The following is a 121,751-nucleotide window of genomic DNA, read 5'->3' as shown; positions in this document are numbered from 1 at the left end:
ATATATAAAAATCACCATTGCGTACCTATTAAAATGGTCAAAATCCAGAACACTGACGACACCAAAGACTGGCGAGCCTGTGGAGCAACCTTCATACGTTGCTGGTAGGACCGCAAAATGGTTCAGCTGCTGCGCGAGTCAGTTCCACCGTTCCTTACAAAAGGAAACCTTCTTACCATAAGATCCAGCGAGCTCCTTGATTATTGACCCAAAGGAGTTGAGAACTGACGTTCACACAAAAACCTGCACACAGATATTTATAGCAGCTTTATTCATCATTGCCAAAACTCGGAAGCAACCAAGATGTCTTTCGGTAGGTGGTAAGTAGTACATCCAATGGAATATTCTTCAGTACTAAAAAGAAATGAGCTACCAAGCCACGAAAAGATGTGGAGGAACCTTAAATGCATTATCACTAAGTGAAGGAAGCCAATCTGACAGGGCTGCATACTGTAGGATTCCAACCATAGGACATTCTAGAAAAGGCAAAACTATAGAGATAGTAAAAAGCCCAGGGGCTGGGAGGAGGGAGGCAGGACAGGCCGAGCACAGAGGATTTTTAGGGCAATGAGACTACTCACTACTGTGTGATATGGAACTGTTTGTCCAAACCCACAGAATGTGCAACACCAAGAATGAACCCTAATGTCAACTATGGGCTTTGGGGGACAATGATGTGTCAGCGCAGTAGGATCACCGGCTGTCACAAAAACAGCGCTCCGCTGGGGAAGGCCACGTATGGGGGGCAGGGGGTATTATAGGAATGTTCTATAACTTCTGAATACTGCTATGAACTTAAACTTGCTCTAAAAAAGTGTATGGAAAAAAATACATAGAACTTAAAAGCAGTGGGAGCTGAAATGCACATGAGTGGAGGTTTCCTGCAGAAGCCGGAAAGCTGGAGCCAGGAGGGGAGTGTGGCGCAATGGTCATGTCAGAAGCCAGTTTGAGGAAAGACCTAGAATCATCACAAGTGCCTTGCTCAAGGATCATCAGCAAGTCAAAAGGGGACAGAAGAAGAAAAGCAAAATGACAAAGAATCATTTGCCGTCAGGAAAATATTTTCCTCAAGATACAAATTTTTCAAGTTTTGCGGTTTAGCTCCTGACACTTGAAATCTATCAAATTCATATGAACTGTGTTAATGCCAAGCCCAGACTAGACGGAAAGCCACACAGCTCAAAAAGCCGTCATTTCTATGCAGGTCCCATGGCCCGCGCAGCATGCCCACCCACGCCTCCATCCTGGTGAGCGAAATGAGAAATGGGCTGCACCGCTTGATGGAACCATTAGAACAGAATTAATCTGCCATTTCTGCAGCCCCAAATTGATGAGCACGCAGGAACTCATTTATAATTGCTTATTTCTACTTCACAACATTCCTTCCAGTATTTCTGTTCTCTAAAAAAGTCCATTAACATTGCATTATTTTTTTATAACCTTTAAAATTAATGTTGATTGGAAATATGTCCTCATACCAACTTAAGTAAATCTGACCGTCCCCACACACTGGCTGAGTTCCACCCACCAAGGAGGAGCCGCAGAGAGGAGCCCTTGGTTTTGCTTCATTCCAGGCCCTGCTGCGAGAGCCACCGGGTGGGGTGGGGGTGGGGGGACGGACGACGACACACTGGGGCTCAGCTGGACAGTCAGAGGGCGGCCTTCTCTGCAGTGCAGCAAAACCACCTTTGGGGGCTGAAATGGGAGGAGGAAGAGACGCGTTTGCTTTATATTAAACAAAAAAGGAAACAAGGTTAAAATGAAGTTTATTATTTTTTGATTTTTTTTTTTTTTGTTTTTTAAATAAAACTGTTTGTGAAACAGCTATTTTATCCCCACGGCAGAGTGACCCCTGAAAGATGCACTAACCCCTTCTTAAGGCCTTAACAAGATTTTTTTTTGTACTTTTTTCTTCTTTTTTTAAAACTCAGATATTTAAAAATTATACAATTTACAAAACAAAACAAAACAATACAACATAAAGAATCATGTAGGGTGGGGCTGCTCACCTGACAGGCCCCCTTTTCCTTTATAAAAATGAAAGCAAAAAAAAAAAAGGGTTAACTGGGTGTTCCTGGTCAGCGTAACCCACACTGATCACACTCGACACAGTCCCTCCCCCCAGTGTCAATTCCTACAGCTTAGATTTCCTGTCCTGTCCTTCCGTCCTGGGGGGGGGCAGGACTCAGCTGCCAGGAATGCGCGCCCAGAGGCGGGCCACCCCCTGACCCTGCCTGCCGTGCTCACTTAGTGGGGCACTCAAGGTTCTCACTGGCCACAGTGATCCAGGACAGAGCTGTGACCTTGGGACATCTGCCAATTTCACCCCCCAAAAAGATAAAAATTTTAAAAATAATAAATAAATAGTGTTTCTGGAGATGAAAAAAATTTATTTTTGTGTTTAAACATCATTCCCCCACTCTTGAAAACACGGACCGTCCCCACATCCCCCGCCCCGCACCCCTCCCCCGCAACTTTCCCACTTTGACAAATTAATGACAAAGGATGGTTCTGGTGTGGTTTGTCTGCTCTTTCAACCCTGGGTCTGCAGCTCTCTGAACTGGTGTGAGGCAGGCTAAAGATCAAAACCACATCCCGTCCTTTATGAGACCAGCTTGTTCAATTTCACACTTAAATTTCACTGTTATTGGAACAAATTTGGAGTTAACTAGAGAATTTTAAAATAGAATCAAAAGGGATAGCGCACCTTTCATTTAAACAAAGTCTTTCCAGACTAAAAATAGATTTATATATATATATTTTTATCCCACCCTTTTCACCCCCCCTTCCCATCATCCCACCCCTCCCCCCTCCCCCCACATTGTCACTATGGAGATTGTGTCCATGGAAACAGCCATTCCAACTTCTTGGGTCTTTCTTTCCTGTGGTGTCACGGTTTGGGTGTGATGTAAGGACTTGGGAAGGTGCTGGTGGGGCGGGCGGGGCAGGGCGGGGCCGCACAGCAGGACGGTTCCTTCCACCGCGAGTGTCCACCACCTCTCATCTCCACAGTCTCACCTGGAAGACAGAACCGACACTGGGTGCTGGGAACCTCCGCGCGGCCCAGGAGCTGACAGCCCCCGCTCCGGGGGTCCAGCAGCTGCAGACCCCCCGCAAGTGTGCTGACGTGGCGGGAGACCCCCAAGGCCAGGGGTGGAGCCACCATGTGACCCAGACCATGTGGCGCTTGGCTGGGACCACGGTGAAGGGCGGCAGCGACGTGGCCAGCTGCGCTGCGAATGGACTCTGTGCCCCTCGCGGCGCGGCGGCCTCCCCAGTGCGTGGAAGGAACGGAGACCAGGAAAGAGCTCTCCGACACCCTGGAGGGGGCGCCCCAGCTCAGGACCCCACCACCAGCGGCCTCCGGTGGAGCTGGGCACTTCGGTGGCAGGGAGCGGTGCTCACAGAGGTGGCTGAGCACGCAGACCTGCGGAAGCAGTGCTCAGGACCCCGTCACAGCGCTGGCAGGGACAGAGCGCACTCCTCACACTCAACAAAGAACGCTCTTCAGCCAGCTCTGTCGGGGAGGGCAGGGCCCCCCTCTGAGGCTCCCCAGGCGTCCCCTGCACTGGCTCCTCTTCCAGCCCGGGCTCCGGGCTCAGGGAGACGATCCTGATGAACACGTGGGGCGGTGGGCTTGTGCCACGGTCTCCTCCGAGTACTTCATGGGTCATTATGTATGCAGAGGTCTCAGAGAGAGACAGCGGTTTCTTCCAAGGATCAGTGCAGAACAATCAGAGCAGAAGCCGGGAGTGGTGGCCTCCCCCCACCTTCTTCCTGCCAGTCCGAGCGCTCCCTTCTTCCCCAGACCCCCTCTGCTGCCCTCCTCCAACAAATAACCCTCGGGAAAGCCCAGGCGGCACCATCCCTCTTCTGTTCTCATGCTACTAATAGGCAAAATCGTTCAGAAGGCTGGTCTGTGTGCAGGAGCTAAGAATCTTCTATTTAAAAGCACCCATATATATACATATATATATATTATATATATAATATATATATACCTGCCTTCACCAAAAAGAGACGTGTAACTGCTTGGCAGAAAACATGGCAGGAAGACCTTCTGCAGAGACAGCAGGACAATGTCCCCCTGCTCAGGATGTCCATGGTGACAGCGTGGCTTCCCTGTTCTGAAGGTGGCTCTGGGCCCCAGAAGTCGCCCTAGCCCTCCCGGCCCATGCTCCAGTCTGCCTCCAGCCCAGGGAGACTCGCCAGTCCCGCCCTCTGGTTTTCCTGAGGTTAAGGCCGCTTGCCAGGAGAGGGGAGAGAAGCAGCCTCCCGATACCACCCCAGGAACCAAAGGCCTTTGGTACATGTGATGACAAGGGCAGAGCTAATGTGATGCCTCAAGCAACAACCAGAGGGGCCAAGTCTGGCTGGGGATGTGGGAACGTGCGCGCAGAGGACAGATGTCCAGGCACACCTTGTAAGGCTCTGCTTGCGGAGGGAGACAGGGTAGGGTTTGCCCTCCCCAGGGCCTGGCAGTGTCGGGCCTGTACCCCTAGCCTGCTAACTGCTCAGAAGGAAAGGCCCCACCCCAGCCCCCAACCTCAGAGTGAAGCATGCTCGGCACCCCAGGCCTGCCCGGCTGGGGGCGCTCTGTGGGCTGCCAACCTGGGGCCCCGGGTGCGCCTGGTAGTCTGGGCAGCTATGGCCTTGACAGCAGCCCCCCCACTGTGGCTCTGTCTTCCAGTCTTCCTAACGGGACCTTTCCCCAGGGTCTGACCTCACACACCTTGAAGGTCAGGGGACCCGAACTTCTCAGAGTCACTTCTCAAGAACTGTTCCTTCAACAGGGAGCTTGGGCAGAAAATCCGTGTGCCAGGCGCTATGCTAGGATTTCACAGAAGCTACCGCATGATGACACCAAGGCCTGACCTCCCATCTCAAGAGAGGACAAAGCTGAAGCGGAGGGACCCAAAGCCACAGGGCTGCTGAGGGGTGGGACTGGGGCTCCCGTCCAGCAAAGCCCTCTGCCTGGGCCCCCCGGGACTCTGCCTTCGAGCCTCAGTCACAGTGTGGTCTTGTCTGCATGGGATGCTGCTGAGACGGCGTGCTCCCCAGCAGGGAGCCAGGGGCCGACGCAGGGCCAGCCGCAGCCAGTGAGAGCACAGCGAGCAGGCAGCCACTCTGTGCCGGGGGTTTTCAATACTCTCTTGGAAAGGCATCTTGATGTCCGGCTGCCGGTGAGCAGGGTTTCACCTGGGGCCACAGCCTTCCAGGACTCCCTCTACTCGTCACGCTCCCCACCTTCCTTCCCCTTCAGCGGCCCCTCCAGGGCCCGAACTAGCGGGACCTTCTCCGGCCTTCTCCCAGAGCAGCAAGAGTCCACCACCTCTGCCTGCCCTGCCCGGCCAGTTCCCACCTGTCGGTGGGGGCTGCGTGGTGGGGCCCTCATCTGTACCTATCCAGGCTCCGGCAGGGTGGTGAGCGCGTTCCTTTCTGGGGTGCATGCCCTCTATAGCAGCCTCTGCCGGCCCCGCCGTGCGCACGCTCCAGCCTAGAGCACAGCGGCCGGGGCCAGACCTGGTTCCTGTCCTCACTGAGTGCACAGTCTCGTGGAGAAGCACATAAGCAAACAAACGAATGATTCCAAATTGGCACAGGAAAGCTGCAGCGTGGGAAGGAGGCAGACAGGGACTCAGAAGGGAAGGCCTCATGAGGAAGGGACACTGAAGCCAAGACCCAGAGAGGAGAGGGAGCCTGTCACAAAAGATGGGAGGCAGAGCACCCAGGCCCAGGGAAGGGCAAGTGCCAAAGCCTACAGGGAGGAAGTCCGGCCTCTGAGGAGCTCGCCAGACACGTCCACAGGCCTTTGTGGAGGCGTGGTTAGGAGTCAGCACAGGGAGGAGGCGGGCACCCACGGGCCTGCCACCCTGCTCAGACACGGGGAGGAAGCAGCCTGCCGGATGGATGGCTGCCCAAGGACTTTTCCTCTCTGGCACTGCTGGCCTGCTGTGGGACAAGTGCAGACACCTCAGATACTGGGGGGACGCTGGGGGGATTAAATCTCCCATCTCCCAGCCCCCAGTTTTCTGCCAGACAGGGCGGTAGCAGGGTCCAGCCTTGACCCCTCCAGCTCCTGCAGTGCCCGGCGGGCCAGCAGGCCGTGAGAACCAGCGCCCCAGGACTTGCACAAGCTTCGCCCCACGCCAGGCCGCGCGGACACCTCAGAGACATCTCTTAACTGAATCCTCACAAGGTCGGCCATTGTTATTCCTCTCTTTACAGAAGAAACAGAAGCAGAAACAGTAAGTGGACTGCCCCTGGTTACACTGCACTTTTGTGTGAGAAAATGGGGCACCAAGAAGCAGGATTCATGTACTCATGCCCCCTCCCTGCCATGTCAGGATCCCCAGGGACAGTAGCTCTCTGTCCCGAGAACAGCCCCCGAGATGGAATGTTCTCCATCCCAATCACTGGGGTTTCCATACAATCTGCAGACGGCCACCGCCCTCAATGTGACAGCTGAACTGAGCAACCAGGACAAGGGTCCCGCCCTGTGGGGACAGCGTACGCAGAAAATCATTTCAGGCGGACATGGCTGGAGGCAGTATGCCCATCCCTTCCCTCTAAGAGGTGAACAGTCTGACCTCAACAGACTGGAAACCACCCTACACTGATGCGTCAGCCGCTTCCCCACTCCGCGCGCGTCTTCCGTCCACACAGACAGCACACGCCAACCGTGGCTGAGGTCGGAATGTCGCAGCTCACTGCTCCACGTGCGAGCCGAGGGCAGTCCTCCAGCAGCGCCCACGGCTGGGAGCAGTGGAAGGACATGATGAACAAGATGAAAATTCCCCAACACACGCTGGAGTTCCAGGACAAAAACAAAAGGCACCGGACAACAAATGGTTCTTTCCCTAACGGGGCCGTCCAGGACACTGCCAGGAATGTTCCTCGTGGCCCCTAGAGCGCGCGGCTCTACCCATCGGCCAGGCAGAGGAACTGCCAGGAAGAAGGCAGAGCCCAGGCACAGAACAAAGGCCAAGAGACACAGGCTGGAAAACCATCCAGACTGCGGTCTTGCACCGAGGGCTGCTCAGGGGCAAAGGAGTGCAGGAGCCGGTGGGCCCCGCTCTGTTCCAGAGATCCAGTGGCGGCTGCCGCCGCCGCCAGTTCGCTCACTTGACTCCTGTGACCGGAGCACCTGTGGCTCCACTCTGAGCCCCTCTCCCTGGAAGAGGCAGAGAGAAAAGGAAGGCACGACTGCGGAGGCCTCACTCGACAGCCCCCTCGAGAGAGCACGGCAGGCCTCTACAGCCCCAGGGCCGCACACAGCAGAGCAGAGGGGGCTTCTCTGGAATTCGGTACCAGGACCCACCTAAGAAACGCAGGACTCTCAAAGGAGGAAAACTGCCACTGTCTGAGATGAATTCTAGTTTTTCCCCAAACTACTGTTAGGTATTCCCGAGAAAGGCGGAACCTGCCGGCCGTCCCGGGGCGGGGGAACAGGCCACAGACTCTGGCGCACCTGTGTGTGGCCTTCAGGCACCCGGCATCAACACGGAAGCCCCCCATTTGAAGAGAACTAATCCCCTCATGAACATTTCTGAGACAACTGGCCCCCCTCTCCATCTTGTAGGAGCAAGTACCTCAAGTTACATTTTGGCTTTTTTTCCCCTTCTCTTTACGGTCTATTTTCCTCAGCCCTTGTGACTCCATGGAGGGGCGGCAGGGGGTGAGAAAGCGGGGAGCAGGGGAGGCCCACCGCCTCTGGGGACGTTAGTCCACTAATCCCGTTTCCACAGATGCGCGGCGCCGCCGCTGCCCTGACCACGAGCCCAGACACACAAAAGCACAACTCAATCTCTTGAGGTTTTTAAGAGTAAAATTAAATCGGATGCTAAAGTCCCTTAAATCTTTGAGGGGATTTTCCTTCCCTCTGTACTTCTGTGCAAAGGAACACTTCACAGTACTTGGGGGAAAAGATTTCAAAGAACAAAACTGGGGAATTTTTTGTTTTTCAAAGGAAACGCCACCGTAAGCTTTACAGATAGGGAGTAAGTTAAAAAGGACGGCCCCCTGGCTGCAAGCATCTCTGAGCCAGGGACGGGGTGGGCTGCTGGCCGGGTCTGTCCCGAAGCCTTCGGGAGCACCACACACAAGGCCTGCCTTCAGCTCAGTCGCCGTGAACTCCGAGAGGCCACGGGACAGTGTTAAAGCCTCCAGCACCTCTCCACGGACATTCGGGGAGCTGAACGACAGTCGGAGAAACGATTTATCCACCCGGTGTCGGCAGTCCACGCGCTTAAAGGCCAGCGGCGCAGCTGGCCTGGGGCGAGCAGGAGGGCAGAGGCCCCGACACCCACCGGGACTCTGGCAGGGGTGCCGGCCCCGACTCACCTGTGCTTGCTGTACTTTCCATTCCCACGAGCACACTGCCCCCCTCACCCCCGCTCCGACTGCTCTGTGCTGAGGCTGCCTTTCGCTGTCTTGTTCTGCAAGGGGGGGAGGGGGAATGGGAGGGGAGGCTGAGCCGGCAAAGCCAAGGAGACAAGACAGGAGGGACCGAAGAACAGTGTGGGGGTCGGGAGGGCAGAAGCGAGGAGAGGAATGGCACATGGAAAAGGAAAGAAAAAGCAGAGAGTCAGTATTGAATGACAAACAGGAGATATTCAGACAGGGCTTTCTGAGGCAAAATGTGACCATTAAAAAAGAGAAGTTTTAAAAATAAAAACACGTAAATTAACTAAAAGAGAATACTATAAGATCCTGTGGTCCATCTCTGAAAATAATTTTTAAAGAAAAGCATAAGCAAGCATCTTTCAGTAGCGTTTTGAGGGCAGACCTGTCAGGAGGACCTCTTTCGGGTTCATTTCAGCCCTAGTCGGAGACCGCGCCTGCGAGCGTCGTGACCACCAGGTGTCAGTGTGACCTCAGCCAGAGGAGCGCGCGGCCACCGCGGGAAACGCCAGGTGGCGCCCGATCGGCTGGGCGGCCCGTCCTCCCCTGGGCTTCCTTCTCCGCGCCCTCCATGCCCCCAACACACCCGCTAGCTCAGCAACAGCCCAGGCGCCCCTTATCTTCCATCCTTCCCTAAAAAGGGCCACACCAAGAGACCGCCTCTTGAATTATTCGGGAAATGAGGCGGCGGCGGCGGCGGGCCACCAACTGCACCACCAGTCGCTTCTGCCGAGGTAAAAAGACAGGAGTTTCCCCCCAAAGCCCTGGAGTCAGTTCTGATTTCTTTTAGTCTGGGAAAGTGCCTCTGCTATGTATCAAGGCCTACAACCAATCTTACCTCGCGCCACCTGGGAACTGGGGTTCCACTAAACTAAAATGGGAATCAGTAGTTTTATTAAGTTTGATCTTTGAATTTCTCTTAACGATCAAATACGTTCCGCTCCCCCCCGCCGCGTTTCTCCCAGCCTCCCACAGCACATGGGGGGGCCAGCCTGGGGCACAGGTCCCCCCCCCAGCACCGGGCCTCCCCACCCTCCCGGGGCCAGGAGCAGGTGCAGCCTCCAATGTCGGGTCTGCAGATTGGGAGGAACACCCCCTTCCCCCAGCCCCTCTGGGGGCACACGCTCTGACTCACCTTGTGCTTGGGGCACCTCACCGAGAAGTTCTCCTCATGTAGCAAACAATCTACAAGACAGAAAGGGACAGTCAGACCGAGCCAGCGGGTGGTACAGCCCAGGGTAAGTGGGGGCACACTAGCCAGGACTGACAGTGCCAGACACGGAGATAAGTGGTCCCCACACTGTGATTTCTGAAACATTAGAGACACCCCCAAATAAACTATGGGACCGCAACATGGTGGAGTATCAGCCACTTAAAATTTTAATGTTTCAAAACAGTTAATGGTACGGGGACACACTCATGACACAAAATGGCTTGAAAAACCAGGATACGTAAATATAGAGGTGCAATCCTAATTTTATCAAAATGTGTCATATGCCTTAAAAACAAGACAAAGGAAACTTACCAAAATGTAACAGTGGTTCTCTTTGGGTAGCAAGACTATAGGTGATTTTATTTTTTTAATGTATTTCCACAATTACATTATTTTCATAATCAGAAACAATCTCCAATAAACGTTATTTTTAAAATCCCTCATTCTAGGCTAAGCCCATTCCAACAGGCCCAAGCCAAACCTTCCTCGTGAAGACACCGCCAATCGGGAGGTACCCTTCTCCCCTGTCCAGAGCCCTGCTATCACCTTTGCCGCACAACCCACGGAGACACAGGAGAAGTTCCCGACACGAGCCACATAATCCACACTAAATGCTTCAGGGGAAAGTGAAATCCCACGAGGGGGTTACTAATCCTTGGAGGAAAATGATTCATTCCAACTTTTAACATGCTGACAGCATCCTCGCTGACAGCAAGGACACGCATTTGCCTCCAGGTGAGTTGAGCTCCGAGGCACAAGGGTAGTGTGTGGAGCAGGGCGAGGAAATCTAATTAATGAATTCACTCTGCACACCACAGCTCCCGGAGACCAACAGCCAGGTCACTGGTGCAAGATGCGGTGGCAGAATGTTAATAAATATTGATCACACATTCTCAGAGAGCTCCCGGGCACCGTGGCAGGAAGCAGCCATGGTACTTAGCCTTGTTAAATGTATGATTTAACTCAAGTTTAAACTGAGGTCCAGATTAGCAGCCTGTGTACCCACAGATTTCACATGAAATAATAATACGCAAGGGAACACACAAACGAAAACTTCTAAGGTCCTTTGTATCTTAAACAAACAGAAAAAGACTCTTTCATAATTGGGCTGGGCCTGTCCCATCACTGCCTCCCTCTGGAGCCCCTGAATACCCAGGAGTGGGCAGGCAGCCCCTCTGCTCCCAGAGCCAGCCTCCGGGCACAGCTCAGCAAGTCCGGCTAACCTCCGAGCCCTCCCCCTGCAAGCAAATAGCATGGCAGTAAATGAAATGTGTTAATTTAAAGCCCACAAATACATGGCGTGACCAAGGCCCCTGCTGCTCCAATCTGCCAGAGAGCTTAGGAACAGGAGGAGACAGACAACTGGGGCTCAGGGGAAGCACTTTCTCCTTACCTGGGCTTGGGCCAGAGAAACAGCATAGCCCCCGTGGGGCTCGGCCACCTTTATGCCACAGGAGTTTAGAGAAATGAGGAAGGGGGACCATATTAGCTGGAAAAGGTGCCATCAGAAAGGCAGCGGCGGCTCACTCCCCCTCCCAGCCATGGAGGAGTCACCAGCTGTGACAGACCATTAGTAAAACATGTCTGAAGTTAGGAAACATGCCCTCTAAGTTAAAAAGCAGAAAAGAAATAAGACAATGTAAGTACACACTGAAGGCAACTGGAGCTAATGTCAGGTACTTCTGGAAACGGGAGTCTCCTACACAAATCTGCCAGAGACCACGTCCACCTTTGGCAATGCCTCCCATGCAGGAAGACTGCAGACAAATGCTCTCATCTGTCCTTGTAGTGTGCACAGGCCATCAGGAACCGCAATCCACGCTCCTGGCAGGGACGAGAACCACGGCCAGAGAGCTTAGCCACCCCCAAGGGCCCAGGGAGCCTCTTCTTGGCTGCCTTGACCCAGCCCCTGCTGCGAGGAGAGCAAAGAGCCAGGTGAGAGGTTCGGTGGGGCCCCTGCTGGGGTGTCTCAACAGGCGCCCGCCCTAAATGGCCAGCCAGCCTCTCAATTTGTTTTCCTTAAGCCCCTGGCAATTTCCCACACTGGCCAGAGGGCCTGGTCAGCACTTCCACACAGTGAAGTCAAAGTAAATGGCGTGCCGGATCATCACACACGCTGGAAAAGACTCACAAGGTTGTCCAGTCAACAAGATGGCTTCCAGACACAAACACGACGCCCCAGAAGAGGATCCGCTTTCACTTCTCTCTACACTTAGTTTAAATGCAGAGTGGACTTTACTGAGCTCCTCACAACAAGCTACTTGGAGCTACCTGCACCCACGTGCGGCCACATCCACCCCGGCCGAAGACTCTAAACCTGAAGAGGGGGAAAAGGAGAGGGGAGGGCTGCTGTCATTCGGATCTGGCAGCCCCCCGACGTCATCTCCAGCTTGGCCGCAATCTCCCTCAGAGCTACAGCTGGTGCTCAGATTGGCCCAATCAGCCTGGGACTCAGGGAGCTGCCAGCCTCACCCGCCTTGCTGAGGGGCTCCTGGGCCCGAGGACGGGACTGTCGGGGCAGGGCAAGCCCTGGCACTGGTTCTGGGGTGCAGAGCAGGGTCTCTCCGGGGAAGGGCCAGACACCAGTCCTTTCATAACCACCGGGGGCCTGAGCCCACTGCGTCAAGACCAGAGTCTGCTGCAGGGCTGGCTGCAGACAGCGCGTCCCAGCTGGGCCTCCTCCTGCGGGGTAAGAGGAAAACCCCCTCCGGCCTTTATGCACAGTAGCTGCTAATGTGCTAATGCAGCTCTTTTCTCCTTTGGTCTTAGTGGTTGCAGCTCATTGCAGTGAGACATTACTTTCTTTAAACCAGTGCTCATGTTCTTGTTACTGCAGCCCCTGGAGCCTCAGCCTGCACCTGTGACCCAACAAGCAGCTCAGGACCGCTAACCATGACGTCACAGGTGCAGGACCAACAACAGGTGGGGGGAAGCTGCAGCAGCCACAGACCCTCCGCAAAAAAAGATTCTGTTTCAGTGGAGACGTCCCCAGCAATCAAAGCTCTCCCGAAGACATGAACAGCTCTGTGAGGTTTGGGTGGTTAACAGGAAAGCAAAGATGAAAGTGTTAATCTGTTCTTTACTCATGCAGAGATGAGGAACTCTCCAACTCAGGGACTCATTTATTCATTTTTTAAGGAAGTCAATCAATGAACGCCTTTCCTGGACACAAAGATCCATCACATAGAGAACGGAATTCCCGAGCAGACCCTGTGGGATAAACATAAGCATCCATCCCCACAGAGCAGTACAGGCTGCTGGGTCACTGACTCAGGTCATCAAAAGATAGACACGGTCACCTTGTGATGCTGCTTCTTTGGTCCTAGATCTCTATATGGAGCAGCAGAGCATGTGGCAGCTGGAAAAGCAAAGCCCGGGGGTCAAGGCCGCACCTGGGCCACCCCGACCCAGGCAGCCTCCCTCTCACTGGATATGTAGCCACCAACTTCTGCCGAATACATGTTACCAACTTCTCTGGGCCGGCCACACAAGACAGGCTCAAACAGACAGTGACCAAAATCATTTACTTCCTAACCCTCAGCTGGTAAAGCAACCCCAGCTTCGCCGCAGGGCAGATGACTGAGCAAGCCTCCTCTGGAGAGGAGGACGAGCCCTGTGCACTTCCCAGAGAACCCCAACCCTACCACCTGAGCTTGACCAAGGCCAGGCTAAGCCGGTGCTTTCCAGCTGCTAGCCACGCATGGACACATAAATTTAAGTTTAAATACAATGAAGTCAAATAAAAATCCAGTCCCTCGTTCCCAACTAGCCACATTTTCAGCACTCAGTGGTACATAAGGCTTGTGGCTACTGTGCTGGAGAGTGCAGATCTAGAACATTCCCATCATGTCAGAAAGTCCTCCTGAGCAGCCCTGCTTAATCCCTCAAGAAACTGCCAGGAGCCTGGTCCCTAACTTGGCTGGTGCCCCAGCATGCAGACAGGGGGTACACTCATGCCGGGGGGGGCGGGGGGCGGGGTGTGTGCATGAGATGAGGTCACCTGCCTGCTGCTCACTGGATGTTTCTAAGCAAAGGAGACCACCTCTTACCAGGCCACTGACTGGGAGAACCAAGTCTTGCAATACAGTACTCCCCGCATAAAATTATAAGTAACTGCCATAAACTTAATACTTAAACATCTTCATTTAAAAATCATGAAGCTTAAACTAGAAAAAAGAATTTAGGGGCAATATCATGAAAATGAGAAACGGCAACGGCTGGCTCTTGAGAGAGAGAGAGGACTAAGAGGCTTTACTATGGAATGTGCCAGACTACGACTCAGGGTGAATTACAGCTCAGACTCAACACAGAAACATGTAAGGGAAGAAAGAGAACGGAAAGGGACAGACTAAAACCCAAACTCCCTGAACTGACATTTCAAGGCTCTCTTCTTACTCCCTCTGGTCAAACAGTGCCCTGGCCACTGGCCACCTTTCAGCAAGTGCAAACACACATTTTTATGAGAATCTAACTGTGGCATAATAAACATTATCTTTCTGTATCTTTCTGGTTCTTCAGCTGTGCCTCCTATGGAAACTTGAGGGAGGGAAAAGAGGATAAGAAGGACCTGCAAGGTAGGGGGCATGTAGCTCAAACAACTTCCGGGGAAGGAAGGGTGGTCCAGATGAGCTTGGACTCCTCCCCACACCGGTCAGATCCCACTCTGCTTCATGTCCCTGTGCCTGCTTCCACCACCTGGTCAGCCATGCCCTCCCCTCCTCCCTCTCAAGCACGCAGAGATAACCAGCACCCTGCCACTTGCCGCACCCTCGCTGATCTTCCCATTTTTCTCCCCCTCCATCCCGAATGAAAGCCCTATGAGGGCTGGTGAGGGGAAGGTCTTAGACATATGCTCAGAAAGTAACTGGTGAAACGTCCACTGAAAGGACAAGGGTCTAGATGAAGAGAGAGGACTTTCCCAGGCTAAAGTTCAGAGTCAAAATTTAAGGCTCCTGCATCACTCACTGGATGGAACTTCATGGACTAAAGTTCCCCCTTCTTTCAACAGTTATGACACTGCAAAACACTACTCTGATCATCTCAACAGACACGGAAAAAATGGTAAAATGCAAAATCCCTTGCTGAGTGATAAAAACACTCAACAAACTAGGAATACAAGGGAACTTCCTCAGCTGCGTCAAGAACATCTATGAAAACCCTACAGCTATCATCACACTTAATGGGTCAGAAACAAGGCAAGGATGTCAGCTCTTGCCACTCTTACCCCACATTCTGCTAGAAGTTCTAGCCAGGGCAATCAGGCAAGAGAAAGAAATAAAAGGCATCTGACTGGAAAGGAAGAAGTAAAACTACCCATCTGCAGATGACATATCTTGTACATAGAAATCCATTAAAAAAAACTATTAGAGCTAATCGATGAGCTGCGCAAAGTTGCAGGATACAAGATCAATATACAAAATCAATTGTGTTTCTATATGTTCACAACAAACAATCTGAAAATTAAATTAGGAAAACAACTGCATTTACAGTCACACTAAAAATAATAAAATACTTAGGAATAAATTTAACAAACAAGTGCAAAACTTATACTCTAGGGGCGCCTGGGTGGCTCAGTTGTTAAGCGTCTGCCTTCGGCTCAGGTCATGATCTCAGGGTCGGGATCAAGCTCACCATCGGGCTCCTTGCTCTGCGGGAAGCCTGCTTCTCCCTCTCCCACTCCCCCTGCTTATGTTCCCTCTCTCTCTGCGTCTCTCTCTGTCAAGTAAACAAATAAAATCTTTAAAACAACAACAACAACAACAATAAAAACGTATACTCTGAAAACTACAGAACACCATTGATAGAAACTGAAGAATGAGACAAATGCAGAGACACTGCCTGGCCATGGGTTGGAAGACACTATTGTTAAGATGGCAAAACTCCCCAGCTGTACCTGCAGATTCAGTGCAATCATTAGAGTTTTAATGGCTGTTTTTTTTTTTTTAAATAAAAATAAACCAGCTCATCTTAAAATTCGTATCAAGTAGCCAAGGACCCAGAATAGCCAAAACATTCTTGAAAAAAGGAATAATCAGAGGACTCATACTTCCCAATTTCAGAATCTACTACAAAGTTAATCAAGACAGTGTGGGACTGGAGAAAGTCCAGAAATAAGCCCATATAGCTATGGTCAACTGGTTTTCGACAAAGGTACCAAGATCATTCACCGAGGAAATCACAGTCTTTTCTACAAATGGCGCTAAGACAACTGGAATCCACACACAAAAGAGTGAACTGGACTCCTACTTCACGTCATATATAAAAATTAACTCAAAGTGGATCAAAGACCTGTGTAAGAGCTAAATTCTTAGGAGAAAACATAGGCATAAATCTTTGTGATTCTGGATTAGGCAACAGTTTCTTAGAAGAAAAAGGAACAAGCCACAAAAAGCAAAACGAACAAAAGAAAAAATGGACAAACTGAACTTCATGAAGATGTTAGACATCATTAGCCATCAGGGAAATGCTCAAAATCACAATGAGATGCCGCTTCCTACCCACTGGGATGGCTAGAATACAACAGGCAGATAACAACAAGGGTCAGTGAGGGTATGGAGAAACTGAAGCCCTCATATAGTGCTGGAAGGGTGTAAAAGGATTTAGCCACTTTGGAGAAGTCTGACCGTCCTTCCAAAGGCTAAATGTAGAGTTACCATATAATCCAGTAATTCCACTCCTAGGTTTAAATCCAAGAGAAGTGAAAACATTAAATCTACATGAAGACTTGTGAGTGTTCACTGCAGCATTATTCATAATAATCGAAAAGTGGAAAACAATCTAAATGCGCATCAACTGATGAACGACAAAATATGGCATATCCTAAAGATATGGTTTGGCAATAAAAATGAAGTACTGATACATGCTTTAACATGGATAAACCTGAAAAACACTACGCTAAGTGACAGACGTCAGTTATAAAGAGCACATATTGTATGAGTCCACTTATATAAAATGTCCAGAATAGGCAAATCCATCAAGATAGAAAGTAGATCAGTGGTTGCCAGGGGCTAGGGTGGGTGGAGGGGAGTGACCACTAAGGGGCAGGAATTTACGAGGTGATGAAAATGTCCTAAAATTGACTGTGATGATGGTTGCACAACTCTCTGAGTATACTAAAAACCCCTGAATTGTACACTTAAATAGTGAATCATGGGTGAATTATATGAATAAAACTGTTATTATGACCCTGTTGCACTCCTTTTTATTATCCTTTCTGCATTCTTTTAGAATTTACAAACAGAACAGGGTCAGAAGAGACAAAAAGAACAACAAAGAAAGGAAAGAAGGCAGAGAATCAAAGTGTCCGTCAAAGCCTTCAGATGCTCTGGACAAGGGCTGTGGTCCCATCTTACCTGCGTCAATGGCACACGGGTAGTGATATCGGAAGGAGCAGCCTTTGTTGTAACAGCCCAAGGTGGCACCTGCCTCCTGGCAGTGGGAACATTTCTGAAAAGAAAGAAGTTGAGCATGTCAGCATCCCAGATTCACCCCGCTCATCCAGGCCTTCCCTAAGCCCCATCTGTCATACCTCAGCTCATCTCTGTGGTTACAGGTCGGTGGTGGGAGGCTGGGCCGGTCAGTTGCTAACCGCCACTCACCGACTGCACCGTGGAAAGGATCCAGCAGTGACGTGTTAGGCCAGGCCTCATAAACGTCCACAAACAGATCAAACAGAACAAGGCAGTGGGGTGGGGTGGGGCACCCAGAGTTGTCCCTGGTGCTCCTGTTGTCCACCCGCCCACACACATGCTTGCCCGTCCTTTCCTCATTCCTCCCGCATCTTAAAATGTCAACTCTTGCCTGTTTATTTCTGCTGTGGAAGCCTGGGGTAGGAAGAGAGGGTAGGATAGTAGAGTTATATATAAACCTTTTAGAATTAAAAGTGGAATTTGGTTTCTAGTTCTTGTATTTGTAAGATTTTATTTTTATTCTACTTATCCCAAATGCCCAATACAAGTATATTTCTCTTTTCAAAAAAGATGGGTTCCTGTGTGCAAATGGTATTTTTATACACAAATCCTATTTTAAATGCACTAGGAAACCTGCCACAAATTTCTGGCTAAGTGAGACATTATTCTGTAATTGAGATGCTCCTCCTTATATGGGCAGGTTTTCTTAAAGTGGGGCACATCTCTATCATCCCTGTGATCACTCAATCCTGTCGGCATATGAAATGTGACCTAGCAACAATAATCATTATTTGTAAAATTCAACCAAACTGGCCCTACTGAGGAAAGATGCTGATTCTTCTGGTGGCCAAGGCACACCCGGATGAGGCTACCTGAATGATACAGACACTTACTGGTTCCTGATTCTAGGAAAAATAACATGAAAGTGTACCCTCAGCAGTTACACTTGTGGAGAATGCCTCCCCACGTGGGACAGGGTGGCACTCTCCTGGGGACAAAGTGACTAAAGGGTGCCCTTCTCCCCCTTTTCTCCTGCAAAGGCAGACCCCAGGTGGCAGCCTCTCAGGAGTCAGTGGTTACAGATCTGCAGTCAGGAATGCCAGTGGGAGTGAAGCTCACCTGGATGGTGCCACGGAATGGAAGGACACCCCAACACACAGAGGCAGGGCGCACAGGATGACAGGGAGCTGGATCGATCCAGTTTCCCTAGTGCCGAGGCTAAAACCACACCAGTACCAGCCACAGCACTGCCTCGGGGCTTCACCGTGCAACAGGTGTCTGCCCCAGACATATGCCCACTCATTCAGTCCCGTCACCTTCCCACTCCACAGGTGAGGTGCCTCAGGCACCAGAAGGGGAAGTACTTGCTGCAGTCAGAGCTGATCTGAACTGACCACCCCTGCAGCTGCCAAAGACAATGGGGCAGGAATGGGGCTGTAAGCCAGGTCCGTGGAGAGCTCTGCCTTCCTCTCAGAAGACCAACATCCTTCTGGGTGCTGAGGCTCAGCAAACGTTTACCTTGCCAAGAAACAAAAGATTACGTGGCCTGGAGTAAACCAAGGACCGCTGGCAGCATTCTGAGGAGCCCCAGGCCGTACCTACCTTGTCACTGCAGCAGAGCCCGTTCAGAACCAAGGTCTAGATGCTAACTGGAGGGGACGCCTGTGGCTGATCTGTCAGTAGCCTACCCTCCAGTTCCTGCTGGAGGCCCTTCTTACAAAGGAGCCCGGTAGGCGCCCACAGGGCTTGTGCTGCAAGCCCTCCGCGCCCCCGGGGTGGGGGGCCTACCTATCAATGGTGGCCATTTACGAAGGGGTGTAGCAAGCATTCCCGGCAGGAAAGTCCACAGGTTAAGGAGCTTCTGGGAAAGTTTCACCCCTCTTCAAAAGGGACGAGAGGCAGGAACGGGCTTGCTCACTCAGCCGGTTGGGGTGGGATGGTGAGATCTGTTGCAATCCCCTTATCACCATGAGCTCTGAAGACAAAGCCCAAGCTGTTGAGGACAGCAGAGTGACAGGACAGAGGGAACCTGGACCCTCTGTGACACTGCTGAGGACTGTATTAACCAGGTCCTGGACCACCCCATCTCCAGACTGTTAAGCGAGAGGACACTTAAAAAAAAAAAATCACTTCTTAATTTTGTAACTCACAGTCACAACTGATATACAAAGGGACCTAATATTTGAGGCACTGCAGTATAAGGTCAAGTGTGTAGGCTCTGGAACCTAAATAACTCCCTGGTAAATGCTCCCACTGTGTCCTATATGTGTTCTTGGCCAATTCCTAACTTTTGTTTCCTTAACCTGCAAACATGAACCTAACTAACAGTACTATCTACCTCACAGAGATGTTGTGAGGGTTAAACGTGTGAATCCAGGCTTAAGACAGTGTCTGGATCAAAAGCGCTCGGTAAATGTGACACAGACCACCTATGAAAAACAACCTGCAGAGCAGGGCCTTGTCATCACCTAAGTTCACAGACAGGAAAGAGAAACAACCAAGCTCAGATCTGAACAAGGTTCATTTCCTTCCTACCTCAACACATGCCTTTGTCCCCTGCAGGGCTTCTTAATGCTCCCTGCCCTGAACCAGCCCACAGGCCAAAGGTCCCATCTTTTGCATAAAGAAAGCAAACTCACCCCTCACCAAGAAATTACATCACAATAAAATAATGCTTGCTTCTTTCAGTTAAAAAGCACAATTAATTTACTACACTGCATCCAGAGGAGAAAGACCCTGTATGGTATACTCGGGTCTTAGAGAAAGGACATTAAAGAATTCAGTTCAGTGGTTCTCACAGTGCAATCCTTGGACCAGCAACACCAGCATCACCTTGGAACTCATTAGAAATGGAAATTTTGGGATTCTGGGAAGATGGGGGAGTAGGCAGTACCAGGAATCTGTCCCCCTCCTGGACAACAACTGCATTGGCATAATCTGTCTGATACAACTATTCTGGAACTCTGGAACCTGTTGTAGGTGTGCAACTTCCAGGGGAAGACTTGGGTGGTAAACGGCAGCTAATCTGGTCAATTTCAGCTCCTAGGAGCACAGTAGCAGCTACCCATCTCCCACTCCCAGCCAAGTGCCAGCAGCTGCGCACGCGCTCCTGGAGCAGCCTGCACACGGCTTGTGGGAGCCAGGGTGGGCAAAGAGAACCCTGTCCTCCAGGTATCGGAAGGGATCTCTGCTCTGACTGCTGATTATTGCTTCTGATCACAGAGGTGCAAACCCAGTGGGCAGCCACTGTTGTTGTACCTGCCCCCACTGCTGCAAGCCCCTCCCCCTCAAGCTTTGAAATGACTTCCGGGGAATTTAAAAGGCTGGCACCCTCTCCCCATCATTTTCTGCTTTTTTCTCTTTTGAGAGCTAGACATTAAAGAGTAGGATGTTAAAAAAACAACTACGTATATGGGTACAATAAGAAAGTGACCCATGTCCCCATCGTGGGGAAAGACTCAGAAAAGACCTGAGAAGACTTCAAGTTGACACCTCAAGCTGATCCTAGGCACAGAGACAGCATACAAGAGTAAAAACAAAAACAAAAAACACAACAACACAAAACCCAACCCCCCAAAAAGCAATGCTTGGGGAAGGGGGAGAATCTAATTTTCAGAGTTATCCTATTATTCATTCATTCATTCATTCATTCATTCATTCATTCATTTACATGAGAGAGAAAGAGAGAGCACGCACGCACCAGCAGGGGGAGGGAGAGAATCTCAAACAGACTTCACACTGAGCCTGACAGAGTACTTGATCTCAGGAGCCTGAGCTCATGACCTGAGCCAAAACCAAAAGTCAGACACTTAACTGAGCCATCCAGGCGCCCCAAGAGTTATCACATTATTAAATTCAAATTTCTAGTGTTTAACAAAGACTCACAAGGCATATGCAGGGACAGGAAAGCATGGCCTATTCAAAGGAAATAAAGAAATCAGCAGAAACCTTCCCTGAAAAAGACCTAACGGCAGGTACACTAGACAAAAACTTTAAAAGAACTGTCTTAAAAATGCTCAAAGAATTAAAGAGAGATGCAGATAGTCAAGAACACAAGGTGTGAACAAATAAAAATACCATTAAAGAAAAAAGAAAACCTAAAAAGATACCAAAAGAAATTCTTAAATAACTGAAATTTAAAAATTCATTAAAGGGATTCAAAGACAGACTGGATCAAGCTGGAGAAAGAATCAATGAAGACAGGGCAATGGAAATTATTGAGTCTGAGGAATAGGGGAAGAAAAAAAAAAAGCCAAAGAAAAGTGAACAGAGCCTAAGTGAAACCATTAAGTAGACCAACATATGCACTGGGGGAGTCCCAGAAGGAGAAGAGAGACGAAGGGGCAGAGACAATTTTGGAATGGCTGAAAACTTCCTAACTTTGATGAAAGACAAGAATATAAACATCCAAGAAGCTCAATGAACTCCAAGAAAGATGAATTCAGAGATTTGCAGTGAGACACATTACACCCAAATGTTCAAAAGCCAAAGAGAGAATGTTGGGAGAAGTGAATTGTCACAAGCAGTCCTCTCTATAAGATTATTTGCAGGTTTGGGCGCCTGGGTGGCTCAGTCGGTTAAGTGTCTGCCTTCGGCTCAGCTCATGAGCCCAAGGTTCTGGGATCGAGCCCCGCATCGGGCTCCCTGCTCAGCGGGGAGCCTGCTTGTCCCTCTGTCTGCTGCTCCCCCTGCTTGTGCTCTCTCTCGCTAACAAATAAATAAAATCTTAAAAAAAAAAAAAAAAAGATTATTTGCAGGTTTCTCATCAGAAACTTTGGGGACAGCAAACAGTGGGTTGACATATTCAAAGGGCTAAAAGAAAAAACTATGAACCAAGAATCCTATACCCGACAAAGCTGTGCTTTAAGAATGAAGGAGAAATTAAGACATTGCCAAACAAACCAAAGCTGAGGGAGTTCATGACCACTAGACTTCCTCTGCAAATATGCTCAAGGGAGTCTGCAGGTGAAGCTATACAGAGAAATAAAAATCTTAATAAAGGTAAACACATGGGCAGTTAGAAAAGCAAGTGCTATTGTAGCAATGGCTCATAAATGCTTTTTTTTTTTTTTTTTTTTTTTTTGAGAGAGAGAGAATGAGAGACAGAGAGCAGGAGAGGGAAGAGGGCAGAGGGAGAAGCAGGCTCCCCGCTGAGCAGGAAGCCCGATGCGGGGCTCGATCTCAGGACCCCGGGATCATGACCTGAGCCAAAGGCAGACGTTTAACGACTGAGCCACCCAGGCGCCCTGTGGCAAACAGCTCTCCTTAATGTTCCTGTAACTGTTTCTCTGAAAGCCATTTTGTATTCAAACATCAGTTTTCCATCAGGGAGACCTAACATCCCTCCCCCGGTGGGCACCCCCACCCCAGCCCGGCCCAAATACCCCATCCATCTCCCCCTCTCCCCCGGAGCTGATGGCGTTTACAAGGGGCTGGGTAGAGATGCTGACCTAGTTGCCATTTGGGTTTTATTTTTGAATTTAATACTACTGTTTTTATTTATTTATTTTTATTTTTAAAGATTTTATTTATTTGAGAAAGAGAATGAGATAGAGCATGAGAGGGGGGAGGGTCAGAGGGAGAAGCAGACTCTCTGCTGAGCAGGGAGCCCGATGCAGGACTCTATCCCGGGACTCCAGGATCATGACCTGAGCCGAAGGCAGTTGCTTAACCAACTGAGCCACCCAGGCGCCCCCATAAATGCATTTTTTGTTTTCTACATGATTTAAGACTAATACATTAAATTAAAAAGAACAATTATTAGTGTAAAAGCTAGTATTACTATAACTTTGGTTTGTGACTACAAATCTTGTTTTCTACATAATTTAAGAGAACACTACATTTAAAACGTTATTAGCTTAGGTTTTGGGGTACACAATGTATGAAGATGTAATTTTGTGACATCAACACCTGAAAGGTTGGAGCTGCAAAGGAGCAGAGTTTTTGTATGTTACTGAAATTAAGTTGGTATACATTCAAATTAAGGTGTTATAATGTTAAGATGTTACAGCCCCATGGTGACCATAAAGAAAATCACTATTAAATATATAGAAAAAGAAATGAGAAAGGAATTTAAACTTTTCCCTATAAAAAGTTAACTGAACACAGAAAAAGACAGTAATGCAGGAAATGAGGGATAGAAAACTTTAAAAGACATCTAGAAACAAAATAGCGAAATGACAGAAGGTGCCCATTATCATAATTACTTTAAATGTAAATGGATTAAACTCTCCAATCAAAAAACGGTGACTGGCAGAATGGATACAAACTTATGATTCAGCTATATGTTATGTACAAGAGATTTACATTAAACACAAATAGACAAAGTGAAAGGACAGAAAGAGATATTCCATGCAAATAGTAACCAGAAGAGAGGAGTGGCTATCCTCATACCAGAAAAAATAGACTTTATGGATAAAAAAAAACAGAAGGAAGGAAATAGAGGATTTTATACTACAAAGCAACCCGTCTAACAGACATATACAGAACATACCACCCAACAACAGAGTACATATTCTTTCAAGTGTACATGGACATCTTCCAGGACAGACTACATGTTAGGCCACAAATTAAGTCTCAATAGATTTAAGAAGATACCATACAAAGTATCTTCTTTGACAACAATGAGATAAAGTTAGAAATGAGTAACCAAAGGAAAAGTAGAAAATTCACAAAACTGTGGAAATTAAATAACATACTTTAAAAAAAAGATTTATTTATTTGAGAGAGAGTGTGAGCGAGTGGGGGAGAGGGACAGAGGGAGAGAGAGAATCCCAAGGAGACTCCCCACCAATCGACTGAGCCACCCAGGTGCATCTAAACAACATCCTTTTTTTTTTTTTTTTTATGATTTATTTATTCATTTTAGAGAGAGAGGGCGCCTGCATATGCATGCATGTGCACGCAGGGGGAAAGGGAGACAGAGATTCAAGCAGACTCTGTGCTGAGCAGGGAGCCTGATATGGGGCTCAATCTCATGACCCTGAGATCATGACCTGAGCTGAAACCAAGAGTCTCATGCTTAACCAACTGTGCCATGTAGGCGTCCCTAAACAACATACTTTGAAACAAAAAATGGATCAAAGAAGAAATCACAAGGGAAATAAAAAATATTTAGAGATGGATGAAAAGAAAACCACAATATACCAAAACTTTTGGGATGCAATAAAAGTTGTGCTAAAGGGAAAATTTATAGCTATAAACACTTACATTAAAAATAAGAAGGATCTCAAAGCAACAACCTAACTTTACAACTTAAGGAACTACAGAAAGAAGAACAAACTAAACCCAAAGCTAGTGGAAGGAAGGAAATAAAAAGGATTCAAGTGGAGATAAGTGAAACCGAGAATAGGCAAGGAGTAGAGAAAAAAATCAGTGAACCCAAAAGTTGGTTCTTTGCAAAGTTCAACAAAATCAACAAACTTTTAAGATGGATGGAAAGAAGAAAAAAGGAAAGACAGAAGACTCAAATTACTAGAATCAGAAATGAAAATGGGGCATTACTATTGATTCTACAGAAAAGAAAGGATTAAGGGTGCCTGGGTGGCTCAGTTGGTTAAGCTTCTGCTTTTGGCTCAAGTCATGATCCTAGGGTCCTGGGATTGAGCCCTGCCTCAGGCTCCCTGCTCATGGGAGAGTCTGCTTCTCTGTCTCCCTCTGCCCCTCCCCCTGCTTGTGCACTCACTCTCTTTCTCTCTCCCTCTAAATAAATTAAAAATAATTTTTTTTTAAAGATTTTATTTATTTACTTGAGAAAGAGAGCTAGAGAGAAAGAGCATGAGCAGGGGGAGAAGCAGAGGTAGAGGGAGAAGCAGACCTTCTGCTGAGCAGGGAGCCCAATGTGGGGCTCCATTCCAGGACTCGGTGATCATGACCTGAGCCAAAGGTAGACAGCCAACCAGCTGCCTCTCAAATAAAATCTTTTTAAAAATAAAAGAAATAAAAGGGATAAGAGAGTACTATGAGCAACCATACACCAACAAGTTGGATAATCTAGGTGACATGGACCCATTGCAGAAACACAAAACCTACCAAGATTAAATCATGAAGAAATAAAATATCTGAATACACCTATAACTACTAAGGAAATTGAATCAGTAGTAAAAAATCTCCCCCCAAAAGAAAAGCCCTGGACCTGATGGCTTCACTGGTGAATTCTACCAAACATCTGAACTATTTGAACACTGACTGAACTATTTGAACTAATACCAATCCTTGTGAAACTTCCCCCCAAATTAGAGGAGGGAACATTTTCCAAAATTATTCTGAGGCCAAAATTACTTGATACCAAAGTCAGACAAAGACACTACAAGAAAAAAAAAAAAAACAAACTACCAATATTCTTTATGAATACTGATAGAAGAATCCTTAACATAAATACTAGCCAACAGAATTCAGCAGCACATTAAAAGGATTGCATGCCATGACCAAGTGGGATTTATTTCTGGAATGCAAGGACGGTTCAACACAAGAAAAATGCTCAGTGTAATACATTACCTCAACAGTATGAAGGAAATAACCGGATGGTCATCTCAATTGAGGCAGAAAAAGGATCCAACAAAATTCAACACTCTTTTTATGATAAAAACATTCAACAAACTAGGAAAAGAAAGAAGCTACTTCAACATAAGACATATATGAAAAACCCACAGGGATTATCATACCTAATGGTGAAAGATGAAAGCACTTCCTCTCCTCTAAGATGAGGAACAAGGTAAGGATGCTGGCTTTCACCACTTCTATTCAATATATTAGAGGAAGTTCTAACCAGAACAATTAGGAAAGAAAAAAGAAGTAAGTCCAAACTGAAAAGGAAGAAGTAAAATTATCTGTTTGTAGATGATACGATCTTATACGTAGAAAACCCTCAGGAGTCCACCAAAAACCTGTTAGAACTAATAAATGAATTCAGCTAAATAGCAAGATACAAAATCACTACACAAAATACCAGTTGCACTTCTATATACAAACAATAAACAATGTGAAAAGGAAATTACACAAATACTTTTGATTTTCAATAGCATCAAACAGAATAAAATATTTAGGAATTAACTAAGGAAGTGAAAGACTTGTGCAATCTTTACAACTACAAATACTACAAACTACAAAACTACAAAACACTGCTGAAAGAAATTAAAGATGACACGAATAAATGGAAACATGGAAACCCATCCCATTTTCATGGATTAGAAGACTTAATATTAAGGTACGAATACTATGCAAAGTGATGTACATATTCAATGCAGTCACTATCAAAACCCCAATAACTTTTTTTTTTTTTTTTTTTTTAACAGAAATAGAAACACCAATCCTGATATTCATTTGGAATCTTAAGGGACCACAAAGAGCCAAAATAATCTTGGAAAAGAAGAAAACTGGAAGATTCATATTTCCTGATTTCAAAACTTACTACAAACCTATAGTAATCGACAGTGTGGTCCTGGCATAAAAACAGGGATATAGACCAAGAGAATAGAACAGAGAGCCCAGAAGTAAACTCTTACATCTATAGTCAAATGATTTTTGACAAGGGTGCCAAGACTATTCTTCAGTGGAGGAAAGGACAGTCTCTTCAACAAATGGTGTCAGGAAAACTAAATATCAACATGCAAAAGAATGAAGTTGAGCCCTTCCTAACACCATTTACAAAAATTAACTTAAATGGATCAAGAACCTAAACATAAGACCAAAACAATCAAACTCTTCACTCTGGAAAACAGTATGGAGGTTCCTCAGAAAGTTGAAAATAGAGCTACCCTACAACCAGGCAATTGCACTATTGGGTATTTACCCCAAAGATACAAATGTAGTGATCCGAAGGGGCACATGCACCCCAATGTTTATAGCATTAATGTCCACAATAGCCAATACTATGGAAAGAGCCTAGATGTCCATCAACAGATGAATGGATAAAGATGTGGTTCATATACACAATGGAATATTATGCAGCCATCAAAAACCCCCCAAATCTTGACATTTGCAACGACGTGGATGGAACTAGAAGGTATTAGGCTAAGCGAAATAAGTCAATCAGAGAAAGACAATTATCATATGATCTCACTGATATGAGGAATTTGAGAAACAAGACAGAGGATCATAGGGGAAGGGAGGGAAAAATGAAACAAGATGAAACCAGAGAGGGAGACAAACCATAAGACACTCTCTTAATCTCAGGAAACAAACCGAAGGTTGCTGGAGTCGAGGGGGGTGGGAGGGATGGGGTGACTGGGTGATAGACTTTGGGGAGGGTATGTGCTATGGTGAGCACTGTGAATTGTGTTAAGACTGATGAATCACAGACCTGTACCCCTGAAACAAATAATACATTATATGTTAATTTAAAAAAGAAAGGAAGGAAGGAAGGGAGAGAGAGGAAAGAAAGAAAGAAAGAAAGAAAGAAAGAAAGAAAGAAAGGGAGGAAGGAAGGAAGAAAAAGAAGAAAGAAAGAGAAAGCAAGCAAGCAAGCAAGCAAGCAGGCTTCATGACACTGGGTTTGGCAGTGATTTTTGGGTTATGACACCCAAGGCCCACTTGAAACAAAAGAAAAAAGAGACAAACTGGACTTCATGAAAATTAAAATATTTTGTGCACCAAAAGACACCATGGACAGAGTAAAAAGGTGATTTACAGAATGGGAGAAAATATTTGCAAATCTTATACAGAATAAGTAAATAAATAAAACTCAACAACAAAACAACCTGTTTCAGGCCCTGAATAGACATTTCTCCTGAAGACATACATACAAATGGCCAATGAGCACCTGAAGGGATGCTCAACATCACTCATCACTAGGGAAATGCAATTCAAAACTACAATGAGATACCACCTCATACCCAATAGAATAGCTGCTACAAAAAAACCCCCTAAAACAACAAGTATGATAAGGATGTGGAGGAACTGGAATCCTTGGGCACCGTTGGTGTGAATGTAAAATGTATAGCCACTGAGGAAAACAGGATGGCAGTTCCTCAAAACATTATATATTCCCAGAAATGAAAGCAGGGTCTCATTTGCACACCTGTGTTTACAGCAGCATTAGTTACAAAAGCTAAAATGTGGAAGCAACTCAAGTGTACGTTGACAGATGAATAGATAAGCAAAATGTAGCACATACATACAATGGAATACCATTCAACCTTAAAAAGAAGGAAAGTCGGCCAGCGGCTACGAGAGGGGAACCCTGTGGAGGCCATTATGCTACGTGAATGAAGCCAGTCCGAAAAAGACAAATACTGATTAGTCCACTTATGTGAGGTACTTCGAACAGTTAAAACACAGAAAGCATAAGGGTAGTTGCCCTGATCTGGGGTGGAGGAGAAAGCGGGGAGTGTCTCATGGGTATATAGTTTCAGTTTTGCAAGATGAAGAGTTCTGGAGAAGGATGGTGGTTGATACTTACACAACAATGTGAATGTATCTACTATTACTGAACTTTGTACTTAAAAAAATGGTTAAGGTGGTAAATTTCATGTTAAGTGTATTTTACCACAATAAAAAAAGAAAGAAATGCAAATTCTCAAGGCCCATCTCAATCTGTGCCGTAACAAGTGTCCAGGCAATTCTGATGCATGACACAATTTGAGAACCATTGGTTCAATCTCAACTCCCCAACTTTTTAGGTGAGGAAAACAAAGACCCAGAGACACACAACAACTGGCTGAGCAAGGATTTCGGGTGTCCTGGGAGCGATTTACTGCTTTCTTCCCTATACTTCTGTCCCCAACTAACCAATGTAGATTACAGGGCATGGTAGGCAGAACTGCCCCTCAAAATGTCAAAGATGTCCAACCTCATCCCCAAGACCTGCCACCTTACATGGTAAAGGGACTCTGCAGATATGACTAAGTCAAGGACCCTAGGATGGAGAGAGTACACTGGATTATCCAGGTGGCTCCCATCCAGTCACATGGGCCCTCCCAGGGATAGTGAGAGTTGAGGGCTTTTAGGGAGATGTGGTGATGGGGGCTGGGTCAGAGAGATGCAACATTGGTTTTGAAGATGGAAGAAGGGGCCACGAGCCAAGAATGGGGACGGCCTTTAGAAGCTGGATGAGACAAGAAAACAAATTCTTCCTTGGAACCTCCAGAAAGGAACTCAGCCCTGCTGACACCTCAGCCTGAGCCTAGTGAGACCTGTGCGGACCTGAGACCGACAGAACTGTAAGGTAACAAGTTTGCGCTTTAAGCCACCCAGTTCATAGTATGTGTTACAGCAGTGATGGGAGACTAGTGGGGGGGGGGGTGGATTTCCTGTGAAAATCTCACATTTTCCTTTTACATTCTTCAATGTAACAAATTTCTCCCTCCTGGAAACACCCACAATTTTACTCACTTTATTAGGCAAGTCCTGGCATCATCAGTCACAGTGGAACTAGAAGGGACACTGGGTCTGTCATCAGTGCCCTTGTGAAAGTTCAGGAAACAGACAGAAGCAACGTGGCCTGCTGGAGAGCTCGTAACTAGAAGTACCAGCACTTCGACGCACCCCAAGCTTGACCTTTGTACCGGACCACATGGCCTGCTAGTCCCCGTCATTCACTCAACTATCCAACATTTGAAAAGTACTTCCTACATGGCAGGTGCCAAAGACAGAATATAAAAACTTCTCTCTATTCTGTTTCTATTTTCCCCTTCTAACCCCCAAATCAGTACCCAGGCTAATACCATTTCCAATTGGATTTTTGTTTACTTTTTACCTGAAGAAACTACACTATCATTCTCCTATAATGCTAATAATATAATAAAGTCACTGCACAGCTACATGTCCTTTGTTTTTGACCACACTGCTGTTAGTTGAGGTTAAGTCCACATAATACTGCTCCCCACACAAATGAGACAGAGTGGGACTTCAATCATGGCTTCTAAATCAAGGCATGTTTTTCAAACAAGCAATAGCCTGATCTTCTAAACAGTAAAATTTTCATTTATTATTGAAGGGAATATAGATTATTTTTAAGAAATCTGAGATTTGGGGGGCGCCTGGGTGGCTCAGTCGTTAAGCATCTGCCTTCGGCTCAGGTCATGGTCCCAGGGTCCTGGGATCGAGCCCCACATCGGGCTCCCTGCTCCATAGGAAGCCTGCTTCTCCCTCTCCTACTCCCCTGCTTGTGTTCCCTCTCTCACTGTGTCTCTCTCTGTCAAATAAATAAAAAAAAAAAAAGAAAAAAGAAAAAAGAAATCTGACATTTGGGACGCCTGGGTGGCTCAGTCAGTTAAGTGTCTGCCTTCGGCTCAGGTCATGATCCCAGGGTTCTGGGATCGAGTCCTGCTTCGGGCTCCTTGCTCAGCAGGGAGCCTGCTTCTCCCTCTGCTTGCCGCTCCCCATTTGTGCTTGCTCTCTGACAAATAAATAAAACCTTAAAAAAAAAAAAGAAATCTGACATTTCTGATAGTGTAATCTTGGGAAATTGATTATAAAATGTATTCTTACTTTTTAGACATGTTTAAACAACAGAAAGTGGCTGCCCACCCACCCTGATCCTTTCACCAGCCCTTGTCACTGTCCCAGAGGCAGGGCTCGCTGACTGGAGGTGGCAAATCGCGAGAGCTAAATCACCTAAGAGCAGTTTAATCCACATCTGACGGAAGCTCCGAGGGAGAATTTTGCATGCCTCTTCATTCACAGAAAGGCTCTTTCCTCTGAGATGTATCAGCGACCTGAATAATCGCTCTGTTTAAGGAGCATCTTGAAGTAGCCTCAGAGCGCCGAAGCATTTGGGTCAGAGTATTATTAGTGTTGATGATGATCAGTTCTGTTCGAGGCTTGATGATCACACGCGCTGCCTCTACTGTGTCTGAGATGGCTTTTATCTAGCACGCACACACTTCTGCTTATGCTCATGTTAGTTACTTATTCATGTTTGTCCACCTCCCCTAAACTGTGAGACTTGCTCTTGTGTCCCCAGAGCCCAGCACACCGTAGGAACTGTAAACGTGGGCTGATGGAGTGAACACAATGTCTGACAAATCAAGCGCTTGAGAAGACTAACAAGGCCACTCTTCAACAGGAATTACACGGCTGATGCTGGTAGAGCCTGGAGAATGTGGAACAAGGTATGTGCTGATTTTTGGCCACCAGCAAGAGCTTTTCTCCCCCTTTTAATTATGCCTCCTGTATCTAGGACAGAAGCCTCTGCCACCAATCTACTCTAGCTATGTGGCAGTGACATGGTTGACGTACAAAGAGCTACCCTTTAAGGCTCTCGAAGCATCTTTCTTTGATGCAACTCTGCATCCTATCAATTTTCTTTCAAGAGCACTTCAAGGTGTCGGCCAAAGCAATCCATATAAAACCCTATATGTTTTGGGTCCTTGCTTCTTCAGAGCTAGATAATCTCCTTATGTTCCCTCACGAAAGCTCGTGTGACCAGCCAGAGCATTTTGCCGCTGCTTGCCATTCTCAGATTCCAGGGATGGGCTTGGCAACAGCCTCTGGAACCCAAACCACAGCCCAGAGCACCAAGGTTTCAAAGCCAACCCTGGAGGGCCAGAAAGATGCCTAGTTCTCTGGCACTGCAGGAGGTGTAGTGAATGGGTTTGAAAGGTACATTTGTGTCCTGTAGCTTTTCTAGCAAACTCCTCAATTGCAGAAACTGAATCCATTAAATACACCTCTTAATAAATTATGATACCAGTTTAAATGCCAGTCAGTCATGTTAGCAGCACTCACTGGCTAAAGACTGTGTGTACCTGAAAACAAAGTTTCAGGTTGGAACTGGCTTTTCAGAAAAAATGTGGATGGCTTAATTTCAATATTATCCAGCTCTGGAGCAATACAAGGGCCAGTGAAAAAAGAACCTGAGGGTGTCAGCTCTTGTATAAAAGCCAAATAAGTCAGCACATCAATTTTATCATCTGTAAAATGGGGACAACAATATTTGATTGGCCTTCCTCATAAAGCTGCTGTATGCAATGTCTTAGAGTTATGTAATTATTAGGACTTATAAAAATATATAAAATGTATCTTCATCTACAACGCATCATATTTTTGGCAGTTATTGATGTCAAAATTAGACCCAACATAAACCAAGTACAGTCTATTAAATTAAGACGAACTAAGTTAAACAATTATTTTTTGAAATTGTTCCCCTTAGAATCCTGCCTGAAACAAGCAGACCCTAGGCGGGCCTGAACATCTGTCACATGGTCTCATCGCAACTTCCGAGGGTGTGTTATGTTCAGCTTTTGGCTATAAATAATGGCAATTAATATATGTTAAGAAAAAAAAGAAGAAGAAGAAGAAGTTAGCAGGAGGGGAAGAATGAAGGGGGGGAAATCGGAGGGGTAGACGAACCATGAGAGACGATGGACTCTGAAAAATAAACTGAGGGTTCTAGAGGGGAGGGGGGTGGGAGGATGGGTTAGCCTGGTGGTGGGTATTGAGGAGGGCACATTCTGCATGGAGCACTGGGTGTTATGCACAAACAGTGAATCACGGAACACTACATCTAAAACTAATGATGTAATGTATGGGGATTAAATAAGAATAAAAAAAAATTTAAAAAATGGCAATTATTTTCAGTGTTTTGTGAAGCACTTTTGCACTGGAAGGTACTAAATAAACGAGGAGGAATAAAACTACACACAATCAAGTACTAATTAAACACTTGCAGGAGCTCAAAAGCATTGAAAACTACCCCAAAAAAGGCACAACCAGGATGAGAACAAGTGCCCTGCAGGCCAGTCGGCTATGTCGGCAGCTCCTTCCCCCTGCTGCCTGTTCTGTGGACAGCAGGCTTAGGCTGCCTGCCAGTGCTCCTGGCCCCGGTTCTCCCAGCCTATCCCCACTCACTCACGTTAGAATGATCTAGAATAATTTCTGCTGCTGCTTCTGGATCCCCTGCTGCCACAAAGGGCTAAGGCCTAGCTAAGGTGATACTGACCCTCCCAACACTTAGAGCCTAAGAGCTCACCTCTGTCCCCTGGGACAATCATCTGCTTCCCACCAAAACCAGGAGAAAAAACACACATGCACAATCTTCCTTAATCTGATCACTATCTTTCAGATATAAAAAGAATCTAGAATTAAAAGTATCCATTTAGACCCCCACTTCCATCCCATAAAATCCCCAATCAAAAAGTGGTTCTGCTGCTGACCCTGAAATTATTAGTTTCTTTGGGAAAGCTTTTCAAACCACACTATAAACCTATACTAAGTGTCTCTGTGGCCGAATCAGGGTTGAGGGGTGGCTGGCCCTGGAGGTGGAGCAAAATGCAGGACAGCACAACCAAGGTCAAAGTCAACATGCAGCTGTTCTGGCAGTCTCCTGGTTACATCCCTGATCCACGAGGAGAGTCTGTTCCCTGAATACCCCTCCTACTGCCTTTGTACCTGCAGATGGATTTACAGTAACGTTATGATGCTTTGAATTAGGCCAGAGGGCTTGCGATTCAAGGACTCTTTTCTCTTCATTAACAATGTCCTTCCCTGTCTTTCTGCACTTCATCTGCCAAACAGAGGAGGCCAGGATTTAGCCACAACCTTGAGCACATGAAGAACAGATTTAGAGTACACATGCTTCTAAACAACGGATTTGTTCATTTTATCATTCAGCAAACCAATAATGTAAAATTAGGTCTCATAGGCAACTGGGCAAGGGTGTCTTTTCTCTAGAAGACACTATCATATATACTTTTTTTGTTGTTGTTCTTTGATAAATCCAGATTTTCACACGTCAGTGTGCTGGAAACAAGGTACATCTGTTTCTCTCCATCAGATGGAAAGGTAACTATGGGCCAACAGGTGAAGAGTCAGACTGGTGCTTCTTTACAGGATCACACAATGCAAGTTATTCTACTGAATATGAAGAAAGGACTTTGAATTCCTGATGAGCTGTTCTTGGGACTTTTAATTTGCCTCATTAGTATGTCCATTCTGAGTCTACAGCACAAAACCGCGAAGTCCAGAAACTGGAAACAAGGGTTGGAGGAAAATGAGTTAAGAACTGGATCTGTGGGCGCCTGGGTGGCTCAGTTGGTTAAGCGACTGCCTTCGGCTCAGGTCATGATCCTGGAGTCCCTGGATCGAGTCCCGCATCAGGCTCCCTGCTCTGCAGGGAGTCTGCTTCTCCCTCCGACCCTCCCCCCTCTCATGTGCTCTCTCTCATTCTCTCTCTCTCAAATAAATAAATAAAATCTTTAAAAAAAAAAAATTAAAAAAAAAAAAAAGGAACTGGATCTGCTTGGTCTCTATGGGCTGTTTTCTCTGCTCCTTACCTTCCCTCGAACATAACCATACTGGTTTCTCTAAAGGTTGGAAGAGACCCTGTGATCAAGGGGCCTTTGATCCTCAGGGGACTTGGCTTGGTATTTTGGTTTTCTTAAATGCTATCAACTTCAGAAATGTAAAGATCATTCTTTTTTATTGCTCATTCAACATATTTTTATTACATGCCTATGGGCAAGGCAAAGGGGCCCCAAACTGAGGATCCAAAGTCCAGGTAGTGTCTGCCCTCAGGGAACGTCCAGAACAGTCTGTGATGTGTTATGATGTAAGTAAGACTCTAGGGTTAGAGATAGTATGCCAATCTCTTTAAGGTCAGGAAGGCATTCTTGAGGGAGTACTGCTTGAGCAGTTGTGAAAGCGTAGGAGCCACTCAGGCAAAGCGGGCAGGGGAGCCTTCCACAGCAGAGGGAGCAAACCACCTTGTAAGAATGAGCGCTCAGGGTGTAGAGGGCGCATGTGGCGGAGCAGGATCCTGAAGGGGCAGGAGCAGGAAGGTGGGGACGACAACATCATTGCCGGCTTAGGGATGTCATGGATGTTTGTGTAGGAGGGTGTGGGAAATGCATACAAGAGGATGCACTTAGAGACACCTCAGACAGAGAACAGGTAGGGCGTGGTGATGAGCTACAGACACGGGGTCTGTGAGCCGTGTCTCGGCGAGGCCTGGTATGTGGTGGTGTAAGTGGTGCCTTCACTGGGTGGGCAAAGTGGAAGGGGGGCCCTTTGGGCATCAGTGCACAGCAAGATTCTGAGGAGCAGAAGACACACATAGCCCCAGCTCTAAAAGCTATTTACTCTTTAAAACGTTCCATTTACAGAATAGAATGTTTTGGACCTAGAGCAAAATCCCAACTAGAATAACCAGGAATGGGTTTAATTTCAAAAGACACTTTCTGGGGTAACTGGAGGTAAAGCTAGAAACCCTTTCTGGAACCCATTAGTCTACACTGTTCTGAATTAAACTGATTATCTCTATTGCCTCAGAGTGATGATTCCATTATTAGGAATATTCTTGGAAGCTACTAGGTAAAGACTAGGCTTTATCAAAGTGACCCCAAGATAGAACTTAAAATTTGCTTTTAAAAATAAATCTCTGTGGGACGCGTGGGTGGCTCAGTTGGTTGAGTGTCTGCTTCGGCTCAGGTCATGATCCCAGGGTCCTGGGATCGAGCCCCACATCGGGCTCCCTGCTCCTCAGGGAGCCTGCTTCTCTCTCTGCCTGCCGCTCCCCCTGCTTGTGCTCTCTCTCTCTCAAATAAATAAATCTTTAAAAAAAAATAATAAAATAAAAATAAATCTCTGCTAGCAAGCGTTCCTCCTTATCATTTTCTTATTTTAAAGTGGAGGAGAAAACAAGAACATTCCACTTAAAGACCTGTTCCAGTTAGCTGGCATCTCCTCAACTGGCCTTCCTTGTATTCAGTGGAGAATCTTGGTTCCTGCCTCAAATACTGGCAAGTCTAAAAAGAAATAAAGACGTGACATGAGAAAAATGGAGAGAAAGCCGGGGTGGAGAAAAGACCCTTGTAGTTCTTCATGTGGAGATGGAGGGGGAACTGTAGCAGGGGCTGCACAGGATGGGAGACTGACCCCTGGCCCGGCCTCTCACCAGCCAGATGAGCTCGGCCCCGATAATTCATTTAAGCCTCGATTTTCTCAACAGTAAATCGGGGATAAAACACCCCTGGGGAAAAGCGGAAGGGGGTGGAGAATCTTTTAAGAAAACGGATTGGGGTGGGGGGATTCCTAAATCAAACAAAATCCTGAATGTGTTTGATAATGAAGGAAAAGAGTATTTTTGAAATGACATGTAGGGTATTCCTAAGACACCCTGTATACAGACGGAAGGAAAAAAGTCCCAGCAGTGATCCCACATGGAGTGGATGGCCCCCTGAACAACCAGAGTCTTCTGGGCTCATGTGCACGGCCGCGGGAAGCTGGAGGTGGGCAGTAGCACAGACATCCGGGAAGGGCTGGCTTTTAAAACAATCCACCTCTAGCCATTAAACTTCAACACAGCGATGTTGCTACTTATGCACACTTGTTCTGAACATTTATCTTTTTACTGCAACATTTTCAACCGGTCAGGCACGGTACTTACCCCCTATTTATTCCCACCCTCAACTATGTGTCTTAAATATAAACACTTAACTGATGATAATGTTCTCTAAACGTGTACTAACACTAATACAGGTACTAGTGATTATTTCTGCCAGGGAGCCCACAAAGCTGAGACAGTTTATAATGATCACACATGGAATGAACCTCAACTATGGATGTGGCGGGTGCAGACACTGGCCACCTGCTGTGTGTTATAAATGTTCTGTAATTCCCTAGTTCTCCTGGGTTTACAGTCTTCAGGTTCAGCAATAATAAATACATACAGGCAAAACAAAGCAATTTCCCTAATAAAATGCAACCACTTGCAACAATTTAAGTTAAAACCAATCTCCATCCCTTCCCCTTTCTAGAATGTTAAAGTGTTATGGAAGAAGGTTTGGTTTGTTTTTCTCTTACACAAAATGTATATTAATATATATTCTTCTTAATTCCACTTAACAAAAAGTCCGCACAGGTTTTGCTAAGGATTCCTCTTTGGGCTAACCAGACCTTGGTTTCCCCCACTCTGCAATCTTATCCTACACACAGTTTCCATTTTATCTTACCTACAAGTACATATACTCCACTAAAATAATTCTAATCAGAGCGTTTCTTTTATGGCCAGAGAAGAGAGCGTGACTTTGATAAAACATTATATATTTTGTTCAGGGGAATTTTTACACAAATCTTTTGAAAAGAAATGAGATTTGTGCCCTTTAAGAAGTTAGAAAGGAGGGGCTTAGGTCCGGGAGGTTTTTTAAAGCAGTAATTAGCACCTCTGCTCTGAAGGGCAGCTGAGAACCGGAGAAAAGGCCGCACCCAGCAGGAGCAGGAACCCCAGCAGCCCAGCGAGAAGAAAGAGAATAGCCTTTTCTTGAAGTATAGAGGTAAATGCTTATGGACAGAGTTGGAAACACTGAAATTAAAGTTGCACAAGACTACGTACTAGCTTAATTTTATTTTCCCCTTGGCTCAAACATTGGATTGGATTATAAGGAGAAATGATTACCTTTTGTGTTTAGAAAGGCATCTTTTTAAAAAAAATTGCCTGCCAGGAAAGCGACTCCCCGTATAATCCTCCTCCTCTCCATGGCTCATCCCAGGAGTTGAGTTTATGCTTCCAGAAAGCCAGTTACGGGGAGCCGCTCGTTCACAAGATGCTCACACGTAACTGTTGGCGATTTCAGTGGCAGAGATGACAAATGTGCTGCCCCAACAGGCCCCCTTTAACGGGATCTCAAATCCACACAGCCTACGCCAGAACTTCCATCTCTGCAGAAGTTCCAAACTCCTGGCTCTGGAGGCCTTCTTCCCTATTCTTCCTGCCTCTCTTCCCACTTGGTTTGCTTTATCCTTTCCTGCCCGGACGGACCTCCACCTGGCCAGTCCTCACCGGCGTCTTCTCAACTGAACGACTAAGTAGTTACAAGTCACAGTCCTATGGGCAAAGCCGCCCCACTCCTGAAGTGGCAAGTTCTTCAAGGGCAGGGCCAGCCTGAAAAGGGACAGAGGAGGCACTTTTATACAGGGGCAGAGCTCCAGCAAAAAGGAACCTGAAAGAAAGAGGTGGTTTTGGCATATTTAAACTATCGTCAATGCAACTCTCCACAGGCTGCGGGTCCCCACACCCTAAACCCGGCTGCCAGATCCCAACAACCCTCTCTGGGGGCTTTATGGGGTCACTTCATATGGTGATCATGTGTGAGACACCTCACTGAACCCTCATGCCTTTCTTCCCGGAAACCTTACACTGGTAGGAAAAAGTTGGTCCAAACCTAGTGTGGAAACTGCTACCAAAATTGACTGACTAGCTCTCAACCTAGCTTTAGTGGACTAGCTAAAAACTCCGAGTTTTCGGAGTCGATTTTAGTCTGGCACCCGAAGCATGTGTTAACAATGCAGACTATAGCCACGACCCAGAAAGACTGAACGTGCAGCATCCCAGGTGTTTCGTATCCCCAAGAAAGTTTAAGAACTATTGGCTCAATCCAGCTTCATGGATATGGACATTTTCTTCTTTATTTTCGATTTTAGAAGCTTAATCCCAGAGTAGAAGATGCTCAGCAAAAAGGCTAATCTTAACTTTGAGAGAGGACGAAAATGGAAACTTGTAACTGACATGACCAAGATTAGAGATCCTGACTAAATTCAACAAGTACCTCCTCCACCTCCAATTTTTAAACGACAACTGACTGTTAAGACTGATCTCATTTTATCCCTTAAAACAACCTGATAGGGTAGTCCAGTTATTATCTCCATTTTAAGGGTTAAAAATTTAGGCCAGGAGAGGCTCAATGACTTGTCTACCATTACAATTTTCCAAATAGCCAATTCTTATGAATAATTCAAGGATAAAATGAGACCTACAAGAGTTGGTAATCATGATCCCTTTCAAAGACCTTCTGTTGGGTAAATGCAAGAGCCCCTTTTGCTCTTCTTGTGGTCCTTTTGCTCTAGGCAGCCTGGTCAGTGCACAGTGGTTATGCGATAAAAGGTGGCTCCATCACATGGGTTGTTCTCCTTCAGGAGTAAGAATACAAAGGTGACACACACAGGATGGTGTTGGCAAAATTATTTAAACTGTTTGAAAATATATGACTATGGCATTTCAGAATTCCCAAGTCAAAGAGCTAAAGGCAACAACTGGTGTTTGCTGGTGGTCTCAGAGCCTTTGAGGGCCCAAGTAGGGGTGTGTGTGTGTGTGTGTGTGTGTGTGTGTGTGATTTCCTGGGGTTCCCTAGAGTTAATCTGGAAGTTAATTCTGAATGTAGAGTCTCCTAAAACTCACCAACAAAATCTTATTGGCATATTCACTATAAATGGAACTTTTTTCCAGAGGAGGGGGTGGGATACAGCGGGTCTGGGAGAATGGAATGCCCTTGCGGAGAGAGAATACACTGGGAGTGACTCGCTTTCATGAAGAAAGGGTGTCCGCAGCACTGTAAAGCCTCGCCCTGCCGGGAGGCGAAGCAATAGCAGTTTATAAAGATACCTCCCCACAACCATATGGCTGCCTCGCACAGTGCTCTGCCACCTCTACTGTGGATGCTTAGCATACAACCCTGGCCTGACATGTCACCCCAGAGGAGACAGTCTTCTCTTGGACGGTGTCCGGCCCACGGTGAGTGTGCTAAACACTAATTACTGCCTGTGGCCACCTGTGAGGGGCAGGAGCGTGAGACGAGATGAGGGAGGAGAGCTGAGTGAAGGGGCTGCTCAGAGAAGAGAATGAAGAGTGTGTGCCTAGTGGACCGTGGGTTTCTGAGGGCATGAGGAAAGGGCCCGGGAAAGGAGGAAGGTGTGGATCTTGATTTGTGCCTACTTCTCTCCCACTCACTCTTGAAATTCCCCGAGTCACTCTGACCTACTGGCAGGTCCGGGCATACCATGAGCCTCCCTGACTCAGGTCAGGTGCAGCTTCTTGGTGCCTACACAGCCTGCAACCCTCACAGCACTTGACACGAGTGCTAATGCCAGCGAAGCTAAGAGCAGAATTCCTTAATTCTGAAATGGTCCCACTTCACTTGGATGTCTAGGCGGCGTCTCAGACTTAATGTGAACACAATACACCTGACTTCCCCCACCAAACCTGTTCCTCCTCCAGGCTTTCCAGTTTCAAGAAATGGCGCCGCATTCATCTCACTGCTCTTTTGCCACCCCGCTCCCGCAGGCCATAGGAGCTCGCTCCTGCCCACCTCCCCAACCTCATTACCCTCCCCCCGTAGCCACTCTGCTTCTTCTGTTCCTCACATCCACCAGACTTGGTTCCCCCCGCCCCCGACAGCCCCCGTACGCTCTGTCTAAAATGCCCTCTGATCTCAAAGGCTGGCTGGTCATACCACTCCCACCTCAGCCCCCAGGGAAGTTTCCCAGGATCCCCAATCTAAAGCAGCTCCCCAGGGGGCTGGGTGACTCAGCCAGTGAAGCGTCCGCCTTTTGATTTCGGCTCAGGTCATGATCTCAGGGTCGCAACACTGAGCCCCGTGTCGGGCTCCGCACCTGGTGCGGAGCCTGCTTAAGATTCTTTCTCTCCATCTCCCTCTGCGCCTCCCCCTCCACTTGCACACTCTAAAATAATAATAATGATAATAACAACAACAACGCAGCTACCCAATCACTGTCTATCACACTGTCTTATTTTAACTACGTGCATGGATTTGTTGCTGGCACCTAACAGATACCAACTAATACTGGTCGAATGGACAAGGGGAAGGTGCCGGTAACTAGGGCTGGAAGCCCACACTGGCATGGCCACACTTGGGTTTCAGAAACATCACTTCAGAGCACAGGACAGACCAAAGGGTAGCAAGACCAATCATGATGCTACTGGAGAAAAGATGATGGTCTGGACGGGGCAGGGAGGTGGTGACAATGAAGATACGAGAGAGATCTGAATGACTTAGTTAATAAAAACAACAGGATATAGGGAGTGCCTGGACGGGAGTAATAGGGGAGGGGAGGGGGGGGGAGGGGAGTCTGGTATGGCTCCAAGGTTTCTGTTTGGGGCAGAAGACAGCATGGAACCAGTGAGGGGACACTGGTGTCTGTATATTTTGGTTTAGAGTGAGGACACTGGCAGGTGGATAGACAGCTCTCAAACCTGAATTCTAAGTGCCATTAGGTGATGTTCGCATTCAGAAAGCATTCTCCCTTCTCGAAGTGGAGGCTGTCCTTTAGACGGTCGGGCTGGGCTAAGCAACACCAGTGGCAGGACCGCGAGGTGACTGCCCTCTGGAGGTCGCGTGTTTGTCTCAGGAGGCACCCACACGGAGACATATGCACGACGTCCTCTACCGAGGGCAGAGCCCGTGGCAATGGTCCCCCCAGCACACCGCACCCCATGAGGAGCTACTGGGGCAAGCAATTCAGACTGGCCATCCATCTCTCACCCATTAATGTTCTCCCAGAAACGATATAAAGTAGCGGATGGAACAAAGCCGTCACTCAGTCTCATTACCAAAGCACATTTTCACTCCTCTCTTCAATTCTTTTATGCAAAGTTAAAATTCTAACCAGTATTTTCATAACTGATTTTCACTTTTATGTTTTATTTATTTATTTAAGATTTTATTTATTTATTTGACAGAGAGAGACACAGTGAAAGAGGGAACACAAGCAGAGGGAGCGGGAGAGGGAGAAGCAGGCTTCCCGCGGAGCAGGGAGCCTGATGCGGGGCTCGATCCCAGGACCCTGGGACCATGACCTGAGCCGAAGGCAGGCGCTTAACGACTGAGCCACTCAGGCACCCCTTAATTTTATGTTTTAAAACAAGTACTTTAAGTGGTATCCAAAGGCCCAGGTCCTACCACTAAACATCTGTTGCTCATTACGTATCTCTTAAGAGAGCCTGCTGGCTACAGGTTCACCCCGCACTGCACTGAGCAGCCATGTGTCAGGCATTACGGTGGCTCAGTCAGGAATACAGTCACAATACACGGTGCTAAGTGGCACAATTGGGGTAAGGGGAGTGCTGGGGACTTGCTGTCTAGGGAACCAGGTGACAGGTGAGCTGGTTTGTTTTAAATGTGCTTTTCATGAACAACAGTTTAAAATGCCCAGGCCTGCTGGGAGGTGCAAAGTCTTGTTTTGGCAAACAAATATATCATTTTTGAGGCGCTGCCTTTTCAAAGCATTAATACATTCTGATTTCTTAAAGAAGGAACTCTACCTAGGAAACAAGCATAGAGAACCAACTGGCAACTCTCCTGCTGCTTATGTTAATGAACTATTATCCCACCAACTCAGCTTTAAGTAGTTTTTTTTTTTAAAGATTTTATTTATTGGGCGCCTGGGTGGCTCAGTTGGTTGGGCGACTGCCTTCGGCTCAGGTCATGATCCCAGAGTCCTGGCATCGAGTCCCGCATCAGGCTCCCGGCTCGGCAGGGAGCCTGCTTCTCCCTCTGACCCTATCCCCTCTCATGGTGTTTCTCTCTCTCAAATAAATAAATAAATAAAATCTTTAAAGATTTTATTTATTTATTCATAAGAGACAGAGAGCGAGAGAGGCAGAGGGAGAAGCAAGTTCCCTGCTGAGCGGGGAGCTCGATGCGGGATTCGATCCCAGGACCCTGGGATCATGACCTGAGTTGAAGGCAGATGCTTAACCATCTGAGCCACCCAGGTGTCCAGCTTTCAGTAGTTTTTGAACAACAAAAACAACTTGCAAGTGAACCAAAGCCTTATACCTGAGACCTGACACGTCTCAACCAAGATTTAAACCTCACAGACACAATTTTCAAAGTCTAGAACCAGCCAGCACCTCACGGGGGCCAGTCACAAGGAGTACGCCTGCAAGTTAAATGAACACAGACATTTTACTAGAAAGTCTTCCAGGGGCCGCTTGGTGAAAACCAGTAAGAAATGAAATGCCTCCAGAGTTGATGTCGCTGCAGCTGGGTCCCACTCCCATCTTGAAGTTTGTTCTTTCAGACGGAAACGTGTCATTGTGTTGACCTTGGTCCCATGCATCTGCTTATGTGGCAGCTCTTCAGTGCTATTCTCACAAGGCACATTCCTGGACAGCAGTCTGCTGCCAACATACTCGGATGCAAGTGTCAGCTCAGAAGCGCACACAGCCAAAATCACTCCCCTGTACCTGGCTTACCGGGACGGGGTCATCCGGGGCTTGCTTTCTTTCTCGTCAGCTTGATTTCTACCCAGTGAGCTTAATGACAGGGACGCATCTCCACTAAAACAACAAGTGAGAACACCTTCCAGGACCGACACCAGCTCACAGCACTTACGTCCTTTAAAACCACCTCAGCTCAAAAGCCTCTAGGAATCGTTTAGTGTCCACCAAGGAAGCTACCTGAGCTCCAGCAAAGTTAATTTTACCCCTAACAGTCCTCTGTCACCATCCTATTTATAGATGAGAAAACTTTATCTAAGAGCTCTCCAAATGCCTCACTTAGGTTACACTCCTGAAGAAAGGGCTTCCATACATCCACACTTTCCAGATAACTGAGTTTTCAGACTTGGGAAGTTATGCACAGAAAAATGACAAATTGAAAGGAAACATTAAAATTCCAAATTAATGATCAATGGACATTAAAATTAATAGGGAACAATTAATGATCAACGGACATTAAAATTAATAGGGAACAACAGCAATATCACTAATACAAGAAATAAAATTTAAAGGAAGAAATTAAAAATTAAAAAATATCTAATGTTGCTGAGGTTATAATGGGCTTGTATGTATCTGTGGATGATCGCAGCTCAGTATGATCCTTTTTGGTTAAACCACAAGACAATGCCTATCAAAACCCATAAAATATTCACACTTTCTGACTTAGCAGTTTAACATCTGGAGATTTTCCCCTCAACTTAAACTCCATGAATAGAAATATTTACTGCTGCATAAAAAATAGTAACCAGAAGTCTCAATGTCTAACAGTGCAGGAGTACTTGGCTAAATTACATACGTGTTAAAACAAAATACCGTAAGTTACTATGCAGGTTAAAATTACAAAATTAAGTGAAAAAAGCAATACAGCCTTGTGTCTCTAGTTAATGGCAGAGACTCTGGGTCTGGATCCTGACTCAGTTTCATCCAGGAGGAAGCCCACCTCAGAGGGCTGCTTTGAGGTTTAAATGTGAGAATTCACGCACAGTGCTTGGAAAGCACTCAATTCATGTTAGCAGTTGTTACTACACTATTACTATATCTAGTAAAACAAGTACATGGACAAAATCTAGAAAAGAGGCAAATTTATTGGGTTATCAGGATTGTGGCTTTCTTCTACCTATAGTTCTAGTAGTTTTACAGTATGAGTAACATTGTTATCATTTACTCTTATGTAAATAATACGTAATTCTCTCATAAAAGGTATTTTACCTTTTCAGGACTCAGGAGTTAAGACTGTGCCTCAGCCCACGGACGTGCCCAGCGCCCCCTCTAAACCCTGTGGCCAGCCTGTTAAGCCTGCTCTTCTGTCCTTTCCTGTTGCTTTGTGTGAGTGGAACTGTCTCAGACCCTCCAAAAATAAGTATCCGTGCATAGTGACAATCTGAACCTCAGAACCCATCTGACCTCAAAGTAAAGTGCATGCACTTTGTGTAGTCTCAGTTCAACACAGAGAGGCCTGAAGCTACATCCTGGAACTCCGAGAAAATGGGGTGCTACCATGCACAAGAGAGCTTTTTCCAGGCCCCAGAAAGTAAATGTTTCATATCAGCTCTCTCACCATAATTAAATGCAATTTCGTATTCCACTGTGTTGTCAATAATGTCAATGTCTTGAAAAATTATTAGAAAGCCAAAAGTAGCAAATGACCTCTTCTGTACCCCCTCCCGTTCCCAACCATATTACAGGCAATAATTATAATGGTAGCTTGACGTCTCTGATAGCTTTTCAGAGTTCTCTATGTGGGACTAAAAAAAAAAAAAAGATCTCATGATTTCCTATTTCCTCCTACTTTCTTACAACCCGGATTAAGTTTCCTGGTTTTACATTTATGCAAAAAGCTAAATGAAAACCAGTCAGTCCTTATGAAAAGTACTGTACTAGAGACCCAGAGTGCCGACGACCTGAACGTGCAGATTTGGTTGGACTGCTTTCACACCTAGTAGTTTCTTCTGCCTGCTCCACATTAGCTACAAAATAAAGGTCTCCCTTCCCTTGACCTCAATCCCCTCTTTGCGGTTACTGGTGTCTTACCCAGCCCACCCCATCGGCCAACCTGCCTGCTGAATGGGAAACCTCAGCTTTATCCCTCACTTCCCTTTACCTGCCACACCTAATCGGTTTCTGGATTCTATCCACTTTAAATTCCAAAACGATCCTAGTATGTGTCCACTCCTTCCGGTTCCCTTCTCTGCCCCTTCTTCAGCCCTTAGCATCTCTAGAGAGATCAATGCCACAGCCTCTCAACCAGTGGACCTGCTTCTTCCCTCCGACGCATTTCTCCCGAGTTGCCTTTATAAGCCACAAACGTGATCCTGTGATCACCAGCACTGCTGGTGGCTTCCCACTGCCCATAAATTAAAGGCTCAACCCTTAGGCTACAACACAGCCCTCTGCAGTCCTCATATACGTATTAGCTATTTAGGGGGGTGAGGGGGGAGGTGGAGTGTGCTTGCTCTGAATCATTCTATGAATTCTTAATTATTTTGGACCTCCCTTACAGCGCTGACCCATCAGAAATGTTTATTTAAAAAAATAACTTTATTACTGGGTAGACTTTTTACTTTGGCCTTAGGTAATCACTATCAAAAAATGACCAACTCCCAAGAACACTAATGCTTTTACTTAACGTGCAAGGCAGATTTTACTCCCTTCCTTCTGCCTCCTCTCCTTTGAACGATCTAACTCCCGAGAACGTCTGTGTGGGTTGCTGCTAGATCATAAGATACTAATTAACACTGCACCCTAAATACCACACACCCTGCTCCCCACAAACCCGAGTTCCCACAAGAGTAAAAATGCAAAGAAAATGGCCGTTTCCTATGCAGGGCAACTTCCCTTCCCTGGAAGAAGCGCTAGTTATGCTGGCCTGGAATGCTACCTGAACTACAGCTAAGTGGGCGAACAGGAACACATCTTCACTAGAACACATAAGGACACCACCCTAGGACAGATGCTGGCCCACAGCACTGGCCCAACATTTCTCTATGTACCTTCCAAAGAGTCACTCATGTTCCTGACAACCTTCTTTACAACAGGCACTATCAGTTTCCATATTTTATAGATCAAGAAAGTGAAGCACAGAGGCTAAGCACCGTGAGCAAGTGACCAGCTAGGAAATGCCAAGTGCTGGAATTCACATGAAGCAATGTGACTCCAGGACTCTCACCTAACCCCCACCTCCCCAGCTGCTGAGCAGAATGGCCAAGGCAGAAAGGTGAGGAGGATCTCTGAGGGCACGATTAAGCTGAATGGATTTCCCCTTATCGGACTTCTTTTCAATAAATGGGAAGATGGGGAAAAAATGGGCCTGCAGTTGGTGGCCTTCAGGGTCCTACAAAATTGGCCTTGGACTGGGGTAAGAGGTTAGGCCAGGGGGCGGGGGGAAGCTCAACTTTTCTTAACAGTATGGAATAAAGGAAGCTGTATGTCCTGGAAAATTCAAGCTCTCATGCGGGAACTGTGTGGCAAGGCATCACTTTCTGTGTGAATCGCATAAACCTTCCTGACAAGGTCCTGGAGCCTTGCTGCCAAGTGCTGTTCCTCACACGCCAACAACCGTGGGACTTGGGGCCAAGGCTCCCCGACCTGTGAAGGGAGCTAAGGGCCCTTACAGCATTCTAACTTCAGATTTGTAGTGGTTTTCTAGCAAGGACTCAGACAGCTGTTGAATTGAAATGAATACCTACTTTTGCATGCAATTTGATCACGTGAGCTCTTTTAACACATTATCAGTAACTAGTGTAACATCTCAGGGATGAATTATTTGGCCTGGTATATATAGTAACCTGTCAACGTTCTTGTTTATGGTCCTTTCCCTTTAGCATTTTCAAATAATCTATCCTTTATACATTTTATTTATTTATTTATTTTGAGAGCATGGGGAAAGAGGGAGGTAGAGGTGCAGAAGGAGATGGAGAGAGAGAATCCTAAGCAGGCTCCATTCCCAGCCCAGCATGAGATCATGAGACCTCAGACCCTGAGATCATGACCTGAGCCGAAATCGAGTCAGACGCTTAACCGACTGTACTACCCATGCATTCCTATAAGTTTTATTTTTAAATCAGGTATAAAGCTTCTCTCATCATCCTTCCATCCCTAAAAGAAATAAAGAAATAGACTGTAGGAAAACTCTTTCAATTTGTCACAATTTATTCTGTAACATTATATAAGCAATAAAATTCCAAAACTGCAAATTTCATGATATTCTTTAGACTTAGAAAAACCAAATCCTGAGACAAAATGACCCTTTTCATGTTTAGTCTCAAGGTCATCACTATGTGATATAAAAGAGAGAGCACACAGGTAGTACAAAGAAAAACAGGTAATAAGATAATCATACAACTTTGAAAGAGGAACAGAGGGATGAATGAACCCTGGTGCCTGAATGTGTTAATACAGTCAGGCTGGGAAAGCAGTGTGAGCTGCGGCAACAAAGATCAAGTGACAGCTTCCAGAGGGGACAGGAGAGGAAAGGAAAGAGCATAAGGAAGCCAGGGGAGGGGGAAGGGGAGGGAGGATGAGGAGAGGGTACAGGGGAGGGTCGGTCTCTGCTTTTGAGAGGGTACAGGGGAGGGTCAGTCACTGTGGGGCATCTGTCTGGAGAGTCAAAAGCAGAGACCAGGAGTTTCCGTGGGAAGGCTTCAGCAGGACCTCGGTGGGTGGCAGCATCCTTGGGTGGGTGGCAGCCCACTACTAACTTAGGGAGCACAGATGGAAATTCAGGGAGCATATAGGATAACGCCTTTATTTCACACATAACCAGAGAGGCTAACTGATCTGTTTTTGATGTTTTAACATGCAGTTACATTTTTATAATGTCATAGATATATTAATACTTTTACACTTGCCAAGTCAGGTTTTTTGTCACAGTCTAAAGTAAATTAGAGATGGAAGACGGATCTACTTAAACTTGTGTTAAAAATAAACTTCAGGGGGGCGCCTGGGGGCTTAGTCGTTAAGCGTCTGCCTTCGGCTCAGGTCATGGTCCCAAGGGTCCTGGGATCAAGCCCCGTATCAGGCTCCCTGCTCAGCGGGAAGCCTGCTTCTCCCTCTCCCATTCCCCCTGCTTGTGTTCACTCTCTCGCTGTGTCTCTCCCTGTCAAATAAATAAAGAAAATCTTTATTAAACAAACAAACAAACAAACTTCAGGGGCACCTGGCTGGCTCAGTCAGAAGAGCATGTGGCTCTTGATCTCAGGGGTCGTGAGTTCGAGCCCCACGTTGGGTGCAGAGATTACATAAATAAAACTTGAAAAAAAAAAAAAACCCTTTATATATAATCCTTAATATACTGATCAAAAGAAAATTAACCCAAATCCAGTTAACATACACAAATTCCCACAGAGGCTGTTAAGAATCTGTTTGGAAGGGGCGCCTGGGTGGCTCAGCTGGTTAAGCGACTGCCTTCGGCTCAGGTCATGATCCTGGAGTCCCGGGATCGAGTCCCGCATCGGGCTCCCTGCTCCGCGGGGAGCCTGCTTCTCCCTCTGACCCTCCCCCCTCTCATGTGCTCTCTGTTTCTCTCATTCTCTCTGTCTCAGATAAATAAATAAAATCTTTAAAAAAAAAAAAAGAATCTGTTTGGAAGGGGAGCTGTCAGCCCAGGTGGTGGTAGAAAGAAGGGAAAGGAATAAACACAGGCCAGCTCTCCTGAGAGCAGAGGACACTAGAGATCCCTGTCTGCCGCCATAATCCTGAACCCTGAAGGCCTTCACATTCCTAAATGTAGCAAACATGACTTTTATATACCAAGTTATACGTATGTCTGTTTAAGAGGCAAGTGCCTCTATCACCATCCACATCAGACCAGAGGTCACTGTGGGCTCACATATACAATCAGACCAAGATAAATAGGCAGAGGTCAAAGTCAGACAAAACCAAAGAGGACTTGCAGAAATGAATGGAGTAAGTTCCACCCTCAGAAAAGGAAGGGGAGTGAAGGCCATCTGCTGGAACAGGAATGTTCCAGTTTTCCACAATTTTCACAGTATGACACTTACAGGGAGGGAGCTACTGTCTCTCGAGGACTTCATATTATTTTGTTATAATATCATGCTTGTCAAAACACCTGATAAATACATGGGCCAAAATAGATCTCTAATGAAATATATGTGGCCTTATCTCAACATGATAGGATTGGGAGCATGCCTGTTAAGCGGACTGAAATTGAAAGCATCTGCTAAAACCTAAGACAAAACCAGAGTCAGAGTGGCCTTGACAAATTGAAACAGCATCTATCAAATTAAATAAGAGAAGGCAAGTTAGTGTAATTCTAATTTGTTCTCAAGTACATCAGGAAAAGGAGAATATAAAGGGGGCAAATAAAACAGAAAAAGATCTTGTAGTCATAGTGGAACATCAGTCAGCTCAAAAAGCCAAAGCAGCACTTTTTTTTTTAACCATTTTTAAAATCAGCGCATCCCTGGGCTATACCACCCGAGCGTGTATCGCTAAAGCCAAGTCATCCTTCATTTTGAGGGTAATGGGATGGTACCGTCTCCCTTCCCATCTCACTGGGTGGCTTGTGGGAATAAAACAGATGTGGAAGTGTACTGAGAAATTAAATTCAATACACAAAGCTAGCATCTATTCTAAAACAGGGATGTTACATAAACAAAATGGAATTGAGGGAAAAGTCTAGTATTTTTTTTCTTAAAGCATTCCTTTTTTTTTTTTTTTTTTTTAAAGATTTTACTTATTTATTTGACAGAGACAGCGAGAGAGGGAACACAAGCAGGGGGAGTGGGAGAGGGAGAAGCAGGCTTCCTGCTAAGCAGGGAGCCCAAGAAGGGGCTCGATCCCGGGACCCTGGGATCATGACCTGAGCCGAAGGCAGATGCCCAAGGACTGAGCCACCCAGGTGCCCAAAAGTTTAGTATTTTTAAAGGACCCTGGCATTGTGTGAGTACAATATAAGGAAATTAGCATAAAGCTATAGTCTCAGATTTATTTAAGATCTGTCGTGAAACTAATATAACGTTACAGGTCAATTATATCTCAATTGAAAAAAAAAGACTGGTCCACTGTTTGGGTTCTGAAACCCGTTATTAAAAGAGATGGTGGCATTTGCAGCCCTGGTGGAGCCAACCAGAGAACCTCTACTATATAGAAGCAGCCTAGGGACAAAAATACCTGCCTTTATGCCTTTTACCTTTAAATGAAGCATTCCAACTTTTATCCCTTAGAACATATGATTAATTTGAGGTACTTCTGAAATAGCTGAGGCTGAAATTAATATTTTAAAAAACAAAAAACACTTTCAATATTCTCTACCTAAATTGCTTCATGTTATCTTAACCACCTAGTGGACGATGGGGGGGGGGGATGGGCAAGAGAGAATGATTTATCATATTCAGCATATCTGTTCTAATTATATAACATGCCTGATTTTACTTTGGGATCAAAGCTGAAAAGCAGTAAGCTAAATTGTCACTTTCTAAAGACACGGATTCCCGATTAGGAATTTTAAAAGGCAGGCCTGCGGGTCATCAACCTTTCTGGGACAGAGGGACCACCTGTGGCTTAGGGTGGTCATATCATTCTCAGGTGCCTTCTACTTTCTATAAACTAGACCTGGATTGAGACACAGGATTTAGGGATCTGCTGGGCAGAAGTTAACCTGCTGATTACTGATTACCAATTACTGCTACAGAATGTTCAACAGTTTATACACAGAAGTTACTCTGAGAGATATTAATAATATTCTATGTTGAAATAAAGAAAACACTGACAGATGGGCAGGGACACACACCTAATATAACAAACCAAACAAAACAAACCACTAAATATGGCAGGCAGGCCACCAAATGAGGCAAGACGATGACTGATAGACTAGGGAGTACTCAAAATTGACTATTTAAAGAATTTTGTGCTTTAGGGTCTTAAATGTTATGTCCCTTTAAGACTTTCGTCTTGTAAAATGTCACCGTGTCTAAGAAGCAAATCTTTTTTTTTTTTTTTTTAAGATTTTATTTATTTATTTGACAGAGAGAGACACAGCGAGAGAGGGAACACAAGCAGGGGGAGTGGGAGAGGGAGAAGCAGGCTCCCCGCAGAGCAGGGAGCCCGATGCGGGACTCGATCCCAGGACCCTGGGATCATGACCCGAGCCGAAGGCAGTCGCTCAACCAACTGAGCCACCCAGGCACCCTCTAAGAAGCAAATCTATTCCAAACCTGGAGATTGGGAGTGACCATAGTGATGGAGAGGGAAGAAGGGAGGAAAAAACCTCACGTGGTGGGGGAGGGTCTTAGAGGGAAAGCAAGCTCCTCGTGTGACTGAATTAGAATGTTCTAATATAAAAAAATATATATGTAAACTTCATATTAACTACATTTTTTACTGTAGTTTATAGCCTTGACTTCCTTTTTATCAGACACTCTTATAAATTCTGGAGACAAGGCAATGATAAAATGTAGTGCCTTTTGGGGGGGGGGGGAAGTATAGGGGGCGAGCAAAAGAACAGTATAAAGTATCCAAGAATACCATGATCCAGGCTGATACAATCCTTATTCACTGTAATTGAAAATCATCGGTATATTTGTCAAGTATGGTATATTCTAAATATAAATTAATACAAAAATTCTTACGTAATTATCATAGACTGAACACACATTTCCACATCTTTTCCCTTCCCACAAAGATAAAGGGATAAACTTATACGACAACTTCACGAGGACAACCAAGAACGGGAAAGGGAACACACACGAGAGATGTCCCCATTTCCGGACGCTGGCAATCAGACAAAGAGGGCGCAACCCAGCGGTGTGAACAGCACAGAGAGGAATGAGCGCAGGAGAGGGGCCACTAGAAAGAACACCAGCAAAAAAAAAAAAAAGAACACCAGCCACTGAGTGGCACAGAGCCTGGGAAGCAGGTATCTCAGAAAGTGGGGCCAGAAACCAGGTCATTAGCTCAAAATTTTAAGAGGAGTTAGGTCCTTAACCCAGCCCAATTCAAGCAGTTAGCAGTCCCCACAACACGGATGTTCAGAGAAGAAAGATGTTTTGAGAATATCAGAAATGAAGATAAATACATAAATAGTTAGATGGTACAGCTGAAGAGAGCATGGAGAAATGAGAACAAAAAGGCAGAGAGAGAGAGAGAGAACCCAGGAGAGAAAAGGTAAAGCCAGAGGATCGATCCAGGAGGAACCTAATTCACAGGATTCCAGAAAGAACAGAGAAAACAGAGGGAAGGAAATTATCCAAGAAACAACACATGACAAACTTCCCCAAGTGGGAGACAGGAGTTTACAGACGGCAAGATCTCCCAGTGGAGCAGCACAGCGAGTGAAGAGACCCACCCCAAGGGAAACCGAGAAGATCCTCTAACCCTCCAGAGGAGAAAGGCGGTACACACACTCACACTAAGGACTGAAAACCACACACGGCTCCCGTCCCCTCCTCCAATGCTGTGCCAGAAGCTCGAGGACAAGTCAGGAACCAGGACTCCAAGACAGTGAGAGAAAACTGTTTCAAATCTAGAATTCTATACCCAACCAACCCTCAAGTAAACATGAGGATGGGATAGAGACATATTCTCATACAAGCCAAGATCCCGGGAAACTCCTCGGGGATGATGCACTGCGTTAAATGAGGGCGCAGACTAAGAAAGGCAGAGACACGGGGTACAGGAAACAGCATTCGCTGGAGGAAAGAAGGGAGTGACAATGATGACAAACACCCCAGGATAACAGTTATGAAACCGACCTAAAGAATGAACATTCTGTTGTCAAGTTTGGATTAGAGAGATGTGGTCCAAGAAAAGCCATAACGACATGAATTAATAATTCTAGGGAAATGAAGAGTTTCAGAAGAAAGGCAATAGAATCACAGCACACTTTGTGAGCATTACAGAGTCAGATGTTGAAAAATGGGGGGAAAGGATCAATAAACAAAACAAAGAGCAGTAAAAGCTCATTGTGTAGAAAGCGAGGAAGGCAGCAGAGCAGTCGGCAGGCAGGCTGGAGGAGGGGTAGAGCAGGGACGCTCGCTCTGCTACGCGGTGCTGCCCAAACACGACTCTGTAACCTAGGGACCCGTATTCCCGATAAAAATCAAAGTTAAACAAATCATACAAATTACCCCATTTTCTGTCCATCGTGTGGGCCCAGGGGCTCTAATCTGGAGGAATTACCATGTGATGGCGAAGAATAAACAGCAAGGCTGGGCGGAGTAAAGGAGGAAGAAACAGGCAGAGCGAGCCCGGCAGGGGGCGCCATACTCACCATCTCTCTGGCTATTTCCAGCGCCTCCTGCAGGCCGTAGAGCCGGCCGCAGACCAGGTAGATTCCATTGGCCCAGAGAATACAACCCTCATGGACCCAAAATTCATTGCTGTCAAGAGGTAGTTCAGGGATTTGTAACTCCAGCTCGGGGCCACCTTCTGAAGTGGTGGGCACGGAGGGCTTTGAGTCCAAAGCAGTCTTTTCGCTGCTGCCCTCGGCGGTGGCTTTCTTACAAGGGAGCCCCCGGGACAGGGCCCGAGGGCCTCCGCCGCAGTCTTCCGAGCGGTGTCGCCGCTTAAACCTGGGGTGGGCGGCCAGGCTCCTCTGCTCCTTCTGAAGCTGCTCCTCCTCCTCCTCAGTGTCCGTCTTGCAGCCATTCGAAGCGCTTTTGTGCCGTACCTTCACTTTGCTCTGCATCTCTGTGGCCCGCTTGGCAGGCGGGTTCTTCGGGAGAGTGGCTGCATAATCTTGTGGATAAAAGGGTCCAAAGAGGTCGCCCATGTTCCGGTAACTGGCCCACTTGCCACAGAGACAGCAAACCAGGTGCCCCATAACAGAAGACTCGGTCACAACAGGGCCCTGCAGCACGAAGGACGAAGCTGGGAGCGCCTTGCTTTCAGTGCTGCTGGGTGGCGGGGTCAGAGACCTCTGCCCCTTCCGGCCCCTCACCAATTTGGTCTGTTCTTCCTCTTCGGCATTGATGATTGTACAAACGGCCCCAAGTTCACACTTATTTACTACATGGATATAAGGGAAAAAAGACTTGTTCTTGGCATCGGTTTTATCCAGTGGCTGGGTGGCATACTTCAGTTTGATCTCCGGTTCTTGGGGCTCCACGATGGGGACTGCCTGTTTGGTTTTCCGCTTCCTCGGCTGCGCCCCAGGCTTCCTTCTCTCCCGCCTCTGCCTCTGCTTTTTTGGCTTTGGCTCTCCATCTGCGGAAGCCTCTGGTATCTGGGGGGGCTGCGGGGGTGGAGGCGGTGGTTGCTGCTTCTTTTGCTTATTCACGCTACCAATGGGTCGCCCCTTCTTCTTTCCTGAGGGGAAGTACCCCTTCGGGGGGAAACCCTCTTGTTTGGGGGAAATCGTCACTGTGTCATCTTTCTCTTCAGCCTTGGGATTTGCCTCAGGGGCCGATACGCCCGCGGGAGGTACATTCTTTGAGTCAGGAAAGATTAAAGGTGCAGTCCCACCAAGGGAACCATCTGGTCTCCCTTGGTTACTCCCAGGCTTCTGTGAGGTCGCAGATGTCATGGTGCCAGGGGGGTCCTTTCCAGCAGTGACCGTGTCTGGGTGTGTCTCTGTCTTCACTTTGTCGTCCCCACTGCCGCGCCACTCCTCTGCAGACCTTGGCAGGGGCTTTTCAATGTTCAACTCCTGGCTTGTTGGACACACTAGGTCAGACACCAGCTCACCTTTTCTCTTCTCCATCTCGGCATCCTGAACAGCAACGCTCCCGCCTTCGGGAGGGCCGCTCTTCAAAGACAGTATGTCATCGAGAGTGACCGTGTCTCCCCCAGCCTCCGCGCTGTTCGAGGATGCACTCCTCCTAATATTGGGGGATGTGATCTTCTGAACTATAGCTTCTAATTTCAACCCCCGGCCTTTCCGGGGGGGCAGTATTTTGGTCTTAGCAGGACTTGTAAGGGTAACAGCGGGGCAGTTTCTACTATCTGGACTTGGAAGGTCCTTGGCGGATTCTCTCTTAGGGACAGATTTGACATCCTGACTGTGAGAAAGATGCGCATAGGAATTGAATGCTCTATCGGCGCCTTCTTTTGGTGGGTGAAGGAGGCGCCCTTTATCTTCGGTGTTACTGTTCTTCACATCTTGTGACTGCCTCTTGCTGGGAATGGGAGAGATAAAGGAACGCACCCGCCTCCGCATGATTAAGGGGTTTTGAGACGAATGATCCTCTTGGCCTGGAAGCCTGAGCATAACATTACTGGGTTTGGATGACTGTGGCATGTCGGTGAGCCCGTGTCCGTCAGCCTCGTGGGGCGGCCCATACCTCTTCTGATTGGACATTCCCGGAGGACCGCTGCTTTTGGCTGGAGAAGTCTGCCGAGAAAGATCCCAACAAGATTCTTGTTGCAACTTCTGGGAGCCATGCTTCAATTCGATGCCTTTGTTAGACAGACCATCACTAGACATGAGGCAGCGCCCCCCTTCCTGACCGCTGGGGTCATGGTAAGTGCCCATCGGTGGGCCATACATCATACCATCTTTGTCATTTTTCAGGGGGCTCCGCACTCTGTCAAGAAACTGCTGCTGCCTTGGGCTCTTCCGCGGTCCCTCCTGCCTGTGCTGTGCTGCGGCAATCACTCCCTGAGCAGAACTGCTGCTCCAGTCTTTATATTCCTCTTGCTGCTGCTGGTACATCTGTCTCTTGTAATGGAGCTGAGAGTTCAAGCCTGCACTGGGGTCCCCATAAGCATGAGCCCGAGTGTTGGTGTGGTAAGCAGAGGCCAGGCTTTCCGAGTTGGGAGAGAAGGGAGCGTGTAAAGAACTCCGGTTGGCCCTCTCTGAAAAGGTCATGTGCGGGTTCATGTGATGAGGGTCTCCGCCTGGGCCTCTGCTCCTTCCAGGAGACATCTTCAGTTTTTCTGAGAAGTCATGATACTGCGAAGGGGACCGACCCCTCATGCCCTCCCGACCACTGACTCTGCCAGGGGCCCGCCGCATTGGCGTGGGTCTGCTGTCTTGGGGGCCATAGTCTGAGACGGAATCGTGGGCTGCCCCAGGGCTAGCATTGCCTCGGTAAGACTCGTGCTTGATGCCAGCAGGATGGCAGTGGTCTCCAGATTTCTTGTTGTTGAAACTAGCTTGCGATTTGGATTGTTCAAAGTCTTCCTCTTTTATCTGCCCGCTCTGGGATTTCAGCTTTGTTTCCATGGATACCAACCCACCTGGAAGAATGACTGACTGACTTAAACTTGGATTGAGCCGTTCACTCCTCCCAAGTCTGGTGTCGGCACCCATGTGTCCCAGTGAGTGAGCCCCCGGGTCCCTGACAATCTGTCTTAGTGGAGAAATATCACAGATCACTGATCTTCTTTCAGAGAGGGAACCCCCGGGCTCATGGGCCGACGACTGAGGCTCTATTTCAAACTTTCTGGGAATTGGATAGTCAGCCAAATTGATCTGTTTCATTTCGGGAGCCGTGCCGCTTGACTTCCTCTCCCAAGGGCCCCAGTGTGGGTTTTCTAATAGGGACCCGATGCTTTTGTTCAAAAGGCCCCTGCTAGCTAACTCATTGGTTTGACTGACCAAGACGTTAGGCCTCGTGGCTCCTTCCAGGCCACCAGCCATGCCCTGATGCTCCTGAGTACTCCTAGAATATCTCCGGTCAGGATGGTGGTGGTAACCCTGAAGCACTTCCTGCAGCAGGCTGGGGAACTTCTCATTTCTCCCCTTTCGCTCCCCGTGGCCAGAGAAATCCCCCTTATCTTGTCCTGTAGGATACTGAGGAAAGCTACTGACGTTTCTCGGCACGGCTGAGCCGAAACTATCTTTGTAACTATAGCGCAGGCTTCCAGGAGATTTGCTAGGCTCACTCCTGCCTATAAAACCGGGGCCCATCGCAGAGTGCCCGCCCTGGCCGTTTCCCTCTCCATTGTGGTTGGAGTTATTATCTACATTCTTGTTTCCTTTGCTCCCTCCCCCGGGGGGCTCTTGCTGTGGGACTGACGGGTGACTGGTTTCCTTTGCCCCTCCAGTGCTGGGGGGCCTCTGAGCGGCTGAGGGATCATCCTCTTGGGAGCCTTTCTCTTGCCCACCAGGCTTTTCTACCCGACCTGTCATGGCTTCCCGGGAGACAATCACCCCAACGGTCTTCTCATTGACTTTGGGGTTGCCCTCGGACGACAGCGGTGTGTCCTTAGCACCGGGCGAGGCAGCCTCTTCTCTGGCCGCGGGACTGGCGTTGAGTCTGGGGGCTTCGTTCTGAGTGCCTTGTGCCGGGGAGGAGCCAGCTTTCTCGGAGGCCCCGCCCTTGTACGTGGTGTCGGAGCTGGTGCTCTGGCCACTTAACTGCCTCACCCGCTCGCCTTGGTCCTCGGAGCTGCTGGAGCAGCCTCCATCCAGCGACTCGGCCATGGGGGACTTCAGTTGTTCTTCAGGCTGTGAGGAGCCTTCGGAGTTTGTGCAGCTGTCTGCTTTCTTAGAAGAGGAGGAGGGCCTCTTGGAGGTCTTCTTCTGAGGGGTCAGGGCATCGGAGAGTAGCATGTGCTGCACAGTATTTGGAAGATTGGCCACTTGAGTACTCAGGGCGCTCAAACTACTCAGCCCGGGATCCGTCAGTCGCTTTTCCGGCACTCCTTCTAGTCCAAACCCTTTGAAGCCCGCAGCATGAGAATTAGGACTGGGCATCATTGAGGGGGTCGGGCTGAGCTGGGGCATCAACTGTAAAATTCTGTTCCTGGAGCCCAGGGGCACGCTGCCTTGCCCACACTGGAGGTTCTCCCCACCCTGCATGAGAGGAGACGGGGTGGAGCTACAGCTTGGAGACTGAACCACAGAGGCCGCCGGGGAAGGGTTCGAGATGGGGCTGAAGTTCTGGTGGAACTGCATGGGGGACCTCACAGGAACCTCAGGCTGGCTGTACTGCCCCACCTGGGCCTGCAGGGGCAGCTTGGCGGCAGCGTTGGCGTACTGCATCACATGCTGGGGGGGGTGCTGGGGCGGCTGCTGCGCGGGCTGCGGCCCCTGCTGCGGCCCCTGCTGCGGCCCCGGCGGCATCTTCGCCTGCTCGAAACTTTTCAGAGACTGAGGCTGATAGCTGTAATTGGACTGTGTTCCATAGGCCTGGGCGTTAGAACCCACGCCGTGGCCCTCGTACTGGGAGCCTGCGTTCACACTGTAACTGCCGTCGTAGCTCTGGCCGGACTGGCTGAAACGCTGCGGAGAAGGGAAGGAGGAGGAGGCGGCGGCGGAGGAGGACTGGTAGTGTTGGCCGAACTGACCCACGCGCAGCTGGTAACCGGCAGCGGAGGACGGCAGCGTCGAGGGCCGCGGCATCGGCTGCAGATGGGACGACCCAGACGCCGGCTGGCTGGTGGCTTGCGGCAGAGGCTGATGGGACTGGTAAAGCTGCTGTCTCAACTGCTGTACCTGCTGCTGCTGCTGGCTGGAAGCCTGCTGCGGGTACTGAGCACTGCTCCCTGGAGAGAAAGGGCCCGTGTAATCCTGCTGGTAATGAGACACACCACCAAGGGCAGAGTGCTGTGCTTGAAACTGGCCCACGTGGCCCTCGCTCCCGTACTGATTGCCAAAGCTGCTCCCCTGGGGGGGCCCGTAGCTCTGCACGGGCCCCGAAGGCCTTCGCTGAGGCGGCTGCGGGGTTCCTGTCGTCACGGGGTCTTTGCTGCCTGCCATGTAGTAGAAGTCTCCGGCCTCTTTCCTGAAACCCTGGTAGCCCTGATGGCCGGAGGTTTCGCTAGCCATCGCTGCCGCCGCCGCCGTTCCCCGTCGCCCACCACCACCACCACCGCTGCCGCCGCCGCCGCCGCCGCCGCCGCCTGTGCCCCCAAAATTCTGGAACATCTGGGCCTGACGCGGGCTGAACTCCTCTATCCGGGATGAGCCGTGTACCTCCTGTGGGTAGCTCTGCTGGTCTCCGTGGTAACTGCTTTGCTCCCGGAAGGACTGCATACTGTTCAGCAGCACGGCAGCAGGCCAACAGCCCTCCTGGAAACGGAAGAGGAGAGAGAACAATATCAGACACGCGTCTCCTCCGCACCAAGAAAATCAAGTCTGGGTGATGGAGGCGATTCGATAATTCAGATGCCCAGATGAAGGGAACTGGCTTGAATTTCACCTCCTTTTATTTCTTATCCCATCCACTTCTGAAAATGCCAATAAGCAGAGAAATGGCCTCAAGGGTGAGGCAGAAGTCTCTGGGAGTATGAAAAGAAACATTCTGGGTAAATACAAATTTGGTACAGAAAACAAAAACAAAAACAACAACAAAAAACCCACCTCGTTATTAAAGTCATAAATGAGCCCCCAACATTCAACTGGGCTAAAATATGGGGCTGTGCTATTACTGTTAATTAAAAAAAACCCAGCAATTTTTAAGTCAGTCTTCCAGTTATGCTGGGGAGGGTGAGAAAAAACACTTTCATCTATTTGCTTTCCTTTATTAGCCCGATCGCCGGACTGAGGTCTCAAATAATGATGAGCACCAGGCAGCCCTCTACTGGCTGTTCCCGCCCTCCCCAACTTTGAGAAACAGAACTGGCCCGAGAACAGCAATCAGTCTCTTATGTCCAAATACACGTTAGTGCAGGTTTCCTGTAATTACCAACTACCTGTGATGACTGGCGACCCCAGGACACTCAACTCTTCTCACTATATGATTCCTTATTGCTGCAGCAACCCGCACAGACCCAGGGCTTAATCTCTTTCTTGACAGGTAGCTGTGTGCAAGGCATTCCTCCCTTCAACCATCTATCGTTAACTCCCAGGGACAAAAGACTAGGCAGTGTAAGCCAAAGCAGCAGTGACCATTCTTCCAGATTCTTTTGGAGGTCTGCAAGAAGTTCCAGCACCTCTAACACCCACGTCATGTTTTATTTCCCAATCTAATATTCACAGAGTTATTACTGGCCATTACTGTGAAAGAGGGAATTGAAACGGTCACTTTGGAGGACAGTACAAGATACAGAGGAAAATAAAAATCCGTCAAGCTCAGACCTAGACTCTTCCCAAAGCCATCTGATTGGGTCAACACCTTGCATTACCTTCACTCATGTGATTAGCATGTAATGTACCACTCCTCTTAGATAATTGCCTTTTGCCTGGGCCTATCTCCTTCTCCCAGTCAGCTGAGTAAGACGAGGCCAAACTGCTCCAAAGTCTTTCAAATCAAAGTTGCGAGAGGTGCCTGTGTGGCTCAGTCAGTTAAGTGTCCAACTCTTGGTTTCGGCTCAGGTCATAATCTCAGGGTCATGAGATCGAGCCCCATGTTGGGCTCCGAGCTGGGCATGGAGCCTGCTTAAGATTCTCTTTCCCCCTCACGCCCCCCCCCCCAAAAGAAAGTTGTGAAATACCTATGGGTTAGGGCAAGTTAGGACAAAGTTTTCCTACAATGGCTTACTAAGCTAGTTTCTTAGTTCCTGCTCAGGAACTAGTAGACAGTAAAGTTCCTGGCAGGAAAGTCAGTGATCCTTTTAAAAGGTAAGTTGGATTCCTTATCCCGCAGCCCAGTGGGAGCTCCCCATCTCATTCAAGTGAAGCTGCTCTGGGGGTCCCTATCTCCACCCCATTACCTCCCTGACCTCCTCTCCCGCCGCCCACTGCTCTAGTCCTGCTGGGTCCTGCTCCCGCGACCACCAGAGGCATTTCTACAGAGGAATTTTGCTCTAGCCTGCAATGTGCTTCTCCTGTCGCAGCATGGCTTGCCCCTCTTACTTCCTTCCAGTCTCTGGGCAAATGTCAACTGACTGGTAAGGCCTCTTCTGGCCATCCTATTCAAAACAGCTAACTCCACACCTGAGGCTGGGCTTTTCCCCAACAGACACAGATACACTACTTGTGTACTATCTGTCTCTTCCCCCACTAGAATGCCAACTTCCTAAAGGCCAGAGACTTTGTGCCTTGCTGTAATCCTCACGTCATTAAATGGTAAAGAGCACACGGCAGGCATTCTGTGAACCAGCAAATGGTATAAGAACTAGGCTTTAGAGAACTAGGCTAGAACGTACCTACTCAGAGGTGGTGCTGTGGCGGGGAGATGAGAGAGTTGCAGGAAGAGAAAATAGAACATGATCGATCTAAAAGCAGAGCTGGGGGATGCTAACACCCTGCCTGAAAAATCCTCCGGGCCCAGTTCCAAGGGAAAAAACCCAACTTGAGTCTACATGAGAGCCCTAAAGAGGCTTTGGAGAGTAAACGTGGGTCATGGCTGAAGATGGTCAGTAACTCCAAACTCAGAAAGCTGCCCCACTTCTTCCTGAAATATCTTAAGTCTAAAATAGCTAGACGAGAGTCTACTACTTTGATATTAAGTTTGATTATATAATCACATGACCCAAAGTCATCTTTAAACATTCAAGTACAAATAATCTCAGAATCTAAAGGAAACCGCTTCTCATCATCTTCAAAATGCCTCTGCAACAGACTGCTCTTTTCTGTGTTCCAGTGAATCTGCCGGGCAACAGACGACAGCTTACTGCAGAGCCCGGGACAGTAGCCACCCTTCACACGCACTGTCACTAGCCCTCACAGCACGGACATCCTCGTTTTACAGATGATGAGACCGAAGCACAGAGCTCCCAAGGCTCCTGAGCAGCAGGCCCCCTCAGGCCACGTTCCCAGTGCTGCACTACCCGGAGGACCCAGGATGCAGTCGGCGACAACTGCCGCCTGTCCTGCCAGAGGTCAGCCGGGAAAGTGGGCGGCCACCAGCAATACTTGTCAGCATGTCCCTTCTCTGCCCCCGTCTCACCAGGACCTCCCCCATTATACCCACACTGCCGAAAACCTTGTGTCAGCACAGGTGTCTCCTGTCTGCGGTGCGCCTCTCTCTTGGCTCTCAGGGCCAGTGGCCTTCTCTGCATGATAGAAGGCAGCTGAGATGGGTTACAGCGGACAAAAAGACTAAATCTGGAAGTTTAACGAAAACCTTTCTCAAGAGATAACCTCTCCACAAATAAATATTTTACATGTTGTTTAATTAATCCTTCCGTAAATAAAATCAGGTTTCTGAAACTGTGTGTATAAACAATGTTGTCACTTGCTCCAAATTTTTCCTTAGCAGGAGCTTCTAAGAGCTAAAGACCCGTTTAACACCAGCCAGTCCCACCGCATGCTGCCTGGTCCCTGAGAAAACCCTATATCCACAGGGGCAGAGATTTGGGCACGATTCCTCAGAGGTCTGTTCCCAGCCCTTCTCTGGAGATTCCCTGTCCTGTAGAATGCCCTTTCTCCCTATTGTTACAGTTCTGGTTTACGGACCAGACGAAAAAGAAAAAATTCCCAGCCAAATACCTCCCGCAGGGTACAGGTCACACTAAATATTCTCAGTATACATGAAGGATCTGGTCACGAGAAAGTGAATACAAGTCCGTCTGTTTTAGGAGTTCCAAGCAAAGCAATTAGGAAAACTAAGTATACAAGTAATTGAAAATGTCAGCCCAGAGTATTTGTAATTTAGTATTAGCATTATAAAATAAGCTACTAACTAACAGAGATCATTCCAATACTATCCTATCATTTTTAAAAAGCAAACATAATTAGCATTGTTACTAGTAATGACACCTGAATTTCCTTGTTTGAATGAATACAGATGTGGTTAAAGAAAATCTGACACCCCAAAGGAAGTCACCCATGAGGAATTTGTATATGCGCTCTGAAAAGAGGTTTGCCAATGCACCTCCCTCCCAAACTCTCCCTTTCCCTGACTTCCCCTTTTGATTTTCTCCTGTTTTCCTAGCTTTCTGAATGGTTTCAGAGGGCTGTGGAATTGACTAGCAAGGTCCCAAACTTACTACCTTTGTGTTCACAGCCTAGAGTTCACACACCAATCTCGCGGCAACCATAGCTTCTGCCTGTGGCCTGCTCTCCATCCCATCACAGGGCCCACGACCTCGCCATCTTACAGAAGACAACAGTGGTTCTCGTTGTCTTCCTTCCTTCACATGCCCAACACCATCCCACTCCCCAGTCCACTCTTCTCTACAAGTTCTCCAAACTGTCCTCAACACAGGTTCCTCCAAGATCTTTTTAAGTACCTGTTTCCTCTTTCTTAACCACTGTTTTTCTGCTCCTTCTCCTTCCTTGCCTTGAAAAAATGCTTCACTTCTCAAGATAAAAACATGCCCTACACTTCTAGTTATGGCCTCTGCCTGGTGGATTATTCTGTTTGTCCTCCAGCCTCCCTGCTCACCCATCTCCACCCTGCTCTATGTCCCGGGAGGGGGCACAGTAGGGACCCTAAGAGGCTCCAGTGCCCCTGGCTTCTGGCCCAGTCTGGCTGGGAAGAGGCAGGAAGAGCGGGGAGGAAGGATTTGCTGTCTGAGCTCTAACCCTGCAGTCACTGAGGCTGGCGGAGATGGTCCGCCAATGGCCGCGCTCCCTTTGGGCAAACCTAACAGCCACTTTCTCCAGGCCTCAGGAACTGCTTCCTCCTCTTGCCTTTCAGGCCTGGGGGAGTAGCAACTGCTGCTGCTGGCGGAGGAGACTCTACTTTCTCCACTGGTGCCCCCACCCCTGCTCACCCTTTGTAAACAGTCCCAATTCTGCACTGCGGTTAGCTTGGCGTCCTGATGACCCTCCTTCTAAGTCCTCCTCTGCAGAGCAGAAGCTGGGAGCTACTTTCCATAACTCCCTTCCCAGCATGGATGCAAAGAGAAGCACAAGAGAGATTTGGAAATGAGAAGAAAAAGGAGAGCCTGGTAGCCCCGGAGGCGGCTGTGCCGACAGACGCAGATGCCTGGCAGCCTCCCCGGGAGCTCCTGAGAACCACTCCCCGTGGTACCACAGCCCGAGATGGTCGGTCACAGCCTCCCCGACCTTCTCCACCCTGTTCTTCCAACAGTGGGATAAACCCTTAATTCCTCTATCAAAACCCTTCATACCTGGAACAGAAAGCTTTCCTTCTCCTGAATGATCCAATTAAATGCTCCTCAAATTACCCAGTGTGAGTGTGCCATCTGTTTCCTACAGGACCCTGACTAATATAGTTCTTCTCTTATTCCTAGGATTTCAGAGTAGGATATTATCACTTGGGGAGTGAGAGACTTCTATTTCATGCAATATGGCATACCAGAGGGACTAAAAAACAAAACACCTAGAAATGTCAGAAAAAATGCACAGCCAAGCTGCAAATAAAAAATGTCCAGGGTTCAAAATTGGGTGGGATACTGAAAACAGAAAAGAGGTGCTGGGCTCTGGCCGCCAGGGACGGGATGGGGTGAGGTCTGTGGCACTTACCAACCACATGGCCGTGGTTCTAGTGCCCATGCGGGGCCAGAAGACAAGGCCTCTGGCCCTCTTTAGGTAGTAGTCGGGGGACAGAACAGTCACTTGTGGCTAGAATAATTTCTATAAAGATGACAAAATATATTTATTCTTAGGCCGTCACCAACTCATTTTCAGTGACAAAAATGTTCTTTCCTCAACTGACCCAACTTCCCAGCCTCCAGGAAAACCACAATCAGCTCTCTGCTGTCCTGAGCAAGAAGCTTTAGAATAACCCCAAACTCATCTCCTCCTGTAATCCTTTATCTTTAAGATGTCACCTAATCCTGCTACTTCTCCACTTCCTGCATTTGCCCTTTACCTCTCCAGCCTTATCACTGCAGCTTTCATCTTTCTTGGGGAGAATAACAGCTCCACAAGCTCTCTTTCCCAGCACCAGTCACCTGGAACAGTTTTTCTTCACCCAAGTCTTGACAGTGTTCCCCTCCCCAAATGCCCTGAAGCCCTCTGGCATCTTCCCAACCCAATTTCTGCTCCTTTCCACCGGCTCAAACAAACTGCTCAGTTCCCTCCAGGCCACTTCCCGTTCTCACCACAAAGCCTTCTCTGAAGCATCCCTAGGTCCAAAAATCCTTCCCACTTTGTCAGTCACATGGCTCTCAGAACCTTAAGAGCTCCAGAAATGTGATCTTCTCTACAACTCTTCCTTAAAAACAAAGAATTCACTGGCTTTTCTCTGCTCAGTGAAAACAAACGTAGTAAAGTACATTTGCCTTTAATCACGACCCAAGGCATGTGCTGTTGATGTAATAACAGCTACCATTTATTCTACGTGTCACGCACTGTGTGGTTTTACGTATATTTCAACTTATCAGAGATGAGGAAACAAAAAACAGATAAATTATATAATTTGCCGAAAGTCACTCTTCTAGGATAAACTGGAGCTGATACACTAAACTCAATTCTAAAGCTCATATGCTTTCTTTTACTGCACCACAAATTCAGCAAGGAGCACCCAAATCCAGGTTTTTAAAAATCCTGACAAACACTAGTGAATCTGATTTATAATACCCACAGCTCTCTCCTGTTTACTGCACGTCTAATACAAGCCACTGTGCCAGGCACTTTACATACATGTTAATGTAGTTCATCCTCGCCATGTGCTAGAGAGCATTACTGTTCCTTTCTGTAAACTGAGGCTCAGAGATGACAACACGCAAAACATGCATAGTAAATGGAGAGGTGAGATACGGAATGCCTACCCCCCAAAACCCTGTCTGTACTTCTGGCAGAAGCCTGTCTTGAACCAGCAGCAAGACACTCAGAAACTGGGAAGCATTTTAAAAAGAAATCTTGAAATTTGCTAGAACTGAGCTCACTGTTTATACCTGGATATATCCATGTTATTTGTTTTAGGTATGTGCAAACGTGGGATCTTCCTAAGTACATCAATCAGGCACAAAGACTTGCCCAGTGACTTGATATTTCAAATTCTATATCCTGTTTGCAGAGTTGCAGAGTCTCGATTTTCCTCAGTAACTGACAGATCTCAGTACAATTAGGCCTTTAGAATAAGATGAGGTGTTGACAGGACTTGCTGACTGGCTCCCTGGCTGAGAAGCCCAGAAAGCAGCTTAAGGAACCAACTCAGAATTTGCAAGTCTGTGAGTTATCCAGAGGAAAAGAAATCCACCAGAGTGCTACAGATCAAAAAAGTTTGCTCCCCGAGGGTCCAAACCTGTATTATATTAATCATGTAAGATAAAAAAAATCTACCTTCAACCGTGATCAAATTAAGGCCAGCAAAAACCAGACGCACAAGTTTATAGCTATTAATTTTTCCAAAAAAAAAATTAAGAGATGATACCCCATCTGGTGAGGTTAGGATGAAGCTGGTACAAACAGTAACAAAAGCAGTATAAGTTACTACAACTTTTTAAAAAAGCAATTTGGTAATAAAAGCATTAGTATTTTTGACCTAGTAATTCTAACTACGAGATTTTTATCCTTGGGAAATCTCAAAACAAACAAAAATCAAAGTACCAACCTATTAACTCCAGTGATGTCTATAAGAAGAAAAGAGGCAGAGGGAGAGTGAAGAGAAAAACCCTGCTCTCCGGGCTCCCACCCTGCGGTCACTGAGGCTGGCTGAGACGGCCCACCCATAGCCACACTCCTTTGGGCAACCTAAATTCTGGCAACAACCTAATTCTTTATCATTTGAAAATTACTAAGCAAAGTACGGTAAATCCACTTAACAAAATAGTACATACTAATTAAAAATAACTGCGCAGATGCTAGCACCATGGGAAATGCTTGTTATGTCTACAGTCCAATGAAGAAGAGCATACCTCGGATATATTGCAGTTTTGATTCCGATAAAGCAAGTCAAGTGAATGTTTTTCCCGGCGTGTGTAAAAGTGATGTTTATACTATACTGTAGTCTGAAGTGTGCAATAGCATTATGTCTAAAAAAAAAAAAACAATGCCTAGGAGCACTTAGGTCATGCAGTCGGTTAAGCATCTGACTCTTCGTTTCGGCTAAGGTCATGATCTCAGGGTTGTGAGATCGAGTCCCGTGTCAAGCTCCGTGCTCAGTGTGGAGTGTGCTTCTCTCCTTTTCCCTCTCCCTCTCCCTCTGCCCCTGCCTTGGGGCTCTTGTCCGCTCTCAAATAAATAAATCTTTAAAAAATAAAAATTAAACAATGTATGTACCTTAATAAAAAATACTTTGTTAAAAAATGCTAACTATCCTCTGAACTTTCAGCAAGTCATAATCTTGATCACAGATCGCCATTACAAATGTAATAATAATAATGAAAATGTATGAAATACTGCAGGAATTACCAAGATGTGACACTGAGACACACCATGAAGGAAACACCGTTGGAAAAATGGCACTGATTAACTTGCTTGGTGCAGGGTTGCCACAAACCTTCAGTTTGTAAAAACAAACAAACAAACAAACAAAAAAACCCCACAGTATCTGCAAAGTGCAATAAAATGAAGTGCAATAAAACAAGGTATGCCTGTAAACGAGTACCTGTATTATGGTTACAGTGCTCTAGAAATCAGACATTCATTTGGTCCACAGCCAAAGAGAATAGTATGAAAATTAAAACCTTGTAACTATTCAGGGCAGCAGAACTGTGGTTTGCATTTTCTTCCTTTTCATTTCTACTTACATTAATGTTTTTTTTAGAAAATAATCACTTTAAAATTTAATTAACCTCATTTACAAAATTTACCCCTCGAACTATTTCAAAAAATATCTTTGCTCTAGCTGTTCTTACTGACAGCAAAGCCCTACCCTGGCCATGGGGGGGAAGGCACAGGAGAGCCCACAAGTCCACAGCAGGTTGGAGAGAGAGGCACTTGCCAGGCAGAATCTCTGCTCCAGGAAACCTGGCGCCAACACCACGCATGCACCTCAGACGCTGTGGTGCCCAAGCAAGTGTACATGCAAAAATAACCAGCTCTGAGCTATTTTTCAGAACCAGGCCTAAAAACAGCTGAATTCCACTCCACAGTGGGCAGGCCTATTTTTAGACACAATCTCAAACAGCCACGAGGTTGTAGCATCCTATCAACTGTATGCTTCTGTAACTGTACAGAAATGCCATCAATTTGCTCCTGGCAAGGCCAAAAGAGGCTGCGTCCCTTCCCCACCTGATGGCTACCTGTCTTCTTCATAGGGGTATCCCAAGATCAATTTAGATGACCACATCTGTGGGCACGATGGCCAACAGTTCTTGGAAAGGGGGCAGGAGCAGGGTGAGGGGCTAGCTGGGGTTCCCTGTGGATTTCTCCTAACTGTTGAGCCTGAGGGCTTTTAAAGATGTTACTAAATCCACCCCACCCCCCCATTTAAAGATTGTATGAGTACATAATTTCTAAATCTTCCCAGACAAAAGGGTCATAGAAAGCAATTAGTGTTGCTACTCAGGCAAAAAGTGTTTCATTTTATAATAGCAACAAAATTAAAAAGATACCAGTGGGCTAACCCAAAGGAGAAATGGGCAAAAGCTAGATGATGAAAATTACAAGCTTTCCTGAAGGACCCAAAAGGAGAGCTGGAAACAAAATTAAATAGACAAACAAACCAGAACACACAATGTATCTAAACAAAAAAGACCCATTTTATAGAGGTCAAGTCTCCAGATCAGTTCATAAAACTAAGAGTTCCAGTCAAAATCTCAATAGTATATTAAAAAACAATTTTGAAATAATTTCAAATGTACAGAAAAGTACAAGAATAGTACAGTGCTCACACACTCCCTTCAACAAGATTCCCCAACTGATGCTTTATATCATTTGCTCTACTACCTACGCATACTCATTACCTATATATCCCCCCCCCAACCCACCCACACCCATCAGCTTTTTCCTGACCTGAGAGCAGGCTGAAGACATAAAGCCCTATCAACCCTAAATATTTGAGTATGCATATTTTCAAAAACGAGGACACTCTTGTATGCAACCAGCACACAACTCTCCATATCAGGAAATCAACACCACCAATCTAATGTACAGATTCCATTCAAATCTGGTAAACTGTCCAAACAATATTTCTTTTTTCTTTCTGATCCAGGACCCCATCCAGGAACACAAGTTGTCATGTCTCAGTTATGTCCTGTTGACCTGGAATGGTTCCTCAGTGTTTTCCTGACTTCCACGTCCCTTGCACTCCACAGGACGGTCCTCAACCAGTATGTCTACACCCAGCTCTCATGTTCTCAGCAGCAATACCAGCAATACGGGGCTGTGCTCTTTCTAGTGCATCCCAGCGGGAGAGACACCAGGCGAGCCAACCAGTCACCTGGTCAGAGCCCATCTCTGCCACTACCTTACTCTTTGTAACCCGTAAGTATATTGTGGAAGAAATCCTGAGATTATGCCAGCATTTTGTTCTTTGTCAAACACCCACCCTTGATGACTCCTATGTGAATCAACCCACCCCTATGATGGTTGCCAAATGGTGATTCTTTATTCATCATTAGTGGGCATTTCCCTCCTCACCCACTTATTCTTTCATTCATTTGATGCTCAAATTGTCCCAGATCTGACCAGTGAAAACCTCCTCAGACTGGCCCCTGTTCCCTTTGGACTCATTCCATTCTTTGAGCATTCCCTTACTTCCTGGTACAAGATGTCTCAGGTTCATCTTGTGTTTTCCCTGTCCAACCCCTGCAACTAGCCATTTCTCCAAGGACACCAGATTCCTTTTAGAGGAAGAGAATATTTAGAAACAAAGATCTGGGTGACAGTATTGTTCACTGCTGCTGGGATGTCATTGCTTCTAGCTAGAAAATATTATGTACGTACTATGTACATGAACACCCACACCTACATCTACTTCTATATCTATAGTTTATACGTTAAAGAACCAGGAATTCATCTTGAGAACTCCAATTCCAATGCAACACTCTCAGAGTTCTTTCTAACCTTCCACCTTTTCATGTTTGTAACTCCCTCCTCAGACAGTAAGAAACTTGGCTCCCATTATCCTCAAGATACACTGACATACCTGCTTAATCAATTTACGTTTTTGCTCAATGTAACCAATCTCCCAAGCTCTGCAGCCTCATCCTTCACACCCCTGCACTGTCCCTCCTCAGTAATGGGACTTGCCCCTGCCTCTGCATAGCAATGCCCCAACAGGTTTTGATAAATAAATTCTACAGTCTGTAAAAGGAAAATGTGCAAAGGTAGTCAAGAAAATGTGGAAAACTGTGAAAAGTCGGGAGATATTTGCCCTGCTGTGCATCATAACTTTTTCTAAATTATAATTAAAATAAAGGCTGTTGGAATAACATGCTACCTTTTTGGGAGAAAAAGAATTGTTAGACCTCATCTCACAATATTCATAAATACAAACCCCAGGTGAATAAAAAAGCTAAATCAATCTCTGCCCCCCGCCCCCCAGAGGCATGGTTGTTTTTGGAAGAAAACACTAATAATCCTAGGGAACCAAGCTGACATTCAGTTTTGGGTTTCTAAATGTCATTCTTCACTAAATGGAATCAGGGCTTCTTGGAAAAATGGCTATTATTCCAAGGGGCAGGCAAAATACGAGGTGTACGCCTAAAATACTTGAGTGTGCCAGAAAGCTGGGACACACTTTCAGCCTAAAGGAGACATGTCAAACCAGCCTGAGGGGGTAACTTGAGATTTTGTAGAACCAAGCTCTTTTTTCTTTTACCATATTAGACTAACCATGGACTTTTTCCAAATTAGCTCCTGCATCTGTGTGTGTGAGTATCGATACATTTTAGAAACAATAGACATGAAAAAGGCATGGTGTTTGGGAGCATGGGTTGAAGTGGAGGGAGGAAGGTACTCAGGAGTATGTTAAATCTGGGTGATGGGTACACAGGCACCGTTAGTCTGGGTGTTCTTCTATGTTTGACATATTTTGCATATAAACAAAATTCTGGTTCCCCACCTAACCAGTTTGAAAATGTACCACAGAGTTCACGATCCCTCAAGATCCTTCAGTGTTTCTGACACCAACAGAACTTCCAGCTTCACCTCTCATGACCTCCCTTCACACACTACTCCAGTGCCACTGGACTTCTCTCCATTTCGCCACGGGTGCTTCAGACCTCCAGATCCTTGCCCAAGCTGTGACCCATGTGTGGAATGCTAGTACCCTGCCCACTTCTACTACCTGACTACCTCAGACTCTTCTGTGAAGACCAGGTCACATGTCCATTCCCCAGGAGCTGCCTTTTCCTGGCAGCATGGACTCTGAACCGAGACAGGTCAGACTCAGAACTGGGCTTTGTAGCTCACTGCTAGTGAGAGCTTGAGCAAATCACTCACTTCTTTAAGCCTCAGTTTCCTCGACTGTAGAAAAGAAATGGCCCAGGAGTTTGCCCTCGGTAAGGTGAACGATTCACTGCATTATTCTGCCTAGAGTTCTCCTGATACCGAAGCAAGCTCCATCTTTTCTCTTGTTACTGATAAATTTCAAAACAATAAGTGCAGAAAACAGCTGGAAAGGATACATACCAAAACATTAACTAAGGGAGGGACTTAAAAAAGAAAAAAAAAGACTATAGTCATGTATTATTTAACACTGAAGACTGAAGCTCTGAGGGTGAAGAAGAGTAGGAGAGGACCAGAGTGAGGATTCAAGGTAAACACCTAATAAGGAGAAAAAGAAAAAAGCATAAGGACGGTCCCTGCTCTCAAAGAGCCCATGTCTAACAGGGAAACATTTACACATACGAACATTCATCATTCGATACACATTTGACCAACTACTACACTCCGGGCACCGTTTCTAGGTTCTGGGGATACAGCTTTAAAGAAGACTCACAAAGCAACCCTCCATGAAAACAGCATTCAAATAGAGACAAAACAACGGAACAGACACAGGCAAGCCAGGGACTAGGAGAAGCGGAGAGCGAAATAAGGGAGGCCGAGGGGACAGAGAGAAGGATGTTAAGGGAAAGGAGGGGAAGTGTGGGCAGAGACTTGAACGAGCTCAGGGAGAGATCACGCAAAGACCCGTGGAAAGGTGAGTGCAAGGCCAGAGGCAGGAATGAGCTGGGGAAAAGAATAACCAAGTGGCAAAAGCCAAGTGCACAGAGAGCAGAGGGAGAAGCAGCCAGAGAAAGGGGCCCGAGCACAAGGCCTTGCTACCATGGGGCTACCATGGGGCTAGCCGGAGATGCAGAGGCTCAGGCCCTGAGGGCCTAGACAATCAGAATCTGCACGTAACAAGCTCCCCAGTGAGGCATGTGCCCACTACAGTTCAAAAAGTACTGACGAAGGGCCCCGTAAGCCATGTAAGAATTTTGGATTTTATTAGAAGGCTCTGGAGGGGTTTTGAGCTAGAGAGCGACATACTTTGGTTTCAATTCTCGAATGGTCACTCTGACTGTTCTGTGGAAAACAGACTTCGGGAGGGGCAAGGGCAGAAGCAGGGAGTTAGTTAAGAGGCTATTTTAGTCATCTGGGTAAGGGATGTTGGCCGCAGAGCTGACTGTGGGGTGGATGGAGGTGGTGATATGTGGTCAAGTAAAGGACACAGTTTGAAGTTGGAGCCAAAGGAAATTGCTAATGGGTCCGAAAGGGACGTGAGGGACACGACAATGATGACAAACAGCAGCCGCCAACACCAGCGGAGCACCAGCCACGTGCCAGCCACGCTCTACACCCTCCGCAGGTGAAAATCCAGTCTTCACAACTGTCCCACCAGCAGGTACAGCCAGCGACCCCGCTTTATTAAGATGAAGACCATGAGACAGAGAGAGCTTTAGGAACTGCCCAAAGCCTCTCCACGCTTGTCAGACAGCAGCCTGGGTCTGAGCCCAGTGGGCTCCGGAGCCTGTGCTCCAGCACTGTCCTTGGCAGAGCCACTGGGAACCCAGCCCCATGCACGGAGCAGGGTGAGGCGGGGAGTGGGACAGGCAGAAGGGAAGCAAGCGTGCTCTGCTGGACAGGTTAATTTTGAGATCCCTAGTGGACATCCGTCCAAGGGGAGAGGTCAGGTACACAGCTGGCGTGTCTGGAGCTCAGGGAAAGGTGGGGATGGGGATATTAATGGTAAGGTCATCAGCACAAAGATAGTATTTAAAGCCAAAGGAGTGGATGAGATCATGCAGAGCAGTTTTTCAAACTGAAGGTTGTGAAATCAATTTAGTGGGTCATGAACAGCACTTTAAAAAAAAAAAAAAAAAGTGAAATAGAACAGAATGGAAAATAACAGAGTCCGTGGCCCAGAGTAAGATGAAGAATTGTTTTGTGAAACTCTTGTTTCAGCTGTGCATGTCTATGTGCACTAGCGAGTGCAGGGTGTGTATACCAGGCTGGCATTTGGTTTGGTCAAAAAAAAGGTTTAAGCCAAACACTGGTCCAGGTATTCCATATAGGATCAATCTCTGAATCACTCCAGCATTTAGAGGTTGCGAAAGAGGAAAAGCAGCTAAAGAAGGAGAGTTAAGGGAAAAAGCAGCTAGTGGAGGCGAGAGAAAGTCAATGTGGGGTCCCTGGAGCTGAATGAGTGTGACATGCTGGACGGGGGTGGGATGGGGAGGGTCATGCAGGGTGATCCCAAACAGATGTACAGAAGTAATTACGGGATGGGGAGGTAAACACACAGTGCTGTGGGAGCACAGGGGAAGGTGACCTCTTGAAGGCCTGCTGGCTGAGAACAGAACGAAAGGGAGAGTAGAGAGAAAGATTTAGGATTTTATTTTAGACCCTGAGTTTGAGGGGACAGCAGGCTATCCAGTCTATAATTTCCACAAAGTGCAAATACCCAGCTGTTCGATTCTTCTTTAGTATCTAATATGTGCCAGGCTCTTTACCAGGCCTGGGAGTACAGGGACGACTAAAACTGTGGGGGAGAAGGAAGACAACTGCAGGACGGTGAGCTCAGGACCAGCGAGGCCAGTGCAATTTTCCTCTCCAACCGTACTGCTCACTACTGGTCAGCCCACATCCACCACTCCGACCAGACTGGGCACTCAATACCTGTACTCCTATCTCTTGACTTGTGCTTTGCTCCTCCCAAAAACGTTTCCTAAATCTGAGTCATTCTTCTAGACCTGGTTTGCATCTGACCTCTTCACGGAAGCCTTTGAGAAATGCTCCAATCTGTGATCTTGCCCTTCCTGAAGAGCTACAGCGTTTTTGTCCACACACCATCTCTGGTGCCTGGTTCCTGCCTTGTCCTTACTTCCCTCCCTCATGTGAGTCCCTCATTTCTGCACTAGGACATGCATGTTGAAGGCATGTAACAAACGTGTCTGACATCGACAAGGCACTCTAATAGCCAAACAAATACTTGCTTCCCCACACTACAAGACTTCCATCCAACTTACATTTAAGCACTGTTACTGAAACAGGTCTGATCAAGTCATTTCGACCTCTCAAACCGTCACTGGCTCTTAATCATTAGTAAACACACATACAGCCAGGTCCTGTCTTCCAGGCATGCCATACAGCCCTTCCTTTCCCTGCCTCCCAAACCCCGAACACCCTAAAGCTGGAACAGTGGCAATCAAAACAAATACAGGTACACCTCATTTCATTACACTTCCCAGATACTGAATTTTCATTTTTTCTTTTTTATACAAAAAAGAAAACTTAAACTGAAGGTTTGTGGCAAGCCAGTGTCAAACCGGCCATTTTTTCAACAGCATTTGACACTTTGTGTCTCTGTGTCACATTTTCAGCAATTCTCACAATATTTCAAACTTTTCCATCATTTTTATATTTGTTATGGTGATGTATGACCACTGATCTTTGATGTTACTACTGGAATTGTTTTGGGGAGCCACAAACCACGGCCACATATGACAGCAAACTAAAACTTAATCAATAAATGTGTGTGTTCTGACTGCTCCACCAACCAGCTACTCCTCCTCCTTTCTCTCACCCCTCTCTTCCTCTCCTCAGGCCTCCCTATTCCCTGAAACATAACAATATTGAAATTAGGCCAATTAATAACCCTACAATGGCCTTAAGTGTTAAAGTGAAAGGAAGAGTCACACGTTTCTCACTTTAAATCAAAAGCTAGAAATGATTAAGCTTAGTGAGGAAGGCATGTCAAGAGCCAAGACAGCCTGAAAAGCTAGGCCTCTTGTGCCAAACTGCCAAGTTGTGCATGCAAAGGAAACGTTCTTGAAGGAAATTAAAAGTGCTACTCCAGTGAACACATGAATGATCAGAAAGTGAAACAGCCTTACTGCTGATATGGGAAAAGTTTTAGCAGTCTGTATAGACGATCAAACCACCCACAACATTCCCTTAAGCCAAAGCCTAATCTAGAGCAAAACTCTCGGGGCACCTGGGTGGCTCAGTCGTTAAGCGTCTGCCTTCAGCTCAGGTCATGATCCCAGGGTCCTGGGATCGAGCCCCGCATCGGGCTCCCTGCTCTGCGGGAAGCCTGCTTCTCCCTCTCCCACTCCCCCTGCTTGTGTTCCCTCTCTCGTTGTATCTCTCTCTGTCAAATAAATAAAATCTTAAAAAAAAAAAAAAATAGAGCAAAACTCTCATTCTGTGAAGGCTGAGAGAGGTGAGGGAGCCACAGAAGTCTGAAGCTAGCAGAGGTGGGTTCGTGAGATTTAGGGAAAGAAGCTGTCTTTGTAACATCAAAGTGCAAGGTGAAGCAACAAGTGGGGATGCAGAAGCTTCAGAAAGTTCTCCAGAAGATCAAGCTAAGATAAGGAAGGTGGCTACACTAAACAACAGGTTTTCAATATAGACCAAACAGCCTTATGTTGGAAGAAGATGCCATCTAGGACTGCCATAGCTAGAGAGGAGAAGTCAATGCCTGGCTTCAAAGTTTCATAGGCCAGGCCGACTCTCGTTAGGAGCTAATGCAGCTGATGGCTTTAAGTTGAAGCCGGGCTCATTCCCCATTCTGAAAATCCAAGAACGCTTAAGAATTATGCTAAATCTGGGGCGCCTGGGTGGCAAAGCCGTTAAGCATCTGTCTTTGGCTCAGGTTATGATCCCAGGGTCCTGGGATCAAGCCCTGCATCAGGCTCCCTGATCGGCAGGAAGCCTGCTTCTCCCTCTCACACTCTCCCTGCTTGTGTTCCCTCTCTCGCTATCTCTGTCAAATAAATAAATAAAATCTTTAAAAAAAAAAAATTATGCTAAGTCTACTCTGCCTGTGCTCTATAAATGGAACAAAAAGAAGCCTGGATGTCACATTTATGTTTACAACATGGTTTGCTGAAAATCTTAAGCTCACTGTTGACAACTACTGCTCAGAAAAAAAGGATTCCATTCAAAATATCACCGCTCATTGACAGTGTACCTTTGGTCACCCAAGAGCTCTGATGGAGACGTGCGACGAGACTAATGTTTTTTTTTTTTTTTAAAGATTTTATTTATTTATTTGAGAGAGAGAATGAGATAGAGAATGAGAGCACAAGGGGGGGAGTGGGAGAGGGAGAAGCAGACTCCCCGCTGAGCAGGGGAGCCCGACGCGGGACTCGATCCCAGGACTCCAGGATCATGACCTGAGCCGAAGGCAGTCGCTTAACCAACTGAGCCACCCAGGCGCCCAAGACTAATGTTTTTTACAAATCTACTAAGACAGCATCCATGCCGCATTCATGGATCAAGAGTAATTTCAACCTCCAAGTCTTATTATTTAACAAACATGAATCATAAGGCCATAGCTGCTATAGACAGTAATTACTTTGATGGATCTAGGCAAAATAAATGGAAAACCTTCTGGAAAGAATTCACTATTCTAGATGCCATTAAGAACATTCATGATTCATAGGAAGAGGTCAAAATAGCAACATGAACAGGACTTTGGAAGAAGCTGATTCCAACCCATGATCATGGATGACTGAGTGGTTCAAGACTTCAGTGGAGAAATCACTGCAGATGTGGTGGAAACAGCAAGAGAAATATAATCAGAAGTGGGGCCTGAAGATGGAACTGAATTGCTGCAGTCTCACAATCCAACTAATGATGAGCAGATAAAGTGGTTTCTTGAGATGGAATCTACTGGTGAAGATGCTGTGAAGACCACTGAAATGACAACAAAGGATTTAGAATAGGACATCCACTTAGTTGATCAAGCTGTGGCAGGGTTCAAGAGGACTGACTCCACTTGTGAACATGTTATACAGTGAGTAAAATGCTATCAAACAGCACCACACGTCACAGACAAACCACCTGAGGAGGAAGAGTCCATCAATGTGGCAAACTTCGTTACTGCCTCATTTTAAGAAATTACCACAGCCACCCCAACCTTCAACAACCACCACCCTGATCAGTCAGAAGCCATCCACATGGAGGCAAGACCCTCCACCAGCAAAAAGATGATGACCGGCTGAGAGCTCAGATGATGGTTAGCATTTTTTAGCAGCAAGTATTTTTTAAATTACAGTGTGTACCTTGTTTATTTTTTTAGACATAATGCTATTGTACACTTAACAGACTACAGTATAGTGTGAACATAACTTCCATATGCACTGAGAAACCAATTTGTCTGACTCACTTTATCATGACACTCACTTTATCACGGTGTTCTGGAAGCAAACCTGCAATAACTCTGAGGGATGTGTGTGCAACAAAAAGATGCACAGACATGAACATAAGGAGACATTCACCAAACTCTTTTTTTTTTTAAAGATTTTATTTATTTATTCATGAGAGACAGAGAGAGAGAGAGGCAGAGGGAGAAGCAGGCTCCCAAGAGCAGGAAGCCCGATGCGGGACTCGATCCCAGGACCCTGAGATCATGACCTGAGCTGAAGGCAGACGCTCAACCGTCTGAGCCACCCAGGCGCCCTCACCAAACTCTGATATTGATAGCAGCTGTCCCTGGGGTAGGATTATGGGGGACAGTCACCTTCTAGGAAGTGGTTTAATGAACATATTAACTTTAAAACAAGAAATACCATTTAAAAAGCAAAGAAATTTGACAATTGCAGCTATTTTTATTGAGGGCTTATACTATGTGCCAGGCAAAATATCACAGTCTCTCTCTCTCTCTTTTTTTTTTTAGAGAGAGAGGAGAGTGCACACATGCAAGCAGGGAGGAGGGACAGAGGCAGAGGTGGAGAGGGAGAGAGGGAATCTTAAGCAGGCTCCACGCCCAGCGCAGAGCCCGATACAGGGCTCGATCTCACAACCCTGAGATCATGACCTGAGCGGAAATCAAGAGTCAGCATTTCCTACAGTCTCATTTAATTTTAACAAGTCTGTGATGTAATTATTAGCCATTGTGCAGATGGGGAAAATGAGGCTCAGAAAGCTTACCTCTCACAAAGTTACAGAGCTGATTAGTGAAGAAGAAATGCTGGGATTTAAGCCCAGGTCTAATAAAGAACATGCCCTTTACCTCTCCTGTTCTTAGTCATGTTCTGTGTACTTTCCAGTGCTCCCCTCATACACCTTCTGCAGCCTTTCCTTTGTTCTAGCTGGTTCTTCTGCCTGAGTAATACTAGTTTTGCGGACATACCACTTACCTTTAAAGTCTAGTGCAAATCCTACTTTCCCCCTAACTCCTCCCTACAGCACATACCATGGTCAGCATTATCTGAGAGCTATTTACCCTCTATTTCCCCCACAGCTTGGGACTTTGGCTCTCCTAGTGCCATGCACACAGCAAGCATACAAACGCTGGGTGAATTAGGCTGACTATATAAATTCTCCTTCTGACAAAAGCAAAGATACCAGATGGAGACCAAAAGTTTTCATCTGTGAGGGAAGTCAATCCTGAGAACAGGTTTCTAATAATCCCTCCCTCACTCCCTGCTTTGAGCTTCACTCACCTCCAGTTGAAGCATAAGGAGAGGGAGGTTGATCTACACATTTTCCACAAAGTGGCTGAACACAGTAGTTACCATTTCTGATAAATAAAAACAACTTACTATTAAATAACATAAATCAAAAGGTTTTCAAAAGCGTTTTGAAAATTTGGTACCTTTTTCCAAAAGTTCTGACTTTTGAAAGAAAGCACCTTTTTTTAAAAAGATTTATTTATTTATTTGAGAGAGAGCAGTAGTACAGGCAGGGGAGAGGGGCAGAGGGAGAGGGAGAAGTGGGCTCCCTGCTGGGGGCGGGGGGGGGGGGGGATAGGCTCGATCCCAGGACGCCTGGATCATGACCTGAGCCAAAGGCAGATGCTTAACTGCTTAACAGACAGAGCCACCCAGGTGCACCAAAAGAAAGCACTTTTTAAGTTTGGCACAAAGAAATGCAAAAATATTAAAAGATACCTTACATATACATAGAGACGTATGAGCTAGTGAATAATCAGATGTGTTCAAAATGCAAAAAGGTCTTTTAACACCAACTGACCACATCTGAAATTATTGATAGTAGTTGAGTCCAAACAACACATTATAAAGCAAAAGTACTACCCCAACAATCCTAGAAAGGAAATACAGGATGAGACAGATTTCCAGTGTCCTTGGCCTGCCTGGGCAAAGCAGTGAGAAATGCACTCAACCAAAGCATTAAGACTTGATTTTACTGGAGGTACCAACACCACAGGTCAACCTGTCAAATGAAGCAAAAGGCCGGACTGAGTTCTATGTGTATAGTCCATTCCAGATAAAAGCCAACGGACCTTTTTACAGTTTATGGGGTCCTCTCCGTATGGCTGGGGAGACAGGCATGGGAGGAATATTGTCTGAATGATTAATTCCTGTGGAGGAGCACAAGAGGAGCTGAGCTGAGCTGACAAACTCCACAATTTGCACTGTTGCCTCAAATTTACCACAATTCCAAAATCCTGAGAAACAGTGTGTTAGTTCTTGTTAAATGCATCTATAAATTAAGTATCCTTCTAAAGATTACTAAGCTTTCCACTTAAAACAGAAAAAAAAACCGACAAAAATTCCATACCTATAAATAGCTCCAAGGATTGTTTCAAACATGTTACAAACTTCAAAACTGCAACTCCCAAACTAAAAAGAGAGTCACCTCTACCTCTCCCAAGAAGTGGTTTAAGAAATTAGCAAATTAGGGGCGCCTGGGCAGCGTAGTTGGTTAGGCAGCAGACTCTTGGTTTCCACTCAGGTCATGATCTCAGGGTCCTGAAATAGAGCCCCAAGTCAGGCTCCATGCTCAGCGCAGAATCTGCTTGAGACTCTCTCTCCCTCTCCTTCTGCCCCGCTCCCCACCCCCCATGCTTGTACTCTCGAAAATAAATAAATCTTGAGGAACCTGGGTGGCTCAGTCAGTTAAGTGTCTGCCTTTGGCTCAGGTCATCCCTGGAATCGAGCCCCGAATCGGGCTCCCTGCTCAGCAAGGAGCTTGTTTCTCCCTCTCCCTCTGCCCCCTGGTCGTGTGCTCTCTCTCCCTATCTCAAATAAATAAATAAAATCTTTTTCTCAATTATTTTTTTAAAGATTTTATTTATTTATTTGACAGAGAAAGCGAGCACAAGCAGGGGCATGCAGAGGGAGAGGGAGAAGCAGGCTCCTCGCTGAGCAGGGAGCCCGATGTGGGACTCGATCCCAGGACTCTGGGATCATGACCTGAGCTGAAGGCAGCTAGCTGCTTAACCAACTGAGCCACCCAGGCGCCCCAATAAATAAAATATTTTAAATTAATTAATTAAATCTTTAAAAAGGAAATTAGCAAATTAATCTGCGGCTGGAGGATTTTTAAGAAATAAAAAGACAGATCATTTCAGTACCCTAAGATCTTTGCAAATGGCTTTAGCTCTAGGCTGTATTTCAGGTTTTCATTTCATTTCAAAAAGCGGGGAGATGGGGGGAGTGTGGCATAACTGTAACAAGGAGGGTGCCAAAGGGGCATAATTGTAACAAGGAGGGTGCTGAGAGACAAAAGAAACTACTCCCAGCAACTGTATACTCTTTCCCAAGAGATCTGAGAAGTAATAGCCATAAAACCCTCCTCTACTGGGGCCTCATGTGATGGACAGCATTGGAGAGAAGAGCAAGAGCGTGGGCTCCAGTCAGTATACAACCATCCAACCATCTCTCCACTTACAGGACCATGACAGCATGGAGCACTGCTTTCTCACTGACAGTCAAACTAAATGTCTTGAAGAAAGACACCAAGAAAAACATGTTTAAAAAATCATCTGAAAATATAATTTTATTTCGGCAGGCAAAACGAGTAAAAATACAACTTTATTTTAGCAAGGTACAATTGCTTTCCCTATTAAACTTGTTTTCAATAGATTCTCCTGAGTGATGCATTGGAAAAATACTAGATTTAGAATCAGGAAACTTATATTTAAATGCTTACTAGTTTTGCCACTTGTTCTGGGACTTGGGCAAGTTATTTAACCCGCAAGTCCCACTTCACTCATTTGCAAAACTAGCAGTTAACCCACCTTACTGCCTCACAGGAATGTTCCACAATAAATGTGTAAACTGTTAAGTACCACATAAATTAAAATGATCGTTATTAGTCTTCCATTCCCTCTGACTTTCCCAGGTAAATGTCTGAACCAATGAAGAAACAGGCAAAAGACAAGCAACAAGGAAAAAACCTGGAAGAGACACTAGCTGTCAGTCAATCAAACAAATGAAATACAACAAAACCCTAAAAAAAACCTCAAAAAACTGCTATGACTGATAGAAAACCACTCTGTGACAGCTAATTCCTATGTCATTCTCTAATTAAGAATCCCACACCCTGGGATCTACAGTCCATTCATAAAAATCACAGCAGGGTTAAATCCTCACCAGTCCTCCTAATTCACAATCAAAATGCCAACAGAGCACATTCTTACTCCATAGGCAAGAGCCACAGCCACAGGGCCGATCCTCACCCCTCCCCACACCAAGGGACAGTGGCCTGACTGCTGGAGACCCACTGGGAGGCAGTTGATCTCTGAAATACAGGAGAGAATGCCTCTTCCTTCCCTGACCCACGGGCATGAAATGAGCAAACACCAACTTCAGTGATTCTGAAATAAGCCCACAGAGAACAGGTGGCTGATGAGAAGGTATCACTGCTTGCAATCCCAAATTCTGACAATAAAAGCCAAAACGACATAAACATTTTCTGAAAAATCAGATACTGTCAAATTTTCTAGATGGTTATAATAATAGGTAAAATTTATCTAGTGATTATTGTGAGCCCGGCAATATCCTAAAAGTTTTCATCATTAACTCATTTAATCAGTACAGCCACAGGTAAGTACAATTAATATTTCCATTTTTAGACAAGAAAACAAAGGCACAGAACAGTTATTTGATTAAGCTCAAATGACTAATAAGTGGTGGAGCTAGGATTCAAAAGTCGAGTAGTTGTCTTGCTCTAGACAGGGTTTCTTGAAGAACCCTCCAACAAATACTACATGGGCTACCCAACCAGTTTTGCCATCTTCTACTCACTCAGCATCACACCGAGATGTAAACAAGACTACAGTGTCATGTCTCTCACCTTATGGTCACTTGTTTCCAGGTGAATGTTAGGATAACATGAGCCCAGGAAAATAAGGTCTCATATTCTGTATCCAAAAATGATGGACTAAATAATGTGACACAAAAGCTGGGTAACATATACACATATCTTTTTAAAAGTAACAAAAAATTAGCAGGATAATGAGGATTACTGGAAAGAACAGTGATCCAGAGGAGTAAGAACTGGGACAACTGCTGATCTGCCAGAGGTGACTGAAGAGGCCCAGGGGCAGGTCTGGCCCTTCCAAGGCCCTGCATAGGGAGATACTCTGTCAGCCGCCCCCCACCAAATCAGTGGACTGGGGCTCTAAAGGGCAGCATCCTAGGAGTAAGACTGAAATGGAAGTAAGTCAGCCTTCCCATGGATTCAGCTTCAAATCACCTGGTTAGTCCAGAAAATCTAAAACTCTCCACTTGGATTAAAGTGATCCTGGTTTGCTAGTACCCTCAGGCACCTGGAAAAAGCAAATAAAAATCCTCCTTGGAAAAAGACATCTAAGGCCTCTAATTATTTCTATAAATAATGTTTCAAATACCATGTCCAGCACACAAACATAAGAATAGACAAAACACCATGAGTAAGAACCATCAAAAACAGTCACAGACCCAAAGGGACTCCAGATAATGGAATTAAGAAAAGATTATAAAACAACTATATTTACTGTCTGAGAAAATAAAAGTCAAGCTTGAAAAATTTAGCAGGGCACAAGAATCCATAAAAAGCAACATAGCAGATTTGAAAAGAACCAAAACTGAATACAATAAACCCATCCACTGCATTCTTAATTTCAACTAAACACAGATTAGTCAAAGAGAGAATTGGTTAAATGGAAGATAGGTCAAAATTAACTATCCAGAATGAAAAACCGGAAAGGGCAAAAAGTAGGAGAAGGGATAAGTGACAAGAAGGACACAAAGAGAAGGTCTATCACATCCATATAACTGGAGTCTTGGAATGAGACAAGAATGGGGGCAAAGCAACATGGAAAAGAATGCTGGGAATTCTCCAGAACAGGGAAGAGACACCAGCCACAGACTCAAGAAATCTAGAATGTCTTCCAAAAATGGCATGACTCACTCTCTAAGCACAGTGCTGCAGCTCATTGAACAAGCTCCTACTGCAGTTGCACTAGGGGATGCACATGGGGAATATCAAGGCAAAGCACTCCCAGCATGTGAGGGGCTCAAAATCAAGCAGCTAGAAGAGAGCGGTTAAATCATAACAATCTAATACACTCCACCTTATGTGCTACCAAAAAGAAGGGGGAAAAAGGGAAAAGGAGAAAAAGCTAGAAGTATCTAAAAGGAAATGGATGAAACTACAAAGCAATACAACTACAAGGCACTGAAGGAGAACCAATATGGAGGATCCAATGTTCTCCAATGGTCCAAGCCTAGAAGCTATTTCCATTCTTTTTACAGTGCTAATCAAGTACCCCTCACAATCGGAACTGAAAATCCTTGGCATGAGAAATTCAAAGAAGAATCTTCTCCTCATATTCCGGCCCCCCCAACCCTACACCTAATAAAGGATTTTAAAGAGATGGTTATAATAATGATATTGATTATATTGAAAATGATAAATCTGGACAGTTCTTCCTTCACTCTATTCATGGTACCATAAATAACCCAAACAAGCACCTTTTCCTCTCTTACTTTAGACAACATGGAGGAGCTGACTCTTGAAAGAAAGGTTAGGCAAAGGAAGAGTTCCACCAGGAGCTAGCTGGGCAAAGACCAGTCACTGCTCGGGAGCAGGGAATACCTATGGTCACTTAACAGATAATCAGGAAACAAGTGTATATAATTCATGGAATCCTCAAGTCATATGAAAATCAATCAGGTAAAAAACCCAAGGATCTCTGCCTTCTATGAAGCCCAAAAAACTAAATGAACCCTCTCCTCCAAGAAGGCAAAACAGACGGACACAGCTTCTATAACAAAGTACGCGCCCATACAGGGAATCAAGTAGGAGTGGAACTGGCTGAAAGGTAAGTATAAAACCCTGCTACCAAGTTGGAAAGCTGACCTGCAAAGAAGCAGGTGATACATATACCAATATGTTGATGAAATGAGATGAATCCTTTCTGAAGCAAAGTTCTACTGAAGTTTCTGGACAGGCAGAACTCCTGGGATTCTGTGTCTAGAATATGACCATCAGTTAACAGGACATGATTCAACACATAACTCTGAATGTCTCGGTCTTAGAAATAAAGTGGTTTACAGTATTTTATGCATGCTGGGACCACTCTCAAAGCTTGGTTTCTCCAGATCTCCTGGGTCCTGTGAGCTGTAGAGGCTTCAAAGATACCAGAAAAAAAATACAGTGACTAAATAAAGATATAGGCATCAAATTTCAAAATCATTCGAAATTGCTTCTATTTCTGGGATTCCACTAATTGTTCAAACCTGCACACAGGCTTATTCATATCTAAGCCAATGTGTCTAAACTAGCTTATTCAAGTGATACTAGTAGAAAAGAACTCCAAATTCCCAATGAAAATTGCCTATCTGATATCTGATAAGGATCTAGTATCTAGAATATATAAAGAACTCTTACAACTCAACACTAAAGAGACAACGCAATTAAAAAATAAGCAAAGGACTTCCACAGATATTTCTCCAAAAATGATATTGAAATGGTCAATAAGCACATGGAAAAGATGCTCAACATTATTAGGAAAATGCAAATCAAAACCACAGTGAGATTTCCCACCTCACACCCACTTACAGGACTATAATCAGACAGGAAATTACAAGTGTTGCCAGGATGTGGAGAAACTGGTACCCTCATACATGGCTGGTGTGAATGTAAAATGGTGCAGCCACTTTGGAAGCCAGTTTAGCACTTCCTCAAAAGTTTATACATAGACTTACTACCTATATGACCCAGCAACTCCATTCCAGGTATACACCCCCAAAGAACTGAAAACAGAGATGCAAAACAGACACCTGAATGCCAATGTTCACTGCAGCATTATTCAAAATAGGCGAAAGGTAAAAACAATCCAAGTGTCTATCAGATGAATGGATGAATCAAATGTGATATATACACAATGAAGTATTAGTCAACCATAAAAAGGAATGAAGCTCTGACATTTGCTACAACATGGATGAACTCTGAAAACATTAAGCTAAGTGAAATATGCCAGACACAAAAGGACAAATATTGTATAATTCTACTTATATGAGATACCTAGAACAGGCAAATTCATAGAGACAAAAAGAAGACTAGAGGTACCATAGCCTGCGGCCGGGGGGAGGAAGGCATGGGTAGTTATTGCTTAACAGGTACATAGTTTCTGTTTGGGGGTGATGAAAAGGTTTTGGAAACAGATAGTGGTGACGGTTTCATAACACTGTGAGTAATCAATGCTAGTGAAATAGACACTGAAAAATGGGTTAAAATAGCAACTTTTACTACAATTAAAAAAAAAAGTTTGGAAGATCAGTTTCTTACAAAGCTAAAATATTATCAAACAATCCAGCACCCATGCTCCTAGATATTTACCCAAATGAGTTGGAATTTCTGTAAACACAAACACTTGCACAATAATGTCGACAGCAGCTTTGTTTATAAATTGCCAAAAACTGTAAGCAATAGAAATGTCCTTCAAAAGGTAAATGGTGGGACACCTGGGTGGCTCAGTCGGTTAAGCGTCTGCCTTCAGCTCAGGTCATGATCCCAGAGTCCTGGGATCGAGTCCCGCATCGGGCTCCCTGTTCCGCAGGGAGCCTGCTTCTCCCTCTGCCCCTGTCTCTCTCTCTGTCTCTCATGAATAAAAAAAAAAAAAAAAAAAAAGGTAAATGGATATAAACTGTGGTACATCCATACAATGAAATATTACTCAGTGATAAAAAAAAAAATAGGTGCTATCAAGACACAAAAAGAGTAAACATAAATGCACACTGCTGAATGAAAAGCGGATCTGAAGAGGCTACATAAACTATATGATTCCAACTACATGACATGCTGATAAAGGCAAAACTATAGAGACAGTAAAAAGATTAGTGTTGCCAGGGGCCCAAGGGAATGGAAGGGATGAATAGGTGGGTCAGAGGGAACTTCTAAGACAGTGAAATTATTCTATATGATACTGTAATGGTGGATGTATGACATTACATCTTCATCAAAATCCACAGAACGTACAACAAAGAGTGAGCCCAAAAAGAGCCATGGATTTTAGTCAACAATAAGGTATCAATATCGGTTCATCAATTGTAACAAATGCACCACACTGACTTGAAATGCTAGTAACAGGAAACATCTCACATTAGTGGGGTACATTTGGTCTAACTGAACTGATACTGATGCTTTATTATTAACTTACTATTAAGGACTGAAAACAGGTATTCAAACAAAGTACGGACACATGCTACAATGTCGATGAACCTCAGAAACATGCTAAGTAAATGAAGCCAGGCAAAAAATGTCACATATTGCATGATTCCATTTACATGAAGTCATCACAACAGGTCAATCCATAGACAGAAAGCAGATTGGTAGTTGCTAGGCAGGGGTTGGGGGATGGTGGGGAGGGTATTAACTACTTATGGGGTATGGAGTTTCCTTTGGGAGTGATAAAAATGTTTTGAAACTAGACAGAAGCTATACATGCACAATGTCATGAATGTACTACATGTCACTGACCTGCTGAACTGTTTACTTTAAAATGGTTAATTCTGGGGTGCCTGGGTGGCTCAGTCAGTTAAATGTCCAACTCTTGGTTTCAGCTCAGGTCATGATCTCAGGGTTGTGTGATCAAGCCCCATGTCAGGCTCACGTGTTGGGCATGGAGCCTGCTTGGGATTCTCTCCCCCTTTCCCTCTGCCCCTCCCCTCTCCCGCTTGCTGTCTCCCCCTTCTCAAAAATAAATTTAAAAAATTTTAAAATAATGGTTAATTTTGGTCAAAGGGTACAGACTTCACAGTTATAAGGTGAAAAAATTCTGGAAACTTAATGTACAGCATGGTTACTATAGTTAATAATGTATTATATTAAAAATTGTTACTTTTATGTTTTGTGAACTTCCATCAATTAAACAGGACCTGGCTGGTTCAGTTGATGGAGCATGTGACTCTTGATCTTGGGGTTGTGGGTTCGAGCCCCATGTTGGGTGTAGAGATCACTTAAAAATAAAATCTTAAAATCTTAAACATAAAACAAAACCCAAAGGAGGCATCTCAGTCTAAAAGAACCCAGGACACCCAAGAGTAAGCAATTTCATGACTTGATCTCCCCCACTCCTCATCATTAATCCTGGCTCCCTTCCATGACTTTGTCTCCAGCCCTGCAAACCTTGGAAATACTGAACAAGCTGCTATGAAAGTTTCAAACACTAAATTCACTATTGTTTAATACCGACCTACTTCTCCTATAAGATCTGACCTCAAGCACTAAAAGCTAACCTTTCACCATCATCATCCTAAAATACCTCTGGATACCTTCTGTAATGCTCATTTAAGAGGGACAGAACAACTGTTTTGACCCGAAGGCTGCTTCCTGCTGCATGATGCCAACCCTTCTGCCCACCTTCTTGGGACCTCAATCTTGCTAAGATCACTGGCTCTTACCCCAACCACTTTTCCAGAATCAGCCATTGTCTTCTAGGGCCTTCCCTTCCCTACGGCTAAATTTTCATAACGTATTAATATTGTTCTAACACGTCCGTTTCCCTCACTATACTGTTGAACACCCTGAGGGCAGGTCCTGGAACTCATCTCAGAACTCTGAAAAACAACTGCTACTCATCTAGTCATTTCTCCATCTGGCTTCTTGTCTTCTCCTGCAGAAGAGTAAACCCACCATATTTCATTCTTTACCTACCACCCCACCGTCCCCTGCGCCCAAACTCAACTTCTCTTCAAAAAGATTCCTGACCACCAAAACAATCCTTGACTGAGGACACATCTTCCCTGTGCCAAAACTAAATGCCATTAATTCTGTCTTTTGTGTACCTTTGTTCTTCCCTACTTCAAAAACTATTCACAGTCTGCTCACATATTCAATGCACCACACAGAGAATGTAAGGAGTGTTGACACTATAATCCTTGCCTTCAAAGAGGACTGGGGAAGGAGGGTGAGAACACGTTCAAAAGAGTATAATAAAAAAGAGAAGATTAAATGTACACAAGAAAATTACAAAATTCCATGAGAGAAACACCCAGTTAAGGGGATGTTAGGTTTCATGGAAGAAGGAGCATAAAAGAAAGGCCCTGAAAGACAGCGATCTCCATAGATGGAGAGCAGGCAGAGGGCATGGGCACAGGCAGGAACTGGGGACACAGAAGCCGCGGGAGAGCACACGTGTAGGGAAACCAGGAGATGGGCCTGGAAAGGCAGGGGAGAGTCCTCCTACGGAACCCTGAACAAGGCCAGGCATCAACATTTAAGCCAGTCCACAACCGAGAGGGACATGACAAGAGCTGTATTTTAGAAGCTCTCCTGGCAGTAGTTAAGAGACTGGACCAGGGACTGGGGAAGAGCTACCCTTCGGGGGGCATGACAGCAGCGCAGGCAGGTCTCCTACCTCCCTCATTCAAACCACTTCCCAGCTCTGCTATCCACAACAGCCTCCTCTCCTACTCAGCTGGTTCCTCAGCATCTCCTCAAGGGAACCCTCTTCGAACTCCTTGTGATTCTTGAATCACTAACTAAAAGGGAAAATAATTTAATAGTCTGTCCTACAAAAGTGATTAAAAGCGTATCTTATGGACTGACAGAACCTATGGTACAGATTCTTTACAACAAATATGGTAGCCCCTACTGTGTACCATGCACAGCACTAGGCAACAGAGACGCAAAGGTGCAGGAGCCAGTGTCTACCCCACGGAGTTTACATTGTAGTGGAAAAAAGAGATAAAAGACAACATGTCAGATAAATACTGTGAAGAGAAAGAATGAGGCAGAGAGCCCGTGTGTACATGGGGGCTGCCTGAGCTCAGGTGGGTGGGGAAGGAAGCAGGCAGGCAGTATTCACTTCTACGAGGTACACATTTTACATTAAAAGGGACAAACAGGGGGCGCCTGGGTGGCTCAGTCGTCGGGCGTCTGCCTTCGACTCAGGTTGTGGTCCCAGGGTCCTGGGATCGAGCCCCGCATCGGGCTCCCTGCCCGGCGGGAAGCCTGCTTCTCCCTCTTCCACTCCCCCTGCTCGTGTTCCTCTCTGGCTGCGTCTCTCTCTGCCAAATAAATAAATCAAATCTTTCAAAGGGACAAACAGGTTTGGGAGCCACAAAGAGCAGGGTCAAGTCTGGACTCTGTCACTTAACGGCTGAGTGACCTCTTGCAAATGACTTAATCTCTCTTCAATCTCTTTCTTTATCCCCATCTTACAGATAAAGTACTGACCTTATAAAGCTCTTCTGTGAAAATTAAATAAAGAATATAAATACTATGCATTTAATAAATATATAAATGTTAGCCATTAGATCAGTGGTTTAATAGACACAGAAATTACTCTGCTACTATATTTAAAAACTAGATAACAATTTGCCATAAACTGTCTAAAACAAATAAGTTTTTGGGAGATGAACCAACTATAACAGAAACCTGGTAATTGGGGTGCCTCGGTGGCTCAGTAGGTTGAGTGGCCAACTCTGGATTTTGGCTCAGGTCATGATCTCAGGGTTGTGGGACTGGCCTGAGTTGGGCTCCGTGCTCAGTACTGCTCAGTGCTGCATCTGCTCGTCCCCCTCCCTCTGTTCCTCCTGCCCTGCCCCCCTCCTCCCGCCGTGGTCTCTCTCTGTCTACAATAAATACATGGACAAAATCTTTTTTTTTTTTTTTAAGATTTTATTTATTTATTTGACAGAGAGACACAGCGGGAGAGGGAACACAAGCAGGGGTAGTGGGATAGGGAGAAGCAGGCTTCCCACGGAGCAGGGAGTCCGATGCGGGGCTCGATCCCAGGACCCTGGGATCATGACCTGAGCTGAAGGCAGACGCTTAACGACTGAGCCATCCAGGCGCCCCTGGACAAAATCTTTAAAAAAAAAAAACAAATAAACACAAAAAACCTGGCAATATTTCGTTAAAGAGTATTAAGAACCACCTTCATCCACACATAAAAACAGTTCTATTATTCAGTGATAAAAAATGAACTACCAAGTCATGAAAAGACAAGGAGGAACCTTAAATGCATATATCTAAGTCAAAAAAGCCAATCTGACAAGACTACATACTGTGTGATTCCAACTCTACAACATTCTGGAAAAGGGAAAACCATAAGACAGTGAAAAGCCCAGCGGTTGCCAAGGGCTGGGGGGAGGGAGGGGTGAATAGGCGAAGCACAGAGAACCTGGGGCAGTGACACTCCTCTATGATAGTAATGGGTACATGTCATTCTACATTTCTCTAAAACCACAGAACACAGCACCAAGAGTAAACTGTAATATAAACTTACAGGCTTTGGGTGACAATGATGTGTCAATGCAGGTTCATCAGTTGTAACAAAGGTACCTCTCTAGTGGGGGATGGTGATAGTAGGGGAAGCTGCACATGTGTGGGGGCAGGAGGTGTATGGGAAATCTCTGTACCTTTGCTCTCAATTTTGCTGTGAACCTAAAACCACTCTAAAAAAATCAAGGTTGGGCACCTGCGTGGCTCAGTCGGATTAGCGGATTAGCGTCTGACTTCATTCAGCTCAGATGGTGATCTCTGGGGTGGGATTGAACCCAGGACCTGATCAGCAGGGAGTCTTTATCTCCCTCCCCCTCTGTCCCTCCCTCTGCTTGTGCATGTGCTCTCTCTCTCTAATAAATATAGAAAATCTTTAAAAAGTAAAAAAATTAAAAAATAAAAAGTAAAGGCAATTTTTTTTTAAACAAGTGCAGATAAATATGTACTGAACTGTAAAAACAGTTATCTCTGGAGAGTTACACACCCCTGTATTGTTTCAATTTTATACTATAAGCACACACTAATTTCATAATAAAAAGACACATTTCAATAAGAGGTAGTTCTAAAAGTTAAACTAAAACACAATGCTAACATTCTTGACATTTTTTTCTCTAACATATATAATTATTTCCATGTATAACTACTTCAACAAAGATAACTATTTTCATATGACCATTTCATCTCTAAGAGTAGTGGGATTTTTTCAGATTTCTAATTTGGTAAGAGTCAAATCTTATTGTTAAAAAAAATTAAATATTATGAGGTATATATTTAAATAAAACGTTAATAAGCTGAATCAGGTCAGCAAGAGAAAGAATATATTGGCTTATGGCCCTAAGTCTGAATATTTATAGACGAACGGAGACAAAATTTCCCATTCTCCTATTCTCAAATGATTTAATTTAGAATGAACTAAAACAGAGAGAAAACATTAGTCTGCTCCTCCTTAGGAGCCTATATGACCTAGTAATTTGCTAATGAAATCAGATCTATGACTTCTACATGGTTGATGCTGTGCCTTCACATTAGCAGAGACAGCTCTCGAGCTGTGTCACCACTGGGCTCCTGGAAAAGATTTCCTAACCACTCACTCACTGAGGAAGCTTCTGCAGCTGACACATGTGGACCAGTATCAAATATTAAGAATACTGGCAAAAAAAAAAAAAAAAAAAGGAAGTAGAGATGATGCTTGGTCTGTTGAGAAGGATTCCATAAATATATAATCTCAACTACTATAGTTAGAAGTCACTTCCAATTCTCCCTCTTTTTAGGTAATAGTGGGGGGAGAGGCAGAGGGAGAAGCAGGCTCTGTTCTCTGCTGAGCAGGGAGCCCGATGCAGGGCTCAATCCCAGGACCCTGGGATCATGACCTGAGCTGAAGGCAGACGCTTAACGACTGAGCCACCCAGGCGCCCCTGTGTTTTTATTTTAATTCCAGTTAGTTAACACAGTGTCCTATTAGTTTCAGGTGTGCAGTATAGTGATTCAATACTTCCAATTCTCTTTAATAACATTTTTAAGGTTTACATCTTAAACACAGGCATATGAAAAGCCAAAAAAGCACCAACAAAAGAAATCATACTTATATTAAAAGACTGCTGAAATCTTAAAACCCAGTATTTTGATTCTGAAAATAAGTTGCTGATTTTTTTTTTAAATCACCAAAACAGTAGACTGAGCTGGCATCCTTTGAAAGCTCAGCACAGTAAGTTCAATAAGAACAAGCAAGTAATAAGTCACGGAACTCATTAATTCAGAAAGGGATCATGAACAGAGTCAAAGGGGAAAAAGAAACTGAAGCTTTCACGGCATATTCCCTTGAGAGCTGGCAGCAAAACTGATTTATTAAACACACAAAAACTATTTGCTGAGCACTAACTACATGCCAAGCACTCTTCTGGGCACTGGGGTAATGATGGGGAATAGAAAGTCCCTGCCCTCGCACAAATGATGTTCTAACAAGTAGGTCCCCCACATGGCAATTCCTGGGCTCCACTCTGCTCTGTTTCTCCAATCCAAACCCAAACTCCTTCCCCTTCAAAGGGGTCATAAACTTATTCTGCAAGAGTTATCTCCCAGTTCACTCAAATTAAACCCAGAATTGCACTGTGTACAGGTTAAGGGCACAGAGTCTGGAGTCAGGATGCCCGATAACAAATCCTGGCTCTGCTGCTTTTTAGAGGAGATCTCAGGGAAGTCGCTTGACCTCTCTGTTACAGTTTCTTCATCTTAAAAAATGGGGAAAATAGAGGCACCTGGGTGGCTCATTTGGCTAAGCGTCTGCCTTCGGCTCAGAGGTCCTGGGATCCAGCCCCACCGTGGGCTCCCAGCTCAGCAGGGAGTCTACTTTTCCCTCTGCCTCTCCCCCCTGTTGATGCTCTCTCCTCTCTCTCCCCCCCCAAATGAATAAATAACATCTTAATAAATAAACAAGTAAAATTTAAAAATGGAGATAATAGTACTACCTCACAGGATTTTTTAAGAATTAAGCAAGTCACTATTCTTCAAGTGTTTGGAACACTGTCTGGAAGTTAGAATTTATTATTTATATAAAATAATTATATTACTTATTATTTAGTATTATTTCAGTTTTTGATAAATAAAATATCCTCACCTGTTTCAGAATCAAAGTGGTTGATGCCAAAATTTCCTATAAATCCATTTATTTCAACCAGTTGCTAAATATAGATCTTTCTTCTCATGCAGACTGGAGCCTTGACCCCAAGGAAGAGGCACAGATCATCAGTTCATCATCCCTCACATTCCCCCCCCAACTAGTTTCTCAATATCACACCTCTCTTCACAAAACTTTGTTCCATTTATGAGAATCCAGTGCCCTGGCCCAGATCCAAGGCCCATCACCAAGGGCCTCACTCTTAGTCCACAGCCGCTTCTGACATCCCTTCCCTGCAATTTCCAGGCCCCCAAATAGCCTGAGCTTTTCCCTTTAATATGCCACATAGTTGCAAGCCTTGGTTCTTGAAGGAACTTCCCTTGGAATGCTCCTCCCCCACTCTTCCACTTAGCTCTCTCCCCTAGCCATCCTTCCAGGTGGTGCTCCCATGTCTGTCCCTTCCTCTACAATTTTCTCCGATATTCTTCCCATACTTAAGCAGAAGTAAAGCCCCCCCCCCCCAACTAATTCTCTCCTAGAACTCTGGCTACACCACCATTTTAGCCTTACAGATCCCACATAGATTTTATAAATGTGAATCTTCCGTGTCTGATTCTTCTACAACACTGCACTCCAGGGAGAGGGAAGAGGTATTACTTATTTTGCATTTCTGGTTCCTAGCATGGCATAAAGTTAGCAATCTCAGCTCAAGTGAAATAGAAATTTTCTTTTTCTTCCATTTTCTCTGATGTTTCATTCCTATAGGCCTCCTTTAGCCTTGTGTCCCTTATCTTTAGAGATAGTTAATTTCATCTCTTTGCTAGCCAATGTAAAAATATTTTAATTTTTTTTAAAAAGAAACATTTAATAAATGCCGCAGGCTGCAAGATCCTTCGCTCCAACTCAAATTTCTCCTGTTCGGTATGTTAGAACTTAAATCCTCTTCCACACAGACTTCTTCGACTAAAAGATGAAAATTCTATCCCTATTATGTTTAAATTTATATATCCACTAGGAAAAAACAAAACAAGCGGCACTGAATTCATTGCAACGTGCACATCTGTGCTTATGTCTGTTCACTGGTGGGGCAGGTACCTGTATGTGTTAGGTTCATCTACGCTGCCTGGGTGCGCTGAGTTTATAGGAGTCATTGGCGGGAATCCTGAGGGCATGTTCTTTACACCTCTGCCATCAAGTAGGGGTTACTGAACACAAGTAAGTCTGTTCCACTGTTCTAAAACTCTACAGGAGAAATTGCTGGCGTTCCTCAGAGAGCAGGAAGTTATTCGGTTTGTTCACCTAAGCCACTAACACCCCATCCGACCTCATCTGCTATTGTTTTCCTCCTCAGAGCTGAGAAACAGTTGACCATCACTCTTTAACACATCCTAAGACCCTTGTTAATTTATTGTTTAGAATACTTCATCAGCTTAAATTAACTCAGTTCTTTGGCTGATATTTTCTCGAATTTTTTCCCCATTCTTAAGCCATTTTAGTTATTCTTAGGAACACTTTGCAAGTTTTTTTACAACGAATCCAAATTTAACATTACTCTTTTTTAAAAGACTTATTTATTTGAGAGAGAGAGAGTCCGTGTGTGTGCTTGCATGCGGGGGGGGGGGGCGGCAGCGGAGGGAAAGAATCTCGAGCCGACTCCCCACTGAGCGCGGAGCCCTGACACAGCTTGATTTCACAACCCTGAGATCATGGCCTGAGCCGAAATCAAGAGTCAACGCTTAACTGACTGAGCCATCCAAGCGCCCCCAAATTTAACATTACTTTTAATACCTACTATGTGAAAGAGAGAATTAAGATTAACAAGACATGGTGGCCACCTAAAAATACACAATTTTGTGGTGAAATAGACAAATTCTATATCAACTGGAACATACGACATACGTAACTAACATATGGGTAAAGACAGAGGAGGAAGATGGGCTTCTAGAGCAGAGCCTCAGAGGCAAAGCCGGCATTTACTCGCAGTGCACTGACAGGCAAAATGCCCGATACTGGGGTTATAAAATAAAACAAAACACAGCCTTGACTGCAAGGATCTTACCACCTAGTACAGTGGTGTTCAAAAACATTTTGCAGTTTTTTCAGCAGAAATTTTACAGATACCCAAATGCTAAGAGAGAGATGAGAGAGTTGCTGAGACTGAGTTGGGAAGAGGTGATTCTCACTCCTCCACCCCAGCCAGGCCACCTGGGCCCCAGCCATCTCTGCAGACCTGCGGCAGCCCGGCTCTGAGGAATTCAGAGTGCTCCCACCTTACCCCGCTGCCTCAACACAACACTTCGAACACGGCCGCCTACCTAACCATGAATGTACATAAGTACTGATTAAATAAAACACGAGAGCTCTGGAATCATTTACAAGTTCCTGGTCTAATGCATGGAAATGGCAGAGGCATATGGGGAAGGAGTGGGATGGCCAGACACAAGGCAGGAAAAAGCTGAGTCCCAATCACGGGAATCTAAAACCAGACAAAGAACTGTAAAGGTCTGATCTGTTTCTTGAAAATCCCAGAGGCGGAAAGCTCATCTTGACTATTTTCTATTCCCCGCCCCCCCCCATAATTCCTTTTCCTTAGCCAGCTCTATCTGCCTGCCACAGCAGTTTCTTCAAATCTTTCCTGCCTTCTTCAAGCCTCCAATACCCCACCTCACTCTTGTCCCTCAGCAGGATCTTCACAAAACACACAGACAAGTGCTCCTTACCTTCCAGTCCTCATGCCTATCTGTTTCCACACACCTCTGCTTTCCTCCCAGAGTATTCTTACCATCCGAACCAATGCCCCTGATCACAGGGGGCCCTGAGATATCCCGGAAGTCCTCCCCGTTCCAGCACGCCCTCCTGCATCTTCAACACCGTCCTGTACTGCTCCTTTACACATGCTAGAGGTTCTCACATATTTTTTAAATGTCTTCACGTGGTGCCTGGGTGGTTCAGTTGGTTAAGCGTCTGCCTTCAGCTCAGGTCATGATCTCAGGGTCCTGGGATCGAGCCCCACATCAGGCTCCCTGCTCAGTGGTGAGTCTGCTTCTCCCTCTCCCTCTGTGATCTCTCTCTCGCTCTCACTCTCTCTCAAATAAATAAAAATCTTAAAAAAAAAGGTCTTCTCTTGACCCCAGATTTTCCCTGCAATTTTTTTTTTTTTTTTTTACTCTCCTTCAATAACCAAACTTTGGGAAGACTCGACCCCAAACTTACTGTCTCCACTTCTTCACCTCACTTTCTCATGAACACACAATAGGCTGGCTTTAACTATCCCCTCCCCTCCCAACGGACACTTCTCAGTAACCTTGGCTACCGCCTCGGACTTGAAACGCTTTCTGTCCTCGTGCCACGCACTCTGGGTTTTCCTCCAAACCTGTCTGGTTGCAGCCTCTCTGCTCTTGAAACACCGCCCTGCTCCCTTAAATGTTCACATTCCTCAGATTTTTGTCCTCCCCTCTGAGCACCTGTCATTATTAGCAACAATAATGGGGGGAGGGTCTAAAACTATGAAACCTCCTAAGTAAGGGCTGAATTCTGTAAAGTCCTCATTACTGGTGGGACATGCTCAGCACTCAGGCAGGGAAAAATCAACTGCTTCTCTCCGTCTACATACTCACATCCTTGTCCACTCCTGAGAAAAATCTCCTCTATTTCTAGGCTGGACCACATGTGCTAACCTCTGACTCTTAAGTCTATAGCCCAGTTCCTTCTCCTAAATGTCACATCTGTGCCTCAAACGCTTGATGCCTTCCTCAAACTTAAGTCCAAAACGAAATTCATCACTTTATACCCCAGCCCAATCGTCTTTTCTCCACCATTTTCTATTTCAATGAATGGCACCACCATGACCAAGTTCCCAAGCCCGAAGTCTTTACTCTCCTTGGTCCCTTCTCCCTCACAGGTGGACCTCCTAAACAGTCTCAGCACGTCACCATCATCCCCGACGCCTTCGCTTAGTCAGTACTTTTGCCCCACATGGGCCAAATACTACTGCAGATGCTAACCATACAGCAATGAACAAGCCAAGCTTAATCTGAGAGGGAGGAGACAGGCAAACAAACAAAAGGCCAAGATAATTTCAGATCTGATCAAAGGTATGAATAAAATAAAGTTGTGTGATGTGATGGGGCATTACTTTATTAGACAGAGGGTCAGCGAGAACCTCCCAGAAAAGGAAACTTTTAAACTGAACCTGAACCACAGACAAGTCTCTCACAGATCTGGGAGGTGGCATGCTCCCGGCAGAGGGAGGAGCCAAGTATAACGGTCCTAAGGCAGAAATGAACTTCAGGTGTTCAAAGAACAGGGGGAAAGTCAACAAGGCTGGAACGTGCATGGAGTAAGGAGTCGGCCAGGGCAGATGGGCTCAGAAGAAGACGGGTCAGACAGGCCCTAGCTGGCCACCATGAAAGCAATGGAAAGCTACTGGAGGACTGTGGGAAGACAACTGACACAACCCAGTTTGAATTTTTAAAGGTCACTTTAGCTGATAAGTGGAAAAAATGGTTTGGGAGGAGGCCAAAAATAGGGGGTTGGAACACCAGTCAGGAGGTTAAAACACAGTCCGGATAAGAGGGGATGGTGCTTGAGATGGGAGAGACAAATTCAGGATATGTTATGGATATAAAGTGAACAGATCCTGCTGGGAGATGAAAAGTTGAAATGAGGGAGAAGAGAAAGGGATCTAGGACAATTCCTAGGTTGTTTATAGGTATAAAGTACAGACAGTAAAATTACATATAGTATATGACTCAATCAGATTTGATGATTGCCTATCAAGACTTAGAGGATTTCCATCACTCTAGAAAGTTCTCTCATGTCCCCTCCCTGTCAATCCCCTTCCGTCCAAGCAGCAAACACTGATGTGATTTCTAGTATCACAGACCCCTTCTGCCTACTCAAGATCTTGTAAGTGGGATCACCCATTATGTACTTTCTTGTGTCTGGTGTTTCATCCAGCATTAATACCTATGAGATTCATCCTTACTACATGTATCAGAAGTTTGCTCCCTTTTATTGCTGAGTGGTCTTCCACTGTATGAATGTATCTGTTTATCCATTCTCCCGCTGACGGACATCTGGACTATCTACAGTTTCTGGCTACCATGAATAAAGCTGGGATTGAGCCCTGCAACATTCTTGTATAAGGCTTATTTGTGAACATATATTTTCATTCCTCTTGGACAGATACCTAGAAATAGAACTGCTGGGTCACAAGGTAGACATACATTCAGCTTTTTTTATTTTTTATTTTTTAAAGATTTTATTTATTTATCTGAGACAGAGAGAATGAGAGAGAGCACATGAGAGGGGGGAGGGTCAGAGGGAGAAGCAGACTCTCCCTGCCGAGCAGGGAGCCCGATGCGGGACTCGATCCTGGGATGCCAGGATCATGACCTGAGCCGAAGGCAGTTGCTTAACCAACTGAGCCACCCAGGTGCCCAGCTTTTTTTATTTTTTAAGTTTTTTTTTATTTATTTGAAAGAGAGAGAGAGGGAGAGGGAGGGTGGGAGAGGGAGAGAGAATCCAAGCGGACTCCATGCTGAGTGTGGAGCTTGACGCGGGGCTCGATCCCATCATGACCTAAGCGGAAACCAAGAGTCAACACTTAACCAACTGCACCACCCAGGCACCCCATATATTCAACTTTTGAAGAAACTTCCAAACAGTTTTCCAAAGTGGTGGCATCATTTTATACTCCATTTACACCTTTGTAGATGGACTCTAAGGACACTTTTCATCCCTACCCCATCATCTCCTTTGCTGCCTGTCTCATGCTATTCATTCACTCAACAAATATCCTGAAGGATGAGGAAAAGACCAGGCTGGCCAGACTGTTCGAGGCTGAGGAAGGTAGCGTACAAAGCAGTCCCTGAGGTGGGAAAGAGCTGGGTGCCTTCAGGAGACTTGAGAGAAAGTGGATGTGACTGGAGGACAGCAAGCAAAGGCGGCAGAAGGGGCGGTCAGAGGCAGGCAGGGGCCAGGGTCCTGAGGGCCGTGTGAGAAATGGGAAGGAGCTGGGATTGTCTTCCAAGCACTATGAGAAACCATAAAAAGACTGTTAAGTAGAGGAGAGACAGGCAACTCTTGGCCACTCCGGGCAAAGTAGAAGAGAGACAGATAGAAGAAGAAATGGAGAGGCCATGCTGAGAGGCAATCACAGTGTTCCAGGTAAGAGATGATGATGGCTCTGAGGGCAGTGGCAGTAGAATGGACAGACCCCAGTCACAGCACAGAAACAGCACTGACAGTGACTTGGTGATGGATGACATGTAGAGGATGGGGAGAGAAAGGGAGGACTCTCATCTGGGAAGCCTGGAGGCTAGGAAAGCCACTGACGGAGAAGGGGACAGATGAAGGAGAAAGAACTTCCAAGGAGTGTCTATTCAGTTTTGGACTTCGGAAGCTCAAGCTACTGGTGACGTATCCCTTGCAGTGCTGTCACGCAGAAGCTGCAGCAGCTAGGAGAGATCTGGCTGAAGTTACCAACGTGGGGCTGATCAGCTCACAGATAATCATGAAAGCCTGGGGATATCCGAGAGCACCCGGGGAGAGAGTACACTACAATACAGGGGTCCAGAGAACACCAACGGTCAAGCAGAAGGGGAGGAGTGAGCTGCAGAGGCGGGAAGGGACAGCTGAGAGACAAGCGGGTGGATGAGGAAGTAAACGATCCACCCCTGAGAAGCTGCCTGTGACCTTTTTTTAAAGATTTTTAAATTTATTATTAGAGAGAGAGAGTGAGCGAGCATGAGTCGGGGGGAGGGGCAGAGGGAGAGAGAGAATCTCAGGCAGACTCCCTGCCAAGCACGGAACCCAACGTGGGGCTTGATCTCACAACCCTGAGATCATGACCTGAGCTGAAATCAAGAGTCAGACGCTCAACTGATGGGGCCACCCAGGTGCCCCATGTGACCTTTCAAGTTAGGGTTCCACATCTTGGTAGAGTACCTCGTACTCCCTCATCAGAGCCCTTCTGATACCCCTGTTTTTGTGCCCTTCTCTACTGGGCAGGTATTTGAGATACCTGAGTGTACTCTAAAATCCATACACTCGGCAGGAACCAACACTGCTCTAGTCCAGTGTCTCAGTACACAGCACAGTGCTGAATGTTCCTGTCATGGACAACTACCACTTACTGAGTGTCCCCTCGAGGTAATTATTTTTATTTTTATTTTTTAAAGATTTTATTTATTTATTTGACAGAGAGAGAGAGAAAGAGCACAAGTAGGCAGAGAGGCAGGCAGAGGGAGAGGGAGAAGCAGGCTCCCCACTGAGCAGGGAGCCCACCTGAGCAGTGGGGCTCGATTCCAGGACCCTGGGATCATGACCTGAGCCAAAGGCAGCCGCTTAACCGACTGAGCCACAGAGGCGCCCCCCCCAGAGGTAATTAATGCACTCCACTGTATGCTTTTCCTATGTTAGTTCCTTTTCCCAATGGCCCCAAGGAAAGTGTACTTCCATCTTACAGAGGAGGAAACTGTGGCTCAGGCAAAATGTCACTGCCAAAGTGACGGCGCCAGATTGTAGCCATACATCCTCCTTCGCATGCTCTGCTGCCTCCACAGAGTGCTGTCACGTGGACTCTTTACAGCAGGAGCGCCCTCTCACATTCCTGCCAAAGGGATACAAAAGCTGTCCCCACATAAACTGGCCCACCAGGGCTCTACGTCAGGGAAATGTCCAGGGAAGTAGCTCTGCTCGTCAAGACTCCCTGCTCTTGTCAGGCACAGTGAACCATCTCCAGACTCCCAAAGTAATGCTTCATATTTAGGGTGCTTCTGAATGTAGAAATCTTCCACGAAACCGAGGTCTGGAGGTGAAAAAACAGGCCTCTTAGGGCCTTAACTCTTGAATTTTAGAATTCAGCCATATTTCAGAAATTTCCCCCTATACCTAAAGGGCCTTATTCTAACTTCACAACTAATGCTGAATGTGGCATCCATTCCAGACCAAGACATAATCAGGATGAGATTATGTCTCAGTGGGGCCTGAGAAACCAACACTACATATCTGTGTGAAAAGTAACAATGGTATAATATTCTTTTCCATACTCTGATTTTCAGATTAATGTGCTGCCTCTGCCCTGACTTCGTCTTCTTTTTTTCTGAGAGAGCGAGGAGACAGCGTGTGAGGTGGGGGGTGGGGAGGAATCTCAAGCAGGCCCCACGCCCAGTGCAGAGCTGGACACAGGGCTCGATCTCACGACCCTGAGATTACGACCTGAGCTGAAATCAAGAGTCAGATGCTTAACTGACTGAGCCTCCCAGGTGCCTATGCTCTGACTTCTTCAGACTGGAAATACGTGGGCTTCCTCCTAAGTGGGTACATTAGTACTCAGAGACTTCCTTTCTTTTTCCACTCAGGAGCAACTGTTAACTATCAGTCTTCAGGTGAGAGAGCATGGGATATGGTGGAAAGAAAACCAGCCTCGCTGGCAAAGAGCAGGGTCCTAGCCTTGACTGTCAGCATAAAGCTGTATGAATCTGGAAAGTCACCACCTTCCTCAGCATCTCTCCTGAGTTGTAAAGCCAAAGGGCTAGCTAGACTAGCTGATTTCTTAAGTTTCTTTTCAGCTCTCTAGAGAACTCTATAATCAGAGAGCATAGACAGGGTGGGTAAAGGTATGTAGGATGCAGCAGGATGGCTGGGAAAGGCTGGGAGGATGAATCCTCCAGGCTACGATTAAATTAACAGTCTGTCTGAACTGCACTGCCGTGCATACAGATGTTACTAATATTTGTTGGTTTCATTTGAAGCTTTAACAAAGTATGATGATTACAATACCCCAATCCAACTTCCCAACAAAGAAACATAAACACAACTGAATGTTTCTAATAATGCTTAGCACTCACCAATATTATAACATATCTCTTTTTTTTATCAGAACTACCCTTTACAAGGGGTAATCGTTTCTTATTCTTTTTTTTTTTTTTTAAGATTTTATTTATCTATTTGTCAGAGAGAGAGAGAGAGCATGCACACAAGCAGGGGGAGCGGTAGGCAGAGGGAGAAGCAGGCTCCCCGCTGAGCAAGGAGCCCAATGTGGGACTCGATCCCAGGACCATGACCTGAGCCGAAGACAGATGCTTAACTGACTGAGCCACCCAGGCATCCCTCTTTCTTACCCTTTACAGGGTATCATTAATGATCCATCTTAAGCTCTTTTCAGCCAGGTCCCCAGTCACAAAGCATGAAGATATAAACAGGAAAGGTTTCAACCAACCCACTTACATTCTTTGGATTAACTTCTCAAGATGCTCAAGGCTAAAGCAAATTACTTACTTTGTTTAATGCCATTTTCATCCATCCCACAGACCAAGTATGAATGCCCTGCTGGCAGAAAAGGCTTCAGAAGAGGGAACATCTACTCTCACATAGCATCCTGAGTCACTATCATATTGTCTTTTTATTCTCTTCATAGTTATCCCTGCCTGATATTCTTATTTACTTACTGTTTACAGCCCATCTCCAGAGCAGGTTCCTTTTCTATCTTGCCCACCACTGCATCTCCCATGCTTAGAAAATCACCTATAAATATCTCTTAATGAAAACTAGAACACACACAGAGGGCCTCTGTCCACATTCAGGGATGTGATATTCAAACATGGAAACCATCTTCCAACTGGGGGCCATGGCATTCAAGTATTCCAATGAACTTCCACCCTTTCTTACAGCACAGCTTACGTGTGCACACGACAATACGGGTATTTCACCCTATAGTTAATGTTTTCTCTTTCTTAACTTCCCCACAATGAAGCATCAGATAACAAGCCACAGATACACCAATAAGTCACTTTTTAGTTCATCTTCCTGCTGGGTTGTGCACATTACCTACAAAGGAAACACAGCTCTAGTGCAAAAAGTACTGATTGTGTTTGTCACCACGAGAACCTTTTCACCCACACTGCACACATCACAGGTATTAAGAGGACTGTAAGCAGCCTAATAATAAAAAAGCTATCCAGTCTAAGTGCAATGTGCCCAGATTATGCTCTATGAAAGCCATGACTTCATTATATTTCAAATGTGTAACTTTTGATGTATAGTTATACTCCATCAAAAACAGGGTTTTACTGTTTTGCTTTGTTACTTTAACCTCCACAAAAAGAAAATGAAGGCAGCAGAGTCAGAAACCCCAGACAATCTAATGAGCACTAAGGTGCCTCGAACACAAGCTTAAGACACACAGGGGACTGTCTTTTGGAAATGTATCTTTTCAGTCCCATCTGGTCAAACGCAGCACAGTCACCACCTAATAGGATTCCTGTGCAGTGTAAACCTGTGTGGTAGCACAGACGGGAAGAGACACAGCCCCTCATATGATATCATTCTCTGAGCTGATACAAGAAGTTTTCGGCTCAAAGATAGAAGAGCAGACTTGGGAATGAAGGAGAAACTTTTTAGATTATATCTCAGGTGCACTAGCAAAACTGGCTAGTTATAGGGAAAGTGAAAGTTTACAGAAGTCCCAGGGGTTACTAAACCAGAGTCTGGTTTAGTGGCATAGCTGCAAAAACCATGCTTTCCAGTAGTTTGCCCAAGTCCAGATTTTCATTTCATTATAACTTAAGAAAAAAAAGAATAGGGCACAGCAGGAAGTATGGATTCCAAGGCCAATCTACCACCAGCTGATTTGTGCCTTGAGCAGGCAGTGAGCCGTAACAGACTGGTAAGGCTTTGGAGCCTTGGTAAGAATGGTCTCTGTGACCTCTCAGGAAAAGGAGAGATCACCTACCTCTCAGGTATGCTGGGTAGATTTTGTAAGACAAGTTAAAATACCTGGGACAGAACCTAGCATAATGGATTTAAAAAATAACAGCAAAAACCTGATACAAATATTAACATCCTTTCCTATGTGATTTAAACTACATTCCATTCCATTTTATGAAGTTAAAGAAAAAAGTATACCACTAAAAGGTTGTGGAACCTAAAGCCCATGTCTCCTAACATCTTACTACCTTAGCAATCTTCTCCCCCCCACACACACAAATCACCTCTGCAGAGTAAGAGTTTTATAATAATCTTTTCCTCGTTACATTGTAACACAAATATAAACGTATGTGAGTGTGAAAACTCCTTATGACTTAAGTAACGAGCATTTTAGAAATCCCACACCAAACACTAGGTCATAATTCAAATACCCACACAGAATAAATTACTTATTTTGAGAAACTCCAAATGATTACTGTGTAGCCATATAAAAGTGTCTTACCTATGTGACAGGCCCGATGTTAACATACAAGAAAAATGATACCAATCCATCTCCAAAGTCAACACTATAAGCACACCTCCCCTTGCTGAGACCCTTTTTGAAACTGTACAGACTGAATAAAAGAGTGATGGAAGACACATTACACCACATTAGGCACATGTCCTCCAAGCATCAACAGTAACAGGAATTTAAGACAAACAAGACCAAGGCTGAGGCCGGTCAAGAAGGGCCAACCAGTCAAAAGCATGGCCTAAGGCTCTCATACACCATAAAATCAGTGAAACTAATTGGGGTTCTGCAGCATTTGAGAGGAGGCATCGGCTACCATTAAGAAATAAATTGGGGATGCAAACAATTAGTGCACCCTGAGGTGACAGTTAATTCCACCAGCATACCATTTCACAGGAGATATTATGGAATTCCACTTGATCCCTACTCTGAGAATACTGTAGTGGGAAATTTCAAAAATTAGCCAAACGCCAAATATCCCTCCCAAGAATTTTAAATAAGGTCCCTCCACAATTCCCTGCATAAAAGGGTCTTGGAACTCCTGGAGCCAACCAACATACACAGACCCAAATACACAACATTATCCACGCTTCCAAATTGTCAAATGTTTTCTTAAATCTTTCTCCTGATAACTTTTTTGTACAAAGACAAAAAATATAAGACATACTCAGCATAGACTATAATAAAATACACTTTCTGAGACACACTGAACAGTATCTGGGATTTGAGGAAAAACTATGCTAACCAAGTTTGATGCTCTGCTTTAGAAGGAAGAGGCTGGAAACTAAAAAGTGGGATAGGATCTTAAAAGCCAGGTAAGAAAAATCCTGCATTTCTCAAGAAGGCTGCCTCTGGCTAAAACAAAAGCACACGGTAGTAGACCAAAAACAAACAAACATCAAAAAACCAAAACAAACGAGAAAACCTACCCAAAACCCCTGTAGTATTTGACCTAGAAGGAAGCCCTCATTTAACAGAGGAGGAAATTGGGAGGCTGGAGAGGGTAGGTTAACTTGGCCAGGGTTATAGTTTATTTGGGGGCAAAGCTGGAAGTAGATTCCTGGTCTCCCAGGTCGGACTTCAGAGCAGTTTCTCACTCCACCATGTAAGATGTTCCGCTGCCACCCCATGTAACATGTTTCATAAAAGTCTTCACTGAGGCTGTGAGCATAAGGGTCCAATTATCATTCAAAGATCTGCCCGTTAGATAATAGCTTGAAAATTCCATCCATTTTACAGCAGTTACCAGAGTCATCTAATCTTGGAGGGGGAAGAAAAGCAAAGAGGAAAAGGGGGAAAAAGTCCTAATTTCGATCTGTCCCCTAAGGGCAAACTAAAGGGATGCCTACAGACAGGCAGACAGCTCTAGCATCCACAACCACAAAAAAGAGACAATAATCCCCACCCACAGGCCCAGGAAGGCGACCGCTCCGCGCCCTCTTCCCCCCCCCCCCCAAAAAACCACACTAAATTCCACTCCCATCCCGGCGCACAGGAGACATTCCACCTCCAGCCGCTGCCAGAGCGAGCTGGGCCGAATGGGCCACTCTCCTTCAACCACCACTCCCCCCGCTCCAAAAGAGACGAGGAGCTTCAACCTCAGGCCCCTAAACCGGCGCTCGCTCGCACCCGGGACCACAGGATCCAACACCCGCCCCGCTCACCGCGGCGAGGGAGGGGGAGAAACCCCCACGCAGGAAGTATGTCCCGCGCTCTGCTTCCCGCCCCCCCGCGCCAGGACCTTGCGCCCCGTCAGCGGGTACCTGTCCTCCGCCCCCAACAGGAGAGAAGCTGCCGCGTCCACATGTCTTCAGGTGTTCACATGGCAATAAACGGGCCCCCGTCCCTCCCGCGGCAGGGCGCGCTCCGACTCCCGGGCTCCCGGCACCGCTCCCGCCCCAAGCCCAGCCCTCGCCCGCCGGCCTCGCCCCCAGCCGCCACGAAGAGGCGAGCGCCGCGGGACGCCGGGGGCTGCCAGGGGTGCCGGGGGGGGCGGCGCTGACCCTGCGGACCCCTGGGCGCCGCCCGCTCACACCCCCCGCCTTTGCACCCGAGGCCGCGACAAGCAGGTACCTTTCCCCGACACCCTGAGGCCAGGACTGGTGCCCAAGCCCTGCCGGACTCCCAAGCCAGACCCCTCAGACCCCTCAGCGCCCTCAGCGCCCTGATGCCAGGCCGGGCCCCTTCCCCTGCGCACCCCCAGGCCAGGCCGCTCCTCTCTGCACTCCCGGCTCGGGCCAGGCAGGGACCTTTCCCTCAGCACCCCGTGCCCTGGCCTCGGAGTCCAGGGGGCTCAGCACTCCAGGTCGGCCGGGCTAGGACCTCTACCCCAGCCCCCAAGGCCGGACACCCCGGCCTGGCCCCAGCCCCTCAGCCCTGGCCCCTGCCCCTCCCCCTCAGGCCCGGGCGGCGGTTACCTGCGGGAGCCCCCCGCCCGGTCCCTCGGCCTCGGCCGGGGGCGGGAGGGGAGGGAGCGGCGGCGGCGGCGGGCGGCGCTGCGCGAGGTGGGGGTGGGGGAGCCTCCGCCGCCTCCAGCTCGGGCGCCCGGGCCGGCGGCGGGGCGGGCCGGGGCCGGGGCCCCTCGAGCCTCGCTCCGGCCTGCGCGCTCGCTCCCCGGTCAGGCGCGCCTCAGGGCGGGCTCCCCCAGCGGAGGCCGCGGCCGCCTCGCAGGGGCCGAAAGCGGCTCGGCTCCGGGTTTTTTCTCTCCATTCTCCCAACACACAGGAAATAACAGAGCGTCAGGTGACGGCGCGCGGCCAATGGGGAGGCTCCGGGCCGCGGCGCGCGGGCGGGCGGGCGGGCGCGCGGCGGGGCGGGGCGCGCGGCGGGGGCGGGGCGGCAGGGGGCGGGGCCGGCGGGTGCGCGCGTGCCCACCCGCGTGCGGCGGCGCCGAGGCCTGCGCGCGCCGGGCCGGGTGCGCGGAGACCCCCGCCCAGCGGCCGGGGTCGCGCGGGGTTCCCCTAGGCAGCTGCCCGGCGCCGCGCGTGCGGCTGGCGGCTCGCACAGTGCCATCTTGGCCGGCGGCTCCCGGCCGTCCTGGGAGTGGCCGCGAGCCAACTTTCTGGGGAGTTGGTGGCCCGGAATCTCTCCCTGGGATTTCTGGAGTTCCCTGGAGCCTCCAACGCCAGAATCGCGCCTCTGGCACCCTGGGGAGCCCGCGGGCGAGGGCCTGGCCTCCTCCGGGTAACCTGCTTAGTGGGGCCGGGCAAGGGGGCAGCTCCTGACCGCCAAGCGCCCTCCGGCCCAGCGGGCCTGCTTCCCTTCCCTCCTCCGCCCCTTAGCGCCGCGTGTCCTTGGATGAATGACTTAGGCTCCCTAGATAACAGATAACTTCCTCAGTTTCCTCCGCAATAAAAGCGAGGAGCTGGGAGGCCCACCAACCTCGCATGTAAAATAGATACTCACCGAAAGCCAGTTGCCTTCGCCTGCGGCGGCATTAAAAACGCTGCAAAGCCTGGCTGACTGGACCCAGGGTCCAGAATTAATTTGGAGATAAGGTGGAGGATTTGCGGTGCCAAGGCCTCGGGCCGTTCCCAGCCTTCTTTTGCAGACCTCATGTATGTTTTATGGAGCAAAGGAATGGCTTGGCTTTTTTTTTTTTTTTTAAGAAAATCTCAGTTGTAGAACAACCACTGAGATGTTTGTTCCCTGTGACCCACTGCTATCAAAAGGGAGGAGGCCAGTGGGGGGTAGGATGTGTTGGGAATGTTTGTGATCCTACTTCTGACTCACCCAGAGATCTGGCCAAATACTCTCCCCAGTCTGGGCCTCAGTTTCCCACTGGTATATAAAGGGAAGGAGGAGAGTTTGAACTAGATGCCCCTAATGTTGGCTAACACTGCTGATTCTAAATTAGGGCCCCATCTGCCCTAGATGTTAGGGGAGTACGTGGCTTCCTTTCCTGAAGCAGCCCAACTTGAAAGTAAATTGGAATTGGAAGAGTGCTTTGGGCAGCAGGTGGAGGTTGATAGGAACCAGGTGTGGCCTGGGACCCAGATTTCAGTACATTTGAGGTACAAAACTCCCCTGGGCCTAGCTCTACCCTTTCACCTCTACCCTCACCTAGCCAGAGACATAAATGATTTACCTTGTCTCGGGCCACCCAAGGAGGGTCCTGGCCGTGGCAACACCTGCCCCCAGTAAAGGGATTCGAGGCAGGGCCTCAGTTGGTTCTGGCACTTCAGGAGGATGTGGTTGGGGAAGGCAGTGATTTCTCCTGGCTCCTGTCCAATTTCACAAAGTAGGGGCTGGCTCCAATGTGGGTCAGGGCTATTCTTGGAGACTTGATTCCCCAACACCTCCTGCATGCCAAGCGGGGTGCCGGGCTCTTCCGGGGCAGAGCTGAAGAGGCTGCTAGGCCCTGCCCTCTGACTGTTCCATTGTTCTGTGAGTTTCATTTTCAAATTCCTTCGCACTAAGACTTTTAAAAGACCAGTGCTGGCTTCTGCTCGGGTCAGGGCTGCAGAGGAAAAGATGGGGGGACTCCCAGCACAGATGCATGTTTTCTGGACAAACGTGGAAGGATGCAGGGGAGCTTTCTAAGCACTAGGTGTTGGGGGCACCCTCAGTTTCTTGAGAGAACTCATGAAGGGAAAAGTTTTTCCTTTGTCTCCTGCCCCAACCTTCCCTTCCCCATTTCCTCAGCTCCCTCAGGTCTCAGACGGAGGGACTGAAACATGAAATGGATGGTCACAAACTGTGCAGACAGCCTCATTCAAAAAGGAAAGAATGCAGATAGAGAACTTGAGTCCAGGCTCTTGTCTGCTCCTGCCTCCCGTCCCGGGACTGGTTCTATAGCCCCCTCTCTCCCAACCCCCTTGAACCCTGCCAGAACATTGCCCAGCCAACCTCTACCTGGAAACTTCCCCAGTCCTAGGGCCAGGCCAGCCTAGACCTCTTCACCCCTGGTGGCCTGTCACTTTTCCTTTCAGTACCGTTTGGAAAAAGAACCTGTGGGCATTATGGCCAACAGACAGATACAGGTTACTCTTGGGCTGTGTGGCCTTGGCCAAATCACTTCACCTCTCTGGTTTCCTTAGCCGTAAAAGGGGATAATAAGGTATCATGGGAGCCTAAAGAGATCTGCATGAAGAATTCAGTACAATACCAGGCACATGTTAACAACAGCTACAGTTCCACGATATGGCCACAACAGGACACATGAGCAGACTGAGGCTCATAGAGGGCAAGTTACTCCCCAAGATCCCATAGTGGCCAGAGCTCAATGGGGGAAACTCCTCTTTGATCACATTAGAGTTCCTCTATTGTTGTCTTTTCTCATCTACGAGAATCTTGTTTTTCCTACCACTTTAAGGAAAGGACAGTAGATCTGTTTGGGTTTTTTTCTCTCCTAACCTAGTCTACTGAAAAAATACTTATTGAACTGAATCAGTGGTTTCAATTCCAGAAGCAAAATTAATCCTTTCCCTCCTCCTCTGGCTTTTGGAAACCCTGTGTCACTCCCGTTATTACAAACTCCTCTGCCCTCCTCCAGGCACCTGGGCCACTCCGGGATTACAAATGGAGCCTTCTGCCTCTAGGTCACTGATTCCGCTACCATCTGTCAGCACGGATTGATTGAGGAGACTGGCCTGCTCGGCAGATCAGTGACTTGTGCGAAGTGAGCCGGACTGTCACTGCCTTTAGCAGCAGGCGGATGGCCTTTCTCTCCCTCTCTGGCTCTCAGGAGCACGTCGTGTACGGCCCTCACCTTTATCCTTCACTGGGTGCCGGCTCTCCTTCCTCTCTGGAGGTGGCTCCTGCTAACTCTAACACACCAAGAGGGAGGCCCGGAATGCCCGCTCGCCATCCTCCAGGAGACAGCTTACAAAAGCCTCTGGTTAACAGAGTGAGGAACCCCCCCCCCAACAGCATCCTGCAGGGCCTGTCCCAGGCCAGGCACAAACAGCAGGGGAGACCAGATCCTCTGTGGACATGCCTTCATTCCACACAGAGCACTTAGCTGTGTGCTAGGCCATAAGTCCTGATAGAGGGAGCATAGGGGCTCAGAATAAGTCCTTCTGGGGCAAGGGCAGGGCAGGCTCTAAGGCTAAGGGAATAGGGAAGGCTCCAATCAGAGGGCCAGGGCATATCAACACACATGAGTGTGCATGCAGCCACCTGCTGTTCTCAGGAAGGCTGTGCCCAGCGCACAGACAGGGAAAAGGAGAGATGAGGTTGCAGACGTGGGCAGGGATGGGACCCTACAGGGCCTTGACATGAATTTGTTTCACAGGGTCTCACAGTGACCCCTGCTTAGGAGGTCAACGCTGCCCTCCACCCCAGCCCTCCAGGATCAAAGTCGTGGCTCCCTCCTCAGCTCCCACTGGTCCCACGGGGCTATTTGGAACTGTATCTGTCTCTCCCACGGGGCTATGAGTATCTGCAGGGCAGAGACATCCTATGCAGGGCAGGGCACCATATCCATAAAAATGATAACATTAGGAATCATGGTACAGCCCAGAAGGATCCAAGCTTACTGGGAACAGGCACTGTGGGTTTGCAACAACCTGATGAGGCTGGTTGCTACTGTATCACTGTTACAAAGAGGCACAGAGAATTTAACCTGTCCCAAGTCACACAGCTTGGAAGAGGCCACACTGGGATTTGAACCCAGGTCTTTAGAGGTTGCACGCTGAACCACCAAGCTTCCCAGCACTCAGTAAACACTGGAAGGATGGATGGATGCAGACAGTTGGTGGGTCCCAAAGTCTGCAGGCAGATCAGGAAAGAGATACGAGAGGGTCTGCAGGGTCAGCACCAGCCTTTCCCCACAAGTGACGTGTTCAAGCCCTGGAGAACGGGCAGCTTGCAGGCAATGGGCTCTCAGGCCCCGCACCCAGAAGACCGTGGCCTGCCCAAGTGGCAACTGTTGTGTGGCAGCTCACTCTTCCCACAGGTGAGCAGAGAGAAAACACCGGAGGAAACACAGCTGAGCAGCTGGAGGGCCCCTGTAGCCTGGCCACAGGGGAGATCACCCCTCAGCCCACTTGGCACTCCTATCCCTAGTGGCTCTACTCTCAGCCCCTGGCACAAAGGCCTAGCACAGGCCACTAAACTAGGGGCCCAGCCTGGTCTCACCCACGTAGGTCCTTCAGCAAATCATCCAATGGTTCTGAGTCTCAATGTCTTCATCTGGGTGGCAGGAGGGGCTGAGTGGCCTGCCTGCCTCCAGGGAGTCGGGTCCCTTACCTGGGCAAACCCCCTTCACTCCCCCAAACAGCCTTACGAGGCAGGGATTGTCATCTTCATTGTAACAGAGCAGGAAATGGACACACAGACATGCTAAGAGATTTGCCTGAGGTCGCACAGCAAACAGCAGAGCTGGAATCTGAACTCAGCTTTCCGGCTCCAGGGCCCCCACTGAGTCCCTTCCAGCGCGACAGAGTTCAAGATGAAATGATCTAGCAACAGCAGTGATACACGCATGTTCTGAGCACTTCCCTGCATTAACTCACTTAATCCTTACAACAGCCCTACGCATCGTGGATGCTGTTACCTTGTTTTGCAGATGAGGAAACAGAGGCACGTAGCAGCTAGGGAGGGGCTGGAAATGACACAGGCAGGTCGGGCCGCAGAGCCCTTGCATCGCCTTATCACATGGTAACAATAGGGAGGTTCTGTTCCATTGGGATTATTTCTGCTTGAAAGCTCGAGACTTTTGGCCCCATCATTGCTGGGCTCCCCAGGAAGGCAGTGCTGCATGCCAAGGCGTGCTGGGAAAGGACTTTGTTCTGTCCTGTTTTGTTGACATGCTCTTCGTTTTAAGCCCGAAACCCAAGCTTGCTGCAAAGAATTGAAATGGTGGAGAAAAATGCAGCCGAGACACAGCCACTACTTCTTGAGCCTCCAGTGTTCGCCGTGCTTGGGGCTCTATGTGTGTCCTCGCATTTAACCTTCACCACCCCCGAACAGCCCCCACTTCACAGCTGAAGCAACGGAAGCCCAGAGTTGCTAACAAGATGCCCAAAGCCACACAGCCGCTAAGCAGTAGATCAGGGACTTGAGAATCCTGGCTCTTCTGACCACGTGAGCTGTGCCCCCATGGGAGCAAGGAGGTGCGTCTTGCTTGCTGGGCTTGGACAGAAATGCTTCTGCTCATCTTCTGACATGGGCTGGTCCCTCCAAGTCATAATCCCTTGGCCACTGGGAAAGCACCAGGACAGAGGTGTGGGGATGCAAAGCTAGAGGCTGCCTTCTGGGTTGGGGAAGCTGAGAAATGTGGACATCGATGCACCCTCTCCCCCCACCGGCCCTGACTCCATCTCTCCCTCCAGTGATTTGGGAATGGCTGCCCGGCCATTGTCTTCTGGAAGGTGAGTGTCTTCTGGAAGCAGTCACGTCGGGTGAGGTTCCTCGACTCTGCCCTGCATCTCCTGGCTGGCTGGTGAGGATAACTGACAAGGCACATGTGTGATTCCAGGGGAAAAAGAAAGCAGCAGAGTCGATGGATTCTTCAGCTGCCACCCGGTCCTCTTGGCTGTAGCCTCTGTTCCTGGCCAACCCCATCCCTGCGGCAGACTTCGTTACAGTGACCCACAGCCAGCTTCGACCCTCCTGCCCCTGGCTCAGAAGTCTTCCAAGGGTCCCAAGTGGCTTCAGAATTCAAGTCGGTTCCCATTCACCTGGAAGGCAAAGCCCGTCTGGCCCCAGCTCACTTCTCCAACCTTCTCCCACACGTCTGATTCTGCCTCTTTGCCAAACCAAGTGAGTTGTGTTCCTGCCATGTGCCTGACTGCTCCCCAAAGCAGGAAGCCCCCCCCTTCCCTAGCGACTGAAACGATAACCTCTTTCAAGACTCCACCACCTCCACGAAGCCTTACCTTAATACTCATCATAAATTCATTCCACAAACATTCCTTGAGCCCTTACCATATGCCAGGCGCCGCGTCCAAGGGCCCCTGTGGTCATGGGGCCATTAGAGAGAACGAGTCAACACATAAACAATCAGTTGGTAAAGTTGTGGTGCACACTAGTAAGAAAGCACGCCAGGTGCCCAGAGGGTGTATAATGGGACCCTGGGTACTGGGGATCCAGGACATTTGATTTGAGACCTGCAAGATAGGAAGGGGCCACGTGATGAGGTTGGACGCGAGCTCCAGGCGGCGGGCACAGCGTGGGCAAAAGTCTTGAGGCAGGAGGGAGCAAGTCGTTTTTCAGCAAGGGAAAAAAGGCCAATGCAATTTAAGTGAAATGAGAAACTGGAGAGGCAGCTGGAATCAGACGGTGCAGGCCACAGAAGGCATGGGGACTTTACCCCAAGGCAAAAGGGGGAGCCATCGAAAGATTCTGAACAGAGCAAACAGTCAATATTCACTTGTAAATGGTCCAGCCAGCTGCCCTGTGCCGGAGCATCTTCTGAAAACCCAGACTTCGCATCCAGCCACCCCCGAACCTCAGGACATCTGGTCAGTTGGGTGTGGAGTTTTCAAATCCTTCCTCCTGGACTGAGCTATTGAGGGTAGGACTGACTTTCGGTTCTCCCCCATCATCCCAGCACATACAACCGCTCCAAAAACATTTGTGAAACAAACTAACAGACAGGACAAGACACTTACCAGCATTTCCCCTGGAAGGGGCCAGGCTGCCTGGGGGGCCTTCCACGTTCTCTGGAAATCACAAAATTCAAGGGTTTTAGTGAGGCCACTACTCAGGGAGCCCTTGAGAGCAGAGCCAGCATCCCACCAATGTCAGCTGGCATCCAGCATGACGTGGCCCAGGCCCCTGCCCGTGACCATCTCGTGGATGCCCAGAAACAGAACCAAAAGATCTCGACAAGGTGCTTTTGAGCTCACAAACTACGCTTCACACGAGCAGCCTCACAGAGGGCGCACCTTCGCAGGTGGGAATGGTTCCTGCCCCCTTTCACAGATGAGGAAACGGAGGCCCAGGAAAAGAGGGGTCCCCGGCAAATCGTGCCAAAGCCGAGACTAGAACCTGACAGCAATCAGGCTACTTATGGCCCCACAGGGTTAAGAAAGCTCTCCAGAAATTTCTTTTAAAAATGTTCTAAAATGACATATTTCATCAGGATGTCTGTCACGCCAGCAGTGGGAGCCAACATACCAATTCTCGCGGGCTGTTCCCGGCACTCGTCAGATCCACACACTCAGCCCCAGGCCCTAGGCTGGCAGCTTCGCCCAGAGCACGGGAGGCGCCTGAGCGATGAATCCGTGGCTCCCTGGGCTTGTTGCTGGCACACGGCAGGTGCTCAGTAAACTGACTGAGGGGACTCTGAACTGATGTGAGGGGATAACTAGAGAGAACATTCCTAGAGCTCTCGCGTGGGTGCCGTGCTGAGTGAGTTACCAGCATTAAGTCAGGTTGTCCTCGCACAAGCCTACGAGGCGAGTCGGACCATTATCCCCATTTACAGGTATAGAAACTGAGGCTCAACGCAATAAATCATTAGCCTGCAATCACACAGCCAGTGAGGGACAGAGTAACCCCATGCCCTGACTGAGCCAAGGTGAGCAGAAAGGTCCCAGACAGAGGGAAGAACTACCATGCCTTTCTCAAGGGCTGGGACCCTGTGGGGCACCCCTCTCCTGCACCTGTCATGACCATTATTCCCATCCCATGTGGGCAAGCAGTGACAACAGGCAGGTAACCACCTTGTCACAGGTTTCACGCTTCTCTAGTCTCTCTCCCCTAGTGGTCTCTAGGCTACCTTTACCTGTCCTACCTCATACGGACTCCCGGCATTATAATCCGCCCCAGCTCATTTTTGGTAGTGGGTGTGATGTGAAAAAGGGGAAGAAGAAGACAATGCAACCTTGGGCAAGCTCCCTAAGCTTTTAGGTCCTCAGCTTTCTCGTCTGCAGAACGGGGACATAACACCTGCCACAGAGGGCTGTCCACGCAGCTGTTTCATCAGTGATCTTGCACCTAAGGGTTGTTTCCAACATTCTGGGCTCAGGTACCCCATGAGGTGGAATCACTCATCTGGTGAGCAAGCCAGGCTCAGGGAAGTAAGGTGCCCTCAAGCACCCAGCACCCAGCAAAGGATACAGTGGAACAAGGGGTGAGTGGTCTGTCCGACTCCAGGAGAGGGTGTAAATGAACCCCTTGGGTCTTCCCTGGCAACTCAGCTGCTCACAGCCAGGTGTGGACCAGATGTGGTTTCCTAGCGCTGTATGCTCACACTTCTAGGGTGCTCCCCTAACTTGGTGCATGTCGCATGGTGTTGGGGCCACTACCCTGCCGGATGGATGCTCTCGGCCCCCTACCCCAGGCCAGGTGAGGTGCGTGGGTCGGGGCAGGAGGAGCAGTCGAAGGATAGGCACTATGGCTGACTGCGGAATAGAAGGGAAGTTAGCACCCTTTCTGGAAAAATCAATGGGCAGATGATGCTGCCAAAGTCACAATTTGCATGGAAGCCATACAAGAAAGCCAAAGAGATGAGAGAATCAAAGCCCCTTATAGTGGGTGGGGCCCCGAGAGGTGAGGGAGCCCAAGTCCCCATCATATAGATGGGGAAACTGAGGCCCAGGATGGGGCCATGACTTGCTCAAGGCCCCATAGTGTGTTGGTGGCTCTGCCACATATGAGGGGGTCCAGCCGCAGGTGGCTCATTTGCCATGGTGGGTGGGCCCTTTGCTGGTCTTCATGCCTCACACCCCAGCCATCTGATCCTCTCTGGTCTTGCCCACACTACCAAGGGGGTCAGTTTAGCCTCCCCCAGAAAACACCAAATCTCAAGCTCTTCCCTGTAGGCTTTTGGCTTCTGGGATGCCCTACTCCCCATCCCCACACTCCCCTCACATGTTAGGCAGAGTTGGAGAGACCGTATTCAATCAGTGACTACATAGTTATATAATTAGAACAGAGTCCACCTAACTCACAGTAAGTGCTCATAAATGTTAGCTATTATTACCAGGCATGATTATCACCATTTTACAGCTAGGGAAACTGAGACTCGGAGGGACTGAGTGGCCCACAGGTATGAGGCACTAGAGCCTTCACTCTCCTGGGCTTTTTCTTTAAGCTAACAGTTATTGGGTGCCCTTGGGAGCCAGGCTCTGGGCCGACTGCTTTGTGAGAGTTGTCATCCACAATCCTCACCATAGCCCTGTGATTTAGGAACTACGATCACCCCAAGAAACTGCGGCTCAGAGAGGGCAGGCGACTTGCCTGAAGCCACACAGCTGGTACATGGCAGAGCCACGCGTGATCTCAGGCAGCCTGGCCCCCATCTGTAGTGCCACCTCACTTGGGGCAGACTGAAGGGAGTAACCACCCTGGCCTCTTGCAGGAGGAACTCTCACCCAAGTCAGAGACCAGGCATCCGTTCTATTTCCCCGGCAATGCTGGCTCTGACTCAGAGTGGGGCCTGGGCCAGTCCTGGACCCCAGGGGTCCTGAAACTTCAAATTAAAAGAAGACCCACGCTGGTCCTTAAATTCAAAGATGGGGCCATCTGGGAAGCCCACCCACCACCACAAGACCAGCCTGAGAGGCCTGACTTGGAAGGAGCTAAAACAAACAAGCCTGCTTTTCAGGATCCTAGAGAACGGTGTGACTTTCCAAGGCACGAATGCCTCCAGGAAGTCAGGTTTGCTGTGATCAAGACATCTGTGTAAAACCTGCCCACTCCGTCATCAAGTCAGGTTTCTCCCTTCTTCCAGAACCGGCTCCCACTGCCAAGGGCCCTCTCTCCCCTTAGCCCTCCCTAAGCTTCGGCCACATGAGGTGACCAACCCTTTTACACCTGGAGGCTCTGCCCTTGCTCTTCCCCTGATGGCCCCCCCTCCCTGCCGTAGCCTGGGCAAATTCCTCCTCATTCTTCATGGCCTTCAAATGCCCCCTCCTTGCAGCCCCTCTCAATTGTCCTGTAAGAGTTCACAAGAGTACCCCAGGGAGAACATTTTTCACTGGGCCTCTGGGTTGCTGGGACAGCCAAGCTCCCTCAGAGCTACGGCTGCCACTAATTGAACACCTGCTGTGGCAGGTGCGCACCTGCCGTCTCTTAATCCCCATAAGGAGTCCAGAAGGCAGAGGTTACTGCCCCCAGGGCACTGCCTTTTAAAACCGCAGCTCTGCGAGACCAAGTGACTTGCCCAAGGTCACACAGAGAGCAAGTGGCCAGGGAAGACTGCCTCTCAAAACTGTGTCACTCCAGAACTCCTGGGATGCATCAGACTGGGGGCATCCAGAGCGAGAGGGCCTGCTCTGCTCCTCCCATCTCTGCGTGCCAAGAGGGTGCCCACTCCAAGTGGGCAGGCTCTGTGAACCTGGGCTGGGTGAAGTGAGCTGACTAGCCAGCTGGCCCTCTCGGTGGCCACCTGCCTGTGGCTCTTCGCACCTCGGGCCGGTGGGGGGGTGGGCAGGTCTCGAGCCCGGGCCTGGAGCGGACCCAGCATCTTGGCCTTGGGGAGAGTCTAGCCACTCTTCCTTCCTTTCCCATCTGGCAAAGGGAGCTCCATGAGAAGGCCAGGCGGGCAGCTCCTCGCACAGTCTCTGCAGTGCTTCCTGGCTCCCCTGCGGGGGCTGGCCCGTGGGCCCAGGACCTAAAGGAAATTCGAGGGCAGATAAACAAGCCCACCTCCAGTTTCAGAAAGGACATTATTTAGTCACAGGAGGCTCTGCAGCTCGGGGCAGACCTCCCCTTCATAGGCATAGCTTGGTTTGCCCTCACCTGTCAGGCTCCATGGGGAAAAATTCTCTTTGGGTGGGTTTGCCCAAAGGAAATGAGCCTATCACCCCTCTTAGGTGTCTGGCAGGGTGACTGTTCCTGGTGGCCCACCGTCCTGGGGAATCTGTGGGTCTGGTCTGGACCTGCTCCCCTGGCCTCCAGGTGAAAACCTCCTCTGTGCTCAGCTCTGGCCAGGTGCTGGGAACACTGGGAGGATGCACTAAAAGCCCTTGTACTCAAGGGCCTCACGGTGACCACAGTGTGATCAGCGCTGTGAGGGGGGCAAATGGAGTGGGCACGGCACAGGCTCCAGCCCATCCAAGTGGAGGGCAGGGGGAGGCTTCCTGGAGGAGGTAAACTGAGTCCAGAAGGACTTGACCTGTTAAAAGAGGAGGCAGGGAAGAACCAGCTCCCAGGGAAAGAGGACTAGTACAAGGGCCACAGCCCGAGCAATGCCTGGTGTGTGACAAGCTGGACCCAGCCAGCCACAGCCTTCCCCTGAGCCTCCATCTGAGAAGGGCTCCTGCCTCCACTTCTCAGCTCTGAACTCTCCATCCCTGCTGGGGCCTGAGCTGTGGCCTGGCCCTGGTAAGACCTCACCCTTGCGTTCTCTGGAGATCTGCTCCAAAGACTGGCCACCTGTGTGCATGGCACTGCACCTACCTGTGCCCTCTTGTAGCCCAGGACCTTGGGCTATGGTCACTTTCCGGGCCAGGTCAGGCTCAAGCTCCCTGCCCTCCCAGGCCCGTCAGAGGAGTCACGGTTCTGGGACACTTGGTCAACACCGGCTTGGCCACAGAGCCCCTGGCCAGCCTGGCCTTATATCTCTGAAGCCCCATCTGGGCCTAGGTCCCAGACTCTCGGTCTCCAATCACCCTTGGGAAGCAGCTGTGGGCAGAATTAGCCTTCTGAGACCTCAGGCTGCCCAGGCTAAGAGAATGATGGGGCTGTGACCCTGGCTGGGGACAGAGACCTAGCAGGGAGGTAGCCAAGATGGGGCAGCGGCTGGGGGTCAGAAGAGCAGCCTGGGCGTCCCGCAGAGTGAGGAGGGGGCTGCCACGCCAGGGAGGAGGGAGGACCAGCTCCTCCCCGCCATGCTGGCCTATCTGTCTCCAGCACTTCACTGTAAAAATAAATGGAAGAAGCACACGCCAGACAGAAAAAAGGGAAGGGAAAAAAAACACCCCCAACCACCCCCCATGCGCTCCCTTGGCGGGTCTGGGCCGCGGCCTTGGCCCGGGTTACTTGCTGCTGCTTTTCCCGGGAAGGCTGCTGATGCCAAATTTGCATTTACCACAAACAGAGACAACACAATGTCATAATCCTTCTCCTGTCATTCTCCCCTCTTCCTCCTCCCACCTCAGACACACACACGCTAACACAAAATGACGGCTCCCTCGACAGCCTGAAGGAGCAAAGCCCTCGATCTGCCTCTTAATTGTTGGTGTTTCTCTCTGGCCCGCGCTCCGAGCTCCGTGCCCATCGCCCAACTTACAGCAGACCACCCACTGCCCCCTCCTTTGTCCCGAATCGCCGCTGACAAATGGCCTGCTGGAGGTAGAAGAATATGCCTGGAAATAATGGGGGGGGGGGGAGAAGCCAGCCCCTGCGCCCCGCCGCCTCTGCACCCTCGCCGCTGGGGTCCTGGCCGCGGAAGCTGGACTCGAGGGGACAAGGGGCAGGGATGGTGACTCGGCCCCTGGGACTCTGACCCGGGGCCCTGCCCTTCACGCCCCTGCTGCTGCCCGGGGCCACCGCGCTCCTCAAGCAGCCCCCTCCCGCCCCTCCTCTCCCGGCCACCCTCCTGGGCGCTGCTCTGAACATCCCCCGCGCTCCCCCCCCTCCGTCGCTCTTGATGGCAGTTTCCAAGCTGCAGCCGCCACTCGAGCAGCTGCGGCCTTTGATGGGGACAAGGCAGCGAGGGCGGCCCGGGAGGCCCCTGCCCGCCCTGCCCTGCCCGGCCTGGCCCTGCCCGCCCCCGCCCGCCCCCCCCCCAGGAGCCTCGGGCCGGGCCACGCGGCGCGGCGGAGCACCCAGCGGGCACGCCTCGTGCGCCAGAGCAAACTTTCACGACCGGAGGGAGAGCACCGCGCACGCCCGTTACCTCTGCAGCAGCATCCTTCCTGGCACTTGTCCCAGACCCTCCGACAGACCGGCCGGGAGGAGAGCAAGTCCCAAGCCCCAGGCCGAGGCTGGGGAGGAGGGGAGAGGGAAGAGGGAGAAGGAAAAGGAAAGGGGGGCAGTTTCTCGTCTTTCAGCCTCCTCGCGCCTCCTCCTGCCCAAGCCGGCAAGTGAAGTCACAGGGCTGGGGCGGTGACATCAGCTGAGCCTCTGACATCACGGCCCCTGCCGGATCTCACCTCTGCAGGGTGGAGATGGAAGAGCAGCAGGGAGGAGGGGATGGATGGAGGAGGGAGGGGAGCACCGATCCTTCCTTCACCCTCAACTGCGGAGAGCGTGTGCCAGCGCGGTGGGGGGGGAGGGGAGGGGAGGGGAGGGGGGCGGCTTGTCTCTGAAGAATATGTTTTATCTCTATAGATAGGGGCGATTATGTGTCTATTTATAATTGGCCCCAGAGTGAATGGCTTAAAGGGGGAGACCGCCCACCACAGGCGCGAATCACAGCTCTCTGCTCCTCTCGGAGCCATAGGGGAAAGGCCAGCGTGACCGCTCACAGGTCCAGGGACTCATCCCCAACACGTCGGTGAGCACGAAGACCCGGCGAGGCTCAGAGAGGGAAGGGCCTCCCTGAGGCTGCACAGCAGGAAAATGAGCTGATATTTGAGGGGCAGAGGCACAAGGAGGTGGGAAAGGGCTGGTCAGGGCCAGGAACGGAGCCCAGAGCCGGAAGGGCCAGCCCGGCAGCTTTAGGGCTTTTTGAAGACTGTCAGCTGCAGGAATGAGGCTTTGGGTCTGATCATTCAGCCCAGGCCATCCCTCCACAAAGGAGGGCTTCAGAAGGGGGGCAGGCAGGGTGGAGTAGTCCCCATCACCCCAAGTCCCATCTAGGTCCGCCCCTCCGGGTATGGCATGCGAGTTCCAACGGGCTGAGCATCAGGCACTCCTACTCCTCTTTTATTCCGTCGCAATGCTTGAGAACCAGGTACCGAAACCCTACCCGGGTCAAGATGGGGAAACTGAGGCCCAAGAGGTGGTGGGCCAAAACAGGGACCCAGGTGTCCAGTGCCCAGACTCCAGACCTTGGCCAGACCCTTGGCTCTATAATGCCCTTGGCCTGAGCCTCCTACTCTATAGCTGCTTGGGCCAAACCCAGCCTGACAGGGTCTCCCTGGTCCTACGCCCACCTCCTTGGAGAAAACCATGGTTGCTGCAGCCTCTGTCCTTAGATGAGAGGCTACATAGCCCACTCCGCTGTGCTCCCTTCAGCCTGAGACCCTAGCCCAGCCCAGGGCCCCCCTGGGGCCCAGTGTGCCAAACCCTGACAGTACCCTCTTCCTGGCTCCACAGGGGACCTGGGCTGCTGGGCACTGACTGCCCCAAACTTGGCACACACCAACTGAGCTTCTGGGCCTGACGTTTAGTAAGAGCCCACTAAGCACCAGGCTCTGGTTTCTCATTTCATCCTTTCCACGGGCAGGATGTCAGGGTTACAAGGCTTCAGGCCAGGACACAGGGCTGCTCCCACTATCTGGAAAGTACTTCCATTTCTCTCGGGCTTTCCCCAAAGCCCAGAGCTAATGTTCCCAGCTCAGTTCTCAGGACTCCTGCCATGCTTTGCACCGGTCCTTCCCCCCACAACCAAGACCGGACATGGTGCAGAATCTACACAGGACACTCAGTAAGCCCTTGGAGGCAAAGGACTCTACTCACAAAAGATGAGCATGCAACTCCAAACACCAGCCAGGAAGCCCAG

General features: G+C 47.5%; 1 protein-coding gene across 4 annotated transcripts; it reads right to left on the bottom strand.

Annotated features, from left to right (window-relative positions):
• Positions 1–1,749: 1,749 nt before the first annotated feature.
• On the bottom strand, positions 1,750–113,820 carry TCF20 (transcription factor 20). Of its 4 annotated transcripts, none has more exons than XM_045872402.3 (6): positions 106,663–106,979; positions 53,205–58,892; positions 16,969–17,062; positions 9,539–9,588; positions 8,344–8,471; positions 1,750–3,018 (listed from the first exon to the last, which is right to left on the bottom strand). In XM_045872402.3, the coding sequence occupies exons 2-5, from the start codon at positions 58,854–58,856 to the stop codon at positions 8,388–8,390; spliced, it is 5,880 nt and encodes a 1,959-aa protein (XP_045728358.1). In that variant the 5' UTR covers positions 58,857–58,892; positions 106,663–106,979; the 3' UTR covers positions 1,750–3,018; positions 8,344–8,387. The 4 variants fall into 4 exon arrangements, 3 of the variants coding, with proteins under 3 accessions (XP_045728358.1, XP_064446603.1, XP_064446602.1); XM_064590533.1 differs by lacking the exon at positions 106,663–106,979 and adding an exon at positions 106,009–106,558; XR_010411299.1 differs by lacking the exons at positions 1,750–3,018; positions 8,344–8,471; positions 106,663–106,979 and adding exons at positions 17,145–17,439; positions 113,803–113,820 and having other exon boundaries at positions 9,545–9,588.
• Positions 113,821–121,751: the final 7,931 nt, after the last annotated feature.

The sequence above is a fragment of the Mirounga angustirostris genome, unplaced genomic scaffold, assembly GCF_029215605.1.
Source record: "Mirounga angustirostris isolate CCGP_5_RB_7025 unplaced genomic scaffold, mMirAng1.0.hap1 SCAF_5, whole genome shotgun sequence".
NCBI lineage: Eukaryota > Metazoa > Chordata > Mammalia > Carnivora > Phocidae > Mirounga > Mirounga angustirostris.
This window is presented reverse-complemented; position numbering and strand designations above follow the sequence as displayed.

Excerpts from the sequence above, each read along its gene's own strand:
- TCF20 (XM_045872402.3), bottom strand. The coding sequence starts at position 58,856 with ATGCAGTCCTTCCGGGAGCAAAGCAGTTACCACGGAGACCAGCAGAGC. Across the intron at positions 9,589-16,968 it reads CCCGTGTGCCATTGACGCAG|ATTGTTTGCTACATGAGGAG; the intron begins GTAAGATGGGAC and ends TCTGTCTTGTAG. Across the intron at positions 8,472-9,538 it reads TGAGGTGCCCCAAGCACAAG|CCTCCCCTCCCATTCCCCCT; the intron begins GTGAGTCAGAGC and ends TTGCCGGCTCAG.